General features: G+C 56.0%; 6 protein-coding genes across 12 annotated transcripts in view; 2 read left to right on the forward strand and 4 right to left on the reverse strand.

The window, feature by feature from the left end:
• Positions 1-578: 578 nt before the first annotated feature.
• Positions 579-16,001, reverse strand: LINGO3 (leucine rich repeat and Ig domain containing 3). 2 transcript variants are annotated; one of them, XM_059918917.1, is made up of 2 exons: positions 15,924-16,001; positions 579-4,670 (listed from the first exon to the last, which is right to left on the reverse strand). In XM_059918917.1, exon 2 carries the CDS (start codon positions 4,622-4,624, stop codon positions 2,846-2,848), a length of 1,779 nt encoding a protein of 592 aa, XP_059774900.1. In that variant the 5' UTR covers positions 4,625-4,670; positions 15,924-16,001; the 3' UTR covers positions 579-2,845. The 2 variants fall into 2 exon arrangements, with proteins under 2 accessions (XP_059774900.1, XP_059774901.1); XM_059918918.1 differs by lacking the exon at positions 15,924-16,001 and adding an exon at positions 6,845-6,926.
• A 9,167-nt stretch (positions 16,002-25,168) lies between these two features.
• On the reverse strand, positions 25,169-29,929 carry LSM7 (LSM7 homolog, U6 small nuclear RNA and mRNA degradation associated). Of its 3 annotated transcripts, none has more exons than XM_059918922.1 (4): positions 29,857-29,929; positions 29,646-29,736; positions 26,900-26,967; positions 25,169-25,417 (listed from the first exon to the last, which is right to left on the reverse strand). In XM_059918922.1, exons 1-4 carry the CDS (start codon positions 29,927-29,929, stop codon positions 25,275-25,277), a joined length of 375 nt encoding a protein of 124 aa, XP_059774905.1. In that variant the 3' UTR covers positions 25,169-25,274. The 3 variants fall into 3 exon arrangements, with proteins under 3 accessions (XP_059774905.1, XP_059774907.1, XP_059774906.1); XM_059918924.1 differs by having other exon boundaries at positions 26,900-26,971; positions 29,646-29,753; XM_059918923.1 differs by having other exon boundaries at positions 26,900-26,971; positions 29,857-29,905.
• Positions 29,930-30,017: 88 nt separating this feature from the next.
• Positions 30,018-45,396, forward strand: SPPL2B (signal peptide peptidase like 2B). Of its 2 annotated transcripts, none has more exons than XM_059918920.1 (15): positions 30,018-30,097; positions 35,120-35,239; positions 35,968-36,150; positions 36,634-36,723; positions 37,311-37,450; positions 38,014-38,156; positions 38,367-38,463; positions 39,245-39,361; positions 40,861-40,942; positions 41,658-41,732; positions 41,813-41,875; positions 41,961-42,060; positions 42,418-42,495; positions 43,919-44,079; positions 44,872-45,396. In XM_059918920.1, the coding sequence occupies exons 1-15, from the start codon at positions 30,020-30,022 to the stop codon at positions 45,097-45,099; spliced, it is 1,755 nt and encodes a 584-aa protein (XP_059774903.1). In that variant the 5' UTR covers positions 30,018-30,019; the 3' UTR covers positions 45,100-45,396. The 2 variants fall into 2 exon arrangements, with proteins under 2 accessions (XP_059774903.1, XP_059774904.1); XM_059918921.1 differs by having other exon boundaries at positions 43,919-44,146; positions 44,872-44,959.
• Positions 45,397-48,307: 2,911 nt separating this feature from the next.
• Positions 48,308-105,799, forward strand: TMPRSS9 (transmembrane serine protease 9). The gene is made up of 19 exons (XM_059918925.1): positions 48,308-48,325; positions 76,310-76,476; positions 79,339-79,466; positions 82,675-82,742; positions 82,855-83,034; positions 83,828-83,865; positions 85,663-85,776; positions 87,300-87,471; positions 92,694-92,968; positions 94,627-94,763; positions 95,526-95,844; positions 97,157-97,328; positions 97,776-98,047; positions 98,641-98,777; positions 101,340-101,721; positions 103,782-103,953; positions 104,517-104,782; positions 104,920-105,056; positions 105,536-105,799. Exons 1-19 carry the CDS (start codon positions 48,315-48,317, stop codon positions 105,695-105,697), a joined length of 3,309 nt encoding a protein of 1,102 aa, XP_059774908.1. The 5' UTR covers positions 48,308-48,314; the 3' UTR covers positions 105,698-105,799.
• A 10,702-nt stretch (positions 105,800-116,501) lies between these two features.
• On the reverse strand, positions 116,502-117,699 carry TIMM13 (translocase of inner mitochondrial membrane 13). The gene is made up of 3 exons (XM_059918926.1): positions 117,506-117,699; positions 117,354-117,422; positions 116,502-117,177 (listed from the first exon to the last, which is right to left on the reverse strand). The coding sequence occupies exons 1-3, from the start codon at positions 117,623-117,625 to the stop codon at positions 117,079-117,081; spliced, it is 288 nt and encodes a 95-aa protein (XP_059774909.1). The 5' UTR covers positions 117,626-117,699; the 3' UTR covers positions 116,502-117,078.
• A 585-nt stretch (positions 117,700-118,284) lies between these two features.
• Positions 118,285-137,581, reverse strand: part of LMNB2 (lamin B2) — a 20,299-nt gene continuing 1,002 nt past the window's right edge. Inside the window, exons 2-12 of one of the 3 annotated variants that reach the window (XM_059918929.1) lie at positions 129,718-129,854; positions 125,704-125,860; positions 125,496-125,621; positions 123,693-123,863; positions 123,488-123,613; positions 123,140-123,360; positions 122,751-123,033; positions 122,565-122,672; positions 121,921-122,040; positions 121,626-121,739; positions 118,285-121,014 (exon numbers count right to left, since the gene is read on the reverse strand). In XM_059918929.1, the coding sequence (XP_059774912.1) occupies positions 120,973-121,014; positions 121,626-121,739; positions 121,921-122,040; positions 122,565-122,672; positions 122,751-123,033; positions 123,140-123,360; positions 123,488-123,613; positions 123,693-123,863; positions 125,496-125,621; positions 125,704-125,860; positions 129,718-129,854 (1,605 nt within the window). In that variant the 3' untranslated portion in view covers positions 118,285-120,972. Of the gene's footprint in view, positions 121,015-121,625; positions 121,740-121,920; positions 122,041-122,564; positions 123,034-123,139; positions 123,361-123,487; positions 123,614-123,692; positions 123,864-125,495; positions 125,622-125,703; positions 125,861-129,717; positions 129,855-137,581 lie in introns of those variants that run through there. The other 2 variants (XM_059918927.1, XM_059918930.1) reach the window with 2 other exon arrangements.

Genomic DNA, 137,581 nt, shown 5'->3' on the forward strand with positions numbered 1-137,581 from the left:
GGGGCAGCGACTTCCCCCAGGCCACACAGCACTGAGGCCACAGACACCCCTCTGAGGGGCCCCGCCTTGGGTTTCTAGCCACCAACGGGGCGGGTCCCCCTTCAGCTGCCCTTGGCCAGGGGAAGCCCCAGGGGAAGAAGTCGCCAGCTCCGGAGGCGCAGCAGGGACTGAGTGGGTCTGCACCTCATTTCTCCTTTCCTCCCTGCCGCTGGCTCTGCCCCTGGACCGAGCTCAGGTCAAGAGTTCCCCTGGACAGCCCAGTGCCACTGGTCCCTCTCAGCACCCTGCTTCTCCCTAGCTGGGGACTTGACCCTCCCTTTGCCCACCTGTAAAATGGGGTCATAACAGGACCCAGCTCACAGGGGAGTGAATACAGGCAGCACAGGGAACAGCGCTGGGAACAGCACGGGCACTCCTGAAGTGTGACCTCTAACCTTATCACATGGGTCATTCTCCACAAATGCCCTATGACTCAGGGTCAGCTTTGGTGCTGAAGCCAGGCATCTCCCTCAGGGACCCCCAGCAGCCCCTACTTTGTGCCCCCATGCTTCCCATGAGAATTTTAAAAAACCCTGAAGTTTGTTATTAAATTGGTTTCATTTTTATTGGATTCCAACCAAATACAGCAGGGTAGGGGTGGGGGGCAGGGGCTAGGGGTCTTGGTTGATGTTGGGACAGGGGGCAGGCAGAGGGGGCTGGGAGATCTCAATATGCTGACCTTCTGTAAGTCCTAACACTGCTGAGAACATACTCCCTCCTGTCTTGATGATGTTAAAGGCACTTGGATGTCGTTTTGACGGGCCCTCGGTGTTGTCGTGGCAACCAAGGTCAGGAGGATGCTAAGGGAACAAAACTAGTCCATTCTGTTCGACTCTGTGTAGGGCTGCTAGACACCCCATTCGGCCCTCCCTTACTTCCTGTCATGAATGGGGTTGGGTGGGGTTGGGTGGGGTCCCCACCCTGGCTGGCTGTGGTCAGCAGCCTGCCACACAGTCCTGTTGGCCCATGTGCACACTGTGGAAGCAGGATCAGGGCCTCCCGGTGTTTCCAGCCCAGGGAGAATGGCCAGTGTCCCTTTCCACCTTCTGGCTGAATCCTTTGTGCAAAACTTCCAGGAGGGACAGCTTTCTCTCTGGCTCATCTCAGAAAGATCTTGAGGGATCCAGAATCCAAGTCAATCAGCAAGCTTGTCCACGGGCCTGGCCTCTACGTATGTAGCAATAGGTTTGACCGTCAGACCCATTTTATAGACGTGGACACGAATGGTCCAGGTGGTCCTCGGTTGCCAACAAAGATTACACAGCTGCGAGGGCACAGAGCTGGCTTTGAACCTTCTTACAAGGTCCTTGAGAATACTGTCTAACCTCCCTTCTGGCCAGGGCCAGGCCACACAAAATTTCCTGTGCCCCTTCCCCCAGGTGATGCCTTAACTGGTCTGGCCGAGGTAGAGGGTCGGGGCAAGGACCAGGCTGGGCGAGGCAGGGTCATGTACGGTTCCTGTCTGGTATCTGAATACTTCTGCAAAACCTCAGCTCCTGCTTGCATACCCCCAGTGACTGGGAACTCACTATCTGTAGAGCAACAGGGCAGTGACCTTGGGGAAGCTCTTCTTTCACCTGAGCTACAGTCTTGCTGTGACCCTCTCTACTCTTTGGCCCAAGATCTGCCCCAACGTTGCAGAGACCAAGGTGTCTCTGTCACCTTCTCCCAACGACCCAGGTCCAGGCCTCCCTGTAGCTTGAACCTCTGTCCTGGCCTTTCTCCCCGTCGCTGCCCCTTCCATGCCCATAACAGGGACCCTGAGAACCGTCCACGCTCTGGTCTCCTTCCCGAGGTGAGCAATGGGCCATGGGACTGGGCAGGGGTGGTGCAGACTCGGGATTGAAGGTCACTCCAACTGGCCTGCTGGAGAGGGACACCTGGAAGCCATGCTCCTGGGCCAGGGGCCAGGACGGCTGTCCCTCCTGGGTGGTGAGGGCAAGGAAGCAGGTGGCAGCTGTGAGGGATGGTGGGAGGAAGCAGGGAAATGGCTTCTCCTAGCAGGCAGCCCACCCTGCTTGGCCAACAGGTCCTGGCGGGCGGGAGTCTGGGTGCAGGGGTCTGGGACCATCCTGCGTGCTGGACCGCCTCAGGGTGAGCCTGACCTCCTCAGCGAGACAGTAGCACAGCGCCTGAGATCTGCCCCAAGGTGGCCAGCTGAGCGGGAGTTGGGTGTGAGCTGAATGTCTGGGTGCAGGCTGGCCTCTCCCCAGGGCCCTGCGCGCCCTTGGTGAGCTCTGGAGCTGGGGGCGCCTGCTCAGTGTCAGCTGGGTGTGGGGTGTGTGTGTTCCACTCTGGAGGCATGCGTCTGGTTGTATGTTCCGGGTGTGAGTGTGTGCTCTGGTGTAGGGACGGGGGCGGGGTGTGTGTGTGTGTGTGTGCGTGCAGGTGTGAACAGTGAGGGCTTTCACATGCCCCTGCTGACCTCCGTGGGGTTCCAGGTGTAGACCATCTCCACCAGGTGTGAGCGGTTTACGCCCAGGACGCTGGGCCTCTGAGCACCCCCCCACCCCATGCCCAGCTCAGCGACCACACCAGGGGCAGGAAGACAGGGTGAAACCCTAAGAAAACGCTTGAGAAACTCTGCAAAAGATGCATCCTGATGAAAAAACAGTCCTGTGGTTGGGTCTCTACAAAAAAAGGGCAAGTTCTGCCAGGAGCCGGCTTGCGGCCGCCCCCTACGGGAAACGCATAGATGGTCGTCAGATGGGTCAGCCACGGGCTGGCGTGGACTTGGGCGGAGACGGAGACGTGGCCTCCGGCGCAGGCGCAGCGGCGGGGGCCGCGGGAGGTGGGCCGGGGCCTCTTAGATCATCTTCATGTTGAACTTGCGGGCGCCTCCCTGGCCGGTAGCCGCGGCGGGCCCGTCCACCTTGGGGAAAGAGTACTCCACCGAGAAGTTGTTCTTGTGCTGCCCGCGGCCGCGGCTCCACACGAAGAGAAGCAGGAAGCAGAAGAGGACGACGCCCAGGAAGGTGATGCAGCCCATGGCGGTAGACACCAGGATGGTGGTGAGGTCCAGAGGGAAGCGCGCGGCCGCCTGCGTGTCGTTGCGGCCCTCGCCCGGGGTCCGGTTGGCGGCCGGCTCGGGCTGCACGCTCAGCGTGGCGAAGTAGGTGTCGTTGCCGCCCGCGTTGCTGGCCACGCACGTGTAGGTGCCGCTGTCCCCTGGCCGCGCGTCCCGGATCTGCAGCGTGCCTCCCGGCAGCACGCGCGCCCGGCCGGCGCTGGCGGCGGTCACCGCGCGGTGGCGCGGCGTCACCCAGGCCACGGTGGGCGCCGGCTCGCCCTCGGCGCGGCACTGGAAGCGCACGTCGTCGCCCGCAGCCGCCGTGACATGCTGCAGCCGCCGCTCGCGGATCTTGGGCTTGCGGCACACGAAGTACTCGAAGAGCACCGAGTCCGGCAGGTTGCGCAGCGCGTCGCCGCGGACCTCGGCTGGGGTGGCGCAGGCCGGCAGGCGGCCGTCAAAGTTGAGGGTCTTGCGGCGCTGCACGATCCAGAGCAGGCGACAGTCGCAGGCCAGCGGGTTCCCGTCCACGCGCAGCGTCTCCAGCGTGTTGACCGAGTGGAAGGTGCTCTCCTCCAGCGTGGACAGCAGGTTGTTAGAGAGGTTGAGTAGGCGGATCTGCCGCAGCCCCAGGAAGGCCTGCGGCTCCACCACGGCCAGCAGGGCCCCGGCCAGGTGCAGCTCACGCAGGCGCACCAGGTCGCGGAAGGACCCTCGCGGCACCGTGCTGATGGGGTTGTGCGAGAGATTGAGGCAGGTGAGGTGGGCCTGGTGGCGCAGGGCGGCGGCCGGCACGGCGGTGATGTTGGTGTGCGTGACGGACAGCGAGGTCAGGTTGAGCCCCCGCAGGCTGCCGGCGGCCACCTCCTCCAGCAGCGGCCAGTTGTCGATCTCCAGGTGCAGCAGGCCCGGGAGCCGCTGGAAGTTCTGATCCTCCAGGGCGGCGATGGCCAGGTGCCGCAGCCGCAGGGCGCCCAGGCCCCGCAGGTGGCCCAGCGACTCGCCCGACAGCGCCGTCAGGTTGCAGCGCTCCAGGGTCAGCTCCTCAAGCGCCAGCAGCCCCGCGAAGGCCCGGCGCGAGATGAACACCAGGTCATTGTCGCCCATCTCCAGCCGGCGGAGGCTGCGCAGGTCCTGGAAGGTGTAGTCCAGGAGGATGACCAGCTTGTTCTCGCTCAGGTCCAGCAGCGTGAGGTTGTCCAGGTGCGTGAAGACGCCGGGCGGGATGAGCTTCAGCAGGTTCCCGCGGAGGCGCAGCACTCGCAGACGCGGCAGGTTGGCGAAGGCGCCGGGCTCCACGTGCGCGATCACGTTCTCGCTCAGGTCCAGCTCCTCCAGCAGCGGCAGGGCGGCCAGGTCGCCCGGGTTCAGGCAGCGGATGCGGTTGCGGCTGAGCTCTAGCAGGCGCGTCTCGGCCGGGATGCCGTCGGGCACCGCGGTCAGCCGGCGCCGGGGACAGGCTACCGCGCGCATCTGCGCTGTACACTCGCAGCGGGCCGGGCAGCCCCCAGCGGGGGGCGGGGCCGCGGGCAGAAGCAGGAGCTGCAGGCTCAGGACACACAGCCAGCAGGTCATGGTGCGGAGCCTGGGCCTAGGGCCGCGCCACCATCCTCGTGGGCACCTGAGGGCGGGGGCAGCGTCAGCACCCGCATCCCGCCATCCCGCCATCCCGCCACCCCGGCCCGGCCCATCCCATCCTAGTAGCGCGCTCAGGAAGCGATTACCCACCGTGGGACCCGGGATCCCCCTCTGGGGTGTCTACCCAAGGGCTGGGTAGGGAAGCAGTGTGGACGGATGATCAAGGTGATCAGGGTCCATGGAGGGGGTGACTTCAGACCAGGACAGGTGACATTTGAGCTGAGACCCTGTGCTGGGTTGAACTGTGTTCCCCCGAAAGAAACGTTTAAGTCCTAACCCTGGTACGTGGGAAGGGGGCCTCGTTTGGAAATAGGGTCTTTGCAGATGTGCTGAGTTGAGACGAGGTTATATTGGATTAGGGTGGCCCTGAATCCAATGACTGATGTCCTTATAATAAGAGGGAAGTTTGGACTCACACATAGATGCACACAGAGGGGAAGAGGCCGCGTGAAGATAGAGGCAGAGGTTGGAGGGATGCGTCTACAAGCCAAGGATGGCGGGGGCCCCCAGAAGTTGGGAGAGGCAGGAAGGACCCTCCCTTGGAGACTTCAGAGGGAGCATGGCCTGAGACCCCTGGATTTCAGACTTCTGGCCTCCAGAACTGGGAGAGCATAGATTTCTGTTGTTTTCAGCCACTCAGTCTGTGGTACTTTGTTTTTGGCAACAGGAAGCTAATACAGACCCAAAGAATGACCAGGAAAGGGCCCATGGGTGTTGCAGAAAGAGGGTTCCAGGCTGGGGGAAGAGCCAGTGCAAAGGCCCTGAGGCAGAAGGAGTGGCTGGCGAGGCTAGGAGTACAATGAGTGGGGGTGGGGAGTGGGAGATGCACTGGAGGGGTCACGGAGGCTGGATGATGTGGCTGGGGAGGCCCGGAGGGACAGATGCCAACACGCCTGGGCCTTTGCAACTGCGCCTTCCGAGTTGCTCCATCTCTCCTGACAGCCAGCTGGCCCTCCATCCCCTGTCCCCACACTCTGCTGGGCTGCAGCCCAGATCCTGGGGCCAAGGTGGGTGGGGGTGGGGAGGGCATAGGCAGATGGCAGCCTGAGGGTGCTGCTCCGTTGGCCAGGCAGCTATTTTCAGCATCTTAGCAGCTGAAGCCCCCAGGCATCCCCTGACTCCCCCTGACACATCCTTGCTGCCTGTTTCCTCACTGTTCCCACAGGCCCAGCTCAGCAAGGACCCAGGCTGTAGATTCTCATCTGCTAAACAGCAGTGAGGCCAGCTCCGGCCTTCCTGGGCCCTTTTGGGAATTTTAGGTGAGCATTAACACACACAGAGCCCCGAGTAGCTTAATGCCAGAGGTGAACCATACGTCACTGGGGGGGAGAGTTTGTATTTTGCAGGTGTCATCAATTTAAGATGAGGTCACACTGGAGCAGGGTGGGCCCTGATCCAATGACTGGTGTCCTTATGAAAAGGGAAATTTGGATGCAGACACTCAGGGAAGATGGCCACGTGACAACAAAGGCAGAGACTGGAGTGATGCATCTATAAGCCAAGGGACACCAAAGATTGCCAATAACCACCAGAAGCTGGAAAAAGCAGGGAAGGATCCACGCCTAGAATCTCTGGAGGAAGCACAGCCCTGCTGACACCTTGATTTTGAATGTCTGGCCTCCAGAACAGAGGGAATAACTTTCTGTTGTTTTTAAGCCACCATGTTTGTGGTATTTCATTATGGCAGCTACAAGACCTAAAGGAATATCCATGGATCCGTAAGAAAAACTCACACATGGGAGCAGAGTGAACAAGGAGGTTTGCTGCAGAGTCGTTTGGAACAGCAGAAACTGTGACTAACCTAGATATCCATCAATAGGGGATCAGGTAAATAAATTGTGGTCTGTGCCTGCTGTGGAACACAGGGAGACTTGTATGTACCAATGAAGAAAGACAGTGGAGATGTAGTTATATGGGGGGGGGAATAAAAATCCCAAAACTAACCTAAGTGTCCATCAATAGGGGATTAGTTAAATAAACTGTGGTCTGTGCCTGCTGTGGAATCAAGGAGATCTGTATGTACTCAGTAGAAAAAGAGAGCTGAGATCTAGTTATATGGAGGAAAAATGGAACTAACCTAAGCACCCATCAATAGGGGATCAAATAAGCCATAATCTATGGTTATTGTGGAATGCTGGGAGATTCAAATGTACCCACAAGGAAAGCTGGCTGAGGTGTAGTTCCACAGGAGGCCAGGGGGAATCAAGGTTGCCAAACAATCACAGACGGCACAGTCCTATTCATGGCAAAATAAAATCAAACACCAAACTCAGTTCTTGATTTGGGTGGGCACATAAACACAAGCGCAGGTGCCCCTGAAACGCCTGGGAATTCACACACTGTTCGGGACAGCACTGTGAGAGGCGGGAAGGGAGTTGCCGTAGTGGAGAGTGTGGTCACATCATGAGGAAACCGAAGCGCCCCTAGCCTCCAGGAGGTCACAGGTCTTAGCTCCCTGTCCCCGGCTGGGGAACCTAGCAGGGGGGCAGAGGGAGGGAGCGAGAGGCATCTGGTTGTGCCTTCCCACTGCAACTGTCCTTAATCCCGACCTGGGCATTGCAGGGAACATAATCCTTCCCCGAGGCAAACTCCTTTCCCAGGCTCTTTTTCTAGGTCATTCTCTCCCGTGTCGTTGCCCTGGACAGCATGTGGAGAGGCCGTGTCCCAGGAGGGGACATGACAGAACTGATGGTCCCCTGTTCAGCCATCTCTTTCTATGTTAAAGGGGCTCTGAGGTCACTCCCAGGTCGCCATCCCAGCCCAGGCCGCTCCCTGTGGTCAAGGGGTAACTGTCCCCCAGCCGGGGATGGGGCACAGCTCCTCAGCAGTCTGCTTTGGAGGAGCAAGGCTCTCCCTGGCTCTGCCCCAAGAAGGAAATGGCTGGTATTGTTCGGCCCCCCAAACAGACTCCTTGTGGGGGCAGAGCTGCCTGCGTTGTTCCTTCTGCAGGAGAGAATTTCATGCGCCCGGCCCCTCCTTGCCTTCCCCTCCTCCCTCTCTCCCCCTCGCTCTCTGCTCCAGCCCCACAGGCCTCCTCGCTGTTTCTCCAACATGCCCGCTATGGTCCTGCCCCAGGGCCTTTGCACGGGCTGTGCAAGACCCAGACCACTGTCCCTTCATGGCTCTCTCCCTGACTTTATTTGGGTCTCGCCCCCACTGTCACTTCCCTGGTGACTCTCTGCACTAAACTACCCCTCCCCTCCCCCCAGGCTCTCTGAAATGCACCTTAAACCCCTGTTCAAAGCTGGTCTCTCTTCCTGGACTGGAAACATCATCTTCATCATTATCATCATCTTCATCAAAATGGCAAACTCTGCTATAGCCCCTGCTCTGGGCCAGCCCTGGGCTAAGGCTCCACCTGGATCGGCCCGTTTAATTCCCACAACAACCTCGCAGGGGCGGGTCCCCACTGTCATGCCCACTTTACAGATGGGAACACTGAGGCTCAAAGCAACATAAGTCACCCTCTCAGGTTGACACCGCACGTCAGAGGTGGCAAGGGACAGTCTCGGAGTGAGGTGGGGTGGTGCTACACCCTGTAACACTCGCTAATCTTTTTTTTTTAATATTTTTTAACAGAGGCAGGAGAGGGTCCTGGCAGTTCATCCAGCTAGAATTCAAACTACGGCTCTGTTTTTGCTGGACCTGTTTTCATCATCACCTGCAGAGATCCTGTAACACTGGTCTCCTCTCATTCGTTGATTCCGTCCATCAGTCAGTCAACAAACATCTACTGTACCAGGCATTTTCCACGTGCTGAGGACACACAGTGCGTGAGACAAAGGGGTCAGCTTTCTTGGAGCCCACGGATAATAAAAGAGGTAAGTAAATACACTCTCTCCCGCCTTAGGTGGCCATAAGTGGAGAGAAATAAATCCAGGAAAAGGGCGAAGGGGGTGTTGAGGGGATTGCAGTGATCTAATTTGCCAAGAAAGGGACATTCATACAAAGACTTAGGGAGGGAGAAAGGGAGCCTAGCAGGGGGGTGGGGGGGGCAGCAGGACTAGGCCGTTCAGCCAAGGAGGCCGGGGACAGGTGCTGCAGAGAGAGGAAGGTGGACTTTTTACAAACTTAAAAATTTTTTTTTAAGTTGGAAAGAATTTTTAAAAAAATAGTTGTCGCAGAACAGTATCAGGAAGGAAGTACTTAAGTGACGAGAGGTCAGCACGGCCAGGGCACAGCCACTGTGATACAGTAGCAGAAAGGCCGGCAGAGACCTTGGTTCTGACGCGCTGTGTAACCTCCAATGAAAAATGCACCCTCTCTGAACCTCGCCTGTCAAAGGGGGCAAGTCCCGGGGCGCCCTCGGAGCACTCACGCTGTAATTGCTCCCGGGATGAGAGGATAGCTGGTCCTTGGCGCCCAGCGGGGCCTGCTCCAGCTGTGACCCAGTTTGTGAGCTATAACCTCTCCCCCCAGCATGGGCCTGTCATCTCTGTGCAGGGTGGGTGGACTCGCAACTGGGCTGGAGCTTGTGAGGCCTCCCCCTCCACCCCAGGGTTCTGGCCCCTCCACTGTGGGAAGGTCTGGTCTGGGCGAGGGAGCAGCGGGGACTTGACTCTGTCTCTAGCAACCCTGTTCATTCACTTACCCCGACGTTGGCTGGACTGGGAAGCGGGAGAGCTCGCGGGAGGGTGGTCTCGGTGGAGGGCTGGGCGCCCTGAGCAAGTGAGTCACCCTCTCTGGGCCTGTTTCCTCGCCTGGAGGCCTGGGCCTTGAGGTGGGGTTAGAAGGCCAGGATCCCAGGTCCCGATTAGGGTAGGGGTCTGGCTTCCAGTCCTGCTTTTGCTGCTAAGTTTTTAGGGCATCGGGTCCATTTCCTGAAAGGTGGTGAGAAGGCCAGCCAGCTGTGAATGGTGGTGGGAAGGGCAGGCGGGGGCTGGGAGGGACGGGGCTGGCAAAGGCCACTCAGTGGGGCCGTGCTGGATGGCAAAATGAAGCTGTGTGGACAGGTCCATGTTGATTCGACACCTTCTCTGCCCCTTCCCTCCTCCTTGAGGCAGGGGCCTTGGGGGAGGTGACACCCACAGGGCGGTCAAGGTCACCACCTGCCCTCCAGACACTCCTTTTCCCCCCAGGGACCTGCCACCCTCTCCACCCAGGACTAAATACCATCTGTTCACTGATGACTCCTGACCCTGTGTCTCTCCTGAGCTCCAGCCCTGGGGACCAGCCACATCCCTGACATCGCCCGGAGGCCCCACAGTGTCCCGACGTCACCCGTCCCCTGGCAGCTCCTCATTCACACCCCCGGCCAATCCATCACCAGGTGCTGTCAGCTCCACCTCCAAATATATCCCAGATCCACCTTGCTCTGCATCTCTGCCACCGCCAGGCCACCACCAACCCACTCCAAACCCCCCTCCTGTCAGCATGGGCTCCAGCTCACCCACCACCATTCAACAGACACCCTGCCTTCTTCAGGACTCAGTGTCCCCACCTTCAGAATGCACTGGGGTTGTGTGAGGTCCCTCAGCATCGCTGACTTCCGGGGCTGGATCAGTCTCTGTGGGAGGCCGTCCTGGGCACTGTGGGGTGTGTAGCAGCACCCCTGACCCCCACCCCATCGACGCCAGGAGCCCCCAAGTCGTGACAACCACAGACGTTCCCAGACATCGCCCACGTTCCCTGGGGGGCGGGATCGCCCGGGTGAGACCCGCTGTCGTAGAGGATGCTGGGCACAGAGCAGGCATCCAGTGGCTGCCCCAGGAGGAGACAGGCTGTGTTGTAGATGGGGAAGCAGAGGCCCAGAGAGGGGAAGTGACTTGCCCAGGGCCACACAGCAGGTGAGAAGCAGATGTAAGACTTGGATCCAGGACTCCACGCCCTGTCCTCCCACGGTTCTTCCAGGGTCGGGGCGGTGGGAGCCCATCCTTGTGGGACCCTGACTTCCTTCAGCTCTGCAGACCCAGGAGCCTGCCCTGTGCCAGCCGGGCAGAACTGTGAGGCCCCGGGGCTGCCCTTGGCAGAGCGAGGCTCCCTCCCCCCACGCCATGGTCAGCGAGCACGCGGCTCGTGGCCAAGGGTGGAGGAGGCCCTGGGGGCCAGCCTGGCCCTTCCTGGGCTGCGGGTGCAGCCGTGTTGGGGCTGAGTCCCCATGTGACTGTTGGTGTGGGAAAAACTCCTCGCCACGTGGATTGAGCACCGCTCACGCTGAGCGTGGTGCAGACCAGACCCCCCGAATACCCAGGGCCACCCCCCCCTCATTTTCCACACCGGGGAGCCAGAGCCTCGGGACTGGTGGCCGAGAACCTTCCCATCTCTTCTCCCCAGCGAGGGGCAAATCCCACCGGGGCAGGTCTGCCCTGGCCACACTCCAGGACTCCCTCTCTCCCTCTGAACCCCAGTGGGCCAAGCGTGGGTGCTGGGGGCTCAGCAGCACCGGGGCCTTCCTCGGGGTGTTTTTTTCCCATTTCAAGTGTCCAGTGTTTTTTTTAGTACTTTCACATATAGGTGCAGCCATCACCTCTAATTCCAGAACATTCCATCACCCGCAGAAGAAGCCCTGTCCCCATGAGCACTCACCCCCTACCCCCTGCCCCAGCCCCTGACAACCCAATCTCTGTGTCTGTGGATCTGCCTGTTCTGGACGTTTCCCATCCATGGAATCACACCCTGTGTGGCCTTCTGCGTCTGGCTTCTCTCACTGAGCATCGTGTCGGGTGGGCAAACAGGCAAGACATGCAAACACATCCATGAAGTAGATCGTTTGCGAAAAGTGGGGGTCTGTTATCTGGTCTGATGCTTTGTCCAGCATGGCCGGGAGGGCCTGTCTGAGCTGAGTCCTGAGCGGCGGGCAGGAGTGAGCAGGCAAAAGGCCGGGGAATGGTGTTCCGGGTGGAGGGATCCGCCGGGGCAAAGGCCCTGGGGTGGGAATAGGCTGGTGCTCAGAGGACAGAAAGGGGGGTTGAGGCTGGAGGCTCAGGGTGCGTCTGAGTTTGGGTCTGGGGGGTCGGGGTTGGCAAGGGTGGAACCACGCAGGGCTCTGAACCCACAGTGAGGTGTTGGGACTTGATTCTGAGAGTGCGGGGGCGTCATGGGCGGACTTTGGGCAGGAGCAGGACGTATCTGAGCTGGAGTCTGAAGATGCGTCTGGCTGTGTGTGTTCTGGCCCTGTCACCCCGCATCATCTGAGGCTGGAAACTTGTGTCTCCTGCCTGGACAGCACTGTCCCAAGGGCGGGGACCACGTTAGTCCTCCTTCTACCCCCTACCACCAACATGCACAGAGCTGGGTGCTCCGAGGGCCCAAGAATATCCAACGAATGAAGCAGAGAATCAGCGAAATCCCACGCCAGGACGAGCTCTTCCAGGTCTCCATCAGAGCCCGCCCCCGACCGCCTTGGAAGAGACTTTTAAGGCCCTGAGCCTCAGCTTCCTCTTCTGCAAAAGGGACTCATGTGACTGACAGCCGCCTCCCGGGGCTGACGGAGTGGCAGGTGAGAAGTCGGAGAGAAGATACTTCATAACCTGGGCGCCTTCAGAAAAGTCTCCACTGGGTGCCGGCTGGGGTCGGGCGCCCCGAGGCCTTGTTCTGCCCTCGGCCAAGTCCTCACCTCATCCGCTCATTCATTTGTTCATTCATTCAACAAGCACCGAATGGGCACCTTCTGTGTGCCAGGCGCTGCTCTTTGAGGGAAACAGCTTTGAGCAACATGGACGGAATCCCTGCCACTCATCCACGGGTGATAAACAGAAGGAGTAAAACAGAGGCCACGTGTGGACAGGGCTACGGAGAGGAAGAACGGGGGAGGTGGGGGTCTGTGGTCGGCAGAACAACGCCCCCATCCAAACATGCCCGCGCACGACCTGATCCCTGGAACCTGCGCGTGTTACTTTACGTGGCAAAGGGGGATGAGATTAAGCATGCTGAACAGTTCACCCTGAGACGGGGAGGACCCTGGATTCCCCGGGGGGCCCACTGTCATCCTAGGGTCCTTATAAGAGGGAGGCGGGAAGGTCAGAGGCAGAGAGAGACGGGAGATGCTGCGCTGCTGGCTGTGAGGATGCAGAAGGGGCCGCGAGCCAGGGATGAGGCGCCTCTAGAAGCTGGAAGAGGCGGGAACCGCTGCTCCCCTGGAGCCTCCGGAAGGACCGGCCCTGCCCACGCCTGCATTTAGCCCCGTGAGACCCGAGTCGGACTCCTGACCCCCAGGACTGTCAGAGAATCGGTGTGTGTGGTTTCAGCACTAGGTTTGTGGTGATTTGCGGCAGCAGCCTCAGGAGACTCACGCAGGGTCTTTGCAGATTTGAGGAGGGGTGGGTGGAGGCCTCCCCAGAGCTGTGCGCCTGCTCTTCCGGGCGGAAGGTGGAGGGGCCGAGCTCCCCGCAGGGTCTGTCATCAGCCTCAGCTGCAGGGCAGGGATCTACCCCGGGGGAGGAGCCCGAAATCTGTCCGCCCAGGCAGGACCTGGGAAATGGAGACCCCTCCTCCCCTTCGCCCCAAGCTGTCCTTTACCCAAATTTACCAGGAAGTTCTTAAGCCGAGGGGGCTGGGGTTGCCGGGGCCCCTCCCCTGGAGCAGAGGCAGCCCAGCCCCAGGACCCCTGGCCAGGTAGCTAGCTCCCTCCTTCCCTCCTGGCCAGGGCCCCTCCCCCTCCCACCCCTTCTATCTTGAGCCAGCTTTTGCCCCCGACAGGCCACATGGGACTCATCCTCCGGACCCCTCTCAGGCTGGGGTATGCTGAACACTCCCTTGAGCAAGGCTGAGCCAGGCCCCCGCCTGCAGGCAGCAGCTGAACCCACCAGGAGGGCGGGGGCGGGGGGAATAGATGGTTGCAGCCAGCCCCTCTGTCCCCGGGGCCACAACTGGGGCCAGAGGGAGCAAGGGCAGTGCGGCTGGCAGGTCCTCGAAGCGTTCCCTGTTCGAGCGGCTAGACCGACCTGGGAGGTGGGGCCCAGCCACAAGCAGCGCCCGGCCCCCTGAGGCCTGCTTCTGGGGACGTACTGCCGACCCCTCAGGATTGGTGCATCCTTCGTCCTAGATCCGGGCCCTCCCGGGCCTTTGATCCATGACAATTCATTAAGCCCTAATTAGCCTCCAGCTGCCGTTAGTCCCTGTTAACCCTTCAGGGGGCTGGGGGCCTCCTGACCCACTTTCCTTGCCAGCCTGTGCAGGGGGGCTGTGGACCGCCCTCTGCAGGTGAGGCCTCTAGATCTGGAACCACGTTTTGAATGCCCACTGTATAGCACAGCCGCTCAGCCACTAGCCCAGCCGAGCCCCGAGGTGGGGGAATAACGAAACCCACTTGAAGAAAAGGAGACTGAGGGTCAGAGTGGTCCCCAGCTCGCCTGGCAGCACTCAGCTTACAAGTCAACATTTGAACCCGCGTCTGATGCCAGCTCCCTTTCACTGAATCCCAGAGCCCTACTGGAGCGTGGATGGACGGCCCTCTTAAGAGGCCCAGGATTGACATGGGGTGGTGTGCGGCTCGCCCGGGCCCACCCAGGACAAGCTTTGCTTGGAGAGTTCTCCAAGGGGCTCTCTACCTGGTGACTAGGTGGTGACTCAGGGGAGCCCAAGAATGACAGCATTGTGGGAAGAGAAATCAAGTTGATGCCTAAGATCTGCTTTGTAATTCCCACTCAGCAAGGCACCTTCGGATCCCAGGCATCATGCGGGGGTGGCTAGGAGCAGCCCCCTCCATTCTACAGATGAGCACACTGAGGCCGAGCAGGTGCAAGGTAGAGCTGCTGGGGTACCAGAGAGGATGATCATGGCTGCCCCACAGTCACAGAGCATCTATCTCATGGCAGCCCCATGCCGGGGGTCCAATGCACCTCCATTTATTACATCCCGTGTTGATGTCCATCTCAAAACTGGAGCTCAGAGAGGGGCTGTCCTTTGCCGAAAGTCACCAGCTGGGACGGGGAACAGAGAAGCAGGCCGAGGACAGCTGGCTTTAGCCCTACTGAGCCCTCGTCCCAAGGTTGGGCGGCCCCGTCCCATCTCCCCACGCTATCCAGGTAGAGCGGAGGAGCTGCATCTGCGGGGGAAGCCTATGGGGTGGGCCCACGGGGTCTTCCAGCTCAGATCCTGTCTCAGATGGCTGCCACTCCAGCTCAGTGGGGAATGGAGCAAGGCAGTATGCCCACAGCCCAACGGCCCCAGACCTCTCCCCGCTTGCCTGCACCTGGTTTCCACCAGTCTCATCCACAGAGACCCTGTGTCCTCCACCTCTGGGCACTCACACGCCATAGCCTTCCCAGCCTCCACACCTCCTCCAGGGAGCCCTCCTGGGTTGCCCCAGGTTTCAGAGCCCTGCTATCCCTGAAAGTTCCCCCATCAAGCCCCAGATGGTCCCTCTGCTGCTACCATACTGCAGCAGACACCCCCTCCCCATGCCCCCACCAGCAACCACCTCTGTACAAACATGGCACTGCTTGTTAAAAATGCAGGTTCTGGGGCACAAACCCCAGAAGTTCTGATTCCTCAGAACTGGGGGGCCGGGGTGCCTGTGTTGTCAGTGCCTGGGGCACATGTTGAAAAAACCAGTCACAAGGCGGTCTCAAAAATAAGGACCGGGTCCTTTCCTGCACCTGCACCCAGATCAAGCAAGGCACAAGGTGCTGTCCCCCACCCTCACAACTTGTTGAATGGGGCTCAGTGGCCTCCCAGGCCTGGCCCCAGAGGCCCTGGGGGGCACCCATGCCCAACCTCACGGGATGGAGAGAAGCTCCCCCGACCCCATCCTTGCTGCTGCTTGGACACAGGCCCTCAGTGCAGGGGGCTTGGCCCTGTGCTCCCAAATCCCTCCCACCCGGCTGAGCTGTCCCCAGCCCCAGGGATGCAGCAGGTCCTGGTGTGGACCCCAAACGCTTCCTTCTCCTTCCTGGCAGCTCGGCACCCCCTAGGCTGGACCAGACCCCGCTGGAGGGGAGGGCAGGAAGGCTTGGGGCTGACGCTACCACCCCGACCGTCGTCCACCCCCAGACCCAGCCAGTCCCCCTTCCTTCCCCTCATGGAAGGGGGCGCATCCCCCCAGGCGTACCCACTGCCCCAGAGAGAAGCCCACCTGCCTCCCTGCTCCTCGGCTCCCCAGGGGAGGAACGGGGGACCCCAGCATGGGGAGTGGCCCCCCAAAGTTTCCAGGGGGAGCGCTGGGGGCCTGGCGAGGAGCAATGAGCCCGGGAGGGGCGCTCAGTGAGAGTGGTCCCCGGGCGAGGGTGGGGGCTTGGGGGGGGGCGCTGCGGAGCGCAGGCGCAGCGGGGTCTCGGTGTCCGGCGCGGCCACTCACCTGGGCGGCTCCGGCGCGGACAGGGCGCGGGCTGCGGCGCGGAGGCCGTCCGGAGCCGACAAGAGCAGCCGCCACCTCCCGGGTCCACCGTGCGCGCCGCCGCCGGCGCGTGCCCGCCGCCGCCCTCCACGGCGCGCGGAGCGGGGGCGCGTGGGGCTGCGCTCGGCCGTGCGCGCGGCCTGCCGGCTGGGCTGCGCGGTGACCCGACCGCAGGCAGTTGTGCGGGGCTGCGGGGCGCGAGGACACGTGCGCGAGGACACGTGCGCGCAGGTGCCGGGACTTGCGCCAGGGCGGCGGGCGGGGGAAGGGCAGGGCGTCCAGGACCCGGGAGCGCCTGCCGCTCGGTGCGCACCCGACGCGGTGGCGCGAGTGAGGGCCACCCCTGTGGCCATGGCTTTGGTGGGTCTGCAGAGGCTGAGGTGCAGGAAACGCAGGGCTCCCCATCTGTGACCCTCTGGGATCTGGCCCCTCCTCGCTGACCCCTCTCCAGGCCTCCGCCACCTGGCACCTGGATACCTGCCCCAGCCTCTTGCGATCCAGCCAGCGCTCCAGGCCCATTCCTCACTTGGGCCCCAGAGGATGCTTAACCACTGGCCTCTAGAACCAGCTACGGCTCCCTGTTGCCCTCAGATTCATGTCTAAACTCGGTGTATGTTTCTGGAGCTTCCCTACCCATGCCTTCCTCCTGCCGGCCGCCTCACTCCTTCCCAGTGAGGCCCCCTTGCCCCTTTTCAAACATGCCAGGCTCCTGCCGGTCTCAGGGCCTTGGCCTTCGCTGTTCCCTCTGCCTGGAGTGCCTTTCCCTGCATCCTTTGTTGGCCAGTTTATAATCGCTTATTTATGCTGCAGCTCAATGCTGTGCTCAATGGATGTTTGTGGAAAGAATGACCCTTTTACTTTTACTGTGGTGGTTTGGGGAGCCGTGGGCACCCCCAAGCTTGGGAACCTCAAGTTAGGAGGGAGGTCTGCCTCATCTGATGAAAGGCATCTTGTTGGAGCAGATGTCCTAGAATCACTAAAAGTTGGGGTGAAGTGTCCCTACCCTGACTCCCAGGTTGGGATGTTGTGCAAGCCAGGGCAGAAATGGAATCAGGAGTGGCGTGTCCTGACCCCCCAGGACAGAGCCTGACCAGCATCGGCCCTGTTTAGGGAGCTCACGCTGTGGAGTCCAGTGTGAGAGGCAGGACATTACTGCAGTGTGGGAGGCGCAGGGGCAGAGGATGGGGAGGGGGCACCCTCCCCCTCCCAACCATCATTCTAATACACGATTAATTAGCGAGATTACTGAGTACTTACTATATGCTGGGCTCCGTTCTAAACACGGGCCCTCTTGTGCTTGCTGCAGGGTCATGGTTACAGGCGGACACTTATTATTCCCATTTCACAGATCAGCAAGTCGAGGCTCAGAGATACCATTTGTCCCAAGCGAGGGGCTCAAGGTGGGCCTGGCTGCCCGGGGGGCTAGGCGTGTAACCTCGCGTGATTCCACCCCCACCGGCCTTCCTTGCCCGCTGCGCCTTCCCAGCTGCTTCCATGGTGGCCTGGCGTCAGCTCAGCCACCTGTGATTCAAGCAGGCTCCGTTCCCAGACTGTCGTGTTGGCCAGAGGCCTGGAAACCGCATCCCAGGAGGCCGCAGGCCAGGTCCCCATGGGACAAGGGGGCAGATCCCTTTCCTGGCCAGCAGAGGTCCAGGAGGAGGACGTGGGCTCCCCTCCCTCGTGGTTCCCCACCCCCACGGACAGCCCAGCGCCCGCATACAGGAGTCACTGCTGCAGAGGCTGTGTGACCTCAGGACAGTCGCTTCCCAGCTCTGAGCTTCTGTCTCCCTCTGTAAAATGAGGCTCTGATACCTGCCACCCAGGGCTCTAGGAAAGCAAGCACTTTCCTACTGTGTGCCAGTAGGTCTGTGTACCAGGTCAAGCGCTGGGCCGGAGGGAGGAGACGTGGCAGTGGGGGAGGGCTTGCCATGGGCCTGGGGGAGCAGACTTGTGAGATTATCACAAAAGGGGGTGGCGGAAAACTCAGCAGATGATACCCGGTACCCAGCCTAGGCTGGGGGTCAGGGATGCTTTTCTAAGGAGGGGGTGCTTGAGATGAGTCCTGCAGGGAGAAGGGGGTAACCAATGCGGTGGTCAGGGTTCGAACCTACTTCCTGCCTGTGGAACTGTGGGAGATTCCCCTGCAGCCTTAGTTTCCACATCTGTAAAATGGGGACCCAAACAGTACCCGTCTTCTAGGGCTGCAGAGACCCCACTCAGTGATGGAGGGGGACATCATTGTCCTCAGTGTCCACAGGGGGACACCAGGGCGCTCAGTGGCTCTGCCCAGCTTGCATTCATTGCTCCGGAAGGAAGCCTGGCTGAAGAGCAGGATGAGGTCTCGGACACTGCCCGCCTCAGGACCTTTGCACAGCTGTCCTGTCTGCCTGCAGCGCCTTCCCCCAGCCATCAGCCCGGCTCACCCCTTCCTGACTCATGGCTCCACCTTTTGCCTCCTTCTGTCCCCTCTCTGCCTCCTCGGCACTCTCTCCAGTTAAGACACTGTGTAATTTACTGATTTATCCTGTTTATCGTGGGCCCTGCCTTCTTCTCGGCCGCAGCTCCAGCAGACACAGAGTAGGCGTCCAGTAAGTACTGGCTGACTGAACCAATAGTTCAGTGACGTTGAGGGCTGTAGGTTTTGCCCCCGGAGGTGGAGGTTCTGGGGGTCTGAGTAGGGAAGCATCTACCGCTGCCTAAAACCACTGTCTTGTCTTCTCTCTGTCCATGGTCAGCATCAACCTACTCTGTGCGCCAAGAGGGAGCCTGGGAGCACATAGTAGGTCCTCAGCAACCGGCTAGAATGTGCACATCGTCATTGCTGTTCCGTTGCATTCAGCAAGGGGAGGGAGGTGGGCTCAGCGGCTGGGTGGCCTCTCCCGGCCCAGCATTCCCAGTGGGATGCTGCCGTGGGGGCCGAGGGGGGGCATGGGAAGGGGATGCGGCCGGGGGTTCCAGCCTCCCAGGTGGTGGGGCGGCAGTACCTGGTCGCCAAGGTTACGACCACCTGAGATGGGGATGTTGCCGTGGAGACAGACCCCCTGGGAGGAGAGGGTGGCTCCAGATGGGGGAGCTGTGGCAGGGGCAGGGGGCCTGGAGGTGGCTGCCAGCCCAGGGGGCTTCCCTAGCTCCCGTGTGTCCCTCTGGGTGGGAGTGTCGCGGGGCCATGGCTCTCCCCATCCTGCGTCCTCATGCCTGGGAAAGCCAGCAGGAACCCTTAGGTGGCAGTAACTATTTCTAAAATTAAAAGCTCTTCTCTCCTTCGTTCTCTGGCGAGATGTGCAGGACTGGCGGTCAGGGCCAGGGGAGGGAGGGGTCACATGGCCTGGGAGCCTCAGGTATGGCTTTGGACAAGTGGCTTTCCCTCTGTAACGGGAGCAGAGTCCTGGATTTCTGGCAGGCCAGAGAGCAGAGGGATTGAGGCCTTGGGCTCCAGGCCCCTGGGGCTGTGCCGGGTCCCCTCAGGGTGACCTTGACTAATGACCTAACCTCTCTGAGCCCCAGGAACCTCATCTGTAATGTGGGAATCATAGCAACCAGTCCCTCGAGGTTGTTGGGAGGATGACACAGGCCTGTACGATTCACAAGTCTGTCTGCCCGATCCTCGGTAAACAGCCTTGAGTGGTTGGGTTAGCTGATGTTATTTACTGAGTCAGCATTTTCCCGGGCTGTGCATGGGGATGCTGGTCCCCAAATGCGGCTCCCGCCACAGAAAGGGGCCCAAGGCCAGACTGCAAGGCAAACATCACAGGACAAGCTCTGAGGGCCCCAGAGGGTGGGAGAGGCCTGCCGGCAGAGGGCCCGGTGTGGGCAAAGCCCGCAGGGCTGCCCAGATGTGGCATTGGGCCTCTGCAGCCATTCTGTGTGGTCAAGTGGGGGCCTCGAACTGACACTAGCCTCTTGTGCAAGGCAGGCCCTAGTCGGCAACTCCCAGGGTCCCAAGTAAGTGTAGGTCCCTGGTACGATTGTGAGAAACAGCACCCTCAGGGCCTCCCTACGTGCACCCCATGGAGCTTACCAAAACCCCCCTCTTTTTTGGTTGAATTGACAAATTGACCAATCTGGCCTCAGCCTGGGGACCCCACAGTGCTCCACCCTTGGGGCAGGTACCATTTTGATCCAGCTGAGGGGTGCTGGGGCCTGAATCGCAGCAAGTATTTTCAGCAGGTAATTGTAATTCAGCAAGTAAATCTTGCAGCAGCAAGCAGCTTCAGATTTTGCAAATAGGGCCCATCTTAGTTCTTCCTTTCCAACGCTTACCATTGATTTTGTTTTCCTGTCCTATCTCACTGTTGAGGCTCTCAAGTACAATGTCCAAGGTGACCGTGGGTGTCCTTGCCTTGCTCCTGGTCTTACGGGGAAAGCATTCGTTTTTTCACCATTCACGGTGATCTTAGCTGTCAGTTTTTTCACAGATGGCCTTTATCAGGTTGAGGAAATTCCCTTCTATTTGTAGTTGCCACGATTTTAACCTGAATGGATGTTGAATTTTGTCAGATGCCTCTTCTGCAGCTATGACATGGTCATGGTTTTTTTTCTCCTTTATTCTGTCAATGTGGTGAATCACAAAGATGGATTTTCCAGTGTTAAACCAACCTTGCATTCCTGGCCATGACCACTTGGTGGTCACGATGTGCAATCCTTTGGATCCAATCTGGTGATGTTTTGTGAGGGGTCCTTGCATCTGTATTCGTGAGGGATATTGGTCTGTGGTTTTCTTTTTCTGCAATGTTTTTGACAGGTTTTGCTTACACTGCCCTCGTATAACAGGTGGGGAATATTCCTTCCTCCTCTGGTGTCCGAGGTTGGATTGGTGTTATTTGTCCCTTAAGAGCTTCAGGATAAGTTCTGAAGTAGAGTTGTCAGTACTTGCTGACAGATGGGATGCATGGGGGGGTGGGGGGTCAAGGGTGACCCCAAGGTTTGGGGCCTGGGCAAGCGGGGGACTTGTGGGGATGGATCCTGGGATGAGGAAAGCTGGGGAGGTGGCAGGCGGAAGGGGGAGCATCAGCTTGGGGTGCATTAATTTGGGGTTCCTCTAAGACACGCAGTGGGTGTGGATCTGGTGCTTTAGGGGAGACGGGGTGGGGGTGGGGCGCAGAGGTGGGGAAAGGGAACTCAGAAATTAGCGACAGGGTGGGGCCCAAAGGCATATCCGCCTGGATCCCAGGCTCCTGGTCAGCCCCCCTCAGCCAGGAATGTTGTTTTCTCTCTGGGCTCTTCATGCCTGGGTGAGTCTTGACCCCTGCAGGCTCCAGTCAGCATGGCTTGGGGACGGGACAGGGTGGGTCAAGGAGCTGACCTGGGCCCTGAACACAGGCAGAAAGCATGAAAAGACATGCGCTTTTCAGCAGAGGACATTTATTGCGCATCAGAGCCAAGAAGTTCCCGGTCTGATGCAGTGGATGGGGCGGGGCGGGGCGGGGCGGGGGTGGGAGGCACTATTCCTGCGGACAGTGAGGGCTGCGGGCGGGCTTGGAGCTGGGGAGGAAGCGAGAAGCAGGAGGGCCAGACCCCCGGGGGCGTCGCAATCCAACAGCCCCAGGGACCCAAGACCCCCTCCCCCTCCCCCTCCCCCCACCCTATTTGCAAAGTCAACAAAAGCTTCTTCCTTTTACATCCACGTCCACGTCTGAGTCCAGACGGAACTGGATTCCTCTCCTGCCTCACTCGCCAGCCATGGGGGGCTGCAGGGCTCTGCGGCATCACTGGTGCTCCAGGGTGGAGATGAGGGCTCCCCAGGTCTGTGGGTGGCAGCACCGGAAGTGGTCGTGAGAACGGGGGAAGCTGTTCCCTCCCAGCTCCTGGGGCCAGGTGGGCAGGTGGTTCCTTCCCCTGTGTGCTTCCCACCCACCTAGCTTTGGGTCTCAGTCTCTCACCCACGAGACAGCCTTCAGAGCACAGGAGGGATGTGGGGTGCAGCGCACCCCCGGGGTTAGGATCCCGGCTGTGTGACCCAGTACACGTTGCTCAGCCTCTCTGGGCCTTAGCTGCCTCATCTGTGAATGGGGATAAGGAAAGGGTTTGGGGTGGGGGGCTGAGTGAACCAGAAGGTGTACGTCAGCCCAGCCTGTTGCTAAAGCTGTTCTGGGGACAAGGAAGCTGTGGGGAGGGGCAGAGCTGACCATCAGCCATGTCAAGATCCTGTCCACCTTCAGGAGACTCTGGAATCTGCCGTGGGGCGGGATCCTGGGGCTCTCCGGCTGGTCTGGGCTCAAGGCGGGGCCTGCCGGGGCCTCTGGCGACGTCTCCCAGAGCGGGGCCTCGGCAGGCGGACAGCACCTGGAAGCTGTGGGCTGTGGTGACCGTGGGCACGTGGAGCAGGACCGGCCCCCCCGTCCGATGGCCGCAGCCCCCGCCCGGTGTTCCGAGGCCCGTGCTGACCGTGGGCAGGGAGCTGAAAGGGTGGGAACTGGGCAGGGGTCAGCGGGGAGCCTCCGGACGGCATGGTGGGCTGGCTGGCGGACTGGCCAGCCGGGAATGCCGGGGATTTACACGGGGGCCAGGGGGCGGAGGGGGCGGGATCCGTGTCACCGGCTCATTTCTCCCTCTTCCTGCTCTAGTCTCTGCCTGTGTCTGCCTTTCCTAGTCTCCCTCAGTCTTCCTCTGCGTCTCCCTATCTGCCTCTGGCCTTCTCTTTCTCAGGCTCCTTGTAAAATATTAAAATTTCAATATAACACTCTGTAAAATATTAAATATTAAATTTCTCCTCATGAAATATTAAAATGTTAAGGATAGGCTAATATCCCCCTTTCATCACCATCTTCAATCCTGGGTCAGCAGGATCTTTCTAGATCCTCCTCTATATATTTAAAAGCATAGAAACATAAGATCTTCTTAATAAGGATCTTAAAGAAATGGTGTTACACCACGCACATGCTACACTTGTATGTCAGCAAGTCTCAGTGACCTGTCACTGCGTAACAAACAGCCCCCAACGTAGGGGCATAAAAATTTATTATTCCTCATGATTCTGTGGGTTGGCAGCAAAGTTCCTCTGCTGGGCTAACTCAGTGTCACCTGGGCTAACTCAGGAGGCCTCAGACACACGGCTGCCTCTGGGCAGTGTTCCAAGAGGACAAAGGTAGGAGCCGTAGGGCTCCTTGGCAAACTAAGCTCTGAATGCCACAACGTCACTCCTGCCATATTCTTACCATCAAACCAAGTCCCCAGATTCCAAGGGGTGGAGAAACAGACTCCCCCTCCTGCGAGGGAAGCTGCAGGGAATTAGTGGCTGCACAAAGAGATCTATCTACCTCTCTGTGAAAAGTTGCTTTGTATTGATATTTGGCTGGAGGAACCTGAGTTTCTCCAGCAGATCCCCCGGTGATGGGCAGCTAGGTTATTTACGGTCTTTTACAAACGAGGTCATAGTGACTCTCTAGGGTGGATACGGTTCAGTGGAACAAGCTCATCTTATCCCCCTTTCTGGGGAGTTCTGCCTGAGCCTCCAGGAGGTCAGGGTCTCCCTCTCTTGGGCCCCTGGAGCATCTTGTTCTCAGCCTCAGACTTGAACACAAAGATCTGTGCTCTTAACCAACTCCCCGCCCAACAGCAGCCCAGTGCCCGGCCACGGAGTGGATACTGAATGACTTTTCCTGAGCTTAAGAGAGAAGGAATGGGACCTGAGAGAGGTTGGGACACTTACTCCCAGCCACACAGCAAGTGGTGGAAGGAGATTGGGGCCCCAGACTTTGTGGTCACAGGGAACTTTTGCGCTCATCGGCTGGGAAGTGAGGGGTGGGTGGAGAGCGGTCTGAAGCCTTTGAGGGCTGTAATGATGGAGCAGAGAGGCTCCCGAGACAAGCCTTGCTTTCTGCGCAACCGAAGCTGGGAGCTGGAAAGCCAGGTGTCCTTGTCCTTCTGTCCTGGCCCCTGGCTGCCCCAGGGCTCTAACGAGGTCTGATTAGCCTCCAGGCCTCACTCCTCCCTCACCCCACCCCACCCTGGGGTCTGGACCCCTGGGCCTTCTGACCCCGATATCTGGGTCTCAGCCTTTGTGTCTCAGCCTCAGATAGGACAGGCGGGGTGTGTGGAGAGAACAGAGGCGCCGGTGCCCAGGTTCTCGGTCCCTTCACCGTGTGTCCCCCCTGCCGGAGTCGCGGTTCCCCGGCTCTTGAACGGGCACGGGAATTGCCCCCAAGAGCAGGACGCATCGGGTTGGATGTTGGCAGTTTGGGTGCGCCCAAGTTCTCGGTCACAGCCTTCCCTGGGGCTGTGACCCCAGCTAGCCCAGGCCCCACCGCTGCCAGCTGCTGGGGCTGAGGCCTCAGATGAGGGAGCTGGACGAGGCAGGGCCGCCAGCTGGCAGGGAAGTGGGGCGGACGGGATGAGGAGCACGTGGGGCTTGGCTACGCGGCCCCACGACTAATCCCCGGCAGCAGGGCCACAGCAGAGCTCAGATCCCCGCGATAAGCCAGCTGCTTTCAGTTTATCTGGTGGCAACGAAGGACAGGTAGCGTGGGAGCCATCCAGCCGGGTCCCCTTGTGCGGCGGGTTCCTATGTGTCGCCAGCCGTTGGCGGAGGGGCCCTGGTCTACAGTTCCCGCCAGGACGACTCCCACTCACTCCTGGCCCCGCTCATCCTCACATGCTCGGCGCTCCTGAGTGACAAATAGCAGACACGTGCCTGCCCTCAGCAGCCGACGCCATGGAGGCCGGGTCCTAACGAGGACACTGGGTTTAGGAAATGGGGCCAGGAGAAAGCCCTGCTTCCTGAGGACGGGCATGGGGACATTCACGACCATGGCCCCGGAGTCGCCAGCTGAGGGGCAGAGGTGGGCTCGTCCTCCGAGCTGAGGCGGGAAGCAGGTCGGGCTAGGAGGTCGTGGGACCGGGCGGACGGCAAGGCTCCACCCAGTTTGTTCTTGGTGAGGTCACGGCTGTGCGGGGATGTGACAAAGGACCCGGCTGTGGGGGACCACTCGGGCCGGCGTACAGAGGCACTGAAGTGACAGGGCCTGCCACTGAGAAGGCTGGCCGGGGGGTCTGCATGGGCTGTGGCCCCAGGGGGGCTCTGGAAAGGCTCCGGCCTCCACGTCCCGTGCCCTCACCTGGACTGTGCACGCTCAGTCCCCTCCGAGCCCCCCAGCCCTGGGCCTGGACCCCAGACGGCGCGCAAACTCTGCTGGATGGACCGCATCCCTGGGGCCCAGGTCTTGCCAGAACACCAAGGCTGAAAGCCACAGTCCAGGGCTCCTGGACACTTGAGGTTTGCAATTTTATAAAGAAAACAAAAACATAAGCTATACAAAAAGGAAAGTTCCGTTCCTACGGGTGGCCCGAGTCCTGGGGGAGGGGCGGCCCCGGCCGCTAGGCATCTTGCTGCTGGATGAAGGGGTTGGGGATGGCCTCCATGCCGTCCTGCGGGCAGATGAGCACCACGGAGGTGCCCCTGCACACCACCAGGCCCAGCTGCCGGGTGTCCTCCGTGAGCTTGTACTGGTCGTCAGGGTCTGTGGAAGAAGAGGGGCAGCAGTGAGGCGGCGTGGGCTCAGAGGCCCAGGAGGACTGGAGATGGGCCTGCGGCGGGGGGATGGGGGGGGCAGGCCAAGGGCCCCACTCCCAAGCCAGCTGGCAGCCTCTCCCCGAGACGGACCACGAGGCTCAGGAAGAGCTCTGGAAATAGCCGCGTGCAGCCTGTCCTCCTTCTACAATGAGGACACAGCCCGGGGGACAGCGGAGACCGAGTTCTCAGATGGGCGGCAGAGAAAAACCCCATCTGCAGAATCTCGGAAGCCCTGCGGGGCCACCATTCACCCCAGTGCCAAAGGGCTGTTCACGGTGGGGCGAGGGACCCGGGGAAGTGACGGCACGCCGAGGAAAGCTCTCCTGAGGTCACGGCGGCGAGGCCTCCATTACTGTTACTGCACGATGGCGGGTTGGGGAGGCCCGCCTTGGGGTGCGACTCCCCACTCCCAGACCCCGCAGGATGACAGCTGTCCAAGCCTGCCCCTCCCCTCCCGGAACCGCGTGCATGCGTCAGGGCTTCCGTCCCGGGGCCGTTCTGGGGGTGAGGAGGGGGCGCAGACTCAGCCAAGGAGCGAGCCAGGGCCCAGGTGGGAGTGGCCTCTGACGCAGGAACAGCAGCCAGGCCTCCAGGGCTGCTCGGCGCGGGCCGTCTAAGCGCGTGGCACACCCCAGCTCCCCTGGTTTTCCCTACAGCCCCACGAGGTGAGGCTGTCCTTTTCCAGAAAGTCATCCGCCCAAGGAGGCCAGGCCAGGATCCCAGCGGGGGGGACTCTGGGCAGACTCAGCGGGAAGAGGGAAGACGAGGGCAAAGCAGGAGGCCCCACGGGGTCGCTTCCCCACAAAGAGGGCCTCTCCCTGGGGGCCCTTTGACACTTCCGTGTGGCTCCATTAACTCTTCACCAGACTAACGTGTGTCTCAACATCGACAGTCCCCAGAAAAGACACCGCTTCTCTCCTAGGCCTTGGTGTCCCCTTCATGCTACGGTCAGGCTGAGCTGGAGAACTTGCTGGCTGATGGGCAAGGGCTGGCCTGACCACCATGCGAAGGGTCTGGGGACCTGGGGGGACAGGGAATAAGGGGGAGGGGGCCCTCTGTCAGCAGCCGGGGGTTAACACACAGGGACAGCGGGAGATGAGGGGGCAGGACGAGCCCCAGGGCAGCCGGCTTTCTCACGGCGGGCGCAGCATCTTTCTAGCCCTGCTGGGCACGCCTCAGCCCCAGCAGGTGCTCAGTGTTGGTGAGGAGTGGATGCGGAAAATACTCCACCTCCACCTCAGACCAAGTCCTGAGACGATGGTCTACTGAGCCTCGCCGGGACAGCGGGAGATCCAACACACCTGTCAGCCGCCCGATCCACAAGGCACCACGTTCACAGTCAGCAGCTGGGTGGCAGCGGAGCAGCTTTGGAACGAACAGTAAGGAAGGCCCGGTGAGGACGCCTCCGAGCCCCACGCGCTGCACTCACCTCTCATGTACTCGATGGTACCATCCAGCACGAGGTTGAGCAGCGGGTCAAACCCTTTCAGGATTCCACTGGCTTGTCGGAATCACCGAGAAGAGAAGAGAGACAGACAGGCGTAAGATCAACGGTCATCCTGGGCAGATGCAAGCTGTGGCCGGGTGTCAGCACGTGAGATTGGGGTGCCCCTGCCGGATGCAGGTGTGGGAGCAGCCTCTCCAGGGACGGGACAGATGGGAGACCACGGGGGAAGCAAGGGAAGGGCTCCCGGACAGGGAGCAGTGACAGCAGACCCCAAAACCATCGCCACCACAACACAGTCGGCAAAATCCGCCTGCGCCTGTTTTGTAAACAGTTTAACTGGCACCTAGCCATGCTCATTTGTTAAATGTCGCCTGTGGCTGCTTTCCTGCTGCAATGGCAGAGTGGAGTAGCCGCGACAAGAGACCGTCTGGCCGGCGCAGCTGAAAATGTTTCCTGTCTGGTGTCCTACAGAACACGTCTACCAGCCCCGCCTGAGTGCGAGGCCCTGGCTCTCTTCCTCTCCTGCTCACCCCTCCCCTGCAGAACAAAGACCGTGAAGGCACCCACCTGATGGGGTTACGGAGAGTGACAAATCCAGTAACACATCCAGGCACTTGGCCCCAGCCGGGCAGCGAGCCTGCACCCGCGGGGCTGCCCTCCTCACCAGGACGGGGGCGCTGCAGCAGGCGGGCACGATGCCAGACAGAGCCAGCATTCCCCCCCCCCCCCCAGTGTGGGATGGGACCCACGATGGGACGCCAGTCTGTGCTCAGGCTGCGACAGACAGACGGCTTCATGGATCTCATTAAAGTCCATGAGTCGGTCGACTTTCAGTGCATCTGAAGAGAAGCTATGCTGGGCGGGCCTGACCTGATAGGGGAGCCGTTAAAGGGATGGGCCCTTTCTGAAAAAAGAGACTTGAAAAATGAGATTTTCCTGCTGGTCTTGAAGACGTGAAGTGCAATGCTGTGGGCAGAGTCCGTGGCGGGGGCAGTGAGCAGCCTCTAGGAGCCGAGGGGGTCCCTGGCCAACTCTTGGCAGAGAACGGGGACCCCAGGCTTGGAAGAGGACCCTGGGCCTGAGATGACAGGCTCTCAGAGACACTCCTTTACTGCAACCTCATCAGAGACCTGAGCCTGAGGCACCCAGAGTCTGGAACCACAGGTGCTGTGAGACAGAAACATATGTTGTTCAAGCGTAGAAAACGAACACTAGCGCCTTGAGAAGCAAGAGCCCCATCTCTTCATACATCCCAGAGCCAGCACGGTGCCAAGTGTTTGTTAAGATTCCAATCCTCACTGCATTGGGTACCTAGACGGGCAGGCGCTGTGTTTTCAGCCCTCTGACGCTGCCCACTCATCCACATCTCAGGGAAGGAGGGGTCCAGATCACTGTCTTACAAAATAAAGAAACTGACGATCAGAAGCAGCTGAATAAGTGAAATGTTGACCGGGCTCTCACTAAGTGTCGGGAACCCTGTTAAACACGTTACCTGGGGCTTCCCTGGTGGCGCAGTGGTTAAGAATCCGCCTGCCAATGCAGGGGACACGGGTTCGAGCCCTGGTCCGGGAAGATGCCACATGTCGTAGAGCAACTAAGCCTGTGCGGCACAGCTACTGAGCCTGCGCTCAAGAGCCCGCAAGCCATAACTACTGAGCTCTCGTGCCACAACTACTGAAGCCCGTGCGCCTAGAGCCCATGCTCCACAACGAGAAGCCACCTCAATGAGAAGCCCGTGCACCGCAACGAAGACCCAATGCAGCCAAAAAATAAACAAATTTATTAAAAAAAAAAAAAGAAAAACACGTTACCTGCTTTAAACCCTTTAATCTCAGTGCCACTACTGAAGTAGGTGGAGTTAATAACCTCTGACCAATGAGGAGACTGAGGCTCAGAGAGGGTAGCAACTTGCCCAAAGTCCCACAGCCAGTGAGCTGGGGCTGTGCCACGGGCGGCGCTCCCCGCGTAACCCTGCAGCAACCTTCCTGCCGTCTTCGCATCAGACTCCAACGGCAAGTTCAGAGTTAAAGCCTCACAATAACAGCATAAAGCCGCAAAATGTGACAGGTGCTACCAGGAACTTATAACAACAGGGGCCTGACGTGGGGTGGAGGCGTGGGGGTCAGGGAAAGCTTCCCCGAGCAGTCGAGAGCTCCCTGCGTTACTCAGGTACAAAACGTTCATCCCGTTACCCTGGAACAACCGTGAACTAGGAGACGAGATTTGTTTTAAACAAACCTTTAAAGCAGTTTGGTGGAAACTGACCATAGGGCCGTGGTTCGCAACTGGGGCAATTCTGCCGCCCAGGGGACACTAGGCCATGTCTGGGACGTCACGACTAGGCGGCTCCTGGCACCGAGGGGGTGGGAGCAGGACGGCCCCCAATGGAGAAAAATGCGGCCCCAATGTGAGCAGCGCCGAGCCTGAGAAACCCTCAGGTGCAGGACGACACGTGAGGAGCTGGGACAGTCGCCTGAGTGAGGCAGGACCCACAGGAAGCAGAGCCGTGAATCCCAGCCACTGTAGCTTCCAGTGAGGTCGGGGCCCCTTTGCGTGCCTCAGTTTCCCCACCTGCAAAAGGGGCGTAACCGTTCCTACCTGCCGGCGCCGTCAGGCCAGCACGAGTTGTCCAAGCCTAGCGCTTAAAGCGCAGCCCAGGCATCCGTTATCGGTACCGCCGCCCGTTACTCCTCGTGGACCGTGGAGGGGGCGGGAGGAGGGGCCTTACCTTCTCGGCCTCCCTGGAACTTCACTCGGATCGTCTTGTCGATGTACTTGGACAAGTCCAAGATGCTCTCCTTCTTTTTCTTCTCTTTGTCCTGCAGGGGAAACAGAGCTCTGTGAGGCGGGGAGCGCGGCCGGACTCCGCCCCGCCAGCCCCGCCAGCCCCGCCAGCCCCGAGAGCCGCGCCAACCCCGCCAGCCGCGCCGAACGCTCACCGCCATCTTGCCCGGCCGCTTCGTTGTGCGCAGGAGCCGCCGCCGCGCCCTTTGTACCTTGCCCCGCGCGCATGCGCGGCGGACGCAGGGCGCCTGCGCGGCGCCGTGCGCCGAGGCGTTGCTGGGAAACATCTGCCGACGCCTGAGGCTGGGACCGGGCGACATGGCGGCGGCGGCGGCGGCGGTGGCGGCGGCGGCGCTGGCGCGGCTCGCGGCGGCCTTCCTCCTCCTCGCGGCCCAGGTGAGGGCGGCACCGACCCCGCCGGCCTCGCCGGCCGCGGTGCCCCGGCCCCTCGCCCCCCACCCCGGCCCCGCGCAGGACCCCACCCGGCCCGGCCTGGGGCCAGCTTAGGGGATCCGCGCCCCGCGCGCGGGCGGCCCGCTGGCCCGGGGCTCGGTCGTGACCTTGCGGGCCTGTCCCCGGCCCGTCTCCCTTACCCGCCTGGAAGTCCTTCTCAGCCACAGCGTCACCCGCTCCCGCCTCGGCCCCTGCTGGTCCGTCTCGGGGTCTCCCACCGCCGCCGGGGACGCCCCTCTCTGGCTCCGTGGCTTTGGCCGGGGGGCTACCCCTCTCTGAACCTCAGTTTCCCCTTGAGTGCCATACTACTCCCTTTCCCCGTGGTTGTGGTAAACTGTCGAGCGCGGCACCCAGTGTCTGGTAGTGTCAGGAAACGGCCCGGAGCCCAGCCCTGGAGTGGGGTCGAATCGCTGCCCCATCTTTTGCTCCCGTGACCTTGGCAAGGGAGTTCCCCGCTTTGAGCGTCCGTTGCTCGTCTGCAAAAGGAAGATAAGTATACAGTGCAGAGTCAGCGAAATGATGTAGGGGATCACGAGCGCGCAGCATGCTACTTGTTTGTCACTAAATCTTCAGGGTCTCCAGTGCTAGGGGGGGACCGACCAGGAAATGGCTGATGTGCGTTGTCATAAGCGCATCTTTTATTTCCAAATCCTTCGTCTCCCTGCCAGGTTCCACAGATCAGGAAATGCACCCCCTCCCCTCAACAGCCCTACAAACTGGGCCGTTAACCTTGACCCTTCTGCTCCAGCGCCCCCACCTCTGCTCCAGGCGGCTGGCGTTCTCCCGTGGCCACTTTTGTCCCCCTGAATCCCCAGTTCATTCTCAACACTGCAGGAGTGATCCCTTTCAAAGTGTGTCAGGTCTTGTGTCCAGATGCGAGCCTTCTGGTGGCTTCCTGGCACATTTGGGGGGCCTCTGTGATCTGGCTGTCAGGAAGTGTCCCGTTTCTCTCCAGCTCTAGTGTCTTGAAGGCACTCTGCTCGCTGGTCTCTGTTTCCCTGAATTCCCCGGTTATGTTTCTGGTCTCAGCTTAGCTGTCCCTCCCTCCCAGAAGCTCTCTGGGACGCCCCCTCCCCAGCTGCTTTGCCAGCCCCCTGTACTTCCCCCAGCCCTGTTCAATCATCTTCCCCAGCAGCCTGAGCATTTGGAGGAAGGGACTTGAAGCTCTCCGGGTATTTCAAATGAGGGCCAAGCGACAGGCAGGCGGAGATCACGGGAACACCACAGAAGGAGGGACGCAGTTGGCCTGGGAATGCTTTTCAGAAGCAGAGGTGCCTGAGGGGCGATCTGAAGGATGAGTGGGTGTTTGCCAGGTCAAGAAGGTAGAGAAGGTTGTTGCAGGTGATGGGAGCAGGGCCGGAGGTGTGAGAGCTGATGATTTTTTTTTTTTAATAATAGATTTATTTATTTTAATCCTTATTGGGGTATAGTTGATTTACAATGTTGTTAGTCTCAGGCGTACAGCAAAGTGAATCTGTTATACATATACATATATCCATTCTTTTTTAGATTCTTTTCCCATATAGGTCACTACAGAGTATTCAGAAGAATTCCCTGTGTATACAGTAGGTCCTTATTAGTTCTCTATTTTATATATAGTAGCGTGTATGTGTCAATCCCAGTCTTTCAAGTTATTCTTCCCCCTTACCCCTCGAGAGCTGATGACTTACTTCGAGACGGTGAGAGTCCACTACAGCTGGCGTGTAGGATAATCCAGTGGTTACACCTGAGGAAGGTGTCATCCCAGTGGAGGCCCTTCAGGTGCCCTTGCAGGGAAGGCCATGGAGGGAGCAGCAGTGGGAGTGGCTCCAGGCGTGTGGGGTAAAGGGCAGGCTGAACGTGTGGCCTCTCCGGGCTGGAGTCCAGGGGAGCAGGCTGGGCTGGTCAGAGCCGGGTGCTGGGACGTTTGGACTTTACTCCCGGCTGGCTGAGGATTTGGAACTTTACCCTGAGTGTGGGGAGCCAAGTAGAGTGTAGAAGCGAGCGGGAGAGCACCTGGGCCAGCCAGCCCTTCCCAGGACAGAACCCTGCGTGTGGTTCTTCATGGCGCCCCAGTAAGGCCAGCTCTCCACGGGGCGGGAGGCTGCTTGCTCATGGCCCGAAACTCACTCCCTACCATTCTGTGACCCTGGGCGAGGGCTTGGACCCCTGCCCAGTTGCTGTAAGTTGTGCACATAACAGCCCACGTGGGGCCTGTTACTCGGCAGATCTGAACACATTGGTGTTCTCCCTGCCTGCCCCCTCCACTGCCCCTTCACCTCTCCCACTTTCCTCCACCTGAACATCTTTTTCTAAGCTTCCTAGGTCCTAATTAGCCCCTTCTAGAATTCACCGAATCTTAGGAAGACTGCTCCCCGTCTGGACCCCTTAGCTTCTTTCAAAGTCCCCTGACATGGATGCTTTCACCGTCATCTTGAAGCATAGTTTCCCTAGGAGTTCCTGAGCCCGACGTGATTGTGGCGCGTCGGGAAGTGGCCTGTCCTCGGTAGCCCCGGCTGTTTCTCGTCCTCCAAACTGGGATGGGCTGTGCTGTGCTGGAACGGGGGCACTCACAGCCCTGGGCCCTTTGGAGGAACTTCTCCTAGCCCTTTAAGTCCCCGGGGAGGAGACCGTATTCACGGGGAGACTGTGTTCTCGGGTGTTTGATAGAAGCCCAGGCTTATTTCTTAACAGAAAGCCAGTTGTGCACATTGTGAGGGGAGAGCTGTGAAGTGTGCCCTTGTGCTTCTCAGTGACCTTTTAAAAACAAATGCTTCTAGTCATTCCCATTTTATACAACCGACAGTTTTCACCAGCAACTCGGATCCCATAGACCAGGGGTCAGCAAACATTTTCCAAAGGGCCAGACAGTATTTGTGGCTTTTCAGGCCACATGGCCTCTGTTGTAACTCCCCGGCTCTGCAGAGAGCAGCATAGGCCCTACCCTACGTTCTGCAACCAGGCAGACGTGTTACGATAAAACTATTGACAAACACAGAAGGTGGGCTGGATTCGGCCTGGGGGTTGAGGGATCACAGAACCCCTGCAGTGGCCCGTGGTGGGGGGGCACAGGGCCGGGCACTGTACTTGGGGGCAGCCTGGTGGGGAGAACCCGGAAGAGGGGGCTCCTCGTCCTGCCTCTGGTCGAGGAAACGAGGTTGGCCAGGCAGGGATGGGTGGGTGACGACACCACGCTTCCCTCCCTCGAGCGCTGGTGGCAGCGCCCACGTGCCCTGCAAACACAGCCTCACTGAGCACACCCAGCAGCCCATTCGGCTGTCGGCACCTCGCTCCAAGCGACAAGCCAGAGCGCTGGGCAGGGGCAGTGGGGGCCCCGGCTCCTCTCCACGCCGCCAGCAGAGGTGGGCCTGTGGGGAGAAGCTCCCAGAGCGGCTGGGCCCCGTTATGCATTCACGGAGGGCCTGGCCTCCTGAGCTGGTCTGTGCCCCAGGCCTGCTGTCGGGGCCACGGGCCCTCGGGACCCCAGCTGAGTCGGAGCACCGCCGCCCACAACTTGGGAAGGCCAGGTCGGGGGGTGGGGGTCTGTCCCCGCACAGACAGGCTACTGCCTGTTGTCACCGAGGGGTGCGGTCTCCGTCTCGGCCTCCGGGCGGTACAGAGGGACGGCCCGGGAGCCGGAGTGTGCAGAGTTGGGGTCCAGTTGGGCCCCTCCAGCTCCAAGAAGCCAAGGGGCTGGGGTGGGCCCGGGCCCCTGTGGGCGTGGTGTGGCCGGGCTCCTGGCTCAAGGCTCTCTCCGGGACCCCTCCTCCCTCGCAGGTCCCACAGCCCCGGGGAGCAGCCTAGACCTGGGCCAGACAGCGTGAGACCCGCTGGGGCCGAGGTCCTCACGGGGGCTCCGCAGCCGAGCCCGGCCTATAGGAGGAAGCAGCCCCGGCCGGGACGCGGCGGTCCAGGCGGGAGAGGAACGAGCAGTGGGGACAGGCAGTGGGGACACTCGTGTGCGATACAACCGCAGGCAGTGGGGGACACTCGTGTGCGATACTGGTTTCTCATGTAGATAAAGCTGCTCCCAGGCCCTGGCCACCCCGCTGCCCTCAACGGAGGGGCTGGAGTTCCAAGGACTCTGGGGCCTGTCCCTCTGCCTCACTCTGAGTTCACGCTGGGAGCAAAGGCCCCGATGGCCCGTGTGCCCAGCCCGCCCCGTCCTCCACGGTCAGCCAGCTGCCCTCGACCTTGCTCCATGTCAGAGCGGGCGGGGTCCGTGTGGACTCTCTGTGGGGCCCTCCACGAGCAGCCTGCTGCCTGGAGGGCCTGGGCAGGAGGAGCTTGAGGCCTTGTCGTCCTCCTGGGAGTAGTGGGCCAGGAAGCCGGGCACTTCTGCCCGTGCCCATCGGGAGCGCTGCTCTACTTGCTCGGGACGTGCTGGGGAGGAGGTTCTGTCAGCTGCCTGGGCCCTGCTGGGGTCCTGGTGACGCCATCTGTCATGGAGCGCCCCCTGCCCAGAGCAGCCCTGCCTCTCGCACCGTCCACTTCTCGCCGCGCTTCTGAGCAGGGAAGGTCAGGGTCCTGACCCAGGGGTTCCCACTGGCCTGTGGCCTGGCAGGTGCTGGTCACGTGACCCGGGCTCCGCCACCCCCTTTCTGCCCTGAGCCTGCTGGCCTCGCTGGCGGGGGGCCTGTCGGCTGTTTTCCCGTGAGCCCGTCGGGGAGCCTGGAACCTGCTGGGGCACCGCTGACTCTCCCCGTCCCCTTCCTGCCTTATGGCAGCGGCGTGGGGCTCTCGTTCTCCCTGTAGTCCCAGGGGGACTCCCCCGCTCCTGCCACTGGAGCCACAGGGAGGGGACCTGACATGGCCACTGTCAGTGCCCAGGTCTCCCTGAGGAGGCTCGGCCCTGCCCTCCTCATCATGTCCCCCCTAAGATGTGACAGTCGTGCCCCATCTGTGCTGTCAGAGGGAGGGACCAGCCCAGCCAGGTCGTGCCGTGGGCGGCCCCATGCCGGCTGTCTGACTGCTGCCCCCGTCCAGGTGGCCTGTGAGTACGGCATGGTGCACGTGGTGTCCGAGGCCGGGGGCCCCAAAGGCAAAGACTACTGCATCCTCTACAACCCGCAGTGGGCCCACCTGCCGCTCGACCTCAGCAAAGCGGTGAGTACCGGCCAGCGCGGGCGCCCCCTCCCGACGCAGGGTCTTGTCTGACGCAGGGTCTTGTCTCGCTTGCCGCCCTCCCTCCGCTCCTCCCCTGGGTCTCCCGAGGGCCTCTGGAGGATGGGTCTTGCGGAGAGCCGTTGAGGATTGAGGAAGGGCCTCGGCTGGGAAACGGAGGTGGGATGGGTCCCCAGAGGAGCTCCCCGAACTCTCGGGGCCCCGGCTTCCTCGGTCATAAATGAAAGATGTCAGGGTGCTGCCGAGGGCCAGCCCCTGGCGGGGACGCCGGCCAGGCTCCCCGCCCCGCACCCGCCCGTGCTGGGCTGGGGCGGCTGGCGAGAGGCGTGACGGTAGCCTGGACGCTCTGCTCCCTGCTCTGGCCTCACTCCTCCCAGAGGGACTCAGGGTGCCCAGTGCCTGGCTTGGCGGGTGGAACGAAGGCCAGGGCTCCCGCCCGCGCCTTGTGCTGTTTGTGACGGGCTCGAGAGAGGCGGGGAGGGTTCCTGAGCGCACGCCGCCCTGTACCCCTCCCGTCTGCCTTGTGCTGGGGGGGTGTGCGCACACGCTTGTGCACGTGCGTGTGTGTGCAGGGCCGAGACCCCGTGGGCCTGAGGTGAGGCTGCGCAGGGGCGGTGGTCGCTGCAGTGGCTCCGCCGGCCCGTCTCCCCGAGGACGCTGCGCGCCCTGGCTTCCCTGCAGCGGCTCACGTGAAGGCCGCCCTCCTGCAGTCTCTCCTGCAGGTGCGGGACTGGACGACCTCCGTGCTCTGCTCTCCGGCCGACCTCCCTGCCAAAGGCTTCAGTAACCAGATCCCCCTGGTGGCGCGGGGGAACTGCACCTTCTACGAGAAAGTGCGGCTGGCGCAGGGCAGCGGGGCGCGCGGGCTGCTCATCATCAGCAAGGAGACGCTGGTGCGGCCGCCGGGCCCCTCCTGGGCAGCCGGGGGCCCTGGGGGGCAGGGGCAGGCCAGGGGAGGCGAGGAGTCTGGCTTCCTACTTGTGGCCTTGGAGGGGCCCTGTCCCAGGGCGGTGCTGGGGTCCGGCAAGGCCTGGGGCGGAGCTCTGGGCCTGCCGCCTGAGGAGCGGGTGGCGTGGGCCACGTGCCACCCTCTCCCTCAGGCCCTTCAGGGCCGACCGGAGTCACCCAAGCCCAGGGTTGAGAGGGAAGGGGAGCTTGTCCTCCCCCAGAGGGAGGGGCCGAGCGCGCAGTCCTGCCCTCCCAGCGGTGTGGCCCTCCCACCTGGCCCCCGAGGACCCCGACACACACGCAGGACTCCTCCGCCCCCTCGGGGAGAGCTGGCACCGCGGACCGCGCCGTTGGGAGCGCTTGGCAGCCTGCCCCGCCCTGGGTGGGCCTTGCTAAAACATCCAGCCGCCCTCTCCCCCCTCCCCCAGGTCCCCCCAGGAGGCAACAAGACGCAGTACGACGAGATCGGCATTCCTGTGGCCCTACTCAGCTACAAAGACATGCTGGACATTTTCGAGGTAGGCTCGTCCCCCACCCCGTCTGCAGCTGGGCCCAGGGCCCGAGGAGACGGTGTGCCCGCAGTGCTGTGAACGTCAGGAATGGAGACCCCGGCCCTGCCCCCGTGCCAGAGACCCTGAGCGTCACCCCCTGCTCAGGCCTGCCCGGCCCCTCGCCTGGCTCGGCCCTGTCTGACTAGAGGCCGGTGCGTCTTTGATTTGGGGAGCTGGGTCCGGAGCAGGCGAGCTGCAGCACACAGTGACGTGGGGATAGCCAGGTTCCCCACTGCAGGCTTCGCGTCTCCCCCAAGGGACCCACCGTCCGTCTCCGGGCCGCCTCCCAGGCCACGTCCACCCTCGTTCACTCATGCGTGTCCGGCGGTGGGGCCTGTGTTCCCGCACGCGCGCGGCCCTGTCGCCCACCCTGTGTGAAGCTCGTCCTGCAGAGCCCGCTTCTCTGGGGTCAGGAGTAGCGGGTGAGGGCGTGGGGTGAGGCGGGATCTCCCGGCCGCCGGCTCCTCGAGTGGGCCAGCCTCGGCCCTCTGGGTGGCGAGGGGACGGGTGGGTGGGCCCCCCCGTCCTTAGCTCCCTTGTGTTCCCTGAGGCAGACTTTCGGCCGGGCGGTACGGGCGGCGCTGTACGCCCCCAAGGAGCCCATGCTGGACTACAACATGGTCATCATCTTCATCATGGCTGTGGGCACCGTCGCCCTCGGGGGCTACTGGGCCGGGAGCCGGGACGTGAGGAAGTGAGTGGCCCGCGCGTGTGCGTGCGTCCCGGATGGGCGGCCCTAATGCTGGGCAAGTAACCACGAGAGTCCGCACGCCCAGAGAGCCTTCTGGAAAACAGCTGCTATAAACACCCAGGAGACCCGTTGAAAGCCCCGAGGACCCTGCTCCCCACGATACTGTCCTGCCCTCAGGGTTCCCGGCCCGGGCCCAGCCCGGCGGGGGCGTCCACGGGAAACCTCGCCCCGGCCGCCCAGGGAAGGGCGGTGGTGGGGTTGGTGCAGGGCCAGGGTCCAGGGTGGCCCCCATGAGGCCACCACAGCTTGGCCCTGGGGACCAGAGCCCCACCTCCGGCAGGACTGGCTCCGTCGGGGGGGACCCCAGGTACACATGGTGGGCGGGGACGGGGGACTGGCCGACGGGGCAGGTGATGGTGGTCACCTCCGGGCAAGCTGTCCCTCAGCCTGTCCCGACCCCTTGTGTCAGGCTGCCCCTGCTTGTCCTTCCCCATCTCTGTGGCCCTCGGCCCCCGGGAGCGGTGCCGGCCGGCAGGGCGTCCCCCAGCCCGTTCTTGTCTTTCAAGGAGGTACATGAAGCACAAGCGGGACGACGGGCCCGAGAAGCACGAGGACGAGGCCGTGGACGTGACGCCCGTCATGATCTGCGTGTTTGTGGTCATGTGCTGCTCCATGCTGGTGCTGCTTTACCACTTCTACGACCAGCTCGGTGGGTCCCCGTGCCCGGCTCTCAGGGCGTCGGCTGAGGGGGCAGTCCAGGGGCCATGTGGTGGCCGGTGGCTGGAGGCCCCTGTTGCTGGCTCACCAGGAGGGGCCTGGGGCTACCCCTGCCTTCCCCTGGGGCGGTCACCCTGCCGGGGAGTGAGGCACAGAGCCCTCCTTCAGGCTCCCCTCACCGCCCGCCCGCCCCGCCCCGCAGTCTACGTCATCATCGGCATCTTCTGCCTGGCCTCCTCCACGGGCCTCTACAGCTGCCTGTCGCCGCTCCTCCAGAGGCTGCCGTTCTGCAGGTGCAGGTGAGCCCCGGGCGACCCCCACCTGGCCCTGCTCGCGGGGGTGCCCCTCTGCGGCCTCGCGGCCCGTCCGCTCCCACCTCCCGTTACGCGGCCCCCGGAGGCTCCACGGCTTCGCTGAGGCCGAGGGCCCTCACTCTCCGGAGCCCTCGGTCAGTCTGGCACGGTGCAGGCGTCACAGCAGGCGCCCGCTCCGTGCTGGCTGGGGGGCCTCCCTCCCCCGACCTCCCGCGCTGGGTCAGGGCCCGTGGGACCCCTCGGGGGACACCGGCTGGGGGCAGCAGGCGGGCTGCGCCGCTGATGCAGGCTCCGGAGGTTCCCTGCGGTCAGGGGTCTGGTCTGCTTCTCGTGGGGCAGGTGGGGAACGGAAGGGTTTAGATGAGGTCCGACGGGGGTCAGGAAGCTTGGCTCAGGGGGGTTGGGGGAGGGCCTGGAGCAGGGCGGGCTGTGCGAGAGGGGTCACAGCACCCGACGGAGGGCTCCTGCGGGTGGGGTCGGCTTAGCGACTGGCTGAGGTCCGCTTCCCCCAAGGCCCTGCCCCTGCCCGCTCTGCCCTGCCCTGCCCTTGGGAGCCTCCCTTCTAGAAATGAAAGGTGAGGGATGGTGAGTTTAACAGATAAGGTAAAGGAGAGGAAGGGAGCAGAGCCCAGCGGACAGCAGGAGGACAGACGGGGAGGCCGCGGGCTTTTGGGCAGGAGTTGAGCTGACCCTCCGGGCGCTGGGCAGAGACGGGGCTGTGAGGGTCAGAGGCCGCTGACCTCCCCACCTGCCTGCCCGCCCTCAGGGTCCCCGACAACAGCCTGCCCTACTTCCACAAGCGCCCCCAGGTCCGCACACTGCTCCTGGCGCTGCTGTGCCTGGCCGTCAGCGTGGTGTGGGGCGTCTTCCGGAACGAGGACCAGTGAGTGCAGCCCTGGAGGCCCTGCTGGGGGTGGGGGCAGCTGTCCTCGGGTGCTCTGACCTCCCTGCGACTCCCCGAGCCCTCCGCTCGGGGCGCCTGGAGCCGGGCCAGCTCCCGGTATGAAAGGCTCTCCTGTCAGTGCTCTGGACGCAGTGGCCGCACGCCGTCCAGGCCTGGCCCTGGCTGCCCTGTGGCTTGTCCGGTGCCCCGGGATCTGCGATCGCAATCTGGGCGTGAGATGCCGCCGGCACTGCTGCCCGGGCGCCGAGCCGTGTGCTCTGGGGCAGCCTGGACGTGGCCTGGCGCCGCTCGGCCGCTGCTCTGTTGTGTGCCCGCCTGCCTGCTCAGCTAGCTCTGCTCCTCCCACCACCCGCCTCCCCTGGGCCGGCCTCCCCCGCGAGGCAGCGCGCCACCGCCTGCCGTCACTGACACCATCTGGCACTTTCTCTGAGCTTCTCCCGGGGCAGTTAAACGCTCTTGGCTGTGCTGCTGTTTGGAGCTACAACAGATTTAACTGGCAGAAGGAAAGCGTGAAAATATTTTGAGTCTTTTGTACACAAAGAGAATAGGGACGCTCACGGTTAAATCCAAGCCAGAAGGCTCGCTCCTTCGCATAAAAGTAGAACAGGCCACGGTTTCCGCCACGTCTGGGCGCCCACGTGGCCTTGGTGAGCCTTCTCTGTTCTCACCAGTGCCCTGGCCCAGAGAGGTTCTCATTCTGCGCTCAGGTGAGGCTCTGATGAGTAACTTGAGGGGCAGGGAGCACGGGGCCGGCCCTGGGGCCGTTTCCCGGCGGGGAGCCTCATCACACAGCTTTGACTTCCCAGTTCGGGAGCGGCCCCGCAAGGTGGCGCCCTGCTTCCCGGGACTCCAGATCGTGTCCTCAGCGCCCCGAGCCCCTATTTCCCCAGAGAGTATGTGGCACTTGGCTGGGTGGGTGCAAGTTTTGCTTTTCTAAATCGCTTAAAAGATATTTTTGAGGGACTTCCCTGGCGGTTCAGTGGTTAGGACTCCACACTCTCACTGCTGAGGACCCGGGTTCGATCTCTAGTCGGGGAGCTCGGATCCCACAAGCCCTCCGGCACGGCCAGAAAAAAAAAAGAAATTTTTTTTTTTTTTTTTTTTGAAAAGAAATTTGAATCCGCTGGATGCATGGCCCCCCGTGCCCTGCACCCCCTGCCCCGGGCTGTGATCTGGGTGGGAGAGCCGCTGCTGCAGAGGGACAGAGGCCCTGGCACGCGCCCGCCTTTCTCTGGCCATGGTGTCGGGGTTGGGGGTTCGGTTCCCCCCTGCTCCTACCGGCCGTTGCTGCCCCTCCTGTCCCCCCACGGGCCTCAGGACGTCGGCCGCTGCCTTTGTCTGCGTAAGGGTCTCTGCGGCTCGTCTGGGCGCTGGGCGCCTTGGACTTGGCGGCTGAGGCTTCCAGGGTGGGGGAGGGGCCCGGCAGGCAGAGGTTCTTGGTGGAGACCCCGCCCGAGGGTGGCTGCGCTGCCTTCCAGGTGGGCTTGGATCCTTCAGGACGCGCTGGGCATCGCCTTCTGCCTCTACACCTTGAAAACCATCCGCCTCCCCACGTTCAAGGTGAGGGCCCCTCGGGGTGGCGGGGGCGCTCCGCGGACGAGGGGACGGGGTCTCTTGGGGTCAGCCCCGTGCCCGCCAGCCACGCAGCCCTGCCCAGGGCCTTCCACTCTGAGCCTGGCCCTGTGTGGGCCATGTGGTCTTGGCTCGTCCGTCCCTCTAGCCACCCTCCCGGGGATGGGGCTTAAGGATCAGTGCAGAGTTGTCTCCCGGCGTCGCAGCAGCGTCTGTGACTGCTGGCCGAGGGGACACCCGGGCGGGCGCACGCAGCAGGGCCGCCTCCTTGCTGGTGAGGTGAACAGAGGAGGGAAAACCAGATGAAACCAAGGGGGCAGAAGCACAGGGCTCGGGCCGGGACCCTGGGCCAAGGCCCAACCCTAGCAGGAGGAGCCTAGAAACCCAGGCAAACGTGAAGCCGGGCGTCACCTGCCCAGACCCGCAGCTGGCCGGTCGCGGCTGTGTCTCTCTCGAGTGTCCCATCAGAAAGTCGCCCTCCCCGAGCCTCGGGCCTGACGTTGCCTCCAGGGCACCGAAGGTCAGGCTGCCCGTGCTCAGACTTTCTCCTAAAGGCTTCGTCCCCACAGGGAGACTCTGAGCCTTGGGAGAGGCAGGGACGCGTCCCGGAGGGTCTGTGCGTCTGGGACCCTGGGCGGGGCGGGGTGGAGGGCAGAGCCGGTGGAGGTCCCCGAGCAGAGCCCTCAGGCCGCCCCGTTCCCAGGCCTGCACGCTGCTGCTGCTGGTGCTGTTCATCTACGACGTCTTCTTCGTGTTCATCACGCCCTTCCTGACCAAGGTGGGCTCTGGGCCCCGCCCCCCCGCCCCCCCCCCCCCCCCCCCGCGTTCCCGCGTCTGACGCAGTCCCCCTTCTGTTAGAGTGGGAACAGCATCATGGTGGAGGTGGCAACCGGGCCGTCGGACTCGGCCACCCACGAGAAGGTACGTGGTGCGCGCGGCCAAGGTGCTGAGCAAGCGGAGTGAGCGCAGGCTGGCGGGTCCTGGACACGCTGCCCCCTCTCCCCAGCTCCCCATGGTGCTGAAGGTGCCCAGACTCAACGCCTCGCCGCTGGCCCTGTGTGACCGGCCCTTCTCCCTCCTGGGCTTCGGGGACATCCTGGTCCCAGGTACTGCGGCCGGGCTTGGGCGGCCTGGGTGCCCTTGGGGGTGTCAGGCCACAGGGGCTGGTGGGCAGAGGCAGAGCTGAGCCAGTGGGGCCTGGGGGGCAGGGAGGCGGTCCCCCAGAGGTGTCCCAGCCGCACTGCCCCCAGGGTCCCCCTCCGGGCCCCTCCCCCCACCAGGCGGCCTCTGAGCCGGGGTTTGCGCTCGCTGGAGGTCTGGTTACCTGCCAGGAGTCGAGGGTGGCGCCGGGCCAGCTCCCTCCTGAGCCGGGAGGAACGCACGGTGCCCGGTCTCTCCGGGGGAACCCCCGGTGCCTGGCTGGGGCTGCAGCCCGGCCTCAGCCCACGGTCTCTCTCCCGCAGGGCTGCTCGTGGCCTACTGCCACCGCTTCGACATCCAGGTGCAGTCCTCCAGGGTCTACTTCGTGGCCTGCACCATCGGTAAGCCCGCTGCCCCGGGGGCTCGGCCGTGCCCCGTCCTCCGCCGCGGGGTGGTAGGGACAGGCCTGCGCCCGCGTCACAGGCCTCCTGTCACTTTCCACGGTGGTCGTTGTTTCTCTTCTTTTTGGTCTTCTTTGTCTTTCTCTTTTTTCGTCTTCTGTTTGTTTCCTTTGTTACTAAAGCCATTTACACCAAAGGGATGTTTTCTCATTTTCTGTTGAGTCCAATCATTTCTAAAAATGTCCAAACCAGTTCTCTTGTCCTGCTGGGTCAGCTCTTCAGGACGAGCAGGGGTGCAGAACGCACAGGCCCCGCCAGCCGACACGGGTGAGGGGAGGCCCCGCCATGGCCCCCAGCAGTGCCAGGCGGACGCAGGCCGGCCATCCCGGCCTACTTTGGGCCATTGCCATCCGCCCCTTCCCACCGGGTTCCTGAAGGTCCAGACACGTGCTCCCTGCCCCTGCCCCCTGGGTTCACAGACTCCATGATTAGCTCATCCAGATGCGCCTGCAGAGCTTTTCTCCATGTGAACCACAGTTTGTCAAATTGTTCTGTAGTTCCCGTCACTGAAATCCTGTAGTTGGCTCGGTTGAATCACTTCTTTAGGACAGGTGGCTAGTCCACAGCCGATAAGCGGGAACTCTCCCTGCACAAGCCTATCGCTTGGAAACATGGAGGTAAGGGGCAGGGCAGGCAGCCCGAGCGGACGCAGGTGCTGGAGACGGGGCTCTTTGCCTCGGAGGGGATGTGCCAGTAAATGGTGTCTTTCTTTGTAACTCTTCACCTGGGAGTAATTGCACGTGTACGGCTGCAAGGTTAGTACAGTGAGCCCCGAGCCGCTGTGCTCAGGCCGACCCCTCTAACTCCTCCTCGTGTGTGCTGTGTTGTATGTCCGTCCCTGTGCTCTACGTGCGTGGGGGTCTTTATACGTTGGACTCACACATCCCTAAATAACACACGCTGTTTTATGCTGAACGGTGAGCAGGAAGTGCGGACGCCTCTCACCCCTCAGTGCTTTCATGTGGTCACAACTCAGTTATGAAAGGTTTGATTTCCTAATTCTGTACCTATGTTACTTCAGTTCAAATTATTTTTCTAACTAGAGGCTTACAAAAATGAGATATTGGGGCACCTTCGCAGCTCCTTCTCCACTCCTGGGATTCCAGACCTTCCCGTAGCGGCCGCCCACTTCCTCTCCCCAGTCTGGCGGCTGGGCCCTCGCTCTCTCGTTTCCCTGCTGACCCCTGCGTGCACTCTCGCCTGCCAGCGTCCGGGAAGGTGTGGGTGGGGAGGACCCGCTGGCCTGGCCCGTGGGTCACGGTCACGGCCCTGGCGCGAGCTCTGCCTCTCCTGCCCCTGTGAGCAGTGGGTGGCGAGCCTGGGACCGGCCAGGGTAACGTGCTGCCTGTCTCTGCTTCCGCAGCCTACGGCATCGGTCTCCTGGTGACGTTCATGGCGCTGGCCCTCATGCAGCGCGGCCAGCCCGCCCTCCTCTACCTGGTGCCCTGCACGCTCGTCACCAGCTGCGCCCTGGCGCTCTGGCGCAGGGAGCTGGGCATGTTCTGGACGGGCAGCGGCTTTGCGGTGAATACCAGTTTGCTATGACCGTCTGCGAGAAATAATAGCCTAATAAGCCCTAACTAGAGTTAAAGTTGAGTAAGACCTCGTAGCGTTACAACTAAACCCCGCAGCCCGCGTCCCGTCTCTGGAAGGTGTTGCTTCGGGTGTGGTGCTCCCGTGGCCGCAGGGCGGGGAGGGGTACGTGTGCTAGTGGTGCGGCTTGGGGAGACGCTGCTGCCCCGCTCCTAACCCCAACCCATTTGGTTGGATTGGTTGGACTTGGGGTTCCAGCTGCTTCTGCTGCGGGCAGGGGGTGGGCCGGGCCTTGTTCTTGTCTGAAACTGAAGAGGAAAGGGACAGAGGCCACTCCCCGTGCAGCGCAGGGCGACCGCTATATCCCCGCAACTCAAGGGCATTCCGGGCCTGCGGGGTCTCTAGTGGGCCCTGTCAGGAAACCCGCCCTGCCCTGATGGGGGCTCTGAGCGCTTCCGGCGGGTGTGTAACTTGTTCGCGTAGATGTGAACACGCTTTACATGTGGTGTGACTGTTGTGACCCGGTGAGTCGGGAAGGCTTCCTGGGCTCAGTGCCCACTGTCCCCAAAGGTCTCCCTCCCGGCGGGCGTTGGCTTTGCTACAGAGCTGGTGGATTGGTTCTGGAAGGTTCCCGAGGGAGAGCAAGCCAGAGAAGGCAGGGTGGGGCCCTCCTGGGGCCCTGATGCGGCGCTGGTGTCGGTTGGGGAGCGCGGCTCCTTCCTGGGCCCGGAGCCCCCCTCCCCGCGGCTCCGCCAACCCGGGCCTCTCTCCTCCCTCCCCCAGAAGGACCTACCTCAGTCGCCGTGGGCGCCCGCCTCCGCCGACGGCCCGCAGCCCCAGGCGGACTCCGACGCCACCCCCTCCCGGCCGCCTCCCGGCCAAGAAGCGGCCCTGTCCCCTCCGCCCGCGGAGCAGCCCCCGGAGCCGTCCGCGCCCGAGGAGAGCGGGGCCGGCGCGCCCCCCCAGGAGACCGAGAGTCCGACCGGCCTCGCCCCCGGCCCTTCGGCCTAGGGGAGGGCGCAGACTCGGCCCCCGCGCCCCGGGACTGGACTCGCGCGGCCCCCAACTTGGTGCTCTGGTCTGGCCGATGCGCACGTCCTGCTCCAGCCCGGCCACACCCCGGACCCCAGCCCTGCTCCGAGCTTCGCGTGGCCGCGAAGCCCCCGGCCGGCTGAGGCCACCCCCGCGCGCGCCCCGCTTCCTGCGGGGAGGGCGGAGCCGTCACCTCCGCCGGTGGCCGCGGACACGCCCAGTTTGGTGCTTACCCTGCTGCTGCTTCCCTTCGGGTCCGGGCCGGGAGAGGGAGCGGCTCTGGCTCCTGGTGGAGGCGCGCCTTTGCCCAGCAGGGCCCCCAGGGGTTTGGACTGGACCCCGCCGCGGCCCTGGGGGCCCGCGGTGAGCGCCGAGCCCTGCTCCCGGCCCTTCCATCGCCCGGAAGCGCCCAGCGCCTGTGCTCCAGCTCCGACATGTTTGAATAAAAGGCCACGACTTTCTGAAATTCTGGTAGTGTCGCCTCTTGGGGTGCGAGCCCTTCGGACTGCCCCTCTCGGGGGCGGGGCTGGTGCCAGGCCGGTCGCCCCATCTTGCCTTTCAGCTCAGAGGAACTCGGCCCCCACCCTCGCCACAGGCACCCGCACGCTCTCAGCACCCCATCCAGTGCACGCACCTCGGCCTCCAACTCCAGCACGGGGGACGGGGAGCTTCTGGAATGTGGGAGGCTATTCCGTAACTGGCGTTATGTCTTCTACCTCACGGACAGGGTTCTCTGAACCTCACGACGGAGATGCCGCCGGCCCCCGTGTCACCGCCTGGCGACAGAGCCGGCGCCCGGACAGGCACCCGGGGCTGCTGATCGCCAGGGCCCCGGCCCGCTCCTCCCCGTCCACGACGTGAGGAGGGGCACAGACCCCACGCCCCACGCCGGCTCTGTGTCCCTCCGGCCCGCTGCTGTGCTGCAGACAGCAGGCGGGGGCCGACCATGATCCATTCCAAACAATACCAGCGCCAGCCAGACTCACCGCCTCTCAGCCACGCCTCTCGAGGAAGAAACGATGTTTATTCCTTAAAAAAACCAGAAGACGTCTTCCACCTGTTTCTGTGTGTTTCTCAAAGAACAGGTGATCCGGTGGGAGGGCGGGGCTGGAGCAGCTGGACCTGCCCAGCCCCACGGGAGCCCCTGACCTTAAAGGCCGGGACCAGGACGCAGCCACGGGGCAGCCTGGGGGGAAGGCCCGAGCGGACCCCTGCCCTCCCTCGACGGACTGCGCCTTCCTCTAAGCCATTTTGTACGTCGGTAAAGAGCGCGGAATCTCTCTTTTTTCTGTTTTGGAGATTTGATAAACGTCAAGGAATTCAAAGGCGGATGTTAGTTTCTGAAGTTTCCGTTTGCAGTTTTTGCCTTGCTTCTGTTTGAATCTTATAATTAAACACAGCTTTTGATACTTACGGCTGAGTCTTTGCCTTTTCTGTGGTGCAGTGAGCCGGGGGTGGGGGGCGGGGCTCGGGGGCATTGGGGGGGAAGCCCTCGGTGGGCCGGGCTGGGCCCTGGTGGCCTTCAGCCTGCAGGAATTCCTGTGTGGATGGAGGTGTCCGGAGCAAACCTGCAGCCTGTGGCCGCTGGTGCCGCCCAAGTGGGGTTTCAGCTTTGCCGCCATGTGGCTACTTGTCTTTACTCGGTGCTCGGGGTCCTCATGAGGGGAGGGGAGGGTAGCAGAGCCTGCTGTTGCCTGTGTTTGGATACTGTTAGCTTGTCTGTGATGATCTAAGAACCACGGAGGGAGTCACCTGTAGCAGGGCCTGTGGACTTTCTGTAAAGAGCCAGATGGTCAATGTTTGGGCCCTTTTGGGCCACATGGTCACTGTCACAACCGGTCAACCCAGCTGTGTAGCCAGAAGCATCAGACAACGTGTAAGCAGACAGGCGTGACTGTGGCCAAAAACTTGGTGGACACCAAAATGCGTTCGTGTCATTTTCACAGGTCACAAAATATTCTCATTTACAACTATTCAAAAACGTAAAGCCCTTGCTTAGCAAGCAGCTCAGCAAAGACGGGTGGCGGCCCCAGCAATCAGACCCCGGCCTGCAGGAGCGCAGGTGGTGAGGATTGCAGGCTGTGTGTGGGGCGGGGGCCCGTGTGCCGGCGTGTTTCAGCTTCACACACAGAGAAGTCGAGTCTCGGGGGCCAGCGCCTCCAGGCTCACGCCAGGCTGTGCCACTCGCCACATCACCATCAGCGTCTTGTGTTTGAGCTACAAAGAGGACCAATGCTGTGAGCACAGTGATTTTCCTTCAGTAAGTAGACCAGATCTTATGCATTTCTCATTCATTCACCTGCTCATTCACTCACTGGTTCATTGCACGCCTGCTGTGTGCCAGGCCTCCGCTCAGGCCTGGGATGCCTGTGTGAGTCTGGGAAGGCAGTCCATCCGAGGGTCAGCACGGGAGAGGCCCCCAGCTCTGTCTTGGGGGGCAGGTGGCAGGGAAGGTTGCTTGGAGGAGGTGACTGTCCAGCCCGAGGGACACTGGAAGGGCTGCTTTGGGCTCCGGTGGGGAGGTGAGAGGAGGTTAGGAGCTTGGCCGGAGAGGGGTGGGGATTGCCAGCCACGTGGGCAAGGCACTTGACGGGTATCACCCTCAGGTGTTCTGGAGTTCTAGAAAGCCCTTCGGCTGGCCTGGGGGAGGGAGGAGGGTGGCCCCCAGGAGTCACGGGCTTAACGAATATTGTTGGTGATTGTGACTACTTACCACGCTAAAGTAAGTTGTCAGGAATGGGGACCCGGGGCCAGGTATGTGGGAGCTCTCACTACTGTCTTCACAACTTTTCCATAAGCCTGAAACTGTTCAAAAATTTAAAGTTCATTTAATAAGCTACCGTAGTTATTCGCATGCACACTCCTCCCCACAAGCTGTCTCCCGCCCTGAGCATCTGCTCCTCCGGGTCCCGGGCACCCCTCCCCTGTCCTGTGTCCCAGGTCACCTGCCCGCGTGGGCTCACCTGCCCAGGTCATGCCCTCCACCTGGACCTCACCGGCCTCCCGCAGCTTCCAGAAAGCCGGAGGGTCCAGAACCCATCTCCCCACGTGGCTCCCGCGGCACCGCCCGCCCACTCCCCTCCCTCTGCTGACGCAGCTCTGTCATGGGACCCACCTGGGCTCCTGACCAGGTGCGCAGAGCGACCCACACCCAGTTGTCCTTTCAGAGCCTCTGGGAGCTGGGAGCGGCCCGGATGGGTCCCAGGTGCGCAGGGGAAGGGGTGCAGTGGGGGGGCGGGCAGCGGAAGCTGGCGAAGGCGGTGCTGTCCGGGTGCGGGGGAGGGCGGCGCCCCCAGCCCCGGTTGATACCCGGGTGGGGGAGGAGGGCGGCTCTCCCACCCGGTGCCGCCCCCAGCCCCGCCCCATCCCTGAGCCTCTTGGAGTCCGGGTCGTTTGCGGGGGGAGCCGGGCCGCGGTGCAGTCTCGGGAGGAGCGCGGTGAGTCCGGGGTCCCCCGAAAGGAGGCGGCAGCCCTCTCCTCGCGCCGCGGTTCGCCCGGCCCGTGCGGGGGACGCGTCGGACTGTGTAGACGCCCTCGGGGAGTGTGACTGAGGCCGGGCCGTGTAGACACGGCCGGGCACCCTGCGTTTTTCGGGACCCCGAGGGCTCCCCAACCCCGACGGCCGCTTTCCAGCCTTCCCACCCATTAACTCGGCTAAACCCGCGGTGGGGCTGGGCCGGCAGGAAACGGCGCGCAGAGCCGGCGAGAAGGTCTCCAGGGATCTGGTGAGGGGCCCCTTGCTTTCCTCCCTGTGGCTTCTCTCTGCCAATCCCTTGCTAGTGAGTAAAAACACGACAAGGATTTGGGGGGTAACAGTTTGGGGAGGGTGTGGTCACAAGGCCTGAAGCTGGGCTGGGGGTCGTATGGGGGAGGGGCCGTAGAGTCAGCTGCCGGCAGCAGGTGTGGCGTGTGCGCGATTGTGCCTGTGATGGATTGTGTGAGATTGTGTGGTTACAGGCGCGGGGTTGCGTATGGCTGTGTGGGGTGGTGTCATTGCCTGTGTGTCTGTATAACTAGTGTGTGACCACGTGTGCGTGACTGCACTGTGAGATCGTGTATGATTTTGTGCGTGGTTGTGTGTGTGTGTGTGGACGCCCCCTTCCCTGTTTCCTCGCCTGGGAAGTGGGGACGGAAGACCCGGGGAGCCCCCAGGACGTGGTGGGTAGCCCTCCTGTTCCTCCAAACAGCACGTCAGGTGTTGCCCCTGATCTGCCCGCGGTGACGGACTGGAGGGGGGACCCTGCAGCCCTCCACCCCCAGGAGATCTGCGTGCTGTTCAGCGTTCAGCATGTGCACTTGGCAGGATTCTGAATGTTTAGGGTGTAAAGTGTGGAGCCGGGAGAGTCTTTGAACAGAGGCAAGCCGGGTGACCTTTGATTAAGTCTGGGCACAAGCTGCGCGGGGAGACAGGTCCAGGTCCGCTCGGGGTACCATGGCTGTCAGTGACAGGGAAGAGGCCCTGGGAGGGACCCGAGGCCGCGTGCAGGTGAGTGTGTCCTTCCTGGAGGAGGACACGAAGGTCTGGGCGCCTCCTTCCAGCCTCTGCAGTCGAGGAACGAGAACGAAACCGGCGGGGCGAGCGTGTGGGTCTGTGGCCGGCACGTGGGGAGCCGGGACCTGAACCGGGGCGTGGATGCTGACCTCCGTCGTCCCTTTGGCCACTCGCCATCTGTCTTCCTGCCCTGGGGCAGGGTTTCGAGCTCTTGGTCCCCGTCCCCTGGGCTCACCTGCCTTACCTGGACCACAGGGGCCTGGGGGAGCCGTTCCTGAATTCTAAGAACTCTGTGTGGAAGAGGGAGGAGGGGGGAGGGGGAGGGAGACAGAGAGACAAACAGTGAGACGAAGGGAGAGAAAGAGGGAGAGAGAGACAGAGACAGAGGAAATAGTCTCTCCAAGCCTCAGTGTCCTCATCTGTAAAGTGGGGATCATTGTGCCGGCCCCCTCCCCATGGGAGTGCTGGGAGGTCTGAACTAACTGACCTGAGGCTGTGAACCCCACACAGATTTTAGGCATGAACTTTCTGCTCGTGGCTGCTTGTGTTTCGGGCATAAGCACATCCCATCCACATAAAAGTCAGAATGGGGAAACAGCTGTTCCCAGTTATTTGAACATGCGTGGCTCTAAAAGTAAGGCAGAGAGTCACATGTTCTGGGTCTCTGGCTCACGTCGGCATCAGGCTTTGCCATTTTTCCCGCTTTACCTCTATTAATTAAGAAAAGTGATTTAAGAATAATTGTCATTGCAAGAGTGGTGCAGAGGATCCCCGTACACCCTTCACCCAGCGTCTCCTAGTGTTCAAACCTTGTGCCACCGTAGATCAAAACTAAGAAACTGACATTAAAATGAACATAAACACTCGCAGCCTACTTTGCCTGGATTTCCCCAGTTTTTCCACTAACGCCTTTTATGTTCAGGGATCCAATCTGAGATGCCCCACTGCGTTGAGACCCTGTATGAATTTTTTAAAATTAATTAATTAAGTTTGTTTTGGCTGTGTTGGGTCTTCGTTGTTTTGTGCGGGCTTTCTCTAGTTGTGGCGACCGGGGGCTACTCTTCGTTGTGGTGTGCGGGCTTCTCATTGCAGTGGCTTCTCTTGTTGCGGACCACAGGCTCTAGGTGCGCGGGCTTCGGTAGTTGTGGCATGCAGGCTCAGTAGTTGTGGCTCACGGGCTGTAGAGCACAGGCTCCGTAGTTGTGGCGCACGGGCTTAGTTGCTCCGCAGCATGTGGGATCTTCCCGGACCAGGGCTCGAACCCATGTCCCCTGCATCGGCAGGCGGATTCTTAACCACCGCACCACCAGGGAAGCCCCTCTGTATTAATTTTAACTATACAAGTTGTAAGTGATTGGAAGTTTCTTTTTTTAATCTACGCGTCTTTATCCGTTTTCCTGGGTATCACTCGTGTTTATCAGCTTCTGGCCTCAACCGCACACCTCCCTCCCCCCAGGATCTCTGACTCCTTTTCCTCTGTGCACGTTAAAAAGCTACAAAAACACGAGATATCATCACCGCAAATAGTTCTCTCACAAACACCTCTTCCTATGAAAACCTAACAAAAAGTCCACAGACAAAAAGGAAAAAAAAAAAAAAAGACCAAGCTTATTAAATTTCCTAAAGGCTTGCTGAGTGATTGATTTCATGGAGTTGGGGCAATGCGGGAGGGGAGGTTTCCTGGCTGGATCTGAGCCTGAGAAGTAGGATAGGGAGAAACAGGAGAGGGTGTAGTGTAGACAAGAGATGCCTGTTCCATAGACCGGCGTTGGCTGCCGTGGAAGCAAAGAAGCGGAGACATACGGGATGGAAAACGGTGATTGTCTTGCATGAGTGGCAAGAGAAAAACTTATACAGAGCGATGGGCAAAGAGTTGAGAGTGAGGAGGGGAAGAAATGTAGGAGCCAGGAGTAGAGCTGGGATGAAGTTTGGGGTTTTATTAAAGTTGATAGTTGACTCTGTTTGGAAAAAAGCGATCCCAAGTGCTGTATTTCCCCTTGGAGAGGCTGAACCACTGTTTGAACTGACTAGATAAAATCGGCCATTAAAGGCAAGTGGAAGGAACTTCCCTGGTGGTCCAGTGGTAAAGAATCCACCTTGCAATGCAGGGGGACGTGGGTTCAATCCCTGGTCAGGGAACTAAGATCCCACATGCGGCAGGGCAACTGAGCCCGCCCGCCACAACTGCTGAGCTCGCACACCTCAAGTAGAGCCCGCATGCCGCAAACTACAGAGCCCACGCGCCCTGGAGCCTGCGTGCCACAACTAGAGAAGAGAAAGCCCGCCACCACAACTAGAGAGAAGCCCGTGCGCCACAATGAAGAGCCTGCATGCCTCAACAGAGATTGCACGTGCCTCAACTAAGACCTGACGCAGCCAAAAAACAAAAGTAAAAATTAAAAAAAAAAAAGACAAGTGGAAGATTCATGGTGGGCGCTTGGTGGGCTACAGGAGAGAATAAAGAGAAGGAAACAGAATGGACCACTGAGAATAGAGGGTGTGGTTCCTGGGAGGGAAAATGGGAAGCCAGACAGAAAGGTCCTGGGGCCTGGGGTCTTGTGTATTAGTTAGCAGTTGCTGCGTAACAAATTATCCCCAAAGTTAGCAGTTTCAGACAAATATTTATTATGCCAGTTTCTGTGGGTGAGAATTTGGGAGTGATCTGTTGGAGTGGGGGGTGGTTCTGGCTGAGGGTCCCTCATAAGGCTGCCTCACCTGAGGGCCCAATGGGGGCAGGAGTTGCAGCTTCCATGAGGCCCCCTCATGTGGCTCCTCCTCACGTGGACCTCCCAGGCGCTGCTTGAGCCTTCTCACTATATGGCAGCCGGCCCCACACAGAGCAGGCGAGGGAAAACCTCTGTGCCTTTTATGACCTACTCAGGAGTCTCACGCCATTTCTTCTGGTACTTTCTATTCATTAGGAGTAAATCAAGTCCAGCCCACACTCTAAGGAAGGAAACTTAGGCTCTACCAAAGAGAAAAGTGGCAAGAAATTTGTGAACCTCCTTTAAAACCACCACATCCTGTGACCTTGGGCAAGTGACCCTGCTTCTGTGTGCCTCTGTTTCCTCTTCCATCAGAATGCAGCTGGTCTTGTAGGAAGGTTGTGGTCATAAAATAGGTAATACATGTAAATATTGTTTAGTGCAATGCCTGCCACGTAGAACATGCTTGTTGACTTATTTTTACTGAAGGCATTTTTTTTTCCCCAGTACATTTCCATTCTCTTGAGGAACGATGTACCAGCTGGAGTGATCAAACCGGAACTCCCAGGAACTGTGAGGTCAGGGTGCAGAGTAAGATAACTCGCTTTCTCCATACATATTGGGCTGTACTTGTTCTTTCCCTGGTTCCCTTTCCAGTGCTCAGTCACTTCTCCCAAAGGGCCTCGAGGGGACTCCAGGCTCTGCACCTTGGCAGAAACCATCTTACCTTATACCCCCATGAGTGCAGCTGGCACAATTCAGGAGAAAACCAGCAAAGCAGGGGATGCAGCGGGGGAAGTGGAGGTGACAGCCATGAGGGTATAGGAAAGCTCATCAGGCAGAGGGCACAGCAGGTGCAAAGGCCCTGAGGCAGGACCATCATGTCTGTGTATGGCTGGAGCAGAGGGAGGGAGCTAAGGACAGACAGCAAAGAGGGGGTGAGATCAGGTCACTTGGGGCTTTTGCCCTGAACGAGAGCCAGGCGGAGGTCCGAGCAGAGGTGGATGTGGCCTGGGTCAGGTTTCAGCTGGCTCTCTGAGGCTGCCGTGTCGGTGGCAGCAGCTGGCCCTATGATAAGGCCTGGGAGATCTCTGCTTAGCCCAGGGTAGAGATCGTGCGGGTGGTCCAATCCTAGGTGCATTTCAAAGGAGGAGCTGACAGCATTTTCAGGCCAATTGGATGGAGACTGTGAGAAAGACATCAGGATGACCCTGGGACTTTGGGGTCTGAGTGATCATAAAAGTGGAGCTTCCATCTGAGATGGGGAAAACTATGGGAGGAACAGATATTCTAGGGGCTGAGAAGGGCTGCCAGTTTGGCATGTGTCAGATCTGAGAAGTTTGTCAGTCATTGGATTGTGGTAACAAATTGCCACCAGTTTGGTGGCTTGAAACGGCTCGTGTTTATTATCTCCCGTTCTCTGTGGGTCAGGAGTCTGGGCGTGGCTTAGCCAGGTCCTCTGCTCAGGGTCTCACAAGGCTGCGATCAGAAGGCTGGCTGGGCTGTGTTCTTATCTGAAAGATGGGCTGGGGAAGGATCCAGTTCCAAACTCGTGCAGGTTGCTGGCAGATGACCAGGGGCCCAGCTGGTGGGCACCCTTAGCTCCTAGAGGCATTCACACTTCCTTCCCATACAGCCTCTTCCAGCAAGCCAACATATTCACCAGGCCAGCCAGGAGGGTTTCTTGTTTTGTTTTGTTTTGTTTTTGGCCACGCGGCGCGGCATTCGGAAATTCCCTGACCAAGGATCGAACCTGTGCCCCCTGCATTGGGAGCATGGAGTCTTAACCACTGGACCACCAGGGAAGTCCACCAGGAGGGTTTTAAGTCTGCTAAGATGGGGTCATTTTTTTTTTTAACATCTTTATTGGAGTATAATTGCTTTACAATGCTGTGTTAGTTTCTGCTTTATAACAAAGTGAATCAGTTATACATAAACATATGTTCCCATATCTCTTCCCTCTTGCTAAGATGGGGTCTTACGTGATGTAATTTAGCCATGACAGTGACAACACCTCACCTCTGCCATATCCTACTGCCTTTTTTTTTTTTTTTTTTTTGGCCACGTGGCTTATGGGATCTTAGTTCCCCAACCGGGGATAGAACCCGGGCCACGGCAGTGAAAGCACCGAGTCCTAACCACTGGACCACCAGGGAATTCCCCATATCCTACTGCTTAGAAACAGAGTCCTGACCACAGTCAAGGGGAGGTGATTACACAGGGGTGTGAGCACCAGGAGGTGGGGGTCATTGGGGGGGGGGTCACCTTAGGTCACCCAGAAGGAGGTTCCAGAAGCCAACCTGAGTTGGGCATTCAGAAGATAAGTCTGGCCTGGAGCTTGGAGGCGTCAGGGGTGTTATTAAAACCACAGACAGGATGGGATCACAGGGGCCAGGCGCATATCTGCAGGTAGTCTGTGAAAATGTTTATTTAACCTTCAAGTGGTCTACTTTTTGTTGTTGTTGTTGGCTGTGCCACACGGCACGTGGGATCTTAGTTCCCCGACCAGGGATTGAACCCACGCCCCCTGCAGTGGAAGCGCAGAGTCTTAACCACTGGACCGCCTGGGAAGTCCCTCTTTTGATTTTTAAAATGACAGCTGTATTGAGATATAATTCACATCTCATAAAATTCACCCATATAAACCAATTCAGTGGTTTTTGATATATTCACAGTTATATGCAACCATCACCACAATCAATTTTAGAGCATTTTATTGATTTATTTTCTAAAAATTTATGAAGTGGTCTGCTTTTTAAACCTAAAAACTTTTTTTTTAAAAAAGGAAACTTAGTCGCTGACATGCACAAACAGAAAACAGACAAGAGAGTGGAACTAAGAAACAAAATGGTGAGAAAGCCAAACAGTGCTATTCAATCATGACCATCCTCTAGGGCCCACACTAAGTTGGGGAGGCCAGCAGGACACTCACCTTGGGCACAGAATTTCAGGAGATGCCAAAAACCTCAAGATCAAGGGAAATGATATTGTAGTGCAGTACTGGACATACCAAGTGAATGCAGAGGAATCCTCAAGCAAAATATCAAGATTTGAAGCAAAGATGGCACCCAGAGGGCTGGGATCAGGAGGAGGAGAGACAGATGAGTTCAGCAAGCGCAGGGTGGGACCCCGGCTTTATGTAAAATGTTGATTTTTTTTTTAATGGGGTTTTTTTAAAGTCTTTTATTTTTTTATTAATTAATTTTTATTTTTGGCTGCATTGGGTCTTCGTTGCTGCACACGGGCTTCCTCTAGTTGCAGCGAGCGGGGGCCACTCCTCCTTGCAGTGTGCCGGCTTCTCATTGCGGTGGCCTCTCCCGTTGTGGAGCACGGGGGATCTAGGCGTGCGGGCTTCAGTAGTTGTGGCATGCGGGCCCAGTAGTTGTAGCTCGCAGGCTCCAGAGCTCAGGCTCAGCAGCTGCGGCGCACAGGCCCAGCTGCTCCACAGCACGTGGGATCTTCCCAAAACAGGGCTCGAACCCGTGTCTCCTGCATTGGCAGGCGGATTCTCAACCACTGCGCCACCAGTGAAGTCACTAAAATGTTGATCTTTTGTTGGTCATGGATTTCCCCCCCCCCCCCCCCCCGGGGACTACTAACTTTATTAAGGCATTAGCACACCCAGTCCCAGGAAGGCATAGCCTTTTTTTTTTTTTTTTAATTAATTAATTAATTAATTAATTTTGGCTGTGTCGGGTCTTCGTTTCTGTGCGAGGGCTTTCTCCAGTTGCAGCAAGCGGGGGCCACTCTTCATCGCGGTGCGCGGGCCTCTCACTGTCGCGGCCTCTCTTGTTGCGGAGCACGGGCTCCAGACGCGCAGGCTCAGTGATTGTGGCTCACAGGCCTAGTTGTTCCGCGGCATGTGGGATCTTCCCAGACCAGGGCTCGAACCCGTGTCCCCTGAATTAGCAGGCAGATTCTCAACCACTGCGCCACCAGGGAAGCCCAGAAAATACTATTGATCTTGGTTTTTTGTTTGTTTTTTTATTGTAGTATAGTTGATTTACAATGTTGTGTTAGTTTCTGCTGTTCACCAAAGTGAATCAGTTATACATATACATATATCCCCTCTTTTTAAGATTCTTTTCCCATATAGGCTATTACAGAGTATTGAGTAGAGTTCCCTGTGCTATACAGGAGGTCCTTATTAGTTATCTGTTGTATATATAGTAGTGTGTATGTGTCAATCCCAATCTTTCAATTTATCCCTCCCCCCCACCACTGATCTTGTTGACGGAGGTGTTTGGTGTCCCCTGAGGCCAGTGCCTCGTCACCCCACCCCCTGCTTGGCCTGGTATCCTCCCTGGAGGCCCTGCACCTGAGGTTCCCTCTCTTTGGAAACAGACTCTGGCAGGCGTTCGGGTGGCACTGAGGACACGTTGGCTTTACACTGAGCCTCTCCGTGGCACGTCAGTAGGCTGGAAACAGACACTGTTCCTGCCTCATTCACTATTATGGCTCAGGTCTCAGGGTCCCCTGGCTGAGCCCTTCCTTGGGACCCCCCAAATGCCTCCAGACCCTCTCTGGCATGTGAAGACAGAGGGGGAGTAGGGTGACCAGATGTCCGGATTTCCAGGTTAAAATTGGAAGAGTCCCAGGAGACTTGGGTTGATTGGTCACCCCATATGGGGGTGACTTGCTCAGTGTCACCCTATCACTGCCTAGTTGGGACGAGAGTCAGGTCATGAGATGACAGTGGAGGATGTTATGGGGGAGGGGATGCTGATGCAGCCATGGGCTCAGCTGGAGACCTCAGAGCTGACCCTTCGCAGTCTGGTTCTGCAGTCTCTGTGCTGTGGCCATCTGTTCTACAGCCCTTTCCTTTTCTTTTCTTTTTTCTATTTATTTTATTTTTTTATTTTTTAAACTTTTTATTTTATATTGGAGCATGGTTGATTAACAATGTTGTGTTAGTTTCAGGTGTACAGCAAAGTGATTCAGTTATACATATGCATGTATCTATTCTTTTTCAAATTCTTTTCCCATTTAGGTTGTTACATAATATTGAGCAGAGTTCCCTGTGCTATACAGTAGGTCCTTGTGGGTTATCCATTTTATTTATTTATTTATTTTTTAAAAACGTTTTTCTTTTTTTAATGAAATCAATATTGCTTCTTTGTAAATTTATTTATTTATTTATTTTTGGCTGCGTTGGGTCTTCATTGCTGTGTGCAGGCTTTTTCTAGTTGCAGTGAGCAGGTCTACTGTTCGTTGCGGTGCGTGGGCTTCTCATTGCGGAGCACGGGCTCTAGGTGCGCGGGCTTCAGTAGTTGTGGCATGCGGGCTCAGTAGTTGTGGCGTGCCAGCTCAGTAGTTGTGGCTCGCGGGCTCTAGAGCTCGGGCTCAGTAGTTTTGGCGTGCTAGCGCAGTAGTTGTGGCTCGTAGGCTCTAGAGCTCAGGCTCAGCAGTTGTGGTGCACGGGCTTAGTTGCTCCGCGGCATGTGGGATCTTCCTGGACCAGGGCTCGAACCCATGTCCCCTGCATTGGCAGGCGGATTCTTAACCACTGTGCCACCAAGGAAGCCCCCATTTTAAATATAGCAGTGTGTACATGTCAATCCCCAATTCCCTAACTATCCCTTCCCCCCCACCCTTCCCCCCCAGCCCTTTCCTTTTCCGTCCCTGTATCTGGGCCCACACTTCAGATCTTAGAGCCCATATGGATCCTTCTGGAAGCTTTCAGGGTCATTCCCGTAACCGGGGACAGCATCTCCCGCCTACTCCTTTCTCTTGCTTTATTGCTGCACAGTCATTCTTCAGATCTGCCTGGGGTGTTCTCACGTATCTCTCAAGCTCAGGCGGTAACTTATCCTCCGACATTGCTTTTAGAAAAATATATTAGGCCTCAACCTGTCAAGGGCGTTCTCTCAGCCCAAGGTCTCCGTGTGGAGCCAGCAATCGCCTCTTCTGTTTTCTCTGATTTCTCTTATCTTCCCTCCTTCTACTCTGCTTTTGTATTCCACCCCCGATCTTTGCAAATAATAAAAACAAAGCAAATTCTAGAAGATATTTTGCCGTCTGAGATTAGGGGTGTGTAGGATCTTCTTGAATCTTCCATCCCTTTGCCTCTCTCTTCAGGAAAACACCCACTGGCCCAAGCCGGGCTGTCTCCATTACATCTGAGTGAAAGGGGAGAGATACATCCAAACAGGCAGGTTTGTTTTTTGGTCTACCCAACACCAAATAATTTGTCTGAGCTGACTATTTTTTTAAAAACCCTAAACGGACTTTACAGGGACTTCCCTGGTGGTCCAGTGGCTAAGACTCTGCGCTCCCAATGCAGGGGGCCCGGGTTCGATCCCTGGTCAGGGAACTAGATCCCACGGGCCACAACTAAGACCCGGCACAGCCAAATAAATAAATAAATATTTAAAAATAAATAAATGGATTTTACATCTTGCTGAGAAGTTTATTTCAATCTAGAAATAAGGGTGTTTGGGGAAAGTTGGGTTTCAAATGGACTTTATGTTATGACTGAAGACGGATAATTCGCAGAGGATCAATCCAACCTTCTGCTTTTTGTGCCTCAACATTAGATGGAAGATAAAGCAACCCAGAGACGTTGCTACTTGGAGGGTTTTGGTCCACTTCTTGCAAGGCTAATAAGCACACGCCCGTTTCTCCTTTGGTAGAAGTGTCAGCTTTTCACTTGAGAAACAAACACGTTTTCTGCACCAACTGTTTGCAATGACTTTGCAGGGAGATGAGGGTAAGGGACAGGTGTGGAAGGCCCTTCTCTGTCCTTAGGAATATATGAGAGTCTGGAAGTTTCTCTGAACCAGGTGCATCCCTGTGGTGCATTCCCCAGCCAGGGGGTCTGCCGCCTCTATGGCATCAGTGTTTTCTACTTGTGTGAAGTTATTTTACCAGCACCAAACGTTCCTCTTTCTTGTGTCCACAGTCACAAGGAGAGACACAAACTTCCACCCTGTCTACTCTGTGCTGATGTCTCTCAACAATTTTTTTTATGGAGGTAAAATGTGTGTCACATAAAATGCACCATCTTAACCATTTTTCAGTGCACGGTTCGGTGGCATTAAGCACATACACATTGTTGTACAACCAGCCTCACCATCCGTCTCCAGAACTTTCTCATCCTCCCAAACTGAAACTCTGTCCCCATGAAACCCTGACTCCCCAGCCCCTCCCCCAGCCCCTGGCCCCCAACCATCTACTTCCTGTCTCAGTGGATCCAACTCCTCCAGGGACCTCCTGTGAGTGGGATCAGACAGCATTTGTCCTTCTGTGTCTGGCTTCTCTCACTGAGCATCACGTCTTCAAGGTTCATCCACGGTGTAGTGAGTGTCAGAATTTCCTTGGGAGCAGAATAAACGTGGAGTGACTGGTGGTGAGAGCGGGTGATGGTGAATGATGAGGCTGGGGAGGGGAGTCAGGGCCGAGATTTTGAACTTGGTGCTAAGGGTAGTGAGGAGCTACTGACAGCAGGGGAGTTGCACGATCGTATTTGCATAGACCAGGGTCTCCCCCCCCGAGCACTGCTGACACGGGGCCCAGATCATTCTCTCTGGGGGGCCACCCCGAGCACGGTGCGGGGATGGAACAGCATCCCTGCCCCCACCCCCTTGATGCCAGGAGCCCCCAGTCGTGACCACCACGGATGTCTCCAGACATCACCCAGTGTCCCCTGGGGGGCAGGATCAGCCCAGATGAGACCGCCTGGTCTAGGCACATCTCTCCAGTTGTCTGAAAAATGGCCAGGTGGCGGCAAGCCTGGGGTTAGCAAGACCACCACGAGCCCAGGGAAGGGGAGCAGGTCGTGAGAGCGGGAACGGCTGGGTGGGGCCCCTAGACAGGAGGAAGGAGGTGGAACAGCCAGATTTGAAGGTGACCAGCGAGGAGGAGAAGAAGGATGAAGACGTGACAGGAGACCCCAGAGGCTGGTCTAGGGTATCGGGGGGAGGAGAGGTGGTACCCGAGAACTCAGGAGAAGGGGGGTAAGAGGCTTGTCAGGGGAAGGACACCCCATCCCAGGGACATGCTGAGCTTCAGGAGGAGATATGCAGGTGTCCATTCCTGCCTGAAGCTCCAGAGAGACATGAGCTGGAAACTTCTATTTGGGGGTTGTCAGTGGATAAATGATCCTTGCTGACTTGGGCTCTCCTTGGGAGGGAGAAGGGCTTTTGCACGGACTGTGGTGTGGGCACTTACAAATAGTTTGACAAGCTTTATTTTATTTGTTTATTTTGTGGCTACTTGCGTCGTCCCATCAAGATTTTGCCCCCAAAGGAGGCCAGTATTGAGAACACGAAGACCTCAGGTGAGGCTCCTCTGTCTCCAGGGCCCCTTTTCAGACTTGGAAGGTGCGCTTAGGAGGGAGGTCCTCTCCTGACCGCCGGCTGTGCATGGATCTGCCCAGGCCTCATGGGAATGGGCGTCCCCGTGTGTGGGGAGGTGATGCCATCTAGAATTTGGAGAAGCCTGAGGTCATGTTGATTGAGCGCTCTCTTTTTACAATGGTGGAAGAGGTGGTGAAGGGCTGTGGTGTCCTTGTAGAAGTTACTGCTCCCTGCTTTGGTTTGTCCAAGAGCCATAAATTTTGATGTCCTAAGAGAGAGAACCCCAACTTGAACCAGTTCAAGCAAAGGTTGGCTCCAGTGCCTGGGCAGTCCAGTGGAAGACCTGGCCCCAGGCAGGGCTGGGTCACTCTGTCTTATCCCCTGAGGTCCTTCCCTGGCTATGCCCCCTACATCTATCCAGCCTCTTCCTTCCAGATTGACCTCATCCCTCCTTCCTGTTAAAGGCCAAGATGGCAGCCAATGGCCCCAAGCCTAGCCATGACAGCTTAGGAGCCCCTCTGGGAATAAGACTGCTCCCTCCCTCCTATTATTAGTTAAACCCTATGAAATTGATCATGTCCTGTTGTTTTTGGCCTACCACAGTGGCAATTTTATACTGCTGAAATTCAAGGAAGAAATTTGGTTGGCCTACTTCAGTCATGCAATCCTTTGGACCAATCACTGATGAGGATGAAGGAGTGGGTACTGTGATTGGCAGGCCTGGGTCCAGTGTGGACCAATCACTGATGGGGGTGGAGGGGTGGGTACTATGATTGGCAGGCCTGGGTCCAGGGTGGACCAATCACTGATGGGGTTGGAGGGGTGGGTACTATGATTGGCAGGCCTGGGTCCAGTGTGAACCAATCACTGATGGGGGTGGAGGGGTGGGTACTGTGATTGGCAGGCCTGGGTCCAGTGTGGACCAGTCATCAATAGGGATGGAGGGGTGATTACTGTGATTGGCAGGGCTGGGGGCCAGATGGGTGGGGCATCATGACTGGGGCATCTTTTCTTCCCCCAAAGAAAGGGGAGCATCGGTTCCCACCTCTTCCAGCTTCTAGAGGCACCGCATCCCTGGCTCGCGGCCCCTCCTGCATCCTTACAGCCAGCAGCGCAGCATCTGCCGTCTCTCTCGGCCTCTGACCCTCCTGCCTCCCTCTTATAAGGACCCTGGGATGACGCTGGGCCCCCCCGGGGAATCCAGGGTCACCCCCATCTCAGGGGCCTCAACTTAACCCCACCTGCAAAGTCCCCTCTGCCCCATGACACATCCACAGGTCCCAGGACCAGGACGGGGACGTCTTCAGGGGATGTTATCTTGCCTGTCACAGTGTCCAAGCAAAATGCCATTTCTGTGGAAGGACCTGGAGACACTTGCAGATGTTTTGGACCAAACAGTCACTGCCTTTTCTGAGCTTTGCTTGGTTCCAAGGCAGATTTTGGAGCCTGATTTTTATCTGCACTCCACCAGGCTTGCCAACAGCTGGGTGAAGTTTCTGTGCCCTTCGAGGAGGCCGAGTTGGGGTCGGGCCGGGTCACAGATGCACTGGCACGCATCCAGCCCAGCGTTTGCTGGACTCGGAGGTGGGGCGGGGCTGGCCCTGACGGTGGCCTGGCCTCTCCTAAGCTTCCTTATTTGTTCACAGATACTCGCTCTTGGCCTCCACGTTCTGGATGTTTCTGTCTGTGAAGTTTTCCCTTCTCACACCTCCGCTTCTGGCATGTCAGTTCCTCTCCCTCTTAATTCCTATCTATTTTTATTGGGATAAATTATACATAACATGAAATTCACCATTTAACCATTTTTAAGTGCACAGCTCAGTGGCATTCAGTACCTTCACACTGTTTGGCAACCATCCCCACCATCATCTCCAGAACTTTCTCATCTTCCCAAACTGAAACTCTGTCCCCATGAAACACTGACTCCTCAGCCCCTCCCCCAGCCCCTGGCCCCCACCATCTACTCCCTGTCTCTATGGATGTGACTCCTCTAGGACCTCCTGTGAGTGGGATCAGACAGTTATTTGTCCTTCTGTGTCTGGCTTCTCTCACTGAGCATCATGTCCTCAAGGTTCATCCGTATTGTAGCAGGTGTCAGAACGTCCTTCCTTTTTAAGGCTGAATAATATTCCACTGTACGGATGGACCACATTGTGTTTATCCATCATCCATCAGTGGACACTAGGGTTGCTTCTACCTTTGGCCATTGTGTATACGCTGCTGTGAACATGGGTGGGCAGATATCTGTTTGAAACCCTGCTTTCCTTTCTTTTGGGTGTATGTGCACCCAGGAGAGGAACTGCTTTAGCGTATGGTGGTTCTATGCTTAATTTTTTGAGGAACGTCCAGACTGCTGCCCAGTCAGCTGCACCATTTTGCGTTCCCAGCACCAGTGCACGAGGGGTCTGATTTCCTCACATCCTCATCAGCCCTTGCTGTTTTCTGGTTTTTGATGATAGCCGTCCTAGGGGGCGTGAACTCTGTCTTTTTAACTCTTTTCCTTCGTGAGGCTGGTAGGGCCCACTACAAGATTAGAGGTCACGGTCTCTGCGCAGGACTGTCCTCGATTCTGAGATCAATTGCAAGTTCAGGGATGTTCTGGGTGAACTGTGTCCCCCCCGTCGAAATTCATATGTTGGAGTCCTAAGCCCCAGCAACTCAGAAAGCGGCCTTATTTGGAAATAGGGTCTTTGCAAATGTAATCAAGTTAGAGTGAGGTCATTTGGGTGGGCTTTAAGCCAAGACAACTGCTGTCCTTATAAAAAGGGGACATTTGGGTTGTTTCCACAGCCTGGCTATTGTAAATAGTGCTGCTATGAACACTGGGGTGCATGTGTCTTTTTTTTTTTTTTAATTTATTTATTTTATTTTTGGCTGAGTTGGGTCATTGTTGCTGCGTGCGGGCTTTCTCTAGTTGCGGCGAGCGGGGGCCACTCTTCTTTGCGATGTGCGGGCTTCTCATTGCAGTGGCTTCTCTTGTTGCGGAGCAGGGTCTCTAGGCGCACGGGCTCAGTAGTTGTGGCATGTGGGCTCAGTAGTTATGGTTGATGGGCTCTAGAGTGCAGGCTCAGTAGTTGTGGCACACGGGCTTAGCTGCTCCGCAGCATGTGGGATCTTCCCAGACCAGGGCTCGAACCCTTGTCCCCTGCATTGGCAGGCGGATTCTTAACCACTGCGCCACCAGGGAAGCACCACATGTGTCTTTTTGAATTATGGTTTTCTCTGGGTATATACCCGGTAGTGGGATTGCTGGGTCATATGGTAGTTCTATTTAAACCTTAATTGCCAAGCAGAATTAGAGACACAGACGTAGAGAACAAATGTGTGGATACCAAGAGGGAAAGGGGTCAAGGGGAGGAATTGGGAGACTGGGATTGACACATATACACTATTGATACTATGTATAAAGTAGACAGCTTATGGGAACATACTGTATAGCATAGGGAGCTCTACTTAATGCACTGTAGTGTCCTAAATGGAGGGGATATGTGTATACGCATGGCTGATTCATTTTGCTGTGTAGTAAAAGCTAACACAACATTGTAAAGCAACTGCACTCCAAAAAAAATTAATTTTCAAAAGCGGACATTTGGACATAGACACACACAGGGAGAATGCAATGTGAAGATGGAAGCGGGGGGGGGGTGCTGCTATAAGCTAAGGGACATCAAAGATCACCAGCGACCCCCTGAAGCCAGGAGAGAGCCCGAGACAGATTCTCCCTCGTGGTTTCAGAGGGAGCTAGCCCGGCTGACACGCTGACCTCTGACTCTTGGCCTCCAGAACTGGGAGATGACAAGTGTCTGTTATATAAGGCAGTGGTCCCCAACCTTTTTGGCACCAGGGACCTGTTTCGTGGAAGACAATTTTTTCATGGACGGTGGTGGCAGAGGGATGGTTTGGCGGTAATGCGAGCAATGGGGAGTGGCAGATGAAGCTTCCCTCGCTCGCCCGCCGCTCACCTCCTGCTTTGCGGCCCGGTTCCTAACAGGCCACAGACCGGAACTGGTCCACGGCCCAGGGGTTGGGGAACCCTTGATATAAGGCACCCTGCTCATGGTGCTTTGTCATGACAGGAAACTAATAAGGGGGGTGGTTCCCAAAACCACCCTGCGGTTTGACAATTCACTAGAAAAACTCAGAAATCACTAAGAGCTGTCATAGTCATAGTTATGATTTAAGATTAACTGTAACAGTTAGAGGGGTTAAGATTATCGATTAAGATCAACCAAAGGGAGAGACTCACGGGGCTAGTCCAGCTGTCTGAGTCCCTTCAGGCTGCTATCACAGAATACCCAGACTGGGTGGCTTATACACAACAGGAGTTTATTTCTCACAGTTCTGGAGGCTGGGAATCCAAGATCAAGGCACTGGAAGGTCCGGTGTCTGGTGAGGCCCTGCTTCCTGGTTTGTAGGTGGCTGTCTCCCTGCTGTGTCCTCACATGGCAGAAGGGTCCAGGGGGCTCTCTGGGGGGGGGGGGTCCCTTTATAAGGGCACTAATCCCATTCACGGGAGCCCCACCCTTATGACCTAATCACCTCCCAAAGACCCCACCTCCAAACACCATCACATGGGAGGTTAGGGTTTCAACATAAGAATTGGGGGAGGACACAAACATTAGGCCACAGAATCAGGAGAATCACCAGACATGAAGTGATGCTGTCCTCTCCCCATGCACTCAGGATGCATTATTCTCCTGGCATTGATGTGTGATAACACACATGAAGTATTGCTAGTCAGGGCAGCTCCCCCAAGCTACAGGGTGCAGAGCTTTCACTGGGCATAACTGATTCATTGACTGTCCACGTGGTTGACCTCAGCCTCCCAGAGATCACTTCCCAGAACCAGAGGCAAAGGCCAAAGGTTTTTTGTTTGTTCGTTTTTGTTGTTGTACTTTTTGTTTTTAGAATGTTCTTCCTATTTTATTTTTTACCTCCCATTGTTTTGTCATTAAGTCATAGAATATGAGGAAATGTCAGAGAAAATAGGGCATGGGTTATGTAGCTCATTAGGAAACCCACAAGAACCTTCTGGTGACCTAACAATCCAGTTCGCTTACAGGGCAATTTTATTGGCAAAGGCCAAAGTTTTGACTACACATCCCCATAAGGAGATATCTCTACCCCCTTGAATTCCTACCCCTTTCTCTTCCTGATGGATTTGCCTTCTCAGACACTTCTTAAGGAAAAACTAAGAGAAGAGAAAGCAGGTATGATGGCCCATGCGTACTCCTGGGACCACTTGTGCAAAGATGGGGTTTTGCTTGGGACAGAAAAACCCAAAACGTGGCCTTCTTTGCTGGGGATGCCAGGATCCTGGCAGCTGACCTCAGTGCAGTGAGTGCTGTTGGGGGGGCCGAGCCTAGAGATTTGTGCTTTCCGCAGAGGGTCGAGACCCCAGTGACTGCCGCATTGAAATCAATGCCTGTCCAGCTGTCCGACTTGATATAACGTGGATGGTGATTGCCACGTCTTTGCCTGTAAGGGCTGCTTTGACTGCATCCAGGATTTTTTAAAAATATTTATTTATTTATTTGGCTGTATCGGGTCTTAGTTGTGGCATGCGGTATCTTCATTGCCACATGCAGGATCTTCATTGCGGCATACGGGATCTTTTAGTTGCAGTATGCAGGATCTTTAGTTGCGGCATGTGAACTCTTCATTGCAGCATCTGGGATCTAGTTCCCTGATCAGGGATCGAACCCAGGCCCCCTGCACTGGGAGTGCGGAGTCTTAGCCACTGGACCACCAGGGAAGTCCCTGCATCCAGGATTTTGACGTGAAGCATGTTCACTATCATTCAGTTCTAAATATTTTATTAATTTAGCTATAATTTCTTCTTGGAATTATTAATTCACTAGAAGTGATTTTAGATTTTCAGTCATAATTTTCTTGTTATTTCTAGACATCTCATTTAATTACACTGTGGTGAGAGAAGTGGTCTGAGAGAGTTTTTGGGTTTTGTTGAGACTTGCTTTGTGGCTACTGTATGGTTAATTTTTGCGAATATTCCATGTGTGCCTGAAAAAGGTAAGTTTCTTCTTTAATGCCATGAATATATATTTCCATTAAACAAGATTGTCTGGTGTCTAGCTTGCTATTTGGTACATATGAGATTAGAATTTTTATCTCTTCCATTTTGTGACTTTCACTGTTTGCAAGAGACCACTTAAAACATCTGATAGCTTTAAAAAAAAAAAAGTCTAACCTGAAAAATTCTGTCTTTTACCTTGTAAATTTAGTACATTTGCACTTTTTCTTTCTCTTTTTCTTTGTTTTCCTCCCTTTTTCTTTCATATCTTTTTCACTATACTTTTTTGGAAGTCATCCATTTTAGTTCTATTATTAAAGTTACCCTTAAAATGTTATCATGAATGCTTCACTTAACAGATTTGGAATTTGTCAGTAGTCTCCCCTGAAACTCAATGTCTTTTTTAAAAATTTATTTATTTATTTATTTATTTATTTTTGGCTGCGTTGGGTCTTCGTTGCTGTGCGCAGGCTTTCTCTGGTTGCAGTGAGCGGGGGCTACTCTTCATTGTGGTGCACAGGCTTCTCATTGTGGTGGCTTCTCTTGTTGTGGGGCACAGGCTCTAGGTGCGTGGGCTTCAGTAATTGTGGCACGCGGGCTCGGTAGTTGTGGCTCGCGGCTCTGGAGCGCAGGCTCAGTAGTTGTGGTGCACGGGCTTAGTTGCTCTGCGGCATGTGGGATCTTCCTGGGCCAGGGATCGAACCTGTGTCCCCTGCATTGGCAGGCGGATTCTTAACCACTGCCCCACCAGGGAAGTCCCTGAACCTTAATGTCTTTTGACTGCAATCATCCCCTCCGTCTTGTGTGCTAGTTCAACCTTGGTTTTTATACATCCCTAATTGGTCATTATTACTATTTTATATACATAATGCTTATTTAGATGTTCCCACATGTTCACCAGTTTCTGGGCTCACAGTGCTTCCTGCTTTTTACATCTTTCCTGTAAATTCAATTTTATTCCTACCCAGATACATCCTTTAGTAGCTTTTTCAGTGAAGGTCTGTTAGTGGTTAAGTTTCTAAGTCTTTTCCTAGAAATGTCTATATTACATTCTCTTCCTTGACGAAATGGGTTTAGGCATATAATTGTTGATTGACCTATTTCCTCTCAGCAATTTGAAGATATTATTCTCTCCCTTCCAGTTTCTTTTGTTTCTGATGAGAAATCTGCTATCACTCTTTTTCTTTTTTTAATATTTATCCATTTATTTATTTATTTGGCTGTGCTGGGTCTTAGTTGTGGCACGCAGGATCTTCACTTGCAGCATGTGGGCTCTTAGTTACGGCATGCGGGAGCATGGACTCTTAATCACCGGACCACCAGGGAAGTCCCAAGAAATCTGCTATCACTCTGAATCAGCCTTCCTTTATAGATAACCTGTCTTTACTTTCTGGTTACTTCTATAATTTTCTCTTTGTTTTTATTCTGTAGATCATGGTGCTTTTCAAATCTGAGGATGCATGTCTTTCAACAACTCTAGAAAATTCTCAATTAGTTTCTCTTCTAATATTTCCTCTCTTCCCTTTGTCTAGTCTCTCCTTCTGGAACCCCTGTGAGATATACAGTGGGGCCTTCCATTTTTTCTGTGTCCTGTATCTGTTAATTTCTGTCACAGGTTTTCCATCTTTTTACTTCTCTTTGCTGCATTCTGGGTAACATATCTATCTTCTGAGTCATTTAGTTTTTATTGATCTGTATCTGTCGTTTAACCCATCTACTGAGAATTTAATCCTAATGACTGTAGTTTTCATTGCTAGAACTTCCATTTTTTTAAAAGTTGTACCCATTTTTCCATGAGCTCGTTTGTCATATTTTCAATTATTTTATGTCTGAACGAATTTTAAGCATACTTGTTTTATAATCTCAGATAGTTTCACTTTCTGAACGTCTTCAGTGTCTAGTAGTGCCTTTTTGTGTCTGCTGATTCTTCCTGATGGTGGCTTTTTCCCTCGTGTGTTTTGCAACTTTGAGGTTGGGAGCTTATCCTTAGCACGCTTTTATCTGTGAGAATCCTGCAGAATCTGAGATGAGGGTGTGTCTCTCTTGAAAGGTTTTGTTTTACTTTGTTTTTCTGTCCTCCACCCATTGGGTTTGACTGCTTACAAGCAGAGGAGTAACTGGGTTTTCCTGGCGAAAGGTTAGTCTGGCTCTAGTGAAGATAATAAAGTGGAGGGTCCAAGTCGTTGCAATAATTCAGATTCGAGGTGGTGACAACTTGCACTAGGCAGTGTGGATAAAGACAAACGATGGATCCTAGACTAAGGGTCACCACACTATGGCCCACAGGTTAACTCCAGCCCATTGCCTGTTTATGGAAACACAGCCATACCCATTTGTTTACATGTGCCTGGTACAGCTTTCATGACATAATGGTAGGGTTGAGTAGTTACAACATAGACTGTGGGACTGCAAAGCTGAAAATATTTACTCTCTGGCCCTTTGCAGAAAAAGTTTAATGACCCCCATTCTAGAGAAATTCAGGATATAAAATCTGCAGGACTTGGTGACGGACAAGGTATGATGGGGGTAATTACATTCATCCCTCAGTATCTGAGGGGGATTGGTTCCAGAACCCGCCGTGGATGCCAAAACCCACAGATGCTTAAGTCCCTTATATAAAATGACTTAGCATTTGCATATAACCTATGCAATCCTCTTGTATACTTGAAATCATCTGTAGATGACTTATAATACCTAGTACAATGTAAATGCTGTGTAAATATTGTAAATACAATGTAAAGGCTATGTAAATAGTTGTTGGGATGTGGCAAATTCAAGTTTTGCTTTTTGGAACTTCCTGGAATTTTTTTCTGAATATTTTCGATCAACTGTTAGTTGGAGTTGTGGGTAAAGAACCCTTGGATATGGAGGGTCGACTGTAAGTGAGAATTCAGGGCTTGGGCAACTGTGTGGATGAGAGAAGGTTTGGAGAAAGAAAATTAGTTTAATTTTGGACAGGTTGTGTTTAGGTGTTGCCTGTGGGGTGACAACTGACTCTGTTTGCCTGGAGTTGAGGGGTTTCCTGAGATGTGGGACTTTTGTGGCTAAAACAGAGAAATCCCGGGAAAACTGAGATAGTTGGTCACTGTAGGTGTTGGCAAGATATCTAGAGAGAGAGAGTGTCAAGATGGGAGTTGGAAATGCTTTCTAAATTTGCTTGAAACTAAACAGCTCCCCATTGCTGAGAGCAGCCCTGGGCCAACAGCCAGCAATGAAATGAGACCTCAGCCTTACATCACAAGGAAGCAAATTCCAGCAACAACAGGGAGCTCAGAAGTGGATCCTTCCCCACTTGAGCCTCTGGATGAGAATGAAGCCCAGCTCACACTTTTTTTTTTTTTTTTTTTTTTTGCTGTGCTGCATGGCTTGTGGGATCTTAGTTCCCTGACCAGGGATTGAACCCAGGCCATGGCAGTGAAAGCACTGAGTCCTAACCACTGGACAACCAGGGAACTCCCCCAGCTAACACCTTGATTGCAGCTGAGTGAGACCCGAAGCAGAGGACCCCCTAAAACATGCCAGAATCCTGACCTGCAGAAACCATGAGATAATGAATGTGCATTGTTTTAAGCCACTATGTCTTGGTGATTTGTTACATGGCAGTAGTTGACTGGCACACTTCCTCTAAGATGGCCCTTACTTGCTCCCTCCTGCCACAGGGCTTTTACATATTTTGTTCTTACTACGTGGACATATGTTGCTTCCACTGGGTACTTACTGGATTCCTATTTATCCTTTAGAACTCAGATAACTCATCCCTCCATCATGAAGACTCCCCTGGCCCCCTGTCTAGATCAAAGCTTCCTTTTTACAGAGACTCAAAGCCCCATGGATGCATCTCTCCTTTCCAGCCTTTATTGTAGCCGCAATTTTAATTTACTTGGGTCTCTGTCACTAAGATTTACGCTCTGTGAGCTGAGAATCACATCTGTCTCGTTCAGGGCTGGGTACCCAGCACAGAGCAGCCAGGCCTGGCCCTTTGTAAATATCAGATTGATGGAAACAATGAATGGAGCTTCTATATTCAATGCTAAGTAGCAGTAGGCCCCTTCTGTGCCCTAATGACAGTGATGACAAGACAATTTAGAGAACACAGGAATCCTTAGAAAACCCACGGGGTGGGGGGGGTGGCAGGATCGTCTGGGGTTGAATGAACATAGTGTGTGTGTTTGTAGGGGGTGCTGTCAGTGAGCTCATACACTACATTTGAGTTTCCAGCCCTAATCACAGAAGTGAATCTTGGTGTCTTTGTCCCTAAAACATTTCATCAAGTGATTCTTAGAGATTCTCTGGCTCCTCGGAAGGCAATTTAGCTCAAGTGTAAGAATAAAGGGGTAAGTGTTGTACAGCCTCGCCCCCCCTCCACCCCGGCACAGCTCCCCTTTTTCGCTGACTCTGGACGGTGGCAGTGAGGCACAGAGTGGCTATTCCCAGCAGAGACATGTTACCTTGATAGGATGGGACATTCTGGCTGGGCCCCAGGTATAACAATAAGCATACAGCACATTCAGATAAATTTGAATTTCAGGCAAACAACAAATACTTTTCTTTTTCTTAGTACAAGTATGTCCCAAATTTTGCACAAGACATATTAGCAACTGTATGAGTCATGGTTCTCCAGAGAAATAGAACCAATAGAATGGAGAGAGAGATGCACACAGAGAGACAGACAGAGAGACAGGAATTGGCTCACAGTCATGGGAGCTGGCAAACCTGAAATCTGCAGGGCAGGCTGGAGACCCAGGGAAAAGTTGCAGCTCAAGTTCAAAGGCTGTCTGGAGGCAGAATTCTCTCTTTTCGGGAGGGAACCTTGGTCTTTTCTCTTAAGGCCTTCAACTGACTAGATATGGCCCACCCACACTACAGAGGCTTATCTGCTTTACTCAACTCAACTAATTAAATGTTCATTACATCTTCACAGCAACATCTAGAATCATGTTTGACCAGAAACCAGCACCATGGCCTAGCTCCATGGACACACAAAATCAACCATCACAGGGTTGTTTATGTCTTGTCAATCTGAAATTCAAGTTTGACTGTTTTTTTTTTTTTTTTTGTAAATGGATGACCACAACAAAAGCAACAATGATTGCAATTACCAAACACGAAACACACTCATACTATGTCATAATATTGACATTGAGTCCAGTAATCCTCCACTGTAACAGCTCCTTTACTTTGCAGTGATAAATGATTTGTATATTTTTTGACTCTGAGTCCTTGTGGGATTTTTTTTTTTAATTCAAACAGAAAGTCACAAAAATTATAATCATCCTCATCAGTTCACTCAGTCCCATGTAATTAAATTTTTTTTATCTTGATCTTTTGTTAGCACTTTTATGAATTCATCAGTTTTCCATTAGAGTTCTGAAAATGCTTATTCATTCAGTTCGGCAGTATAGTCAGTTACCAGAAGGTTTGACTGTATTTTATCTGACACCCAGGCCTGCCGTTCATCTGTACAGGCCTCAAGAACAGCTCTACTCCCTCCAGAGAAGCACCTGGCCGAGTGGGCACCTTCATGGAGCCCTGTCAAGGGAAATAGAATGGGATTGTCCCCCCACTTCCTTCTCTGTGGTGTTCAAATGGGGAAGAGTGTGTCAGAGGCCAGGTATGAATCATTCTCCGCCCACGCTGGACCAGCATCCCGCGGGGAGCAGAGGCAGAGGGGTGGTAATGAGATCCACCTCTACAGAGATGTAAAGGTGATTCATCCCCTCTGGAGAAAAAAGCTTCTCTGCAGTCTGAGAACGTGCTGGGTTTGGAGTAAAGGTCTGTTCAAGTCTCATGAATGGAAGAGAATTATCCAGCAGGGGGCTGGGGATGGCTTAACACATTCAAGGCTCTTTTAGTAGCAAGTAGCAGAAATCAACAGCCTGAAGTGAATTTGTTGGCTCTTGACCCAGAGAAGTTTCAGAGGCAAAAGTGCCAGAGCTCAGCCTGCTTCTTGGAACTGAGATCCTGAGATCCTGGATCGTGGAGAGGAAAAATCAACCAGACGGCAGGCATTACATTCTGCCCATTTGACAGAGGAGGAAGCTGGATGCCAGAGTTGTTAGATCACACAGCTATTCTTACCCTGCATCCTCCCTAATAAGAGATTAAAAAACAAAGAAATAGAGTTAACTGTTACGACGGAGAATCAGCGTAATGCTCAAAATTTTCAGACTCATAAAAACGAACCCAACAGTTGACTTTCAAGTAGCATTTAATGGGTGAAGTGGCATTGTATTTACTTTCTATGCCACAAAACAATATTACCACACACTTAGTGGCTTAAATCAACACACACCTATTACCTCTTGGTGTCTGTGGGTCAGGAGTCTGGGCACGGCTTCACTGGGTCTGCTGCTCAGGGTCTCCCACAAGACTGCAATCAAGGTGTCAGTCGAGGCTGCCGTCTCATCCAAAGTCTCAACTAGAGAAGGATCCACTTCCCAGCTCACAGGGTTGTGGACAGAATTCAGTTCCTTGTGGTTGCAGGACTGAGGGCCTCAGGTCATGGCCGCCATCTTGGATTCTGTCTGCCATGGCGTTCCTTCCATCTCTCGGGGCTGACGAGCTCTCAGGTTGTGCTTAGTGGGCCAGTTTACCACGGTGCAGTATTTTGTGGGCCACCCTGGGGTGAATCCACCACCCCAAAGAGAGTGAGCCGCCAGCAGAAGGAGAAGGCTGCTCTGAGAGCACCTGCATTGTGACACCAGGGCAAACTCTGACGTTCATATTTGCAAATCCTCTTCCGCATCAAAGCATTAGTGATGAATCATCAGCTGGGGATGGCCTTATGTAGGATGGGCGAATGTTTCTAAAGGGCCAGAGAGTAAATACGCTCAGCTTTGCAGGCCAGATCAGTCTCTGTCTTGACCACCCAACTCCACCATTGCATCACGAAGGCAGCCAAAGATAATATATACCTCTCGATTTCTCAGACTCAGCACCACTGATATCTTGGGCTGGATCTTTCTCTGTGTGGGGCCGTCCTGGGCACTGTGGGTGTTGAGCAGCATCTCTGGTCCCCACCCATCAAATGCTGGGGGCACCCCCAGTCGCCGTAACCCAAAATGTCTCCAGACATCACCATGTGTCACCATTGGGGGCAAAATTGCTCCCAGTTAGGAACCACTGACGTCATCGAATGGACATATCTGTGTTTCAATAAAACTTTATTTATAAAAACAAGGTGTGAGGCCAGCCAACCCTGGACTAGACATTTACCTTTAAGATGAGGTCAGGACTTCCCTGGTGGTGCAGTGGTTAAGAATCCGCCTGCCGGGCTTCCCTGGTGGCGCAGTGGTTGAGAGTCTGCCTGCCAATGCAGGGGACACGGGTTCGAGCCCTGGTCTGGGAAGATCCCACATGCCGCGGAGCAACTAGGCCCGTGAGCCACAATTACTGAGCCTGCGTGTCTGGAGCCTGTGCTCCGTAACAAGAGAGGCCGCGCTAGTGAGAGGCCCGCGCACCGCGATGAAGAGTGGCCCCCGCTCGCCACAACTTGAGAAAGCCCTCGCACAGAAACAAAGACCCAACACAGCCAAAAATAAAAAAAAAAAAAAAAAAAAGAATCCGCCTGCCAATGCAGGGGACACGGGTTCAAGCCCTGGTCAGGGAAGATGCCACATGCCTCAGAGCAACTAAGCCCATGCGCCACAACTACTGAGCCTGGTCTCTAGAGCCCACGAGCCACAACTACTGAGCCCCCGTGCCACAACTTCTGAAGCCCAAGCGCCTAGAGCCCATGCTCCGCAACAAGAGAAGCCACTGCAGTGAGAAGCCCACTCTCACCTCAGCTAGAGAAAGCCTGTGTGCAGCAACGAAGACCCAACGCAGCCAAAAATAAATAAAAAATAAATAAATAAAAAATAATAAAGATCAAGTTGAGATCTGACCAAAATAAAAAAAAGATGAGGTCAGTACACCCTGGGACTGTGTTACCAACCACAATGCATTTAGAAAACGGTCTGGGGCTTCCCTGGTGGCACAGTGGTTAAGAATCCGCCTGCCAATGAAGGGGACACGGGTTCGAGCCCTGGTCCGGGAAGATCCCACATGCCGCGGAGCAACTAAGCCTGTGTGCCACAACTACTGAGCCTGCGCTCTAGAGCCTGTGTGCCACAATTACTGAAGCCCATGCGCCGAGAGCCCGAGCTCCGCAACAAGAGAAGCCACTGCAATGAGAAGCCCGCGCACTGCAAAGAAGAGTAGCCCCCACTCGCCGCAACTAGAGAAAGCCCACACACAGCAACGAAGACCCAATGCAGCCAAAAATAATAAATAAATAAGTAAATTTAAAAAAAAAAAAAAAAAAAAAAAAAAAAAAAAAAAAGAAAACGGTCTGATTGTGTTCTGTCAACTGACTGGGCACACCTGGGAAACCAAAACCCAATGCAGGTGACTATTCCACAAGCCGTATTCGTTCAACAAATATCTGAGTGTCTTGTGAGTCTTTTGCGATGAGGATTTTCCAGGGGGATGGATGGTTGTGGAATCTCAGGGAAGAGCTGGTTGCAGAGAGGATACTCCCTGAATGTGACAGAGGGCGGTCTGTAGCTGGGGGTGGAAGAGGTCAGGAGGGCTTCCTGAAGGAGGAGACATTCACCCAGACCAAGAGTGGAGGGGCTGCTCCAGCCACCCCATGAGCAGAGATGGAGGGGTGGACGGTGGGGCCTGGCGGGGGGGGGGTGTCTACCGGACAACCCCCACTTCACCCCACTCTCACCGTGAGAGAAACACGAGACAGACCCCCAAAGAGGGACATTCCGCAAAATATCAAGACTACCCAGGGCATCACAAAGTCTGAGAAACCATCATAGCCCAGAGAGGTCACAAGGACACGTGATGACTGTCACATGGGATCCTGGATGGGGTCCTGCGACAGAAGAGGAAATTAGGGGGAAACTGAGGAAATCTGAATACACTGTGGACTTTGGTTAGTAACAGTGTATCAATATTGGTTCGTTAAGGGACTTCCCTGGCGGCCCAGTGGTTAAGACTCCAAGCTTCCACTGCAGGGGGACGCGGGTTCGATCTCTGGTCGGGGAACTAAGATCCTGCATGCCGTGCGGCCAAAAAAAAAAAAAAAAATTGGTTAATTAATTGTGACACATGTACCAGACTTTATATTAGGGATGCTGGGTGTGAGGTATGTGGGGACTCTGTGCAATTGTCTCAGTCACCTCAAGCTGCCAGAACAAATATCATAGACGGGGCAGCTTAAACAACAGACATTTTTTCTCTCCCACTTCTGGAGGCTGGAGGTCCAAGATCAAGGTGTCGGCAGTGTTGGTTTCTGGTGGGAGCTACCTTCCTGGCTTGCAGACGGCCGCTTCCGGAAGGAACACAGCCTTCTATTATTTAGACCTCTGACCTCCAGAACCGTAAGATAATAAATCTGTGTTCCTTTAAGCCACTGGTTTGTCGTCATTTGTTACAGCAACTGCAGGAAACTCATACATACTCTTCCCAGCAAGGGCCCCATGGGGATCCCGCGTCTGCCAGCCCAGCCAGCAATCACGTTGAATCCGTTTTTATGTTTTGCGTGGAGCCCCCGACGCCTAGGGCACTGTTGATGGCTGTCACGTCTGCACAAGGAAGACCCTTGCTTAGGGAAAGAGAAACGCCCCCAGCTCTGACCTCCTCTTTCTGTCTGTTTTCTGCTGGCTTCCAGGTTGTCGTCCCCACGTCTGGGAGCCATGGAGCCCACCGCCGGTGACTTACAGCTGGTGCCCAGGGCAACCACGGACATCCAGGCTACAGACGCCGCACGCTGCCGAGCAACCCTCTCGGCCATGGTGGCCACCAGCATCGTCATGGTCACCCTGGGAGTCCTCGTGGGTGAGTGGCCACGGACTTGCACGGGTCCACACAGCAGGCAGCTTGCACTAAGACGCCTGGGAGTGGCTCAAAAGTGTCCCAAAGCAAAGAGCTGAGCAGTACACAGAGGCCACCCAACAGCAAGGTGATGGGACCGGGTGCTGAGTATGGCTGCACTTAGTTCTGGGCTAGGCGGTGGGTGCCTGGGTGTCGAGGCAATACCTGCAAATTTCAGGTTTCCCACCAGTGGGGTTCTTTTTTTTTTTAATACCATGTGTTTGATTTTGGTTTTTTTAATATTTATTTATTTTTTATTTGGTTGCGCTGGGTCTTAGTTGCTTAATGAAGATTCACAACCAGGGTGAAATGGAGACCAGTAGGGAAATGAACTTTTTAAAAACCCTTGAGAGGAGCTTCCCTGATGGCACAGTGGTTAAGAATCCGCCTGCCAATGCAGGGGACACGGGTTCGAGCCCTGGCCCGGGAAGATCCCACATGCCGCGGAGCAACTAAGCCCGTGCGCCACAACTACTGAGCCCACGCGCCACAACTACTGAAGCCCACCTGCCTAGAGCCCATGCTCTGTAACAAGAGAAGCCACCGCAATGAGAAACCCTCACACTGCAACGAAGAGTAGCCCCCGTTCGCCGCAACTAGAGAAAGCCCGCGCACAGCGACGAAGACCCAACACAGCCAAAAATAAAAATAAAAAATAAATAAATTTATAAAAACCCTTGAGAAATTTGAAAAGTCCCCAAAAGTATAAGTGAGCAGTCGTTGACTTTCCCACCTCCCACAGTCAAAAGTGGCTCCCACTTCATATTTGCTTCTAATGTACATTCATATTATTTACAATGAAACATACGAAATGATGACCTGTGGTGAATGCTGTGAGGCTGAGTTATAAAAACACACAAAGGAAGGTCTTTTTATGTCAGTGGAAGGGTCCACAGAGCCCTGCCTCCTGCACAGAATTCCAGGGCTGTCCCACACCTCGACGTGGTAGCCCTGAGCCCCAGCGCTGTTTAGACTGAATCAGCTTAAATTAAATAACAGGTAAAATCCAGTTCCTCCGTCCCCACCAGCCACATTTCACGAGTAGCTCGTGGCTCCTGCAGGGGATGCTCAGATCTAGAACCTTCCGTCATCAGGGGAAGTTCTGCTGGGCAGCTCTGCTCTGGACCGGGCTCTTTCTGAGATGAGCTTGCTAGTTCTGTGTGGGGATGTAAAGGTCACCTTTCGTCCTTGACATGATCATGGTAACTGGCAGTTTGGGGGGAAAATGCTGTCACGTGGCAAAATAATAAGTTGGTGATCCAATGTGGGATATATATATATATATATATATATATTTATATATTAAATATATATTTAAATATATATTTTTTAAATGTATTTTTTAAAATATATTTAAGATATATATTATATATAATATATTTAAATATATATATATATATTTGTGAGTATCTGGAATAACTCAGAGCCTGGCACGGCTGACAGAGGCCCCCTAGTGGCTGTGGGGTGAAGTGCATGAAAATTGGGCTCTGTGTGTGTGGGGTGGGTGTGTTGTGTGTCCGTGTGTCCGTGTGTCCATATGTCCTCACGCTAGGGAGAGACAGGGGACAGTTGCACACCTCCAGTCTAGAAGCACACCTACATTTTGGGATAACAGGTAGATAAAATCTCCAGCAGGACCTCTGAAACTGAGGAAGGCTCTAAGAAGCACTTAAAATTTAAAACCAACTTTTAAATTACAATTCAAATTTGTCCCCTTCCCAGACAGCTCAGAATTTTATTTGGAAGTATAAAATTTTACACAGGCCCTTGCTGGGCTGTTTCTCCAGTTGCCTGGGAGCCCATGGTTATTTCAGAGGGGAAGTATGAGGCTTATTTGGGGCCCAGAACATAAGCACATGGGTCTACACAGCAGGGTTCTTGTTTTCTTTCTTTTTAGTTCCTTGCATGAGAAAACAAACTAATTTTAGAATTACTTTAGACTATTCTATCTATTGAATAAACAAATATCTAAATATCGAGCTGGTTGAATATTCATTCAAATAAATAGAGCTGGGAGCCAGCTTTCACAGTGTAGGTGGCTGCTACTTCTATTTTTTAATTAAAAAAAATTTTTTTAAGTTCTTTGTTTTTTTTCTGGCCATACCACATGGATTGTGGGATCTTAGTTCCCCGACCGGGGACTGGACCCAGGCCCCGGCAGTGAAAGCGCTGAGTCCTAAACACTGGACCACCAGGGAACTCTCTACTTCTAGTCTTTTAATTTTGCAATTATGATCATTTTTGACTGGTGGACCCCTTTGCCAGTCTCACATATTTTCGACAGTTAGAAACATGTGTCTTCATGTATCATATAGGGTTGTATTCTTTACAACATTTTATGACTGTTCTTTGCTGTTGTGTACTTTTGACTGTTCTTCTTTGCTGTTGTGTACTTTTGACAACCGTTGGAAACTGTATTATTCAGAGGGTGGTGTCATGGGCCGGGGTTCGAGGGTCCTGGTACCCCTGGCTGTGCCCCTGGGGTATTTGGTGCCCCTTCCCAGGGAGGAGGTGGGAATTGTCCCAAAGTCGAGGGAAGGTCTTCCTTCTGAGGCCATTTCAGCCATTTTTGGCTAGGATCCAGTCCTCCCCTTAAGGAAACCTGGGGTTGCCTGGGGCTTTGTGTACCTGGGGGCCTTCGGGTGGGTGATGGGTGAGAGCTGATAAGGGAGCACTGTTAATAATCACTCAACCCTCGGGAAGTCAGCCCACCCCCCGTTTGTTGGGGGTGACCGCCCCAGGGTGATGGGGGGCCTTGGAGGCCGGCTTGGCTGAGCCCTGCCCCTGCAGGTGGGCGCTCTCACGGGGCCCTGGTCTTGTCCGCAGCCTCCCTCTCTACACAGGGTGTCAATGTGGAGCACACAGCTGAGCTGCGAGGGATCCGGTTTGCCCCCAGCTTGCAGCAGGAGACCTCAGACTATTACCGCACGCTGACGCCCACTCTGGAAATGCTGGTGAGGGTTCTGGGAGCCAGGGGGGCTAAGTGGGCGGCCAGGGGCTCTGACTGAGGCAGCAGAGCAATGGGAGGCCCAGGCAGGCTCTGAGGTAGGGAGGGGGCCCCATGGGGTGACCAGGGCAGGGCTGATGCATTCCAGAATGCAGGGAAGGGTAGCATTCGATGGGAACCGACTGCTGCAGGATCCGTAGGCCACGTTGAAAGGTTGTAAACTGCATTTCGGTAGAGAAATCAGAACCTTCCTGCACAGCTGGTGGGAATATGAAAAGGGGCAGCCACTGTGGAAAACAGTCTGGCGGTTTCTCCAAAGGTTAAAAATGGAGTTACTATCTGACCCAGCAATTCCGCTCCTGGGTGTCTGCCCCAGAAAAACAAAACCATGAGTCCACACGGAAACTTGTACACGAATGTTCATGGCAGCGTGATTCATAACAGCCCCAAAGTGAAAGCAACCCAAATGTCCATCAACAGATGATGGATAAACAACTGTGGTCCCTCCACACATGGGAGCATCACTCAGTCATGAAAAGGGGTGAAGCCCTGACACTTACTACAACGTGGACGGACCTTGAGAACATGATGCTCAGTGAGTGAAGCCAGACACAGAAGGACCCACAGTGTGTGATTCCATTGATGGGAAACGTCCAGAACAGGATCCACAGACACAGAGAGTGGATTCCTCGTTGTCAGGGGCTGGGGAGAGGATGGGGGTGACTGCTGATGGGAATGGGGCTTCTTTTGGGGTCATGAGAATGTTTTAAAATTGTGATGAGGTTGTACAACTCTGTGAATATACTAAAACCCATACTTGTAAAAGGTGAGTTTTTATGGTAGGTGACTTTTAAAACATTGTTTAAAATTTTATCCTAAGAGAAAGGTAAGGATTCATTTTAAATGTGTGATAAGATGTGAGAGAAGCAGGGGGACAATTAGGAGTCACCATCATCTAGACCAGGAGTCAGCAAACTTTCCCCATAAGGCCAGATGGTCAATATTTTTGGCTTTTGGGAGCCAGAGAATCTGTCTTGACTGCTGGGCCTTGTGTTGTAGCCTGAAAGCCGCCATAGATGACATGGGTGAGTGGGCGTGGCCGTGTGCCAATAAACCTTTATTTATGGACACTGAAATTTGCATTTCATACCATTTTCATGCACCATGAAATACTTTTCTTTTGTTTTTTTTTACATTTAAAAATGTAAAAACCATTCTTGTCCATGATCTGTGCAAAAACAGGTAATGATTCTAATTCAGCACATGGGCCATATTGCTAATCTCAATCCTGTATCTTAAAGCAGCATGGTCCAGCAGAAATGTAACAGAAGCCCCATGTGTAATTTAACATTTTCTGGTAGCCACTTTTTTAAAAAAAAAAGTAAAAAGAAACAGGTAAGATTATTTTTAATAATACATTTTATTTAACCCAGAATATCCAAAATGTTATCATTTCAACATGTCATCAACCTATATAAAGCAGGTATTAATGAGATATTTTACATTCTTTCCTTTGTATTGAGGCTTCCAAACCTGGTGTGTCTTTTTTTTTTTTAAGTTTATTTGTTTTTTGGCTGCGTTGTATCTTCGTTGCTGCAAGCGGGCTTTCTCTAGTTGCAGTGTGCGGGCTTCTCATTGCGGTGGCTTCTCGTTGCAGAGCACAGGCTCTAGGCGCGCAGGCTTCAGTAGCTGTTGAACCCGTGTCCCCTGCATTGGCAGATGGATTCTTAACCACTGCATCACCAGGGAAGCCCCCCAAACCTGGTGTGTCTTTTACACTCACATCTCAGGGTGGATACTGAGCTTCCACTGGGAAAACTCCATCCATATTTAGAATTTGTAACATTTACAGACCCAAGATGCTCCAAATATAGTTAAGAATTTTCCAGTGACTGAATCAAGTATCCGTTTTGAAATTGAAGCGTGAATTAACTAAAACTGAACAAAAGGTGAAAATCAGTTCCTCTGTGGCACCAGCCACATTTCAAATGCTCAGTTTCTACATATGGCCAGCGGCTGCCATATGGGGCGAGGCAGGTGTAGAACATTTTGGAAATTTGTGGTATGTTCTACAGGACAGTGCAGGTCTGGGTGTGGGCAGTGGGGATGTGGACTCAGAGGGTGCGGTTCAGAGAAGCAAATTGGATTAAGGGTGTTTTAGACAGGCGAATGAACAGGCATGACCGTGCATCACGTGTGTTTAGGGAGCGAGGATGGTGACCATAGGATTTAGCACCTAAGCAGGACATTCTGCCAGGGGACAGGGACGCTGTCAGTGACTACATTGGGAGAGCAGATAAACGGGGTTACGTGGTCACCCTATGTGTAGGTGACGTGAGCTGCCGAGGGGAGAGATGTGGGCCCTTCGGTGCCCAAACCGAGACAATCCTAGGAGACGCAGGCAGTGGTCACCCTAACAGCACGTGGAGGACAAGGACCTTCCTGGTAGCATCTGCTTGCACAAAGTGGGCTCAGCCACGGGATTTTTTTATTTTAATGTAAAATTCACATAACATGAAATCATCCTTTTCTTTATTATTTTTTTTCTTTTGGCCACGCTGCGTAGCTTGTGGGATCTTAGTTTCTCAAACTGGGATTGAACCCTGGCCCCCGGCAGTGAAAGCACCGAGTCCTAACCACTGGACCGCCAGGGAATTCCCTAAAATTATCCACTTTTAAAGTGATTGATTCAGTGGCATTTAGTACATTCACAGAGCTGTGCAACCATCACCTCTAATTCCAGAACCTTCCATCACCCGAAAAGGAAACCCCGCCCTCATCAGCAGTCACTCCCTCCCCCTCTCCCGCAGCCCCTGACAACCATGAACCCACGCTCTGTGTCTGCGGATCTGCCTGTTCTGGACGTTTCCCATCAGTGGAATCACGCACTGTGTGTCCTTCTGTGTCTGGCTTCTCTCACTGAGCATCGTGTTCTCAGGGTCCATTCACGTTGTAGCGAGTGTCAGGGCTTCACCTCTTTTCATGGCTGAGTCATGTTCCCGTGTGTGGAGGGACCACGTGGGGTTTCTCCATCATCTGTTGGCGGAGCTATATTTTCATAGGCACGACTTCGAGATGCCTGTCCTGTCTCTTAGTTCTGTGAGTTGGCCGCACACGTGGAGTTGAAGAGGAGATGCTTTTCCACCCCCTTCCCAGCTCTCCCCCCAGGGAGTCTCCGCAGGGTCTCACATTTGCTACGGTCGTTTCCGTTGTAGTTTGTCAGCAGCTTTCGGGAGACGGAGTTGGAGGCCAGCTGTGTGGGCTGCACGGTGCTCAGTTACTGGTGAGTTGGGGCCTCCTTGGAGGTGGAGGAAGCTTGGTGGTTGCCCGAGAGATTGCAGAAGATTCCAGCCGAGAGGCGCCCTCCCTCTCAAGGGCCAGTGTCCTCCCTGCAGGGAGGGCAACGCCAGCATCCTGGTGCGTTTTCGGCTGCACTTTATGCAGCCGGCCCTGCGGACACCGAGCCCGGGCCTGGAGGAGGAGCTGCTGCAGCGGGGACTCCGAGAGAAGCTGCAGGGCCGCGGCATCCCCCTGGCCCCCTATGGCACCATCGTGTCCGCCCAGCTCACAGGCGAGTGGCCCCAGAGACAGGGCGACCTTGGGAGGGACCGGAGGGACATGCTAAGGAAGGGGAGCCGAGTGAAAGTTGCATTAAACTTGAGGTTTTCCATAATCGCCCCTCTCGGTGACAAGGAAACATATACCCGTTGCTTTACCCTCTATGGTCTAGACCAGGGGGCAGCAACCTATAAATATTTTCATCTTTGCCACCCATTGGGTCTCTGTCCAGATGGCTCAACCCAGCTATTATAGCACAAAAGCAGCAAAGACACTGTATAAACAAACGGGCACCACTGTGTATCAATAAAACTTTATTTACAAAAACAAGTGGTGGGCCAGATTTGGCACCTGGCCCCTGGTATAGAAATAAGGGTAAATGTTATGCTCTAAAATTCTAAGATTGCTCTGCATTGTGATTTGAGAGCCAGGCATGAGGTCAGACTGCTCAGATTTTAAAATTGTTGCCTTGACCTTGCCCTGCAGGACATTTACAGTCCCCTCTCCACCACTCCTGACACACTCAGTGAGTCTCAGTAACCTCGCCAGCACTAAGAGAGCTTTCTGCGGGGATGGAAATGTTTTGGGGCGGCGCCATCCACTCTGGCAGCCACCTGCCACATGCGGCTGTTGAGCTCTTATCGTGAGGAATGGAATATTTCATCTGATTTCATCTTTGCTGATTTAAGTCAGAATTTAAGTGGACCCCAGGTGGACAGCGCAGACCACTGCTTTGCAATACGATGTTGTCAAAGAACCTCAGTGCTCACTAAATGAGCTTATATCTCTTCTCCGTTTTGCTGCAGGAAGCCAGAAGGGGCCGCTGACAGAAAGAGACTTAAAATCAGGTATGTTTTGATGAATGGATAAAGAAGATGTGGTATATATATATATATACAATGGGATACTACTCAGCCATAACAAAGGATGAAATAATGCCATTTGAAGCAACATGGATGAACCTAGAGATTATCATACTAAATGAAGTAAGTCAGACAGAGAAAGACAAATATCATATGATATCACTTATATGTGGAATCTAAAATATGACATAAATGAACCTATCTACAAAACATAAACAGACTCATGGACATAGAGAATAGACGTGTGGTTGCCAAGGGGGAGGGGGGTGGGGGAGGGAAGTATTGCGAGTTTGGGTTAGCAGATGCAAATTATTACATATAGGATGAATAAACAAGGTCCTACTGTATAGCACAGGGAACTATATTCAATATCCTGTGATAAACCATAATGGAAAAGAATATGAAAAAGAATGTATATCTGTGTGAGCAAACGATTTAAAAATGAGGCACTTTGAATTATTCAGAGCCAAGCATGATTAAGAGAAGGCATTATTGTTTTGTTTTGTTTTAAGTGATGGAAAGTTGTTATTAAAAGAAAAGACAAAAAACAGTTTGGGGGGAAAAATAAGAAAAAAGAGTAGGTATCACCTGGAATCTCATTGCTTTTACTATTTTGGTGACTTTCCTCCCAGACGGCTCATGACACATCTACAGATACATTTATTTAGCTTTACATCAATGGTCCCCGACTAGGGGTGATCCTGCCCCCCCCAGGGGACACAGGGTGATGTCTGGGGACATCTGTGGTTGTCATGATGGGGGGTGCTCTTGGCATTCAGTGAGTGGGGCCGGGATGCTTCTCAACATCCCACAGTGCCCAGGACGGCCCCCCAGAGAATGGCCCCAAATGTGAACCTACCCTTCAGTGGCAAATTTTATGTTATGTGTACTTTATTACAATTAAAAAAATTAATTTCACCTATTTCTTATGTTAAAAAAAAATTATTTATTTATTTGGTTGCACCAGGTCTTAGTTGCAGCAGGCGGGCTCCTTAGTTGTGGCTTGCCAGCTCCTTAGTTGCGGCACGTGGGCTCCTTAATTGTGACTCACTGGCTCCTTAGTTGTGGCTTGTGAACTCTTAGTTGTGGCATGCATGTGGGATCTAGTTCCCTGACCAGGGATTTAACCCAGGCCCCCTGCACTGGGAGCTCAGAGTCTTATCCACTGAGCCACCAGGGAAGTCCCCCTATTTCTTACTTTTTAAAAGCATGGCGGGACTTCCCTGGTGGTGCAGTGGTTAAGAATCCGCCTGCCAATGCACGGGACACGGGTTCGATCCCTGGTCCAGGATGATCCCACATGCCACAGAGCAACTAAGCCCATGCGCCACAACTACTGAGCCCGCGTGCCACAACTACTGAAGCCCGCGCGCCTAGAGCCTGTGCTCTGCAAAAAGAGAAGCCACCGCAATGAGAAGCACGCGCACCACAACAAAGATTAGCGCCCGCTTGCTGCAACTAGAGAAAGCCCACGTGCAGCAACGAAGACCTAACGCAGCCAAAAAATAAATAAATAAATTTAAATAAATAAAACGTGGCTGATAGAAATGTAAAAGTACATACGTGGCACACATACACTTAGGTTGCATAGCCCTGGCCCCGGTGCTGACTAGCATTCTCATGTGTTACATCTCTGTACTAATTCTGAGAAAATTATTTCAGAAACATTCAGAGAAAAGGAAGCAGAGAAGAGATGCCTTCCACGCTCTATAGAGTTTCCGCGTGGAGAGCAGGTGGGAGAGATGGAGTGAGGTCAGGAACGCGGTTCTTGTCTGCCCTCAGGTCGCTGTCCAGGGAATGCCTTTTCCTGCGGGAACAGCCAGTGTGTGACCAAGGTGAACCCCGAGTGTGATGACACAGCGGACTGCTCTGACGGCTCCGATGAGGCCCACTGTGGTCAGTCTGCCTGTCTGGCCTGTTTTCTGGGCTGTGTCCCCTTTCCAGGTTCAAGTGCTGGTTCTCTGGCCCACTGTGCCCCTCACACACAGACCACACAGACGTGGTCCTGGCATTCACTGGAGCTGGGCAGAGAAAGGGAGTGGGCACCTGTGATATGACAGGAAACATCAGCAGCAAGCAGAGAAGGGAAACCTTGGGGTGTGTGGAGTGGAGAGCCCTCGGGTGAGAAGGAGAAAAAATCAGGTCAAACCGTGGGACGCCTTGAATGCCAGGAACTGGGGGTCTGTTCTATAGGTAGTGGGGAGTCACCAAAAGGATTTGAGCAAGGGAAAATTACAACTGAAATGCTGTAAGAGTAGTCAACATTTTTCTAGCAACGCTAGCCCGTGCAGTAAGGTGAGAACAGTGGTTTAAGTATTGGAAAGGAAGAAGGAAAACTATCATAATTTGATTTTATCTAAATGAATCAATAAATTAACTAAAAGGATATCAGAAAAATAAGACAGTTCAACAATAAGGGGAAGATAAGATAAATACTAACACATAAAAAAAGCTCTTGTTTTGCTTTATACAATTAATAGCAGGTTAGAAGATATAATGGAAAAAATCACACTCTTGATTAATAGTAACACAAAATAAAATAAACATGTGTCCTGTCTATAATAATAATTATATAGAATTACAAACCATTGCTGAAGGACATAAAAGCAGACTAAATAAACAGAGAGACACAGCATCGTATGAAAAGATGGACATATAAAGATTTTGAAACTTGCAAAATACATGGTGAGGGAGACGTTCATAGCGTCTGGTACCTGGCTGTGGAGGATGATATAGAGGTTGATTGAAATTGGCAGGTGTGGTCGGGGGGGTCCCCAAGACTCCTTCAGATTCAGTGATTCACTAGAAGGAGTCACAGAACTCAGTCAAGCTGTTATATGCATAGTTATAGCTCATTACAGTGAAAGGATACAGATGAAAATCAGCAAAGCAAAAGGTGCAAAGTCCAGGAGAGACCAAGCTCAAGCAAGCTTCCAATTATCCTCTCCCAGCAGAGTCATGTGGACAGCGCTTAACTCATTCTCCCAGCACCGTATGTGACAACACGCACAAAATATTTCCAACCAGGGGAGCTCAGCCAAGGCTTGGTGTCCAGGGTTTGTGTTGGGGGTTGGTCACATAGGTACATAGCATCCTTATAGCTAACTTTAGGGTATGATTGTCCTAGAGCTGCTGAATCAAAGGACCTCAGGCTGAGTGGATTAAACAACAGAAATGTATCCTCTCCCAGCTCTGGAGGCTAGAAGTCCAAGATCAAGGTGTCGGCAGGGTTGGTTCCTTCTGAGGCCGTGAGGGAGGATCTGTTCCATGTGGTCTCCCAGCTTCTGGTGGTTTGCTGGCATCTCTGGCATTCTTTGAATGCGGGGGCCATGGGGACAACAGACTGCAGACAGACGTGCCAGGAACGTGGCCACACTCCTGCCTTCTTGGGGTCCTGGATAGTGATCTCTGTCTTGCAGACTGTGGTTTGCAGCCTGGCTGGAGGACAGCCGGCAGGATTGTGGGCGGTGTGGAGGCATCCCCGGGGGAGTTCCCTTGGCAAGTCAGCCTCCGGGAAAACAACGAACACTTCTGCGGGGCCGCCATCATTGGCGCCAGGTGGCTGGTGTCTGCTGCCCACTGCTTCAATGAGTGAGTCCGCGTCCCTGAGGGCTCAGAGCCCACCCCACCCCTGTATCCCACCTACCTTCCACTCTGGGAATGCCACCTTTCCTGGGTGTCTTCAGAGCCTCTTGGAACTTACTTAGTTCCTTCCTTCCTTCCTTCCTCCCTCCCTTCCTCCCTCCCTCCTTCCTTCCCTCTCCCTTTTAAAAATTATTTATTTATTTATTTATTTATTTGGCTGTGTCGGGTCTTAGTTGCGGCATGCGGGAACTTTCGTTGCGGAGCACGGGCTCCTCGTTGCGGAGTGCGGGCTCTCTAGTTGTGGAGCGTGGGTTTAGTTGCCCTGTGGCATGTGGGATCTTAGTTCCCCGACCAGGGATCGAACCCATATCCCCTGCATTGGAAGGCAGATTCTTAACCACTGGACCACCAGGGAAGTCCCTCCCTCTCTTTTCTTTTTGTTAAATCTGAATGCATTAATTTTTTTAAATTGTGGCAAAATATATATAACATAAATTTACCATTTTTAAGTGCGCAGCTCGGTGGCATTAGGCACACTCACATTGTTGGGCAACCATCCCCACCATCATCTCCAGAACTTTCTCATCCTCCCAAACGGAAACTCTATCCCTTTTAAACCCTGACTCCCCAGCCCCTCCCCCAGCCCCTGGCCCCCACCATCTACTTCCTGTCTCTGTGGATCTGACTCCCCCCAGGGACCTCCTGTGAGTGGAATCAGACAGTACTTGTCCTTTTGTGACTGACATTTCACTTAACCTGTTTTCAAGGTTCATGCACGTTGTAGTGTGTGTCACTGCTTCTTTCCCTTTTATGGCCAAATAATATTCCAGTGTGTGGATGGACATGTGTTTATTCATTCATCCATCGACGGACACTTGGGTTGTGTCCACCTTTTGGCTGTTGTGAAAAATGCTGCTGTGAACATGGGTGTGCAAGTATCTGAGTCACTACTTTCAATTGCTTTGGGTATAAACTCAGAGGTGGAATTGCTGGGTCATATGGTGATTCTGTGTTTACCCTTTTGAGGAAACACCATCCTCTTTTCCACAGCGGCTGCCCCATTTTCCATTCCCACCAGCAGTGCACAAGGGTTCCAATTTCTCCACATCTTTGAGAAGTTCCTTTGACATTTGTCGTAAAGCTGGTTTGGTGGTGCTGAGTTCTTTTAGCTTTTGCTTGTCTGTAAAGCTTTTGATCTCTCCATCAAATCTGAATGAGAGCCTTGCTGGGTAGAGTATTCATGGTTGTAGGCTTTTCCCTTTCATCACTTTAAATACATCATGCCACTCCCTTCTGGCCTGCAGAGTTTCTGCTGAAAAGTCACCTGATAGTCTTACAGGAGTTCCCTTGTATGTTATTTGTTCCTTCTCCCTTGCTGCTTTTAATATTCTCTGTTTAATTTTTGTCTTTTTGATTATGATGTGTGTTGGTTTGTTACTATTTGGGTTAATCCCGTATGGGACCCTCTTTGCTTCCTGGACTTGGGTGACTGTTTCCTTTCCCAAGTTAGGGAGGTTTTCAGCTGTTATCTCTTCAAATATTTTCTCAGGCCCTTTCTCTCTGTCTTCTCCTTCTGGGACCCCTATAATGTGAATATTAGCATGATTGATGTTGTCCTAGTGTCTGTTAAACTGTCCTCATTTCTTTTCATTCTTTTTTTCTTTTTTCTGTTTGGTGGCAGTGATTTCCACTACTCTGTCTTCCAGCTCACTGATCTGTTCTTCTGCCTCATTTAGTCTCCTTTTGATTCCTTCTACCGTATGTTTCCTTTCAGTTATTGTATTCTTCATCTCTGTTTAGCTGTTCTTTATATTTTCTCTTTGTTTAAAATGTCTAACTTCTTACTCTGTGCGTCCATTCCTCTCCTGAGTTCTATGATAATCTTTACGATCACTACCCTGAACTCTTTCTCAGGTAGGTTGCCTATCTCTACCTCAACTTAGTTCTTCTTCTGGGGTTTTATCTTGTTCCTTTGTCTGGAACATGTTCCTCTGTCACCTCATTTTGTCTAAGTTGCTGTTTGTATTTTTATGTGTGTGGTAGGTTAGTTACGTTTCTCAACCTTGGAGAAGTGGCCTCTGTAGGACGCGTCCTGTGCATCTCCGCAGTGCACTGCCCGCTCATCACCCAAGCTACGTGCTCTAGGGGCTCCCTCTAAGAGGGCTGCGTGGGTCCTTCTGTTGTCGCAGGCTGACTGTGTGGGCGGTCTGGTGGGCTTGGTTGGCTGCCAGGCCCTGTCTTATGTGGATGGATGCTGCTGGATACGGTTTAGCGGGGCTTGGTCACAAGGTAGCCGGCTGTGGGATCCTAGGGGGCCTGGGGCTAGTGCTGGCTCACTGGTGGGCAGAGTCAGGGTCCTGAAGACTCTGGCCGGTGAAGCCAGATCCTGGGGTTAGTTCCAGGCTACTGGCAGGCAGAGCTGGTTCCTGGAGTCTGGCTGCAGGGCCCAGGGATCCCAGAGCTCGTTTCAGGTCGTTGTTGGTGGTGGGGGGAGGGGGCGGGTGCCGGCTACAGTTGGGTATGGGTTCTGGAGCGTCCCAAAGGTGGCCTTGGCTTACTGGTGGGCAGGGCTAGGGTCTGGCCTGCGTGGCGGGATCATGGTTTTCTTGCATCTGGTGTCCGCCCACTGGTGGGAGGAGCTGGGTCTTGGCCCTCTGGTGGGCAGGGCTGTGTCTAGGGGCAGCTGTGGGCTCAGGGGGGGTCTCAGGGCAGCCTGTCTGCTAATGGGTGGGGCTGTGTCCCCACTGGCGCCTGTGGGCTATTGTGTGGGGCCCGGTCTCCACACTAAAGAGCCACGATGGCGGCCGCCAACATTATGTCCCCAGGGCGACCCACAGCCACCGGCGCCATGCCTCCCCAGGAGACCCTCCGAGACCAGCAGGTACGTTTGGTCCAGGCTTCTATCAGATTACTGCTTCTGCCCCAGGTCCCAGTGCACGTGGGATTCTCTGTGTGTCCTTTAGGAGTAAAGCCTCTCTTTCCCCCAGTCCTGTGGGGCTCCTGCGGTTAAGCTCTGCTGGCCTCCGAAGCCAAATGCTCTGGGGGGCCCTCTTCCCGGTGCTGGACCCCCAGGCTGGGGAGCCTGACGTGGGGCTCAGAACTCTCGCTCCTGCGGGAGAACCTCTGCCACATAATTATTCTCCAGTTCGTGCATCCCCCCACCTGGGGGCATGGGATTTGTTCACATCGTGAGTCTGCCCTTCCTTCTCATTTTGTTGTGGTTCCTTCTCTCTGTCTTTAGTTGGAGAAGATCTTTTCTGGTAGGTTCCAGTCTTTTTCACTGATGGTGGTGCTGCAGGTAGTTGTGATTTGGCTGTGCTCCTGAGAGGAGGTGAGCTCAGGGTCTTTCTACTCCGCCATCTTGGCCGATCTCCCAGTCTCTCCACATCCTGGCCATTACTTGTTACTTTGTTTGTTTTTAATAATAGCCATCCTAATGGGTGTGCAGTAATATCTCACTGTGGCTTTGATTTGCATTTCCCTAATGATTAGTGATGTTGAGCATCTTTTCATGTGCTTATTGGCCATTTGTGTGACATTTGTGTGACATTGCTCCATCTTCTTGGGAGCAATGCCCAGTTTTTTTGTTTGTTTGTTTGGCTGTGTTGTGTCTTCATTGTTGTGTGCAGGCTTTCTCTAGTTGTGGCGAGCGGGGGCTACTCTTTGTTGCAGTGCGCAGGCTTCTCATTGCAGTGGCTTCTCTTGTTACAGAGCACAAGCTCTAGGCACGTGGCCTTCAGTAGTTGCAGCACGCAGGCCCTAGAGCATGCAGGCTTCAGTAGTTGTGGCTCACAGGCTCTAGAGCACAGGCTCAGTAGTTGTGGCGCACGGGCTTAGTTGCTCCGCGGCATGTGGGATCTTCCTGGACCAGTGCTTGAACCCCTGTCCCCTGCATTGGCAGGCGGATTCTTAACCACTGCGCCACCAGGGAAGTCCCTTTGCCCAGTTTTGAATTGGGTTGTTTTTTGTTGTTGAGGATGGTGAGAATCTTTAACAATGAGAGTGGCCAATCAGAGTGGAGCTCACCAAAGGTGGGAGAAGGTTCTGGAAGCCTCTGGCAGTGCCAGGCATTGCTATTTGGTTATTCCCATGAGGAGTCCTTGGGGACGGGACAGGGCAACAGGAAGCATGGGTTCCCCTGGGAAACCATTACCTACTAATTGCCGCAGGGTCACTAATGGAACAGCCTGCTGGGAATCCCAGGGAAACCTGCCCCAGGAAGTGACGGTCTGGGGGACACAGGTCACATAAGCAGTGACATTCAGGGCAAGAAGAGTTGCTTTTTTATCATTATAAATTTTGTTTCTCTTAATATTTTATTATGAATATATTTAAGTAGAAAATATGAAAAAATAGGACAACAAAAACCCATATGCCAGTATCTGATTTCAAAAGTTACGACTATTTCACTGTATTCGTTTTCTCTCCCACTCTCTCCATCTATCTGCATCTATAATTATTCACACACACATTCATACATATATATCTTTGTCAAACCGTTTGAAATTAAGTAGAAAACATCATGACGCATTGCCTCAGAATCTCCCGCATGCATTTGTGCAAATAGACAAGAGTCTCTCGCATACCCGCATACCACTATCACACCCAAGAAAATTAAAAACAGCCACGCAATATTATCTAGTAGCCAATCCATATTCAAGGCCTCACTCTCCTCATTCTAATCCCAGCCCTGTTGGATCCTGTCTTTGTTTAAAATACTGATAATTCGTGCACCATGTTTTGAGTGTTTTTTTGGGTTTTGTTTTGTTTTTTTGCGATCATTCTGATTTTTGACAATGTTGCATGAAAATATTATTATTATTATTTGCTGCATTGGGTCTTCACTGCTGCACACAGGCTTTCTCTAGTTGCGGCGAGCGGGGGCTACTCTTCATTGCGGTGTGCGGGCTTCTCAGTGTGGTGGCTTCTCTTGTTGCGGAGCACAGGCTCTAGGCGCGCAGGCTTCAGCAGTTGTGGCGCACGGGCTTAGTTGCTCCGCGGCACGTGGGATCTTCCCGGCCCAGGGCTCGAACCCGTGTCCCCTGCATTGGCAGGCGGATTCTTAATCACTGCGAAACCAGGAAAGTCCAAAAATATCATTATTAGTCTCGATGGCTGAGTTTTGGGGCGCCTCCTTAAGACTTGCCCGCCGGGTGAGTGCCTCGCCCTCCTCACCCTCCGGCCCCATCCTCGGTGGGCCTCTGAGCGGGGGTTTGTCTGCCCTGCAGGTTCCAAGACCCCACCGAGTGGGTGGCTTACGCGGGCAGCACCTACCTCAGCGGCTCGGAGGCCAGCACGGTGCGGGCCCGAGTGGCCCAGATCATCACGCACCCCTTCTACAACTCTGACACGGCCGACTTCGACGTGGCGGTGCTCGAGCTGGGTGGCCCCCTGCCCTTCAGCAGGCATGTGCAGCCTGTGTGCCTCCCGGCCGCCGTGCACGTCTTCCCGCCCAGGAAGAAGTGTCTGATCTCGGGCTGGGGCTACCTCAAGGAGGATTTCCGTAAGCACCTACCCCCCGCAGCCTCTCCAGGCAGCCAGCAAAGCCCAGCCAAGCAAGCAACACACAGTCCGGCCTCATTAGCCGCGGATTCTGTATTTGCGAATTCGCCTACTCGCTAAAATTCATTTGTCTCCCCAAGCGGATACTCATGGGGGGAATCTGTGATTGTTCCCTGATGTGCAATTTGAGTCGTTCCCAGCTGAGGTGGAGCTGGGCAATGCCCTCCCTGCCTCTTGGTTCAGCTCAGACTGGAAACCAGTGTCCTTTTCGTGGTCTATTTACTGCCACTTTTTTTTCCTGCATTTTTGTGCTTTTTGTGGCAGGTTTCACAAAATCTAAACAGGCCCCAAGCGTAGAGCTGAAGTGCTGGCTAGCGTCCTAAGTGCAGGAGGGCTGGGATGTGCCTTATGGGCAGAAAGTACGTGTGTTAGGTGAGCTTCGTTCAGGCAAGAGTTACAGCGCTGTGGGCTGTGAGCTCAGTGTTAACGCGTCAACAATGTATGTTAAGTGAAGTGTCTTTAAGCAGAAACACACGTACCATCATGAGGTTACGTACGTATGGGTCGGCTGTGACCAGAGGCTCTCAGGAACCTGACCCCGTGTATCCCCCGGAGCAGTGGGGCAGTGTTCACTGATTCAGTGTTTGGGTAATTTGATAGAACAGAACTGCCTCATATCGACTATAACCTGATGGTGATAAATGCTGGGAAGGAGACCAGTAGGAAAAATGAGTTGGGGGCGGGGACAGCTTTAGGAAAGGGCCTGAGATGGTGACATTTCAGCTAAGACCATGCTTCCTACTCCAGGGACCGGCAGGAAGCAAATCAGACAGAAACCCCTGTTCACATGGAGCCCCTGGTCCAGACCAGCGCCTCCCAATAAAACTTCCCTCAGTGGTGAACACAAGCCACATCTGTGCCATCCACAACGGGGGCCAGCAGCCCTATGACACGGGCTAGTGCTACTGAGAAGCCGAGTTTTACATTTCACTTCATTGTAATGAATTTCCATCTGCATTTAAATAGCCTCGTGTGGGCAGTGGCTACCATACTCAGACAGAACAATTCCAGGGGGCAGTAGATAATGAACAAGATAAGTGTCAGATGGTGACGTACAGAATGGAGAAAAATAAGGCAGGGATTGGGGGGGGACTGCAATTTAAAATAGGAGATGAGAGGAGGAAGGCGGACAGATTCTGCAGGGACAAGCGTTCTAGGCAGCCGGAACGGCATGTGCAAAGGGCCTGGGGTGCCAGGGTAGGTGGGCCAAGCTTGGGTATTTGGATTGAGCTGGGGGGGTGGCGGGGGGGAACACCCTGGAGCATTTGAGGAAAAGGCTACCTAATCTGATTTAATGTTTAGCCAAGATGGGGCTACAGCTGGGCTAAGAAAAGATTCCAGCAGGTAAGGGGGAGCTCAGGGCAGGCAGGTTTGGGGAGGGGAGGTGAGGAGCCTAGTCTTGGGGTGTTAACTTTGATGCCACTTAGCTGTCCAGGCCGAGAGGGTGGTCAGTGGGCATTGATGGACCTGGCTCACTTCTGATCTGGGGCTGCAGCCGCTCCACCGCAGCTGGGGAAACAGAAGCTCAGCCTCCTGGCTCGGGGTGGCTGCCAGGGTCCTGGAGTGCTCACCCTGCTTGTCTCTCTCCATCCTGGGCAGTGGTCAAGCCGGAGATGCTGCAGAAAGCCACCGTGGAGCTGCTGGATCAGGCCCTGTGCGCCAGCCTGTATGGCCACTCGCTCACCGACAGGATGCTGTGTGCCGGCTACCTGGATGGGAAGGTGGATTCCTGCCAGGTGAGCCCGGCGCCTGGGAAAGAGGCCAGAGGCCCCAGACAACGCCTTGCCAGCCCCTGAGGTGGCTGGGAAAGGCCCCCAGGTTTCCACCCGAGGTTCCCCTCTCCCCGGAAGGCAGAGTCTTCTGTTGCTGGTCCAGCACCAAGATTTCCTCTGCTTGGTTTGTCACATGGCTGTGGATTTCCTTTTTCTTTTTAGTTTATATCTTTGCTCTCCTTTCTAAGGCCTGGTGGGTGGGGAGCGCCTGCTACATGTGCTCAGGTTGCCACGTCAGAGCCAGAAGCTGGAGAAAACGGCGGGAAATAGTAAGAGAGAGCTTGTGTTTAAGGATGAAAGAGTCACGGTGAGCTGGGTGTGAGGAGAAGGCAAAGGATAGCAAGACAGGATGAGTGAGGGCAGATGCGGCCCTGCAGGAGGACGCCGCATGATGATTGGAGGTTCCTGAGCCACTGGTGACATTACCCAACGTCTGCTGGGCTAAGGAGAGGAGGGGATATTGTTTATTTGGGTTGGCTTTTTAACTGCCAGTGGTAGAATTGAAAGAGGTCTTAGAGATCTCATAGTCCTACTGTCCTGTTTTATTTTTTTAGAAGAGGAGACTGAGGTCCCGAGATGTGAGGTATCAGCCCACGTGTGCCCCGTGAGCGCGTGGGGAGAAGGCCCCCAACCAGGGCTCCTTCTCTGACCCTGTGGCTCTGGGATTGGGACCGGCTGCAGCCAGGGAGCCCCAACCCCTCCTGAGGGTGTGCTTTTGTCTCCCAGGGCGACTCGGGGGGCCCCCTGGTCTGCGAGGAGCCCTCCGGAAGGTTCTTCCTGGCTGGCATCGTGAGCTGGGGAATCGGCTGTGCAGAAGCCCGGCATCCGGGGGTGTACGCCCGAGTGACCAGGCTGCGTGACTGGATCCTGGAGGCCATTGCCGCTGCGAGCAAGCCTCCGGCCCCCACGGCGGCTCCTGCCCCAGCCATCCCCAGCACCGCCTGGCCCACCAGCCCCCAGAGCCCGGTGGTCAACACACCCACCAGACCCACGCTGGCCCCCAGCGCCGTGCCTCTCGACTCAGCCACTGCTTCTAAGCCACAAGGTACGTTCTGGGGAGACAGCAGAAGTGGGTGTCCGCTCCGCGCGGGGTTGGGTGGATTGGTACTGGCTTTCCGAAGCTCTCTGTGGGGAAGAGATGGGTGATTGATTAGTGATGTCTGTCAAACGCCCAGGCGAAGGCCAGTGGTCATCCTTCACATTTACTGCCTGGTAACACCTACTGCCGGCCGGGAGGAGGGTGTACTCAGAATATCCTGAAGGGGCAGCAAGAGGCCAGTGACCGTGACAATGGGGCCAGGGTGGGAGAGCGACTGACCTGGGGTTATCGCAGACACAAGCACCCACGCAAAGCACACAGATTCTCCACCTGTCTCGACTTTGTGGTTTCCGAGGACCCAGGTCCAGTCACTGCCCGGATCTGATACTGATCCGCCTTTGTGGTCCCACAGACCTGCGAGGCTCAAAGCCAGTCGAAACTCTGCCTCTTTTTTTTTTTTTTTAAACACAAAAATCTCCTTTATTCTTGGTTGCTCCTACTCAATCATTTAACAATTCAAGATTTATATTGTAATTAATAATGTGAAATTCTGACAGACAGTGGTATACAAAGTCAACTAAGATGTGCTCCCCATCTTTATTAAATATTTAAAAACAAAGAGTAGGAAGAATAGTAAAGTACACTCCCATTAGAAAGAATACATGATTTATGTTGAGTACATACCAGTTTTTCAAAGTACTGTGTACCTGACCAAAGATATATTGCTAAAGACACACATACACAGGGGTAAACACACATGCATACAATCAAATAAACATCACACAACACATAATATAGAAGAAGTTATATGTAACAAAAATGAAAAAAATTTGATATTGTTTTTGCCTATGGAAATGAATATCAAATTAACTTTTTTTCATTTTTTTCTGCTTATTTTATTATTTTTTAAAAATAATTTTTATTGGAGTGTAGTTGTTTAATTCTGCCTCATTTAAAGTCGCCTGCACCCACCCTGCCCCCAACCCCGTAACAACCCGACTCTGCCTTTGTCCAGAGCCGCCCTGGGCTGTGGCCTGTGTCTGCTGCGCTGACACTGGTGGGGACAGGGCTGCTGTGATTTTATCTTCTCCTTTTTCGCCCATATCCCCCCAGCTGGGCCGCGTACTTGTACTTGCTTGAGACCTTAGGGCTCCTTTAAGCCTCCATTTCTTCATGTGTGTGACGGGATGATTGTGCCCTGGCCCAGCCAGAGCCCGGAGGCTGTGCCCTGTGTCCCGAGGCCCCTCTGGAAGCAGGGGGGTCCCGCCGCCCGCCGAGCGGGCTGAGATGCGCGGGCCCTCCTGTCTCGTCCCCGCAGAGTGCGGGGCCAGGCCGGCGCTGGAGAAGCCCACCCGGATCGTGGGCGGGTTCGGGGCCGCCTCCGGGGAGGTGCCCTGGCAGGTCAGCCTGAAGGAGGGTTCTCGGCACTTCTGTGGAGCCACCGTGGTGGGGGACCGCTGGCTGCTGTCTGCCGCCCACTGCTTCAACCAGTAAGGCCCCCTCGGCTCCCCCGTCATCACCAGGTCCCCCCACCATCAAATCCCCGTGCATGCAGAGACCGCTTAGGACCCAGCACGTGGCCAGGGTCACGTCCAGATGCGGGGCGGTAGGGGGCGGATGGGGGGCAGTGTGAAGAAGTAGGGGGCTCTGGGGAGTGGCTTCCGGGAGGATCCTGTCGAGCTGGTCTGGGAGGGACACAGAGGGGCTGAGTTGGGGGGCAGGCTCCTCCCCTCCACTCAAGGGCAGGTGGCATTGACCTCTGATTGTCACAGAGCCGTGGGGGTCTCTCATGCCTTCTTGTCCCAGAAGGAAATGAGGCCCGGGGGGGCTCCCTGCCTTGCCCACAGTCTCGCGGTGCCCTCCCCGGGGCCTGGGTCCCGCAGCTCTGCCCGGTGCCCTGGGGGCGGCAGGGAGTCTGAGCGGCCCCTTCCCGGCAGCACGAAGGTGGAGCTGGTGTGGGCCCACCTGGGCACCGCGTCCCTCTCGGGCGTCGGCGGGAGCCCCGTGAAGATGGGGCTCAGGCGGGCGGTGCTGCACCCCCAGTACAATCCCAGCATCCTGGACTTCGACGTGGCCGTGCTGGAGCTGGCCAGGCCCCTGGTCTTCAACAAGTACGTGCAGCCTGTCTGCCTGCCCCTGGCCATCCAGAAGTTCCCCGTGGGCCGCAAGTGCGTGATCTCTGGATGGGGCAACACGCAGGAGGGAAACGGTGAGCCTCCGCCCCCAACCCCCGCCTGGGGCTCTGGTCCCACCGCCCCCAAACCACTCACCTCTCCACTAACTCAGGGTCGCAAACTCCGTCCGGCCCATGGGCCCAGTGCGGCTGCTTTTTATAAACAAAGTTTTACTGGCACCCAGCCACGCCCACTCACTTACTGATAGCCCCGGGCAGCTTTCCTGCTACAAAAGCAGAGCTGAGTGGTCCCAACAGGCTGTCTGGCCTGTAAAGCAGAACGTATTTACTCTGTGGCCCTTTATGGAAAAAGTGGGGACCCTTATGTTATACCCTTCAGAGGCCCCCCAAGAGTTAATGCTTCCTTTGAAACCTCAGAGTAGCCCCCCTGCAGGTCACCCAAGGTGCTAGGGAATCCGCTCAGGGACAGGGGTGAGATTCTAGGGTGGGACCCGCCTCCTTCTCACTGTGTGACTTTACACGCCTCCCTGCAAGGCCGTGGGCCTCCGGGCCTTGGCCTGTAGGACGGGGATGGCAGCTCCCTCTGGGGTTGTGGTCAGTGAAGCCGGCTACTGAACAGTGGTCCCTGTGTTAAGTGGCCCTGGGGGGTGGTCTCCTTGTCCTGGCAGCCACCAAGCCTGACCTCCTGCAGCGGGCATCCGTGGGCATCATAGACCAGAAGGCATGCAGTGCCCTCTACAACTTCTCGCTCACGGACAGGATGATCTGTGCGGGGTTCCTGGAGGGCAAGGTTGACTCCTGCCAGGTGAGTCCAGGAGGGACCCGGTTTAGAGAGATCGTGATACGTCCAAACAGAAGATGAGGCAGCAGTTTCAAAGTATGTGGTAGATCTACACAAAATATATACACACTGATTTTAAAAGCTGTCTCATATATGTTAACTGAAGAAAAGCTAATCATACATGAGTACGTATATGACCACCCTGTCACACTTGACACGTGGTTGACCCATTTTTAAGGGGAAACAAATCAGCTCCAGAACATAAAAAGAAGCTAGCTGAACCATGCTATCAAGGCCAGAGAAACACACAGGTAAAGAAATTCAGGGAGTTCCCTGGTGGTCCAGCAGTTAGGCTTGGCGCTTTCACTGCCGTAGCCTGGGTTCAATCCCTGGTTGGGGAACTAAGATCCCACAAGCCACGTGACACGGCCAAAAAAAAAAAAAAAAAAATTAAAAAAAAAAAAATGCATAGGCCAGTCTTACTTAGAAGCATAGATGAAAAAACCCTTAATAAAATATTAGCAAATTCAAGCCAGCAGGGTATTTATTATAAGGGAAATACATCACAACCAAAGTGAGTTGATGTCATAAAAAGTTTGGCTCCACACAGGACAATCCATTAATGCTATTCACTGCATTAGTACACTGAAGGGGAGAAACAGGATCATTGTCAAAATCACAGAAAAAAGCATCTGATAATTTTTAACAACCTTTTTAATTAAAAAATTAAAAAATTCTAACCCTATGATAGACATATAATGGAAACCTACAGCAAACATCATGCTTTTAAATTTTTCTTTATTTTACTGAAGTATAGTTTACTTACAATGTTGTGTTAGTTTCTGGTGTACAGCAAAGTGATTCAGTTATACGTCTGTATGTATATACATATATACATATATAATTTTCCATTACAGTTTATTTCAAGATATTGAATATAGTTCCTTGCGCTATACAGTAAAGCCTTGTTGTTTATCTATTTTATATATAGTAGTGTGTATCTGTTAATCCCAAATTCCTAATTTATCCCTCCCCCCTCCCCTTCCCCTTTGGCAACCACAGGTCTGTTCTCTATGTCTGTGAGTCTCTGTTTCGTAAATAAGTTAATTTGTGTCATATTTTAGATTCTGCATATAAGTGATATCATATGGTATTTGTCGTTCTCTTTCTGACTTACTTTGCTTCGTATGGTAATCTCTAGGTCCATCCATGTTTTTGCAAATGGCATTATTTCATTCTTTTTTATGGCTAATATTCCATTGTATAAATGTACCACATCTTCTTTGTCCATTCATCTGTTGATGGACGTTTAGGCTGCTTCCATGTCTTGGCTACTGTAAATAGTGCTGCTAAGAATGTTGGGGGGCATATATCTTTTTGAATTAAATTTTTTGTCTTTTCCAGATATATGCCCAGGAGTGAGATTGATGGATCATATGGCAACTCTAGTTTTAGTTTTTTTGGGGCTGCGCCGCACGGCATGCGGGATCTTAGTTCCCTGACCAGGGATCGAACCCGTGCCCCCCTGTAGTGGAAGCGCCGAGTCCTAACCACTGGACCGCCAGGGAAGTCCCTACTTTTAGTTTTTTAAGGAACCTCCACACTGTTCTCCAGTGGCTGCACCAACTTACATTCCCACCAACAGTGTAGGAAGGTTCCCTTTTCTCCACACCCTCTCCAGCATTTGTTATTTACAGACTTTTTAATGATGGCCATTTGGAGCAGCATGAGGTGGTACCTCATTGTAGTTTCGATTTGCATTTCTGTAATAATTAGTGATGTTGAGCATCTTTTCATGTGCCTGTTGGCCATCTGTATATCTTCTCTGGAGAAATGTCTATTTAGGTCTTCTGCCCGTTTTTCGATTGGGTTGTTTGGTTTTTTGTTATTGAGTTGTATGAGCTGTTTTGTATATTTTGGAGATTAAGCCCTTGTCGGTTGCATCATTTGCAAGTTTTTCTCCCATTCTGTAAGTTGTCTTTTCGTTGTTTTTTTTTTTTTATGGTTTCTTTTGTTGTGCAAAAGCTTGTAAGTTTGATTAGGTCCCATTTGTTTATTTTTGCTTTTATTTCTATTGCCTTGGGAGACTGACCTAAGAAAACACTGGTGCGATTTACGTCAGAGAATGTTTTGCCTATGCTCTCTCCTAGGTGTTTTATGGTGTCATGGCTTACATGTAAGTCTTTAAGCCATTCTGAGTTTATTTTTGTGCATGGTGTGTTCTAACTTCACTGATTTACGTGCGGCTGTTCTGCTTTCCCAACACCACTTGCTGAAGAGACTGTCTTTTTCCCATTGTATATTCTTGCCCAGGAGAGTTGTTTTTTTCTTTAGGGTTTTCTGCTGTTTTGTTTTGTTTCCAGTGCAAAACTAAGAGCAATCTTGGCTCAGAGAGAGGTGACTTGCTCAAGGTCACACAAGGTCTCACAGCCCCACGTGGGTGTGAGGCCCGTCCTGCTGAGGTCCTGTGCGTGTCCAGCTCTGCTGAGGAGTTTCTCCCACTCGTGGCAGCACGGGAGGGCCTGGCAGTGCCTCTGCGGAGAGGGTGCCGGTATGGTCAGCCAGCCCTCTGTCCTTCCTTTTCAGGGTGACTCTGGGGGACCCCTGGCCTGTGAGGAGACGCCTGGCGTGTTCTATCTGGCGGGGATCGTGAGCTGGGGCATCGGCTGTGCTCAGGCCAGGAAGCCGGGCGTGTACACCCGAATCACCCGGCTCAAGGGCTGGATCCTGGACATCATGTCCTCCCACTCCCTCGCCACGCCCCCGCCGTCCACCACGAGGACGCCCACCAGCAGTCACCCTGCCAGGACGACGGCTGGCCTCACGGTCCTGGGGGTCGTGGCCAGCAGACCCACCCCCTGGGCCACCAGCAGGGTGACCAGCCAACCTGCCAACAGGACCACCACCACCAGGGGACAGACACCACCTCCACATGCCACGGAGACCACCGTGGGCTCCCAGCCGCCAGGTACCCAGAGAAATGGAGTGAGGTGGGTGGGTGGCGGGAGTCCTGTGTCAGTTGCTGGGGCTGCTGTCACAGCGTCCCAGTCGGGGGATGGAGATGGAGGTGTCGGCAGGGCTGGTCCCCTCTGAGGCCTCTCTCCTCGTTGTGAGGACGGCCATCTTCTCCCCGCGTCCTCATGCGGTCTCCCCTCTGTGGGTGTCTGTGTCCTAATCTCCTCTTATTATACGGACACCAGTCATACTGGATTAGGGCCACCCGAACAACCTCATTTTACTTTAATCGTCTCTTTAAAGGCCCCATCTCCAAAAGTCCCATCCTGAGGTTCTGGGGGTCAGGGCTTCCACTTATGAATTTTGGAGGGGACACAAGTCAGACCATCGTAGGCCCCGACGGCAGGGACCCGACACTGACAGGGCAGATGCACACGTAACGGCTGGTGCCACAGGCCTAAGGGGGGGGTACAACAGGGCAGTAACTGGCTGACAGATGTGACAGAGAACGTGGCCCTGAGCTTGTGTCTGAGATGTGGAGTTCATTTTTATTAAATATTAATCGGAACCATACGAAACTGCCATATTTCTGGGTCAAAAATAAAGCCCCATCAAATGTAGGCAATTTCCTATGGCTCAAATAGATGCCGTCCGCAGCGTCCCAGGCACCAAGCAAAGAATGGGGCCCGGCTTCTGTTCCCCGCCCTCCGTTGCCCCCCACATTCACACAGAGGCTGGCCCAGTCAGCCCAAGTCCCCAGACACAGACCTGCACCCACAAAGTCAGGGTTATGGGCTCGCTGCAGCAAGGCAGCGCGCACCAAAGAACCAAGGGGCGGCTCAGCAAACAGAGGGAGAGGCGGGAGAGGCAGGCGCGGTGGGATCCGGGGCAGAAGGCGGGGAGGGGGTGCGGAGAGGAAGCAGAGAGTTTGACCGGCTCAGAGCAAAGCAGACCACGTGCCGGGGGTCTGGACATGGTGCCTCTCCGGGGACCACAAGGTTAAGACAGAGGTGGAAAGTCGCGTCCAGAGACCCCTCAGCTGAGGTGCTGGACTGGGCTGGAAATCGGGGCAGAGTCTCTGTGACTGAGATCCTCCAGGCTCGAGGGGACCTCGCTGCCCTGCCCATCCAGCAGGGATGCTCAGAGGAGGGGGCGTTTCGATACTTTACGGCTGCAGCGTGTCCTTGGGAGAAATACTGGTTCTTGTTAACCCTGCAGCCGGCTGTCTCTGGGTCGGGCCTCCAGCCTGGTGATTCTTCCTTTTCCAGTAGCTACGGTTCTCAACGTGGGGACCAGGAGGTGGAGGAGGGTTCCTGACGCGGCACATATTGTTCGGTGTGGGGACAGGAGGGCCTTCCCCGACCGTGGAGGGCAGGGGAGGCGGCTGGCTGGTGGGAGGCAGGGCTGGGGAGGGGCACTGGCTGTGGAGCTGGAAAACAGCCTGTGGGAATTATCAGATGTGTACCTGAGCGCCCGCCCGGGTGCTGACGGAGGTCCCTGCAGCACTCCTCGGAGCTACCCGTTTGCTCTTCCTACTCTTGTGTTCCGAGGGTGCCCCCTGTGCTGCAGGTGGGGGAGGGTGTCTGTCACAGGACGGAGGGGCTACCCTGGGAAGGACACTGGGTCACTAGACCCAGGTAAAGAGCCCTGACGGGGCATCCAGGAAGACCAGCCAGTGCAGGAGCTGGTGAGACCAGGCAGGGCCTCCTGGCAAGCAGCTGGGGTGTGCAAAGGCCCTGAGGCAGCAGGGAACTTGGCTCCTAGGGGACTGAAAGAGGCCTGGGAGGAGTGGGGAGCGAGAGGGGATGCTGGCCTGGCCCCCAGCTGGGGAGGTGCGGCCCCAAGGCTGAGGTTACAGGAACCAAACTTAAATGCATTATCTGAGAAAAGCCCAGAAGAGGCTCGTTTGTAGGACCAAGCGCCAGGCCCAGGGTCCCTGGGGGAAGGCGTTTTCCCGAGGTGGGTCCCCCACCCCACTCCCTGCTCCCAGGCGCCGCGACCCGGGGCGGAGCTGGGCGGTCTGCGTGGAGGAGGCATGGTCTGACCGCCGACCCACGCCCGCCTCTCCCGCAGACTGCGGCCTGGCGCCGGCAGCAGCGCTGACCAGGATCGTGGGCGGCAGCGCCGCGGGCCGCGGGGAGTGGCCGTGGCAGGTGAGCCTGTGGCTGCGGCGGCGGGAGCACCGCTGCGGGGCCGTGCTGGTGGCCGAGAGGTGGCTGCTGTCGGCGGCGCACTGCTTCGACGTGTGAGTCCCGCCCGCCCCGAACGGCCGGTGTCCGTGGTTCACCGGGACCCAATCGTAGCCCGAAAACTCAGGGTGTGGCGCCTCCGTCCAGTCCCCGACCCCCACCAAACGGGGCGGCCCCAGGCCGGGTCTCTCCATCCCTAGCCATCCTGCTCGGACTGGCACCACCCTAAAGGTCACCCAGTGGGGAGTCCCCTTCCTGGCAGGGTGCGCAGTAGGGGCCCTGCCCTCCACGGAGAAACCCAGCTCAGGATGCGCCTCGCGGTGCCGAGCTCAGAGCGGGTGGGGAGGCGGGAGAGCCGTAACATGAGGTGGAAATGGCACAGCTTGTAGTGTCACCTCAGCGCCTGGGGGCCGGCTGGGCGCGTTCAGGCGCGGGGCCCCCCTCGTCCTCCCCGCTGTTCTAGGACAAAGGGACGACTCAACCGAGGTCAAGCGCCCGATCTGAGGTTCCCCAGCCGACCGCGGACGCAGCCCCCGCGGGGCAGGGTGCCGGGGAGCCCCGGGCGAGCAGCGCCGGGGTGCGGGGACCCGGGTGGACGCTTGTCCCCGACGTCCCGCAGCTACGGGGACCCCAAGCAGTGGGCGGCCTTCCTGGGCACGCCGTTCCTGAGCGGCGCCGAGGGGCAGCTGGAGCGCGTGGCGCGCATCCACAAGCACCCCTTCTACAACCTCTACACGCTGGACTACGACGTGGCGCTGCTGGAGCTGGCGGGGCCCGTGCGCCGCAGCCGCCTGGTGCGGCCCATCTGCCTGCCCGACCCCGCGCCTCGGCCCCCCGACGGCGCGCGCTGCGTCATCACCGGCTGGGGCTCCGTGCGCGAGGGAGGTAGGCGCGGATGGGCCCCCCGCCCCCCGAGGGTTAAGGGTCCGGGGGCGTCGGGAAGGACCCCCGCCTGCGCCCCCATCGGGAGTCCCAACGGCGCAGGGCGGGCGCGGGCCCACCAGGTCCCGTCTCGCCCGCAGGCTCGACGGCGCGGCAGCTGCAGAAGGCGGCCGTGCGCCTCCTCAGTGAGCAGACGTGCCGCCGCTTCTACCCGGTGCAGATCAGCAGCCGCATGCTGTGCGCGGGCTTCCCGCAGGGCGGAGTGGACAGCTGCTCGGTGAGCGCACTGTGCAACTGGACCGGGGCTCCGCGGGCCAGGCCCCACCCTGCGGTGCGCTTCCTCGGTTAGATCAAACAGGGCACCTTTTGGGCCCCCGAGTTTCCACTGGACAACCACTTAGTGGACACGCCTAAGAAGCCGGCGTTCCCCCCACCGCATCCTCCCCCGCCCCTCAGAGGGTCAGGAGCAGGCTGGGCAGAGGCTGGGGGCTGAGGCCCGGTTCTGCTCCTGGACCGCCAGGCGGGTGCCCACCAATGTCTGCCAGGCGGATGAACGCTCACCCGAGCGCTGAACCAATTTCCCAGATAATACCAGCGAGGCTCACAGGGGAAGCCACTAGCTGGGGTCACAGAGGGAGCCCAGGTGACACTGCCGTGGTGGCCCAGGAGCTCGCAGGTCAGGCCAGCCCTCGCCTGGCTGCTGCCGGGGAGGTACTGCCTGCTCTGAGCGCCTCGCCTCGCCTCTCCTCTCCTCAGGGTGACGCTGGGGGACCCCTGGCCTGCAGGGAGCCCTCTGGCCGCTGGGTGCTAACTGGGATCACCAGCTGGGGTTACGGCTGTGGGCGACCCCAGTTCCCGGGCGTCTACACCCGGGTGGCTGCTGTGAGAGGTTGGATCGGGCAGAACATCCAAGAGTGACCGCCACACGGCTGCCCAGGCCTGGGACCCGCGACGTGAAGGTGGCAGGAACCAGCCGGCCACCCTTCCAGAGAAGGGGGTCCAGGTGGCAGGCGGGGGGTGGAGGGGTTGTGGGTAACTGGGATGCAATCTAACTGCATATTTTGTTGCAATAAACACAGCCCCTCATCTGCAGCCCGCTGGCTCAGCCCTCCGTGTCACAGAAACGACAACTGCCCGCCCCTCAGCCAGGGCCCAGAGGTGGGAGGAAAGATGGGGGCGGGGAGGCCTTCCCGGAGAGGGCCACCCCCAGCCTTGGGCAGCCTCACCTTCGAGGCTCCCTTTTATGTGACCGACACTCCCTGTCACCTGGAAACCCAGGAGTGCTCGGGAAAGAAGGGGAGGGGGGCGCTGAGGCTCAGTCCCCACAGAGGCCCCTACAGGGGAGACGCACAGGGTTCTCTCCGCCGCCCTCAGCATCTATTTGTGTGACCCCAGGAGGCCACGGTTTAGAAGGGGTGTGGCCACAACTCCCAAGTCCAAACCCGGATGCTATGCCCAGGGCATGAGGTTGATCGCCCCGAGCGTGTTGCCAGAGCTGCTCCAGGTCTTTGCTCAAAACTCTCCAGCCCCAACCCTTAGGAGCGTCCTTGCTCACGACCCTCCAACCCCCCACCTTTAGCGGGAGTGAACACAATCTTTTTAAGTTAAAGGGTCCAGAGCTACACACACACACACACACACACACACACACACACACACACACACACACAAAGAAAAAAACCAAACGGAACCACTGGGACCAAGATGGCGACAAATCTGACCTCCAACAGACCGACTCTCTCGTTATACGCTGATTTGACTACATTAGCATATTAAATGACACCTACCGGCAGCCAGGACCAGCTATTAAGGATCAAAACAGGATAAAAAGGGGGTGACCCCCCCCACTCCCTCGAAAAAGCCCTGCCCCTCCCCCGGTAGACTACTGCATATGGCCCCCCATCATTAACCTCACTCCTCCTCCCTTTAAAATTAAATCCCCCTCGCCAGGTGGGCAAGAAGTTCGTCTGTGAAGTCTGTGAACTTAGCTCCCGCTTCTCCAGTCTTTGGCCACTGAATAAAGCTTGCGCATCTCACCTTCCGCTTCCTTATTCACCCACTCCCGAACTCGAATGGAAAAAGGACCCCACCCCCATCCCGAGGCAGCGAGCCTTGGCCAGGCGAGCGGGGTCCATACGATTTAATTCGGGAACAAATTTTGGCGCCCAACGTGGGGCCCATTCCGTCCTGTAACTCAGGGCTGAACTCACTGACCCGGGGCTGACAAGGCCAGCTGAATAACTGGGCAGTTTGCCCCAAGTCTGAACCTCTGGGCCAGCGAGGACTACTGAATTTAGTCTGAGATCTAAAAGCAGCCAAGGATCAAGTGGAGTGCTCCCCAGGTAAAGGCCCCCCTGCACAGCGTATCTACAGCAAGGACGCTTGCTACAGATTGGGGAAGTGTCCAGGGGACACCTGACACGGGGTGGGCGCTGACCCCGCTCCGGCCGAGGTTTGGCTGTGAGGGTTGGCAAGTTAAGGGAAAGAATCCTGGTTGTCTCGTTGGAGACAGACCTCAGTCTAGAGGGCTGGACTGGACAGCTGGTCATCTAAATAGAGCCGACCCCCTAGCAAGGGGAGAGGCGAGATCGCACAACTGGTTGCCCAGTTGGACTGGTTCCCGGCAAGGGGACTGGACTGGACGGGAAGCCCTCGAGAGGCCACGGCGTGGCAAGAGCACCTCCTTGTTTCATATGTGTGTGATGTGAGCCCTAGTCTCTGTTCTTGGCGCAGGGAAGCGTCAGGCTCTGATCTCTGTGGCCTTGCCTGTCCTAGTGCTCTTGGAAGTAGTACGTGCCGCAACCATGGGTACAGGCTGAGCGCTTACAGGCCACTAGGGCACTCGCCACCAGACAGACTCTTGTGAAAGAGTGCGTTGGTCGCCGACCAGGGTAGGTGAGCACCAGGCCCACTGCCGACTGGAAGCACGCAGTAGAGTTCGCTCAGCCCCACCGCTGCGGAGTTCCCACCTCTAGGCTCTACTTGGAAACCCAAGAGCACATCTTGTGTTGGTTCCTCTTGCCCTAACTGGCCATCCCGGGCAGGGTCCACGTCTCTCTCGGGCAGGTCTCTCCCCACTACCCTCCATCGCAGGTCCCTAGGGATCCCTCCTCTGAGACACAAACCCTTTAAAAATCTTGTTTTGGCCAGATTTCAGGAAAATCACTTTGCCTGGCTGGGGAAGGAAGAGGACCTCCACATTGTCCGAAGGCCTTGGGTCCTTGTAGCTGAGAGTAGAGAAAACTGGATACATGCCAAATGGGCATTCGGCCTCCCTGCCTGGTTACCTGTCACCGAGCAGGGACACGCCCTCTTTGAACAGACCTCCTTGCCTGCCAGGGAGGCCCTGCGGGCAATTCGCCTGATTGGAGAGAGAACCCTTATTTCCTACTCCGCCTTCACCCTATCTCCAGGGACCGGTGGCTGAAAGCACCCACCTACACTGAGTATCTCCTACAGCCCCACAATGGGTCTGGGAATGTCAAGTCGCTGAATTAAAAGGGGACCTTATAACCAAGGCCCTCTCAGACAGCGCCTCCCCTTCCAGCCCCTATGTAGACTGGTTCAGGTTTCAGAGCGCCGAGACCTCTTGGTGTGGGATCCAGACACTTATCAACCCTGGAACTCCCTTCTCCCCACAGCACTTTTCAGAATGCAAATAGCGGACTTCCCTGGTGGCGCAGTGGTTAAGAATCCGCCTGCCAAGGCAGGGGACACGGGTTCGAGCCCTGGTCCAGGAGGATCCCACATGCCGCAGAGCAATTAAACCCGTGCGCCACAACTACTGAGCCCGTGCGCCACAACTACTAAAGCCCGCGCGCGTACAGCCCGTGCTCTGCAACGAGAAGCCACCGCAATGAGAAACCCACTCGCCGCAACTAGAGAAAGCCCAGGCACAGCAACGAAGACCCAACGCAACCAAAAATAAATAAATAAATTTTAAAAAACCCCCAAAACACGAGGTTACTTCTAATCTCTCTCCTGGTATTGGAGTCTCAGCCTGAGGGCCCTCGTGACCTCCTCCCTCCACCAAGGGCAGCTACTGCCCCTTCTGACAGTTCACCGGAGACTCCTCCCCCTCCTGGCTCCCAGATGCCTCCTACTCCCCCCAATCCGCCACCCCCTACCTGCTGCCCCCTCCCCGACTCTCCCACCTCCACCTCTCCACACACCTCCCTCGGGGACCAGTCCACTGCACACCCGTAGCCGCATTCAGTACCAGCCCTCTGGAATCAGTGGGCTATTCCCCCTCAGGAGGTCCCCAAAGGAGGGGGCAGTCTGACCATTATGTACGTACCCGTGTCTTCCCAGACCTACATAACTGCAAGGATAGATCCAAGGGTTTGAAGGATACCCCGAGGGAGTCCTTAATTTAGTTCAGGGAATATTCACACCCACTTCCCCACTTGGCGGCTGTCCAAACCCTCCTGAACATCTTACTCTCCGGGGAAGAAAAGGCACCGATTATACTAATGCAAGGAAGGAAACTGATGAGACCCATCAAAATAATGCAGGACACGCTCTACACCAGCCTGAGATCCAGGCCGTTCCCAGCACGGACCCTGGGTGGGGCTGCCGAGAGGAAAACGGCCGGCAGCACCTCACGCGTTTCAGGGGTGTGACTGTGAAGGGCATTCAGTTGGCGAAGAAGAAACCCATAAAAGGGACTAGGGTTCAGGGATCATCCGGGGTGGAAGGGAGACACCCCCGGCTTTCCTGGAACGCCTCAGGAGTGCCGGCGTGTACACGGACGTGAGCCTGGGGTCAGGGGCAGGGCAGGCCATTCTCACGGCCCATTCCACTTCCCAGAGCGCCCAGACACGAGGAGAAAATGACAGAAGTTGGAGACAGGGCCCCCAGGCCCACTTCCCAGGGCTGGAGCCAGCATTTCGGGGCTTCAACAACCGGGATCTGCGGGCAGACGCCGAGGAAGACAGACAAGCAGAACCAACTGCCAGTATTCTGGCTTCCGTGACTCAGGGCCAACCAGCCGCCCAGTGACGATGCTCCCCCCTCCCCACCACCGAAGCGACCCTGTGACATCGAAGAGTCGCCCCGGGTTTTGAAGACCACACCCACAGTGGAGAGCAGGGCTCCGAGCCAATCAGGGTGCACAGTGCCTGGAGCAGAGCCACTGGAAGGGGGTGCCCCAAAGGTCTCGGAAGGAAGCCAAGGGGACCACGGTGTCCTGGCCCACCCTCGCTGGTCCCACACATGGAGGAAGAGGGCTGAAGGGGCCCAGGGGCTCCCTGAAGGAGCCTCGGCTGACCCTGACCGTCGGGGGTAGAACGGTTGACATTCTAGTCACACACGGGCTACCTACTCAGTCCTGAACACCCAACAAGGCAGGATGACCAAAGAAAAATGTAAAAGGATGGGAGTGGAAGGGGAGTCACAGGAACGTAATTTTATAGAGCTCTTTTGAGTGTGGTTTAGAAGAGAGAATGTTGTCTCACTCTTCTATGTCCCGGAACGCCCAATTTCTCTAATAGGAAGAGACCTACTATACAGATTGGCAGCTACACTTTATCTGAGACAAAAACCTTACCACTGAAACACCTAAGACCCCCTTCTGTTCTGGAGCCCTAGTGCTACTGCCCTCGGCCAAAAATAATGGCCCAGGGATATCCCTGGTGGCCCAGGGGGTAAGGCTCCACGCTCCAATGCAGGGGGCCTGGGTTCCACCCCTGGTCGGGGAACTAAGATCCCACGTGCCACGGGGCAACTAAGCCCGTGCGCCGCAACTACTGAGCCCACGCGCCACCATGAAAGATCCCGCGTGCCGCAAGGAGGATCCTGCGTGACACAACTAAGACCCGGTGCAGCCAAATAAATTAATTAAATAAATATTTTTAAAAATGGCCCAATTATCCTTAAGGGGGTTAATCCCTCTGTATGGTCCTGCAACACTGTGGGCAGAGCCAGGAGGGCACCGCCGGTCCTAATCAAGCTGCGACCCGGCCACAATCACCCAGATAAAGAGCAACACCGCTTGAGCAAAGAAGCCCTGGTGGGCACAAAGCCCACTCAAGCAAGGGCTTCTCAGACGCTGCCAGTGCCCTGGCAGCCCTTCTATTCTGCCGGTAAAGGAGCCGAATGGGAGCTACCAGCTAGTTCAGGACCCCTGGGCCATAAACGAAGCTACGGAGGAGATTTCACCCTGTGGTGCGAAAGCCGTACACATTACTCTACCCTAAACCCCGAGAGGACCTGGGACTCTTGTTAGGCTTAATAGATGCCTTCTTTGTGTGCCCCTAACCCCAAAATCTCATTAAGATTTTGCAACTGAAAGGCAGGAACCCCGACAGCACGATGAAACAACTGTGCTGGGTGGTTCTGCCCTGAAGATTGTGGTGACCCCGAGTTAGAACAGGGAACTATACTTCAGCATGCGGATGACATTCCGATCACCAGCCCCAGCAAAGAGCCTTCCGACTCTAACACAGCTAACGCCTTCAATCATCTGGCGGAGAGAGGACGGGAAGTTTCAAAGGAAAAAGCCCGGATCCCCCTCCGGCGGGTAGAACACTTAAGATTTATAGTAGAAAAGGGGCACAGGGCACCATCTAAGGAGAGGAAGGGGCTGATGTGCCAGACGGCAGGCACCCCTAGTAAGGGAAAGCAGCTCCAGGGTTTCCTGGGGATGCTTGTATAGGGATTCCCAACTTTGGCTTAATTGCTAAGCCCTTGTATGAACAATTAAAAGGGAAGAACCTTGACCTTTGGAGTGGACCCCCAATTGTGACCGGGCACTCCTGGAACTGAAAAGCCGTCTCGTGAGAGCCCCCCCCCCCCCACCACGACCTGAGCCGTCCCCTCCATCTATATGTACATGAGAGAGGAGGAACTGCCCCGGGGGAGCTTTCACAAAACTGAGACCTCTGACTCAGGTCGTAGCTAAAGGGTGTCCCCCATGCTTACGGGCTGGAGCTGGTACTTCCCAGCTCTTCAGAGAGGCTGACAGATTAACCTTTGGACAGGCCCTGACCATCTGGTACTCCCACCACCTCCAGCCCCCCATAACCCTGCACGTCCAAGCCGCACTTCTGGACAACACGTCTGTGACTGAGGCCCTGTAATGTCCTCACCCTGCCCCGCTGCTGCCTCAGCCAGGTCCCAGATGAACCCGTGGTCGTGAGAAAGCTATGGAACAGGGTTACCCCCGTCGGCCTGACCTGAAGAGCTCCCCTGGAGAGAATGCAGACTCAGAGTGGCTCACCCACGGGAGGAGCTTTATGAAAGACGGGACACGAAAGGCAGGACGTGCTGGCCCAGGTGGTTTCTATCGCTCAAGGGGTAGAGGCTAAAGCTCTGCCCTCTGGCCGCTCTGCTCAGAGGCCCGGGTAACTGCCCGGATTAACTGTCCTAAGTGGGGCACTAGAGCCGGGGAAAGGAAAGCTGTCACTACCTACACTGACGCTGCATATGCCTGTCCAACCCTACACGCCCACGGGGCCGTGTGGAGGGGGAGGGGAACGCTGACCTCAGGGAACAAAGAAGGAGGGAGAAACGATGTAGCTGCTGGAGGCTACACTCCTGCCTGTGGAAGCAGTAGGCATTCACGGCAGAAGCCATCAAAAGACAGAAGCAGGAATTATAAGAGGAAATAACGGGGCGGACAGGGCAGCTAAACAAGCAGCAGAGGGTGGGGATGGACTTCCGATGCCACTCCTGCCAGGTCCCCCAGACGCTAACTCCCATCCACCCCCCAGAAGAAAGGGGAAAGGCTTTGGGATGGGGCTATTTTAAAAGCCCAGGATTGGCTTCCCTGGTGGCGCAGCGGTTAAGAATCTGCCTGCCAATGCAGGGGACACGGGTTCGAGCCCTGGTCCGGGAAGATCCCACATGCCGCGGAGCAACTAGGCCCGTGAGCCACAATTACTGAGCCTGCGCGTCTGGAGCCTGTGCTCCGCAACAAGAGAGGCCACGATAGTGAGAGGCCTGCGCACCGCGATGAAGAGTGGCCCCCGCTCGCCACAGCTGGAGAAAGCCCTCGCACAGAAACGAAGACCCAACGCAGCCAAAAATAAATATAAATAAATAAATTTATAAAAAAAAAAAATAATAATAATAATAATAATAATAATAAAAAAAATAAAAGCCCAGGATACCCGGGGTGACGGTTCCTCCTGTCGGCCTCTGCACTGCAGGCCACCAGGGAAGCTGGCCCGAGCACACGTTATGCGCAGGAGGCCTGTATCAATGGCTCATCAAGTCCATGACTACCCCCAGTCTCCGCCGTCTCCTTAAACAGGGGGATGAAGCTTGCCCCATCTGCCTCCGGAATAAGCCCAACACTTACACCCGCCACTGGGGTCAAGGCGGCGACCGCCACCCGGTATGGAGACACATGTCCAGGTCAAGACTGGCAAGCTGATTTTATAGTAATGCCCCAGGCACAAGGAAATGTCAGATTTCTGCCGGCTGGGACTGCCACCTTCTCCGGCTGGATGGAGGCGTTTCCCGCCTGAACCAAGACTGCCTTGGAGGTCTAGGCCCTGCTCAAGGAAATAATCCCTCGGTTTGGGCTCCCCAAGTCCATCCAGAGTGACAGTGGGCCTGCCTTTGTTTCCCAAATTACTAAAGGACTCTCTAGAGCTCTAGGAATTACATGGCGTTTACACTCCACTTCGACACCACAGTCCTCAGGAAAAGTAGAACAAATCAAACCCTCAAAAGAAACTTAGGCAAACTACGTCCAGACACTTATCAACCCTGGATGTCCCTTCTCCCCACAGCACCTTTCAGAACGCAAATAGCACACTTCCCTGGTTAAGAACCTGCCTGCCAATGCAGGGGACACGGGTTTGATCCCTGGTCCAGGAAGATCCCACATGCCGCAGAGCAACTAAGCCCGTGCGCCACAACTACTGAGCCTGTGCTCTAGAGCCCGCGAGCCACAGCTACTGAAGCCCGTGCTCCTCAACAAGAGAAGCCACCGCAATGAGAAGCCTGAGCACCGCAACGAAGCGTAGCCCCCGCTCGCCGCAACTAGAGAAAGCCTGCGCGCAGCAACGAAGACCCAACTCAGCCCAAAATAAATAAATTTATAAAATTATTAAAAAAAAAAAAAAAAGAATGCAAATAGCCCCCAAAGGAAAGCTCAGGTTGAGTCCATATGAGCTCATGTACTGGAGGCCCATTCCTGAAGGACCTGGCTCCAAGACCAACCTGAGGGATATGGAGTGACTGAAATATGCCTTATAGAAAGGGGAAATATGTAAAGCTTTACACGCCTACAGGGATCCGGAACTGCCTTCCCTTTCTGACATCACTGTCCATCCTTTCTCCCCTGGGGATTGGGTTTATTTGAGAACCCAGACGGCTGGAAAACCACAAGACCAGTTAGACCCCAAGTGGACAGGACCTTATCTAGTAATCTTGACCACTCAGACTGCCTGACAATTACACGGCACAGCCCCAGAGACCTGCCATACCAGAGGGAAGGCAGCACCCACACCTGAGGAAGGAGTTACTGAGCCACCACTCCATACACCTGTGAGCCTGTTATAGACCTTAAGTTACTTTTCGAAAGGAAGAACTTACTGATAGATAAGTAAGGTGGGGGACAGGCTTAGCAGCTGGCTAAGCCTGTCCCTTGTAACTGTCCACGTGAAATGAGAGCTTAACGCAACAGTGTATTTCTTGGGGATTACAGCCTGCAGACAGACTCTGTCCCAGTGCTGGTCTGTCAGCCCCACCCACAAAGTGATGCCTGTGGATTAAAGGTGTTACATTTTACCCCTAAGAATGACAGCATCACTCTCACCTTGGCTAACGGGCCTGCTAAACCTACCCCTCTTGAACGCAGCTTTCCTGCTTGGATCTCATCCCTGAAGTTAACACCTCCAGCAAATACAAAGCACTCACTCTATAAAGTGCGGTCTTGCTGCCACTGCCCACGTCAGCAGCCCCTACCAAAGGGAGAAACTTGCAGTAATGCCCTGGGGCTGCTCCGGACTCTGAGCGCTGCTTCTTCCACTGCCCCACAATTTAAGTGCCCCGGGACCGACTCCTATGGAAATCTCACCCACTGGTGCCCTCTGCACCCACGCAACGAATACACACAGGGACCAGACAGGAGATGCACTTATCGGGGAGGGAAGACGCCAGTTGTCTGGGGTTTGGTGTGGGGCCCTGCTGAGGCCTGGGGAAAAGCCACTAGTCAAGAACCCCCCAGCGACCCCTGCTACGCAGGCGGGCCTCTGCCCTCACACTGCAAGGGAACCCCCTCTTGGGCTAGCCACTTAGGGAGGTGGTTCAGTTCCTCAGAAGTGCGCTAGGCATGCGCTCCCCCTGGGTACCTGGTTCCTTTGCGGCCCGAGAATAAACCAATTGCCCCATCAGAACAACCCCAACTCCTTCCCTTCTCTGGGGTGGGCTCTAGCCTCTCCTTGCTTAAATAATGCCCAATTTATGAAACAATGAACACTAGGCCGGCCAAGTTCTAGGAACCTAGGTATAACCATTCATAACATCAGTATCACCCAGCCCTGAGATCAAAGGGCAATGGGACTCATTCTGGCAGGAGCAGGGATAGCTCTCCGACTGGTGGCCCCCTGGGGAGGTCTCACATACCATGAAATCACTTCACAAGATCTCACACCGGCCCTTGAGAATTCGTCTAAAAACATGGAGGTTGCCTTATAAAGACCCCGTACTTCTCTAGACTCACTAGCAAACGTTGTTCTCGACAATAGGCTAGCCCTTGACTATCTCCTGGCTGAGCAAAGGGGAGTCTGCGCAGTTTTGAATGAAACCTGCTGCATGTACGTAGATAACTCTGGTCAGACTGAGGTCAACATAAAAGAGATCTACGGGGCTTCCCTGGTGGCGCAGTGGTTGAGAGTCTGCCTGCTAATGCAGGGGACACGGGTTCGAGCCCTGGTCTGGGAAGATCCCACATGCCGCAGAGCAACTAGGCCCCTGAGCCACAATTACTGAGCCTGCGCATCTGGAGCCTGTGCTCCGCAACAAGAGAGGCCGCGATAGTGAGAGGCCCCCGCTTGCCACAACTAGAGAGGGCCCTCGCGTGGAGGCGAAGACCCAACACAGCCATAAATAAATTAATTAATTAGTTAAAAATGTGAAACCTTTAAAAAAAGAGATCTATGAACAAGCTGAGTGGTTACATAGATGTAACACACAAGGTCAAGAGCCAAGCTCCATCTGGGATATGGTCACACAGAGCCCCCGCAGCTGAACGGGTTTCTTCCACTGCTTGGCCCACTAACTGCTATCATCCTCCAGCTCACCTTCGGGCCTTGTCTCCTTGACTGCCTTGTCAACTTCGTTAGTAAATGGCTTGAAACCATCAAACTTCAGATGATACTAACACAAGGATACAGGCAACTGGGACTGCATCCTGGTGACAATCAAACTTATTTTAGGTTAGTCAGGGCACAGTTCTGTTCCTCTAATCCAGAAAAAAACTACACCCACGTTCAGCAAAAAGCAGCTTCAGAAATCAAACTTTCGCCCTTCAGCGCCCCTCAAGAATGAGGAGCAGACAAGGGAAGGGGGGATTTTGTTGCCAGACCTAAGCCAGGTCTTTGCTCAAAACCTGCCACCCTCTCCGCCACACCTTCAGCAGGAGTGAACATAAATCTGTAAGTTAAAGGGTCCAGAGGTAAGAGACGAAGCTACACGCACAAAGAAAAAACCAAGTGGAACCAGCTGGGACCAAGATGGCGGCAAATCCAACCTCCAACAGACCCTGAACCTCATTATGTGTTGATTTTACTATATTAACATATTAAATGACACACCTACCAAAGGCCGGTACATACATTAAAGACCAAAACAGGATAAAAACGGTGTCCCCCCCCCCAACTCCCTCAAAAAAGCCTTGCCCCTTCCCCAGTAGACTAATGTGTGTACCTCCCCATCATTAACCTCACTCCTCCCTTCAAAATTAAATCCCCCTCGCCAGGTGGGTGAGAAGTTCAGCTGTGAACTTAGCTCCCGCTGTTCCATTTATTCGGCCACCGAATAATACTCGTGCTGTGTCAACCCTGCTGCGGCCCCAGCAGGGTCCACAGGACTTAATTCGGTAACGGGCGCACAAGGGGAGGTGGCACCGGGGCCAGGGCCCTCCCGAGACCCAAGCTACACCCACTAACACGTGTGCATGTAGGCGGAGGGGCCGGGCAGAGTCCCAGTTGTCCCAGCACCAATCTTGTTCTCATAAACTTCTGGCAGGCAGTACGCACAGGCTGACCCCGCCTCACAAACAGCATTTACGGAAATGGGTCCGGGGCTGGGGCAAGGCTGGGGGGTGGCCTGCTGGCGCGTCGCGGTCACATGTTGGCTCGTTCCCGCTGCAGCCGCGAGTTATAGGCACGGGACACGGTGTTCCAGGCGTCCATGTAGCGGTCCATGCACATGGCGATGCACTTCTAGGGACGGGGAAGGCGCACGGCTCAGGTCTGGACCGCAGCCGGCGCCCCCACCCCCCGGCAGCGGACTGCGCACGCGCCGCGGCCCCACTGCGTCACCCCGTTAGTCCGCGTGCACGCGGAGAAGCCTCCCCGCCGGGTCAGGGCCCGCGACCCCGCCGGCCCCCCGCGTTTACCTGCTCCGAATTGTCCAGGGAGCCCCCCGGCTTCCCGATGCACTTCCGGAAGCACTTGTCCGTCATCCTCTGTGGGGACACGCGAGCCCTCAGTTGCGACGCCGGCCCCCGGCGGACCCCGCCACCCTCTGCCCCCCGCCCCCGCCCCGGACCTGCAGCAGCTCTTGCGCGTTGGCCACGGCGATCTGCACCTTCACCTGCTCCATGATAAGCCCGGGGTCCAGCTTCCCGCCGCCGGAGCTCCCGAAATCCGAGCCGAAGCCACCCTCCATGGCTCCGCAAAGTCAACCAGACGGCGGCCGCGTGTGCCCACCCGCACCCACGCCGGAAGTCGGACACCGCAGGACCCCACGGGAAATGGAGTCCGAGCGGGCTGGGGGCGAGACTACAGCTCCAATAAGGCCGCGCGGGGCCTCCCGCGCATGCGCAGACAAAAGCGGGCCAAAGTCGGTTTCCCGTGTAGGACTCCGGGGAGAAGAGAGGGACACGGGGCCAGAGGCCCGCCCCTCCGCGCTCAGGCTCCGCCCCCCAAGTGTCCCTCCGCACTTGCGCACGGGGCGGTGGGCGTGTCTGCACTGCGCTTTGGGCTGTGGGGCGGGGTGGTAAACCAGGGCGTCATGTGACCAAAAGCACTGAGGAGTGTCAGTGGATCAGGTGGGAAAAGAATGCAGAAAACTGGGGCTTCCCTGGTGGCGCAGTGGTTGGGAGTCAGCCTGCCAATGCAGGGGACACGGGTTCGAGCCCTGGTCTGGGAAGATCCCACATGCCGCAGAGCAACTAGGCCCATGAGCCACAACTACTGAGCCTGCGCGTCTGGAGCCTGTGCTCCGCAACAAGAGAGGCCCGCGCACCGCGATGAAGAGTGGCCCCCGCTCAGGGGCTGGGGCTCCTGCTTCAGCAGCCTGGCGTGGAAGTAGACTCAGAGGGAGAATTTAAAACCAAAATGTTTATTGGAGTGTTGTATAAAAAAGTTTCCAGTCATAAAACGTGTATTACAAATCCTCGGAGAGAACAAAAGACCACACGTTTGGCATGCATCGTAAAAATCACCAACAGACCTCTGAGACCTGTCTAAACAGCCGAGTTCTTGAAACCGAGCCCACTAGCGTGTAGTGCTGACGATACCTTTCAGGCTCAGAATTAAGACCTTTCCAGTAGCTTTAATGTCCTTGAGGAATGTCAGTCCCAGCTCGGATATGCTGATATAAATAGAACTGCTGGGTAGATGGTGTGGGTAAAAACGAGCCCAAGTCTGAGCTTGGCTGTTGTAGAAACAGCTGAGCGCCCAGACCGCGGGCGGGGAGCGGGGGGAGGCGTTGGTGTCTCCCAGGGGTTGGTTCCTGCCGGCCACAGGCCACATCCCCGCAGGCCGTCCCTCCCCAGGGCTGGGAAGCATGGGTTTTCTCCAGAAGGGTGCTCATCACATGACAGGGGCTTAGAAAAAAGAATCGCTTCTGCATCATTTTAAGTGGCTTAAAGTTAAGTATGTTTAAGGACATATGCAAATTCGATTTCCCAGGCCCTGGCTGACATTGTAACATTGGACTCTGCTCCGTGTTTTCAAATACTTGATTACCAATGACCGTCACCAGCCTCCAGCCACAACTGGCCACCAGTCCAGTGCACCCTCCCTCCACCAGCCAAGGGCATCCCAGCGCCTGTCTGGGCCACTTCCAGGCTCCACCCAAGATCTCAAGCAGGCAAGAAAATTCAGCTGCTGGGAACAACCCCTACCAGTGAGCCTGGGGGCTCTGCAGGCACTAGGGCAGCCCTCTCCCTTCCTTCCTGTCCTCTAGCCCAGCCTGCAAAACTACTTCAGCAATTCAGGCCCCAAATTCCAGGACAGACCTTTGTTCCCCAGAGACTCCCAAAATACCTTGAAGGATGTAGCCAGTGCAGTTCCCACTTGCTTGAGGGCCACCTAGCCCCACTCTCCCAGCACCTCATCAGGCTCCCCAGACCCTCACAGCTCCCTCAGCTCCTGCTACGTCTGGGAGAAGGAAGACAGCCTGCAACCTCACAGGCCTGCAAGCACTCCTGGGCAAGTGCACACTGGGGGGCGGGGGGACGCATTGCCAGGGCAGGGCAGCTCCCCGAGGAGCTGTTCTGGTAAGAGATGTCTCCCTCCACAGGGGAAACAGCCTGCGGTCCAGGTGGCCATGGAAAGATGCTCGGACTTAAAGCCAGAGTCTGTAGGGGATTCTAGACTCAGCAGCAGCTTAAGTTTTATCGGCCACTGGCACTTTCCCGGCCTGGGGCTCAGGCCTCGGGCCCTTGTCGCCATGATTCCCAGGGAAAGGAGGCAGACGGGCTGCTCCCGGCCTGGGGTTGGGGCAGGCCACCTCCATGGCTCAGTATTGCGTCTTTTAAGACTTGAGCTGCGCTTTCTGAAAGAAGTTTGCCGTCTGGGGCCTCAGAGTCCACAGAGACAAGCCCCCCACTGCCACCCCCTCGGGGGACTGTCCTGGTGACCCTGGCATGAATGAGCCTCTGAGGTGGGATCCCGGCAATGTGTGTACTGACCGATGTAAAAAAATAAATATCCGTTAAAAAAATAATTTCTGTGTATCTACGTGGCAGAGGTGTCGACGGTAAGCTGATGCAGGGAGGGGGCCTCCAGGCAGCCAGAAGCTGGGCCGTGACATGGAGACATCCCGGAGGGGCCAACTGGCCCTGGCAGGTCTGTCTCAGAAACACCACTTCAGCAAGAAGTTACAGAGGAAGCCGGGATATTAGTATATGCCCAAGAATACACGTGAGTCAGCGTGCCCCATGCACAAGGCACAGAGTCGGAGAACGGGGAGTCCAGCGTCTCGCCCTGAAGTCGCCCTCCTCCGACGGGAGGGTGGGAAGCGGTGGTTACAGGTGGACGTAGTGCTGGCGCCCAAGGCATTTGTTTCCGAGTTCGTCACACCTGTCCCCTCAAGGCTGACCTGAGGACAAGTCTTACAACGGAACCATCCCCGTAAGGTGAGGAACTCAACTGCAGAAAGCCCCAGAAACGTGAGGTTCCAGCAGCCAGAGAGGGGGCCAGGAGGCCGACCCCACGCACCCCAATTCCTGAGAGCACAGCAGAAATTGTGACAAACCCCGAAGCCCAGGCCTGACGGTAAAAGCCTGCGATTCCCTTGTTCCGGTGCTCGGTTGGCTGAGCCACCAAAATTCCACAGGGTGCCCCTTCCCCCTACCAGGTCAGAACCTGGATTCTGAATCTGGTTGTTTTAAAAGCTTAATAAAACAAACAACTATTGGATTCCTACGCGCAGTTCCACTCTGTCCACCTCAGGCCTCTTCTCCCGCCCTGACCCCAGGCTGCAGCTGAGACCGAAGCGGTGGACGGGCCCCCTGGACTCCCAGCCCAAAGGCCGCTAGCCACTCGGCTCCTGGGCCCCGAACTCAACCGAAAGGTGAGAACGGGGCACTGAACACTCTGGACAGTGGTGATGAAGGGCCCAGGGAAACCCAGCGACAGGAAAGCTCAGCAGAGACCCACCCCCACGCTCTGGCAGTTTGCTTCAAAACTCTCTAGAAATGTACCAAGGACTAAAGAAGCCAATGATATAAAAATAGTTTTCAGTGGCCCTGGATAAAGAAAGACGTGTGATGAGGCATGTTCTGTTCACATGACGCGGCAGCCTCGAGAGGTGGTCCTCGGGTCCCCCTGCAAGGAAGGACGGCACCAGTGAGGAGGCCAGGAAGGTAGCTGGTGGCCCCCAGCCCCCTCCAGGAGGGGCTGGACCGGGGCAGGGCCTGAGCCACCATGAGAAGCTCAGCTCCCGGCAAGATGACCCCACCCTCAATGGTCCCTGTTCCAGAACCTTCCATGTCTCCCTCATCTCTGTTCTGAGCTACAGAACACGGTACAATTGTTTCAGACCCCGGAGAGTCTTGCACTTATATCTCATTCAGTGTGGTTCCTTGGCTCCCCACCTTCCCCCCAAAGCCATTATTAAGTCACCAGCACCCCACTCTGGAGGAAATGTGGTAACAGGGGGTTCACTGAGAACCCTCGGGGCTGCACCAGCGTCACTTTGAGATGCAATAGGCTTTGAACACCCCACTCCCAGGGTGCCCGGGCCAGTACCCTGAGGTCCACACAACAAGCAGGCCCAGGAGGCGAGAGCAGCCGGCTCCACGGCCTGCCTCTGGCTGTGAGCTCTGAGGCCGGGCCGAGCCAGGGCGAAACCTGGGTGGTGCCCAGGGCAGCCGCGTAAACAGGGCCCACAGGCGTGTGCACGTGCGTGTGTGCGCGTACCGCCTGGGAGCCTCTACCTGCTGATGGAAAAGATCCTCCTCTCCAAACTCGGCCGCCTCGTCCTCACCCTCCTCCCCGTTCTCGGCCTCCCGCACCACCGAGGACTGCTTCACGGTTCTCATGGCCACTTCCTATGCGAGACGATACAGCAGCTGCAGACAGCCACCCCAGGTGCTGGGGGCCCAGCCCACAGGCGAGGTGGTCAGGATGCTCGCATGCCCAGGACCAGGCCCAGGCTGCACTCACTTGCCCTGCTGGCCAAGGCCCCACCCCAGGAGGGACCCCAGGACCGAGGCAGAGGGAGGTGCTCACCTCCCCGTCAGCATTGACCACAACGGTCCGGAAGCTCTCGCCCGTGCCCCAGCTGTTCTGGCTCTTCCATACGAGCGTGGACGGGGGGCTGTGAGCCACCCCTGCACCGGCTGCCCACACCTGGGGACACAGGAGGGCCTCCGGTTAATGTCAGCTCCGGTCCCAGTGGCATGTACCACCAGCCGGCCCTCTATCACAGGCTCCCTCGATGCCCTGGGCGTTTAATCCTTCTGGCCCTACTGGGTCCTGGCTAGGGATGGTAGTCACCAGGGCATGGAAGAGACTGAGGTTCACAGTGACCAAGGGCTCTCATCTTGGCAAATGGGCCAGGCTGGAATCGGAAGCCCTAGAGTCCATGCCTATTGACTGTTATGTGTCTCGCCAGTGCCTGGACAGACAGCCCAGACAGCCTGGACTCAGCCCCACCTCCACCATGGACCCCCGGCACATCCCTTAGGCCCTCCCAAGGGCTCCAGGGAAGCCCGGATGAAGAAACACTGGCACACAGGTGATCTGTGACAGCAGGCAGCTGTTCTCAGCGCCAGGGCTCCATCCCTGTAATGCTCTCCACCCCCACCCCGGTCCCCTCACCCCATCGCAGCCGCACCTCACGTCCTGCCCGCTCCCTCTCCGCAGCCACCTACCGTGACCGTCTGGCCAGCCCGCAGCACATACTTGGGCGTGAACTTGTAGGCGATCTCCTCCCCTTCTAGGATCTGCCTCTTGATCCTCCAGTTGCCCAGAGACTGATCCTGGCAAAGGGGACGGGCGTTGGCCCACGGCTCCGAGAAGACCCGCGGGCCTCCCCACGGGTGGGGTGGGGGCCTCACCTTGTCCGAGCTGTTCTTCAGCTGCACGAACTTGCCCTCCAGGTCGATCTCCTCGATGCTGATGCTGCCCGAGGCCGAGGCCTGCTGGGCCAGGCGGAAGCTGCTGCTGCCGCTGCTGCCCGAGCCGGTGCCGCTGGAGCCCGTGCCCAGCGGCTCCTGCACCTCCAGCCGCTTCCGCTTGCTGCGGCCCAGGCGCCCGGACACGGACACGCTGCTGCCGCTGCTGCTCGATGTGGCCCGCGAGATGGTGATGCGCGACGACGGGCTGGGGGACAGCTTCAGCCTGGGGGCGGGGTCGCGGGGTGACTGGGGGCCGGGGGGGGGGTGCCGCTGGCCCTGCCCAGGACAGCACGCTCGCCCCACCCCCGCCCACTCCGCACCGCGCCCACCTCTCCTCCTCGCCCTCCAGGAGCTTGCGGTAGGCGCTGATCTCCATGTCCAGGGCCAGCTTGACGTCCAGCAGCTCCTGGTACTCGGCCAGCTGCTGCTGCATCACATCCCGCATCTCCGTCATCTCCCGCTCCTTGGCGTCCAGCATCTTCCGGAACTTGTCCCGCTCCCCGGCCACGGTCTCCTCCAGCTCCCGGATCCGGTCCTCAGCCGCGTTCGCCTGGGGCGGGGGTCCACGCGCGTCACAGGGGGAAGCCCGGCCACCTCCGGGCCTCTTCCCCGCACCGACGACGGCAGGAGGGACGGGACAGGGCCTGAGGAGGGGACAGGGGGCTCTGGCGAGTCACCTGCTTCTGGAGGCCGGAAAGCTGGTAGCTGAGGGACTCAACCCGCATGCGGGCCTCCTTCAGCTCCTCCCGAGCGGCGCTGGCGGCCTTGTCGTTCTGGTCAGAGATCAGCTTGGCGTTGTCCAGCTGCGGGGATACGGGGAGTGCGTGAGAGCCCGCGCGGGGCTGGGCGGGGCTGGGAACCGCCAGAGGCGCGCATGCGCACCTTGGCCTGGTAGGTCTGCTCCAGCTCCAGGCGGTACAGCCGCACTTGCTCGTCGTGCTGCGCCCGCAGCTCCTCCAGCGCCTGGGCCATCTTGAAGTCATACTCCTGCTGCCGGCTGCTGTCCACCTCCACCAGGCGCTGCTCGTGTCGCCGTCGCGTCTCCCGCACCTCCTGGGGACACAGCCGCGCGCTCACCGCCCCGGCCTGCTCACCAGCGTCCCCGACCCACCAGGGGCTGGACCGAGGACACGAAACTGTGCCAACCGTGACCCTCTGGGGAGGGGCCAGGTCGCCTGCTCACACCCCACGGCACAATTCACAACCACTGAAGAGCGGCCGCCCAGCATCTCCCAGCTGACGGCCGATCAACACACGGGTCCCTCCACACACAGGAACATCACTCAGCCATGTAAAGGGGTGAAGCCCTGACATCCACTCGCTACAACGTGGATGGACCCTGAGAACACGATGCTCAGTGAGAGAAGCCAGATACAGGATACGCAGCGTGTGATTCCACTGATGGGAAACGTCCAGAACAGGCAGAACCACAGACACAGAGAGTGGATTCGTGGTTGTCAGGGGCTGGAGAGGGGGATGCGGTGACTGCCAATAGGGACGGGGCTTCTATTGGGGTGATGGAATGTTCTGGAAATTAGATAGAGGTGATGGTTACACAATACTGTGAATGTGCTAAATTTCACTAAATTAGTTGTATACTTTAAAATAGTTTTGTTATATTAAAAAAAAAACTGGAATGCTAATGGTAACAGGTACAGAGTTTCTTTTAGGGGGTGACAGAATGTTCTGGAATTAAGCGGTGATGGCTGCACAATTCTGTGAATGGACTAAAATCCAGTTTAAATTGTAAACTTTGAAAGATTTCTGGTATGGGAATGTTTCAATAATGTTATTTAAAAAAAGAATTCCTGATGGAGCCCATCCCAGGTGTCTGGGGTCCGAGATAGGACAGCAGTGGGTCGAGACAGTGACCAGCTGACAGATGCCCCGGCCACATGTGTCAGGAGCTGACCAGACAGCGGTGGAGTCAAGGGCAGGGGGGGCAGCCCCAGAGCTCAGGGCCTCGGATGAAACTCACTCCACAGACATCAGTCACTCATCTCTGGCACCGGTTTGTGGAACAATAGGAATTGTTTCTAAAGAAAGCCAAACGCATTTACAAAGGAGCGTGGTGGAACCTCGGCCGAACACCCACCCCCACCCCAGGCCCGCCTCAGGGACCCTCCAGCCCCCCGCGGCCTCCTCACGGGATCCCTGACAGATGTGGGCTTCCGCTTGGCGCCCCTGGCCGCTCTGGCTGGAGCGGGGCCTGGCTGGAGGTGGAAGCCGCTCTGCGGCTGCATGGCCACCCTTCCCGCCAGCGCTCTTCCAGGGCAGTGAGCGCAGGAAGTGGCCCAGCCCCCAGGGTTCTGTTCTGCACCATGACAGCACAATGGGCTGTGATGAGGTGGGAGGGCCCGGGGAGCCCCGAGGCCCAGAGATGAGGAGGCAGGGGAGGGTCTGCAGGGGGCTGAATTGCGGCCCCCCCAAAAGGTGTGCCCACGTCCTGGTCCCCAGAACCTGCAAGTGTGACCTTCCTGGACAAAGGGTCTTTGCAGATGTGATTAAGTTAAGGGTCTCAAGACCATCCTGGATTATCCAGGTGGCCCTAAATCCAAGGACAAGTGTCCTTGGAAGACACAGGTGAGCAGGGGAGAGACAGAGACGGCCACGTGATGATAGAGGCGGGCATCAGGGTGACGCAGGAAGGAGGGAGCACCCTGGTTCCGCCAGGCGGGGCCCCACCTCCTCAAAGACGTCCTTGCGGAAGGCCAGCTCCTCCTGCAGGCTCTGGCAGCGGTTCTCCAGGTCCACGCGCATCAGCGTCTCCTTCTCCAGCTGCTTTTTGGCCACCGCGTGCCCATCCTCCGCCTGGAGACGTGGGACAAGCAGCTGGTGACGCTGTCTGCCTCAGCACACGGTCCTCGGGGGCCTGCAGCCCACCCACAGTTACCTTGGCCAGCTGGGCCCTCAGCTCCACCACGTCGTTCTCCAGGGCGCGCTTGTCGCTGAGAGCGGCGGCCAGCTCCGCCTCACTCTGGTGGAACACGGACTCCAGGTCCCTGACGCGGCCCTGGGCCACCGTCAGCTCGCCCTCCCTCTTCTTTGCGCTGAAAGTCAGGGGCAGAAGTTAGCAGACAGCCCCGATGCCCAAGGCCAACTTCACATCTGCCTCTGGGCCCCGGGCCCCGACCTAGCATCCCTCACTTCTTGGCACCAAAGGCGCCCCATCTTCAAACCCACTCTGTACCAGGGGGACCCCACCGGCCGCTCAAAATAACCCTCAAGACGTGGGTTTTCATGTCCTTTTCCAAGACTTTTGGGCACAGGAAGGGTCATGTAGAGGAGAACTCTGATTTTTTTTTTTTAATGTATTATTTATTTACTTTTTCTTTTGGCCACGCCGTGCGGCTTGCAGGATCTTAGTTCCCTGACCAGGGATCGAACCCGCACCCTAGACAGTGAAAGCGCCGAGTCCTAACCACTGGACCGCCAGGGAATTCCCTGTGTATAATTTATTAAAGTAACAAATTAAAACCTCGGCCTTTGAAAAGTCGATCTCATTTGTAAACTTAAGCTGTTTCAGGTGGGCTTGCCCAGCTTCTAACAGACAATTATCTCCAACATGAAATATTTAAGATGCCAAATAGACTTTTCTAGCACACAACTCTTAAAAAAGGGGGAACGTTTCTGAACGCTGCTCTAAACCTCCTTGGGGTTGACAGCTTGCGCACCTCCCCACCAAGGAACTGAAGCTGCCCGGCGGCAGGGGGCCACCCAGGGTCTCTGCCGGTGGGCACTGCAGGAGGTGGAGCAGCCCTGACAGCCCACCCCTTCCCTGGTCCCGACAGCCACAGACGCCCCCAAGACAATGCCCGGTGTCCCCTGGGGGCAGGACCACCCTGGGTGACAACCACTGGGAACGCCACACCAGTTCGAGGCGACGGGGCATAAAGTCCAGTGACTTCAGCCTCCAGGCTGACCCCGTCCTCACAGGAGCTCTGTGCAGGGGCTGCACCGATGGCCTCTATGAGGGTCTGGGGGCCCTGCAGCCCACATTCCTGAGCTTAAGCCACACGGTCCTGGTTATTCCACTCACGGCGTGGGGCTGCAAACCCCACATCCCTGGAGGGTTTGGGGAAACTAGAACCATTTGACACATCATTCCTGAGGACCAGCTTCGTGGAAAGACCATCCTCACACTAGAGATACATCTGCCAACACCCCTGTCCTCATGGAGAACTTTCTCATGGGTGCAGACAGCAGTGCAACCTGCTGCCCTCAGCCGTGAACGTGCGTGTTCCGAGGCTGGATGAAGCGGGAGGGGAGGGATGTGTGTGGGGCAGGAGCTGCTGGGCGTGGCCCTTGAGCTGGAGCCGTGAAGCCAGGGGCTGGGCCTTGTCTTTGGCAGGATCGGGGCGTCGGGCAGAGCAGAATGCAGAGGCCTGGGGTGAGGTGTGCGGGCAGGTCAAGGTCAGCCATGAGGCGAGGGCGACGGGAGCAGAGGATCAGGAAACGTGACAGATTTCTAGACATCTTCACCCCATTCTAGGGTTCCACAGAACGACACAGAATGGTCCAGAAAGCAGGGGTGCCAGCAGCCCTCACTGGCTTAAGTGCCTGCTTCTTAACAGCTTCAAGGCACGAAAGCAGATTCCTCCCCTGGAGCCCTAATTCCTGGAGGATTAGGCGGGAGCACCCGGCCTGTCACTCCTCCACTCGACCACCTGCGTTTCCATCATCACAGGGTTTTCGCGATACATTTGGTAGGAAAAGAAAAGCACTGGCTGTAACCTGTCAGGAGGTTCACCTTGCTCGCTGTCACGTGCCACCCACACCTGTCTGCGAGGGCTCTGAGCCGAAGAGCGGGAAGCGAGGCTGTCGCACGAAGCACCTGCGGATGTGAGTGCCCACAGCCTGGGAAGCTGTCCTCCCAGAGCAGGGGCCAAAGTAAAAGCCACCAGCCCGGGTGCCCGACGGCGGGCACAGCTGCTACCCGAAGCTGTCGCAGGAGCCTGGAACACGGCCGAGGGGCTGGGACGGCATCACGACACAGGTGCCATCGATGACCAGGCTCGAGGTCAGGAAAGCCTTCTGTTGTCTGACGGCGTCCACCTTGAGTTTAAATTTAAAAAGGTGGAAAAGAAATGCACCAGATCGGCCTCGGAGATTCTGTCTGGGCGGAGGCTCATGGAGACTTTCATTTTTCTCTTTAAATTAAATGCATTATCTGCTTTCTCGCCAGGGAGTATCTATGACTCTGATAAGCAGAAAGAAACGTGACCTCTCGGCCCAGACGAGGAGCAACACGCAGGTTAAAGGTGTCTGGGAGGTTCCGGGGCTGAGAGGGGCTGGGGGAATTCCAGAATTCTCCTAATCTTCTCCAAGAAGCTCAAGTCCCTTTTTAATTAAAAAATGTAATAAATTGGGAATTCCCTAGTGGTCCAGTGGTTAGGACTCCGCGCTTTCACTGACGAGGGCGTGGGTTCAATCCGTGGTCGGGGAACCAAGATCCCGCAAGCCGTGAGGTGTGGCCAAAAGGGAAAAAAAAAAAAACAGTAATAAATTGATGGGATATCCAGTTTACCTGGCTGTTTTAAAAGTGTACAGATTGCCTTTGCTGCTCATCAAAGACCAGGTGACTATACTGTGTGGGTCTGTCTCTGGGCTCTCTGTTCTGTTCCACGGAGGAACCAGAAACACATCACTAAGTGACAGAAGACAGTCTGAGAAGGCGACACACAGTGATTCTAACTCCAGGACATTCTGGAAAAGGCAGAGCTACGTGGGGACAGTAAAAGGATCCTTGGTTTCCAGGGGTTGGGGGGAGGGATGGGTCAGTGGAGCACAGGGGATTTTCAGGGCAGTGAAACTACTCTGTGTGATACTATGATGGTGGACGCGAGTCAGCGTACATGTGTCCAAACCCAGAGACTGCAGGACACCAACGGAGAACCCCTATGTCAACTACAGACTTCAGCTAAGAAGAATGTATTAATATTGGCTCTTCAATCCTAACAAAGTGGCATACCCATTACTGCAAGGTGGTCATCATCGGGGACCCTGGAGGGGGATTTGGGGAAACCTGTACTTTCCACTCATTTTCCTGTAAACCTAAAACTGCTCAAAAACAAAAACAAAAAAATCTCTATTAATGATAATTAAAAAGTCTACTAATTAGAAAAAAATGAAAAAGAACGCTGCAAACGTGAAGGTGGCAGTCAGCTGCTGCTGCGACTATGAACAGGGACGCAGGAGCCCCGGTCCAGGCCTCAGCCCCGGTCCCTGCCACGCAGAGGGACCATGGATGACTCCTCCCCACACCTCGTCCTCAGCTTCCCCTGTAACCGGAGGTGATGCCAGCCAGGACCTGCTGGGGTCGCCGTCAGCGGGGAGGGGATCTGGTGTCCCTCACTGGGTCCTTCATCTAAACACTCGTCGAGTTTACATCACTTTGTTCCTTCTGCTACCATCACCACCAGCACCGCCTTGTCCTCCAGATTTCCTGAGCCTTTTACTCGGGAGCAGGTGGGAGATGGTGCTCAAGAATGGGAAGAGAAGGTCACCCGCCGCCCCCGGCTTCCCACGTGAGCACCCCCAGGGGACTCGGGGGCCCAGGCTGGGCTCTGTGACCTGGGGCACCCCTTCTCTGGGGAAGGGGAGGGGCACAGGGCTACCAGCTACCAGGGATTCAGTCCCAGGAGAGCTGCTGGGTTTTAACTCTTCCTGGGGCCAAATTATATTGGGGGATAAAGGCTCTAGACAGGGCGGCCAGAGGGCCAGGCCACAGAGGCCATCCCCACCCACCCAGCGGCCCCCAGAACCCACACGGCCCACTCCCAGGAGGGCTGCCCGAGCCGGGGGCCCCGCTCAGATGGGAGCCGCCACCTCGCACAGGGCGACAACCCCTGCCCTAGCCCCCTGTGCGCCCCAGAATCAGGCAACATCACGCCGGCTACAGCCCCACCTCTTGTTGGCCTCCTCCAGGTCGGCCCTCAGCTTCCCAATTTCGATCTGCAGCCGGGCCCGGTCCCGGGCCGTCTCGTCCAGCACCCGGCGGGCATCAGCCAGCTCCGCCTCATACAGCGTCTTGATGCCGCTCACCTGGGGGGACAGCCAGGCCGAGGTGAAGCCCACCCTTCCCCACCAACACGGCTCCCGCTCACCCTGACACTGCCCCACCAGCCCCGGGCCACCCCAGCCTGCCCAGGTCACTGGCCCCCATCACTGGCCGCCGCTAGGTCACACCTGCCAGCTGGGCACACACCTCAGGTCTCCCGTCAGCCTCCCTGCCCCACCTGCCCCACGCCGAGGGGCACAGGGCCGTGAGCGTGTTTACAAATATCTGGAACCAACAGGACAGTGAGACACCACCTCCCCCCACGAGGTTGGCTACCGTGGAAACGACAGTCGATAACAAGTGCGGGTGAGGACAGGGAGGAATCGGCACCTCCACGCGTGGCCAGGGGGTTAAAACGGTACAGCCACCACGGAAGACAGTCTGGCGTTTCCGCAGATGGACAAACAGAGCAACCACCAACCCGGCAATTCCACCCCCAGGCATCTACCCGGGAGATATAACACACATCTTGCACAAGACCCATGCGCATGCGTTCACAGCCCCATCACTCCTAATGGCCCCAAAGTGGAAACAACCCAAATGCCCATCAGCAGATGACGGATAAACAGCATGCGGTCCCTCCACACACGGGAGCACCACTCAGTCGTGAAAAGGGGTGACGCCCTGATACTCGCTCCAACGAGGACGGACCCTGAGAACACGATGCTCAGTGAGAGAAGCCAGACACAGAAGGACCCACAGGGTGTGACTCCATCGATGGGAAACATCCAGAACAGGCAGATCCACGGGGACAGAGTGGGCTAATGTCAAGGGAGTGGAGGAGGGTGAGGGGGTGACCAGTAATGGGGACGGGGCTGCTTCTTCTTTTTCTTTTTTAGTGCAATTCTGTTTTGTTATGTTTTTTTTGAGATATAGTTGATGTACGATATTATATAAGTTACAGGTATACGACACAGTGATTCGCAATTTTTAAGGGTTATACTCTCTTCATAGTTACTAAAAAATATTGACTATACTCCCTGTGTTGTACAATATACCCCTGTAGCTTATTTACTTCATACATAATGGTCTGTTCCTCTTACTCCCCTACCCTATCTCGCCCCTCCCCAAGAAGGGGTTTCCTCTGGGGAGGTGGCTGCACAGCTCTCAATATATTAACCACTCCTGAACTTAGAGCAGAGTTTAACTGGGTGAACTTCGTGAGACGGGAATTATACCTCAGTGAAGCGGTTAAAACACTTTCGGGGGCTGACACAGAAGGCAGACAGAGGGTGACAAGGCAGCTGGCTTTGAAAGTGGCACCATTTCCCACAAAACTACAACAGGGCAGTGAGTGTCTGTGCCAGGGGTCGGAGGTCAGCTTAAGGCCTGGGAGGGTCACTCCCCTCCCTTGCACAGGAAAGGCCCCTGAGCTGACGAGGCTCAGGGGAGCTGCCAAGGGCCTGCCACTTGGTTGGGTGACCACCATCCCCGTTTGCCTGGAACCGAGGGGATTCCAGGATGTGGGATTTTTCAGGTTCAAACCGGAACGTCCCAGGCAGATCAGAACAAATCCAGAAGAGGTGGGATTTAGCAGCCAGTCTGATCTCAGACTCCCACCCTCTCCGGCTGGGGCCTGGCTCTCCCACCTCAGTCCAGCACTCCTGGTCATTTCATCCCACAGGTAGGGGGGGTATGGGCTCTTAGCCCCATTTCACAAATGGGGAAACTGAGGTACAGGACAGCACACTGCCCTCTCCTGACCTGTCAAGTTACGGGGCAGAGCAGTCCGCTGGGGGCAATTCCGAGAGGGGGACACGCGGGGGATGTGTCTCTGCCCTCTCTCCCCACCCATGTCACCTTCCAGAACTTTCCTAACCCCAGTGGAGGGCCTGGCACCTAGGCAGGGATCTCAGATAAGATCTCCGGCCCCACAGGCTGGGTTCCTACTGGGGCCCTGTCTCTCCAGCCTCCCCTCATGGCACGAGGGGCGCAGATGGACCAACACGACAGGAAACCAAGGCGAGATCAGAACAGAAACTGTTGGGGCTCAGGGGGCAGGAAACCCAGCACGAGATCCTGCACGTACGCCTGACGCTTATCCACCGTGGACGTCAGCGTTAATTTTGACTTTTAAAATATCCCATTAAGATACCACTCATGGGGATTTCCCTGGTGGTCCAGTGGTTAGGACTCTGTGCTTCTACTGCAGCAGGTGTGGGTTCGATCCCTGGTTGGGGAAGTTCCATGTGTCACGCGGGGTGGCCAAAAAAAAAAAAGGTAACACTCCCGCCCCTAACCCGGCCTGCCCATGAGAAAACACCAGATGAACCCCAATGGGGACACTCCTGTCCCCACCTCACAGCTGCCCAGGGCCCCAGGAACCAGGAAAGGTGGGGAACCAGCACAGCCCACAGGGGCCCAGGAGACGGGAGACCTGGATGTCACAGGGGTCCTGAGGGGTCCTGGGGCAGAGAGGATGGGGGGCCAGCTCAGGAGATCTGAGCAAAGCTAAGGTGATGCAGCACTGTCGGAGAGTGAGCTGTGAGACACACTGACATGAGATACTGATGGGGACCCAGTACCACCCTCGACCTCTGTCTGTACACCTAACACTGACCCAAAAAGTAAGCTCAAGCAATTCAAAATACATCGTGCGTTCATCTCCGTGAGCAAGAATGTGGGTGTCCTGCTAGACTTCGTGCCCAAGGCGAGGGCCTCACTTGCCCTAGGCCATCTTGGGTGACTCTCGGGGGTCTTGTAAAAGAGCAGGCAGACCTCAGGGACACAGAGGGTCCCGTTCTGAACCCCTGCAATAAAGCGAGTATCACAATAAAGCGAGTCATAAAAATTGTTTGGTTTCCCAGTACATATAAAAGTTATACCCAAGGGGACTTCCCTGGTGGCGCAGCGGTTAAGACTGCGCTCCCAATGCAGGGGGCCCAGGTTCGATCCCTGGTCAGGGAACCAGATCCCACATGCATGCTGCAACTAAGAGTTCACATGCCGCAACTAAGGAGCCTGCCTGCCTCAACTAAGGAGCTGGCGAGCTGCAACTAAGGAGCCTGCCTGCTGCAACTAAGACCCGGCAGAACCAAATAAATAAATAAATAAATATTAAAAAAAAAAAAAAAAAGTTATGCCCAGGGAATTCCCTGGCGGTTCAGTGGTTAGGACTCCGCACTTTCACTGCCAAGGGCGTGGGTTTGATCCCTGGGAACGGATCTTTATCCCACAAGCCACATGGCTCAGCTAAAAAAAAAAAAATTTATGCTCACACTATCCTGTAGTCTATTGACCGTGCAATAGCCTTGTGGCAAGAAAAACAATGCACAGCCCTTATTTAAAAATACTCTAGGGCTTCCCTGGTGGCACAGTGGTTAAGAATCCGCCTGCCAATGCAGGGGACACAGGTTCGAGCCCTGGTCCGGGAAGATCCCACATGCCATGGAGCAACTAAGCCCGTGCGCCACAATTACTGAACCCGCGTGCCCAGAGCCCGTGTTCCACAACAAGAGAAGCCACCACAATGGGAAGCCCGCGCACCACAACGAAGAGTAGCCCCGGCTCACTGCAACTAGAGAAAGCCCGCGTGCAGCAATGAAGACCCAACGCAGCCAAAAATAAATAAATTAAATAAATAATTTTTATAAATAAATAAATAAATAAATAAATAAATAAATAAACAAACAAACAAACAAACAAACTAACTAACTAACTAACTAACTCTATTAGGACTTCCCTAGTGGCGCAGTGGATAAGAATCCGCCTGCCAATGCAGGGACATGGGTTTGATCCCTGGGCCGGGAAGATCCCACATGCCGCGGAGCAACTAAGCCTGTGAGCAACAACTACTGAAGCCCGTGCGCCTAAAGCCCGTGCTCCGCAACAAGAGAAGCCACCGCGGTCAGAAGCCCACACACTGCAGCGAAGAGGAGCCCCTGCTCGCTGCAACTACAGAAAGCCTGTGCGCAGCAACGAAGACCCAACACAGCCAAAAAATTAAATAAATAAAATTTTTTAAAAATTTTTTTAAATTTAAAAGAATAAAAATACTTTATTGCTAAACAATGCTGTCACCTGAGCCTCAGCGAGCTGTAATCTTTTTGCAATAGCAACATCAAAGGTCGCTGATCACAGATCACCATAACAAATAACACAAATGAAGAAACTGGAAATATCTGGAGAAGGATCAAAATGTGACACAGAGACCCGAAGGGAACAGACTTGCCCAAGGCAGGGTTGCCACAGACCTTCAATTTGTAAAAATGCAGTGTCTGCGCAGCGCAATGACCCGAGGTGTGTCTGTGCTAGGTTCTCACAGTGTTTTGCACCCCCATCTGTGTGTCTTAGTAAGGCAGTCCTCTACAGCCAGGGCTGCAAACTCAGGCCCAGGGGCCAAAATTCCAGCCCACCACCTGTTTCTGTCCAGCCTGTGGGACTAAAATGGTTTTTATATTTTTAAATTGGCTGGGTGAAAAAAAAAAAAAAAGAAAAAGGTATCTCGTGACACAGGCACCCATATGAAATGCACATTTCAGTGTGTATAAATAAAACTTTATTGTCAGGCAATCTGCACATTCTTCCATGTACTGCCCGGGGCAGCTTCCCCACCACAACGGCCGAGCTGAGTGCTCAAGCCTGAAACCGTCAGCCCACAAAGCTGAGAACAACTCCAGCCCTTTCCAGAAAGCATCTGCCGAACCCAATCGACAGCACTGGGACGATGCAGAAAATTCTATCTAGAGGAGGACGCGCAGACGGCCGATGTCACAAAGGCTCTTTCAGACCAGTGAACAGGGGTTCTCCGGGCAGGCCTGTGCCTTACTGCACTGTGACACTTGGGACAGTCCTGTGGGAGCCCCGGGCACAGCTTGGGCCTTTAGTTCTGTCTTTTACGGCCGGTGCTGCACAATCGCCGAGCCTGAGGAATCCCAACAAATGTGTTAGCACGTGTTGCCGTGGAGGAGCAGGGTTCACGTCACCTGAGGCGGCCTTTTCCTGGGGTCCCAGACTTACCCTGTGAGGACCTGCCTGTGTCCCTGGGGGACAAAACTGCCCTGGGATTGAGAACCACAGCCAAACACTGGCCCTCCCCAAACTCCCAGAGCCCAGCTCAGCTCTTGCTCCCGGGGTCCCCCTGGGGAGCACCCCCCGACCCCCGCAGCAATGGGACACCTGGGCAGCAAGGGGGAAGAAAGCGAAGCCCAGAGGAACTCAACATCCGGTTGGGGAGGCTCCCCGGAGAACCCCCCTCCCTCCCTGGCCCACTCCTGCCCCCTCAGCACCCATGATCCTTCTCAAACAGAAATCTGGCCAGCCCCCAGCCTCCCAGAAACCCTCCAGTGACATCTGCACGTGGCATTCGCCCCAGTACCGCTCACCCGGCCAGAAGATGCATCATCTGACTCCCGATGGGAAAGGCCAGAGTCTACAAGTGGCCAGCCCAGGCTTGTGGATGGGAATCTGACTTTTTACCTTATGCCCCTGGACCCTTCGGATTGATTACGAGCACACAGTGCGCTCACAACACTTTAAACTGCATCATCACAGGATTCCTTAAGTGGCTTCTCAGCCTTGACACTAATGGCATTTGGGGCCAGATCATCCTCTGTGGGGGACCCTCCTGGGCTCTGCGGGGTGTGGAGCAGCATCCCTGGCCCCCAGCCCCTCGATGCCAGGGCCCCCCCCCAAGTGTGACAACCACAGATGTCCCCAGCCATCACCCAGTGTCCCCTGGGGGCAGATTCCTTCCAGGTGAGGAGCTGCTGAACAGGTAAAGTGCCCTCTGGGAGGCCTGACACACCACGCCCCACCACGCCCTCCGTGCTCAGCCAGCCTGAGCCCTGGAGGCTCCCAGAACCTGCCTGGCCCGCCCATCAAGCCCCGCCCCTCTGTAGCCCTGGCCACTTGCAGGTCACTCCCTCCGCACAGCCCACATGACCACACCACCTCCTGCTCCAGTAGGTTACCGGCTCTCTCCACTGTCCAGCTGAGAGGGGCATTTGTCATCTCACCCCCAAGCTCTAGGACAGCAAGCTAGTGGGAACTCCCCACTCCCGCTGCAAACACGCCTGTCACCTGGGTGGCCCCAGGTCCTGAGCACAGCCCTGGGGGGTGCTCACCGTGGGGCCGGGCTCCCCTGCTCCCACCCAGCAGTCCTGCATCCCAACCAGCCTCGGCAGCTGCCCAGACACATCAAGTTCCCCAGGCCCAGCCTCTGCATGCGCTCTCGGGCACAACGTCCATCCAGCGGGGGCCAGCACCTCACGTCCATCAGGCCCACTAGGCCACCCCCGCCAAAGGTCAGCACGGTGGTTCACCCCGCAGGTGGGACAAGAGGCTGGGGGGAATGACCCCGGGCGCTGACCAGCCTGGCAGGGGGGACCTGGGCCTGCATCCCGAGGACGAGCACGCGCTGCTGAAGCAGGTGGCCACGCTCTGGGTCGGGCCACTCCAGACCCATTGTACAGACAACAAAACCAAGGCTCTGGGAGGCTGAGTGACCTGCCCAAGGTCACAGATTAAAACCAGGGTTTGGATCCCGAGTCTTAAACCAATCACAGGCAACCTAATAGAGCCCCACCAGCCACCAAGTCTTCTGCCTCCCTGGATGCCCACGCCACACTTTCCGGGCCCGTCGCTATCCTAGGGACCATCAAACAGGGACAACATAACGCATGGGGTCCTTCCTTCCACTGCTTTTGTTCTACAAAACAAACGTGAACTCATCGTGGCCCCACAAACAAGCCCCAAAAGTAGGTATTTATTATTATTTCCAATTTACAGAAGAGGCACTGAGCCCAGAGAGGTTAAGTGACTTGCCCAAGATCACAGAGGGTACGTGGCTCCCAGAAATGACCCCCCCCCCACCTCCCAACCCCCCTGAGGCTCTCCTCCCAGAAGTCGGTCACTGGGCCCATTCTCCAGAGTGGGAGGCCAAGGCTCAGAGAGCTAAGTGCCAGCTTCAGACCATGACTCTTGCCCGGGGCCCACAGGGGAACCACATGGTGGACCTCCCTCCCCCTTATTCTGAGGACCTGCCATTGGGTTGGGGGGGCACCAGTGGGAGAAAAGGAGGGCACTAGGTTGGCAGCCAGTCTGGACACACCCCACCCAGGACCCCCAGACAGCTGCCCTCACATCCCCTTAGGGGACAGGGCTTGTCCAGCCCCTTCTCCCTCAGTCTGCACCAAAACTTCCCGCTGGTTCCCCAAGAACTCATGCTTCCCCCTCCCCTCACATCCCCCAGGACAGGGCAGGGGCTACCAGACTACTAGGCTCCTGCTCACCAGCCAAGGGGTCCCAGGGCCCAACTAAGGGCCTCCCAAATTTCCCATGGGACCTGGGAGACATCAGATTCCCCCCCTCTGACCCCCGCCCACCCCAGGCCCTGGTAAAAGACCGAACCTCCTGCCTAACCCCACCCCAATCCCCGAACTCCCTCCCCAGGATTCATTACAGGACCCCTGCAAAGTTCCAAGGAGAACTGAGACCACTGGCTCACCCCAGAGACACCCCCTGAGACCCCCCCACCCCTCCTTAGGGCTCCCTCAGAGGGTCTGAGCCTCCCAGTCTCCCCAGAGACCCGAGAACCTCCCCCATTTTCTCCTAGGACACCCGAACACCCAGACACATCCTCCAAGACTCACCACAATTCCCTTAGGGGTGGGGTCCACCCTGGCTCACACCCCATCACTCAGGGGCCCCCTAGAGCTCCCCGAATCCCTTGGTGGGCAGGGCCTGCCCCATCTCCCCCCGCCCAGGCAGG

This window comes from Balaenoptera ricei, chromosome 3 (genome assembly GCF_028023285.1).
Source record: "Balaenoptera ricei isolate mBalRic1 chromosome 3, mBalRic1.hap2, whole genome shotgun sequence".
NCBI classification, from domain to species: domain Eukaryota; kingdom Metazoa; phylum Chordata; class Mammalia; order Artiodactyla; family Balaenopteridae; genus Balaenoptera; species Balaenoptera ricei.

Excerpts from the sequence above, each read along its gene's own strand:
- LSM7 (XM_059918924.1), bottom strand. The coding sequence starts at position 29,929 with ATGCGCGCGGGGCAAGGTACAAAGGGCGCGGCGGCGGCTCCTGCGCAC. Across the intron at positions 29,754-29,856 it reads AGCGGCCGGGCAAGATGGCG|CTCTGTTTCCCCTGCAGGAC; the intron begins GTGAGCGTTCGG and ends CGCCTCACAGAG. Across the intron at positions 26,972-29,645 it reads GTTCCAGGGAGGCCGAGAAG|CCAGTGGAATCCTGAAAGGG; the intron begins GTAAGGCCCCTC and ends GATTCCGACAAG.
- LINGO3 (XM_059918917.1), bottom strand. The coding sequence starts at position 4,624 with ATGACCTGCTGGCTGTGTGTCCTGAGCCTGCAGCTCCTGCTTCTGCCC.
- TMPRSS9 (XM_059918925.1), top strand. Across the intron at positions 101,722-103,781 it reads CGTGGGCTCCCAGCCGCCAG|ACTGCGGCCTGGCGCCGGCA; the intron begins GTACCCAGAGAA and ends CCTCTCCCGCAG. Across the intron at positions 103,954-104,516 it reads GCGGCGCACTGCTTCGACGT|CTACGGGGACCCCAAGCAGT; the intron begins GTGAGTCCCGCC and ends GACGTCCCGCAG.
- TIMM13 (XM_059918926.1), bottom strand. The coding sequence starts at position 117,625 with ATGGAGGGTGGCTTCGGCTCGGATTTCGGGAGCTCCGGCGGCGGGAAG. Across the intron at positions 117,423-117,505 it reads ACGCGCAAGAGCTGCTGCAG|AGGATGACGGACAAGTGCTT; the intron begins GTCCGGGGCGGG and ends GTGTCCCCACAG. Across the intron at positions 117,178-117,353 it reads CCCTGGACAATTCGGAGCAG|AAGTGCATCGCCATGTGCAT; the intron begins GTAAACGCGGGG and ends CCCCGTCCCTAG.
- SPPL2B (XM_059918920.1), top strand. The coding sequence starts at position 30,020 with ATGGCGGCGGCGGCGGCGGCGGTGGCGGCGGCGGCGCTGGCGCGGCTC. Across the intron at positions 30,098-35,119 it reads TCCTCCTCCTCGCGGCCCAG|GTGGCCTGTGAGTACGGCAT; the intron begins GTGAGGGCGGCA and ends GCCCCCGTCCAG. Across the intron at positions 35,240-35,967 it reads CGCTCGACCTCAGCAAAGCG|TCTCTCCTGCAGGTGCGGGA; the intron begins GTGAGTACCGGC and ends GCCCTCCTGCAG.